Source organism: Pelobates fuscus, chromosome 5 (assembly GCF_036172605.1).
Source record: "Pelobates fuscus isolate aPelFus1 chromosome 5, aPelFus1.pri, whole genome shotgun sequence".
Lineage (NCBI taxonomy): Eukaryota > Metazoa > Chordata > Amphibia > Anura > Pelobatidae > Pelobates > Pelobates fuscus.
In genome coordinates this window covers 191,516,847-191,629,847 of record NC_086321.1, presented here as the reverse complement: position 1 = coordinate 191,629,847, position 113,001 = coordinate 191,516,847, and the positions used below count along the sequence as shown (strand labels likewise).

The window sequence follows — 113,001 nt, the reverse complement described above, 5'->3', positions numbered from 1 at the left end:
TAATGGCCATATATAAGTATAAGGCTTTAGATCAGGGAGAAACTATGCAGGAAGATGAGTGTTGAAAAGATTCACATCATAAGAAAAGTCTGGTCTGGTTCATGGTAACCTGAGGTATATGCAAACCAAGGTTAAGTGATGCCTCAAGTAATTGTGAAATATCAGAGGCATCAAAGGGGGGAATGTGATGTAATTCCAGTAAAATACAAGTTTAGCAGGCTAAGATTGCCACAAGGCATATGTATGTATATGTGTTTGTAGTATCAGTTGGTTAATTACACGTAGCTAAGATACTGTCATCACTGTACTGACCAGGTGCAGGAATGTAAGAACTGGAATTACGCGTCCCTCTCCTTTGTATCAGATGAGCCACGTGGTTAGACCGGATGGATGAGTTTAGACTCTATTCATTAAATAGGTTAAGGGTATGTGTGGGTGTAGTTAATTGTGGGAGGAGCTACAGTGCTATATAAGGAATGTACTCTATGTATTCAGTACTCAGACTTTGCTGTATTTTGGTGACGCTAGTCCCTCTGAGTCCCGATCGGTGATCCAATAAAGAATCTCTTCCTTCCTGAAGAAACCTGTGTCCATCTCTCTGTGCTTGGCTTCCGTCAGTTTCTCCGGTATCAATACTCCTTCCACCAGCGCTGTGTACACGGACAGCCCTCTAACCCCCTCCACCAGCGCTGTGTACACTGATATATATATATATATATATATCTCGCATGGATTATTGTGACCCTCACATAATTGGTTTTCTCAATAGCCTTATTGCCCCGCTACAGTCTGTAATAAATGCTGCCGCTAGACGGATTTTCCTCTCCAGTCGGTCCTCTTACACCTCACCCCTTCTTTCAGTCCTTAAATTGGCTTCCTGTATCCTATAGGAGTCAATTCAAAGTGCTAACCCATACCTATAAAGCACTGAATGAACAATTCTAGCCCCTTATATCTCTTCACAGATCCATAGGTATGCCCCTTCTCAGTCTCTCTGCTCTGCCCGTGACCTTCTCCTGTCTGCTGCTCGCAACGGTACAGCCAACTCACGCTTGCAGGACTTCTCGCAGGCGGCTCCCTTCCAATGGAATAGCCTACCTAACGCCATTTTGAATCAAATATTTTTTTAGGTATGAAACAATTTAATATGTATAAAATATTTAAAAAAAAAAAAAAATGGGAGAAAATAAGAATTACAAAGTTTTTTGTTTTTTTTTTAGTTCTACGTGACATTCTAACTGTGAATGTCATAATACTGCAATAAATACACATATTTGTATTCATCAATGTCATCAGTCTCTCTCCTAGTCTTCCATCGTTTAAGTGCCTTAAAACCCATCTCTTTAGGAAAACTTATGGCCTCCCAGAGTAACCTCTACCTCACATACCTGTTCCTTGCTCTCTCCTAAAGGGCAGCACTCTACTCTCTCCTCCAGCTCTGCTTCACTCACCCCTTATTTGATTGCTACCTCATGTCCTATTGTGTTTTATACCCCATCTCCTACAGACTGTAAGCTTGTTTGAAGCAGGGTCCTCTTCAACCTATCAGTCCTGTATGTTTTTTTGTAATTGTCCTATTTATAGTTAACCCTGCCCCCCTTATAATATTATAAAGCGTTACAGAATCTGTTGACGCTATGTAAATGGAAGCAATAATAAAAAAATAATAATATATATTTATTACATTTAAGGCTACATCCACCCAACAAAAATATTTAAAGTTTACAAAAATTTGGAATACTAAGTTGTTAAAATGGCAGAAAGATTGGGAACAGTGGTATAGAATAGAGCCATATATTCAGGCCGTGATCACCGCAGTTCTGGTTGTTAGATTATAAATGTTAACCTGTGAAAATGGAAAATAATGCTTTATTTTACATACTCTACAGCAGTGGTTCCCAAACCAGTCCTCACACCTCCTCCTACCAGTCCAAGATTTAGGGATTACCCAATTGTGTGTGTAAGTATTAATTATTAATATTAAGTATTAATTTTTGTTTTATTTTTTAACCCCTTAACCCAGGGGTAGGCAACCTTCGGCTCTACAGATGTTTTGGACTACATCTCCCATAATGCTTTTACAGCCATATTGCTGGCAAAGCATCAAGGGAGATGTAGTCCACAACATCTGTAGAGCCGAAGGTTGCCTACCCCTGCCTTAACCTCTGAGCCACATGTACTCGTTGCGCTGTCTGTTCAGACTTAATTCACCTCTTTTCATATTAGGCGCACCCTCACCTTATTATACATCATTTTATTTAGGGGAAACAGGGCTTTCATTTAACATCAAATATTTAGGTATGAAACAAATTATTATTAATAAAATATTAAAAATGGGAGAAAATAGGGGCGGAGCTTAGCTGAACAGACACATTCTGGTGGAGCTCCTCACAAAAAAGCCTGAAATAAGCCTAAATAGGGACATTAAGCCCTAAAACTGCCTACCTTTCAGCCCCCGAACAGAGGGTTTACCAGAGGAAGCGCACCCGCAAGTTCGTGGCAAACCACAGCGACGATGCACCGGCGATTGTCCAGAGGCCTACAAGCGGCCTACTTAGACGGCACGGGGGAGGTGGCCGATCCCTCTGCTGGCTGTTGCCAAACAACTTGGAGGTCTCCCCGATACACTCTCACTTCCCCCCTGCCGGAGAGGGATATCCCGGCTCAAGCCTCAGGTGCACGGCAAAACAATTGACTCACTGACACTGCCGGTCTGGTGTGCCACATAATGGCCGATGCCACGTGCCAGCCAGAACAAAGATCCTCACTGCCACCACTCTCGGAGCGGCTGGACCGACTGCTAGCTACTTTCTGAGCAAAGCTCTCTGCTCCAGCAGAGACACAAGCAGCAATAACCTCACAGGTCACCAAGCTACAACCCGCGGCTCCAGGAGGGGGCCAAACTAAAGCCTGGAAGGCTGGGAAGAAAAGGCGGGAAATCCGACGCAAGCCTGAACGGGTCGACAACAGACCACCAGCGGTGAGTCGCCCAATTAAAAGGCGACATACCCCAGATCTGCCCGCTTACACACCCCCCCTTTCCCCAAGGTGATCACTAACCCTCCCAAGCAAAGAAACCTCGACGGAGACCTCCAGACACAACTCAGCCCAGGGCCTCTGCTCAAAAAGGAAGCGGGGGGGGGGGGGGGGGGGAAGAGATCTCCTTACCAAACTGCCCTGACAGAGCATTCCAGCCACCACCAGCTTCACAACCCCTGCCAGAGACAACAAGCCCACGACAGGCTTAATACAAGTCAGGGGACTCTAGCCACCATACCCCCAGACTCCATCCCGGCTGGGAACTGGAAGGACACCAAATGGGGGGACCACTGCCTTACTACAGCTATCACAGACTCGGATGAGGGCTGGAGCTGGAGGCATACCACACGCTCAGAACGCAGCAGGGCTGCCCCAGATAAATCCCGCAACCAACCCCAAGCAGGGCCCAGACAGGGAATCGGGTGAAGAACCTCATAGCCAAGGACAGCCGGATTAATGAATGCAGATCGCAAGCTACCACAGCCGATGACTAGTAAATATAAAAAACTGGACAATAACAATAGAAAATGCTTAGCTTTCACCACGTCTGTATCATCTTTCCTTCCCTACTTGCACCTGCATAGTTCAGCATTTAGACATGAATATATAGCCTGACAGGAGTGAATTGTTTTACTTTAAGAAGCATCAATGTGACCATAGCTCACATTTTATACATGCACCTACGAATGTGTGCCTAGATGTTTAAATGTATTAAATCTTCATTGATATTACCTACATAGGCCTGCCTAGCTTATGTTTTCAATAGATGCACTCGCTTGCTTTGTTTCTTATATGTTCCTTTTTATGGTAGCACGACATACTCTTTCACACAAAGTGGCATACTCAGCCTAATTTAACTATAATGGCCAGCCTGTAATGACTCACTCGCAAAAGCGCCTGTTAATTTTCATTTACGACTAAACAACAAAAATGTGCATGTCTCTCATATACCCCTATGTAATATATAAATGTGGAACGCTAGAGGATTGCCTTTGGGGTACCTCACAAGCGAATGTTATATGTCTGCGCACAACAAAAATAAAAATTAAAAAAATAAAAAGGGTCATAATACCGTTTGCTTTTACTGCAATAAAATACACATTTGTATTCAGCGATGTCTCACGTGTAACAGTACCCCCGGCCTATGTACAGGTTATATGGAGTTTTGGGAAGTTACAGGGTCAAATATAGCACGTTACATGTTTCAGTTTTTTCACATTGAAATTTGCCAGATTGGTTATGTTGCCTTTGAGAGCGTATGGTAGCCCAGGAATTATATATAACGTAATTTTACACTTCCTTTTTTTTTTTTTTTTTTTTTTACAGTTAGCAGGGGGAGTACCTGTCATTACAGGCACCCCCCCTGCTGGTATTGCTGTGGCCAGCTAGGTTTGTTACTTTAAAAAAAAAAATTATTATTTATAAAAAAATTTTTTTTTACACAGACAAGAGTTCAAGAAGAATTAATTAATTAGTTGTCTAATGGTTGTGATAAGTGTAGTTTCTGGGATGCAGATGTTCTTTATGCTGAGACAAAGGGAATGCAAGTTGCTGACTTGCACATATAGATTTCATATGCTAATAACCAGAAGTTCCTTTGTAAAGACCCTAAAATAGAATATGATTTATAGTACAGGACAACCATTTTCTTTCACTGTCCCCATCAGCATAAAGATTGGAGTAGAGAACGAATTGGAGTCACATGACCTGAATTTACAATTATGTTATTGGATTTACAAACATTAATTAGAATGCCGATATCATCAATGGGATGTAAACTGGAGGTAACATGGGGAAATACTTTATGCAACTGTATTTGTGTCCAATAAGTGTTCTAGAAAACCATTGTGTGTTCCCAACTCTTGTTGTAGAGGGGGAAGGGGAACAGTCACTTGCCAGGATTATCAAGTTTACTCATTCCTATAACAAAATATGTATTTGTATGCCGTTCCTTTACCTTAAGGTGGCATTCAGATCAGAGGGTGCATGTCAGAACAGGAGGACAAGCTCAGCAGAATTTAAATCCTCATAATTTTGGCACCACCAGTTACTGAGATCATTCATATGCAGCCGCACCACTGGGTAGTTGAACACATACTAACTTTCTGCTTGGCTTAATCACATCTACCCTGAGTGCTTCCGGTGCTAGTCTTTTCCAGTGGAACAAACCAAAACTCTACCCATCTGCAGTCCATGCCAGTTTTGCCCTGCAATGTCTGAGGTTTTCTGGCCTGAGCATCCAGAGGAGAGCTCCCTGTTAATCATTGTAATAAGAGCAGGCCAATGTACTTGCCAACAACGAATCAATATAAAGTTGAGGAAAAAAACACTGCATTTACTGGGAGGTAAACACACATGTAATTTTCAATCATGTATTTAATTCTCATTTATGTAAACTAAAGAGAAGTGACAGTTCCCAGTGACAGATTAAAAAATAAATCAAGTTTAGGCTTTCAGGGAGAATATTGAAAGGCAATAAGTGGCTTTTATTTACCATGAATATATATTTTACTATAATTCCACCACACTTGGTCCAATTATGGATCAACTGGAATGCAGTTTTAAATAATTGTAGACTCCAAGGCATAAATGTTTAAGGTTCTTTATAGTAACAAATCAGCCCAGAGCAATGCATCTCAAAGTAACGCAATGAAAGAAACGAATACAACTGGCTTAAGTGGCAGCCGAGAAAATTTCCAGGTGTTAACACTAAACATTTGTAAGTTGGAATACATGATATACAGTGTGTTCTATATCTGTCAACGTTTGCCTTTCATTCAGACCACTATTAGATATGCATTAAAAACTTTGTCCAAACAACTGTCCACATTTGTATAAACACCTGTAATTTCAGACATAGCACAATGTGACATCTTCTGGAATGAGTCTTCTGCTAATATCTATTGACGATCAAGTCCTAGGTCAGTATCCTGAAACCGTGTTTAATATACTAAGTTTCTATTGCAACAGATATAAAACAAAAGTAGTTAAGTGCTATGAGAAAACCACAAAAATTATACAAGTCCAGCTACAAAGTTCTTCTCCATAAAGGCAAGTACTTTACTGCCAAATACACATTAGCGCTGGACCAACAACTAGCATGTGGTCTGGTTACATCAGTATTTCGAATACTTCTCCCTTCAACTTTATCCTTGGGTTCTCCAGATGTAGAAAAAAAACATGTATCTGTGTACATTCAAAGATCATAGGCCGATGGTGTAAGAACGACCAGTAGGATTGTGAATGGCAGAGCAGACTGGAGAGGTCACAGCCCATTCATACCAAACTTTTTTCCCATTGTTACAGCGCCAGAACCGGACACACACTTTGTCGCCTTCGCTTAGTGGAATAGGTTGCTGTGTTAGAGAAAATTAAAAGTTATATAATATATAATACATACAGTGCATTCAGAAGTCCATTAAATCTTTCACCACACTTTTTTTCCACCTCAATCTACACTCATACAGAATTCATGATTTTGAAAGGTAAACATGTATCCAAGATCCAACAGCTGTAAATGCATATCAAAGCAAAAAAACACAAGCATTGAGGTCAGAGGAACGGTCTGCAGAGCTCAAGACGATTTTGTCAAGGCACAGACCTGGAGAAGTCAGACAAGTCTCAGCTGCATTGAAGGTCCCCAGTAATGTTGAAAGGAATAAAGTTTGAAACAGTTCTGTTCCTACAGCTAGCCACCTGACCAAACTGAGCAATTGAGGACGAAAGGCCTCAGTTATAGAGGGGACCAAGAACTCAAAAACTCCACAGATTTGTTGCTAAACTACTCTTGCATAGTCTTGGCTGTGTGACAATGGACATTCTCCTGTTGGAAGATGAACCTGATTCGAGGTCCCGAGCACTGGATACCTAAGGAAACTTGCACTCCTGTTGATGAATTGAGGCCAAACCGTTCAATCTTCTTTCATCAGACGAGAGGATCTTATTTCTCATTCTGAGAGTTCTTATGGGTCTTTTTAAATCTTTGCAAATTCTTTTTTTTTTTTGTAAATCTGTTTATTAGGTCATAAAATTCAGCTAAGAGTTGGCTCGCAGGCCAGAAAGAGATACAATATTTCCGGTATAAATCAAAGTGAACATGAGAGTCCCTAGATACAACATAATACAATTAAACATAACTTTTCAAGATCTGAAGCTCTGAATACTGATCTAGTAACAAGTTCCGTGTTTCCCTTCCCTAAATGGAAGTGCAGTAAACAAGCTTCATCCTAGGGTGGTGTAGCAATGTATGCAATGTATGTATGTGTGTATACTCGCAACGTATCGCTACTCTTGGTTTGAAAACCGCATATGTTCGGGGCCCACCTGTTTTAAACAAGACTAAGTGTATCAGATGAACAATCGCCACCTTAGAGGGTATGGATTAGGCCGTATAACAGTATAGTAATGGAGAAGAGACCAGTGAGTCTCGAAGTTAGCTTCATATAAATTCGAGCAAGCGAAGATAGGATGGTGAGTTACGGCCGGGAGCCCCATCGAGCCGTCTGTATATGTCACAGTGTCGGAAATGAGACCCTTTTTTGTGTCCTGAGGTGCGCGTGTGAGGAGCTTCCGTCTATCCTATGGTGCTTAGGTACCCTTTGCTGTTTAAGTTATAAGCCCATCACTCAACACTCCCATGTCATGGAACCTCTACCCAAGGTTTCCATATGCAAGTACCTACAGTAGGGAACCCACTTCTAGTGCGGGTGCCGACTCTTCCCCCGTAACAATCATCCGTAGCAGAGCTCGAGAATTGTTCACTAGTCACCTCCACCCCCACACCGTTGGGTTACCCACATGTAGCGAGGTCGCATTGTTATTTGTGTCCAGACGGGGGCGACTGTCTCTGTTGTGCGTACGTGTAGTGGGCACTTGTCAATCTAGGTGTCATGGTGTCGGTAAGATGAAGTAGATCTTGTCCAGGTTGTTAAGCATCCAGGGCAGCATGTGTCCCTGGAGGCAGCACTAGTAGTCAGGGTCCACTGTCCGTTGTCAAGTCCTAGCCCGTGATTCTCCATCTGTTGATGTCATTGTTTGTCGTAAGAAATCTTTGCAAATTCTAAGCAGGCTTTTATGTGCCTTGCAGAGGGGCTTTTGTCTTCACTGGCCAGTATGCATATCACACATGATCTATAAAACTGACCCAGAGTGGCAGACTGGCCAGTGAAGACAAAATCCCCTCTTTACTGCAAGGCACATAAAAGCCTGCTTAGAATTTCCAATATCCTATATTATATTATTTATATAATATAGGATGTAAATTAACCTTTGGTAGTGAATGATTCCTTACACAGACCCTAACCAAGTATTATTAACCCTACACTAACACTACAACACTAACTTAAAAGGAATACGTGCTCACATCAGTACCGAAATGCTGCAGCTCCTGCATCAAGCAGGACACAGTTACACAGTTATCAGTAGTAAGCAGCTGGCAGAGCCCAGCACAAATCCACGCAGGAAGTCCCTGTTCGAGTTTAACTTTCCTTTCTTCCCTCGCTGGACTCACCATGGCCGCTCCATATCTGTTGCCTTTGGCCTTCATGACACTGTCCTTTCTTGGTTATGATCATATCTCTCCCAACAATCCTTCAGTATCTGCTTTTGGTGTCACCCTCTCCACTTATACAGTCTCAATTAAAGCCCCCCAGACTATTTCCTCTGTCTCCTGTTTTGTTTTTGTACTGCCTCTCTTGGCAAACTTATTCATTAGTTCAGAATCTGCTACCACCTGTATGCTGATTAAACAGGCCCCCCCACGCCCCAACCGGCCTAGAATGAGTCAGTCTGCCTCTCTTCCATTCCTATTGGAAGTCCACCCCCACTTTCTAAAACTCAATCCAAATCTGTGATTCTTAACTTATCTGCTTATAATAATCCTCCTTTGTCACTCTCCTAACAAGTTGATGGTACATGACAGTCTGTCCTTTAAGCTTGCTTCCTTTGCTTATCTCTGAATCTGGCCTCACCTTTTTATCTCATATTTACAGATGCCAAATCCTGCCAATTCCACTTTAAAAAGCTATGGAAGATGGCACTAAGGAGCGGATATTAATGATGGGTCAGATTAGGTTGAGAGGGGAAAGAAAAGTATTACAAGATACTAAGATAATCTGTGATCTTACTTCTACAGTAGTGGGCATAAATACACATGCCATTTTCTTCCTTGCATGTTCAAACGACTGATGCAAGAAATAGCCTAACCTGTATTAAAACGTTTTAAAAATACATTTTTGCCAGCTACTCACCTTTATAGGAAAAAGTATAGGAAACCAGGAGAACATGCCAGGTGAATGAGTGTCTGGACATATACCTAAAAGAAACAAGGAGGTGAAACATAGATCATAAAGAATGATTATACATATTAAAGGGTTACTCCAACACTCTCAAATTTCAGTAATCTTGTTTTAAATTAAAAAAAAATTTAAAAAGCTACAGTACACATATTCATGAGCAGAGTGAGTTTATCTTGCCGCTAAAACCTGTCCACACACGCCCCCAAGGCAGAAACTAGCAGCCAGCATTGATATTTCTCCAAGCAGAGAGGCCCACCCACTTCCCAATTTTGCATACACCCCCAAAGCACAATGGAGCAGATGGCATGGATCAAAAAGTAAATACACCCCCACCCCCCATATATATTTGGGAGTCTAGCCAACTCCTTGGTTTTGCACCCCTCCCTGTCACAGGTGTCTCATCCCAGGGCCCTATTTAGCCTTGTACTGCAGAGAGCCCCAGATGGAATTTTTCCCCCCAAGTAAGTGGGTTAATCTCATAAGAGCAGACATTAGGCTGTTAGAGCAGGACCTGCCAAAGATGGGGTACATTGACATTGTGGCAGGCTTATGCAATATATGATCATATAATGTAACTAAAATCACCTAGATTAGGCAAATAAACTAATAAAATCTGCCAACATTGAGGTTGCTGTTTAGTGGATAGGTGAGTGCGCTGGATCTTGTGTAAATGCTCTCTTTTTTTTTATTTATTATTTTTTATTAGACAACCAAAAGGTATTCAATATGGGGTATGTCCAGTCACAAACACTGACCAAAGTTAGCATTTACATTTGTTTGTGTGTTAAAAATGCAAAAAACAATTATGAATGCCAACTTTGGCCAGTGTTTGAGACTAAGTTGCTACTAAAAGAGACTGAACATACCCCATTTGCAATTCCTTGGGTTGTCTTCTGTTGCAAATGGTATGCCGTCATGGGGGTAATTCTCATTCCTGGGCTACCATATGCTCTCAAAGGCAACATAACCAATCTGGCAAATTTCAATGTGAAAAAATGGAAAATCAAGCCTTATATTTGACCCTGTAATTTTCAAAAACACTATAAAATCTATACATGGGGGTATTGTTATACTCGGGAGATTTCGCTGAACACAAATATTGTTTCAAAACAGTAAAACGTATCACAACAATGATATCAGTGAAAGTGCCGTTTGTGTGTGAAAAATGCAAAAAAGTCACTTTCACTGACAATATAATCACTGTGATAGGTTTTACCGTTTTGAAACACTAATATTTGTGTTTAGCGAAGTCTACCGAGTAAAACAGTACCCCCATGTACAGATTTTAGGGTGTCAGACAGGGTTAACTATAGCGCTAGCAAGTTAAATTCTCTGGACTTTCGGCATGGGTTGTCAGGCAGGTCCCCCAAATTACAATCAATAAAATTTACTTAATTATGTAATAATATTACATAAATATGCACATGGAATTTAAATATATAAGCATATTTATACATTTGAAGTCTATGTGTATATTTATTAAATTATTTATGTAATTATGTATATGGACATATGTCTATTTCGTATTATTTTATTTACTTGTATATACATAGATACATATAAATAAATATCAAAATACAGTTATAATAAAATTACATATAATATAAAAAAAAACAAAAAAAAAACATTTTTTTTTTTAAATATATATATTTTTTATAATATATACAGTGACGTATTTGCCGCGAGGCAAACAAGGCATTTGCCTTGGACGGCACTTTCCAGGGGTGGCAAAAAAAAAATGCCACCCCCAAATGCCCAGGCAAATACCTTGTTAGCCTGCTGGCAGACGGCAAATGACGCCGCAGAGTGATGCAGGGAGACGGAAAATGACATAGTTGAGCAGAGAGCTCACAAATCAGCACTCCCTCGCCGCCTGTGTGTAATTTTACCTTAAGTGTATTTTTATATTAATAAAAATACATTTCGTATGAAGTTATACAAGACATATCTATATACACACACACACACTTTTTTTTTAAAAAAAAAAAAAAAATAATTTTTTCCACCAGTAGCAGGACTGCCTGTCACTATGGACGCCTATTGCGGCCATGTGAACGCTCAAGCAATCACATGGCCCTTCAGGTCCTATTTTGCAGAGGGGAGGGGAGGGAGGAAAGAGAGACTATCTGGGCTCTCAGACAATTCCCAGTGGAGAACAAGACCGATCACCGAAGTGAATGGGAATGGAGGGAGGGTTAATTTTAAGGTTTTAAAAAAAAAAAAAAAAAAAAATGATATAGATATATATATATATATATATATATATATATATATATATATATATATATATATATATATATATATATATATATATATATATATATATATTTTATTAATTCTTCGCTGAGTGCCTGCCTGATGTGGGGAAGTATTGCAGTATGCCTCAACATCGAGGCAATGCTGCAATACCATCAGAGCAGCTCTAATTCACCACCAGATACATCCAAGGTCACTAAGGGGTTAGAGGGATCCTGTAGTGCCAGGAAAATAAAGCTGTTAAATTGGCATACTCCATTTTAAGGAGTAGGGACATCATATTGTCCTCAACAATGGCTCTTTGAAAGGGATCAGTATAGCATCACATTTATTATTCACACATTTTGATGTGATCTAGGATGATCAGCCTTGCAGTATAAACATGGTGTTAGCCTTAAGGGTAATTGCTCCCATAATCTGGTCTCCAGAAGCTAGGCCAGGAAACTCATACAGCAATATTCTGTTGACTCAGGGATTCGACCTTGCTGTCAGTTGTAAAATAGATATGTTGTAATTGTATAAGTCTTAATATATAGACTCCATTATCATTATCTGACAGACAGACACTACAGGCAGTCTTAGTCCTGCGATGTGATCATTGCATTTTGTCAAAAACTGCAATGATATACATTAAAGGGGCAGGGACCAATGAGCTGGAGTGGTCTTGGTGCTTATAGTGTCCCTTTAACTGAGGGAAAGTAGGGAGGGACTGTGGGTTGCAAAAGGAGTGGGGAAAGAGTGGAATGTACATATGATATTTTGTTGTGAGAGACAACTATAGAGGCATATCGTTAGAAGACTTTTACTGTGTGCAGCTTTAACACCGTCTAAGGGCAGGTGCACTTACAAGTCAGCCGAGATCAGGCAGTGTGTGTGGATGACAGATTACATTTGTACACAAAACTTTAGGCAATCTGGAACAAAGTTCTGGGCTGCATGAGACCCATGTGTAACTAGATTCTTGCACATAATTACAGACTTCTCTGTACAGGCAGATGTTCCAGTAGAAACATTGCAAGTACAGACTGCTTGCTCCATGACCACTTGTAAAACCAGAAGTGGTCATGAGATTGGAGTAACCCTTCAAATAAATTGATGGAGAATGGCCATAAGGCCTCAGAAAGTTAAAACATACAAAAGAGTACAGATGCACAAAATAAAAACAAAACAAAAAAACCTTAATGCAAGATTATGATCATTAATGAGATACTAACTTAAAGTAACATCCTTATACAAAACGGTCTGGAAATATCCAGCAAATCCATGCAGCACTGTATTCAGCTCTACTTTGTACTCTAAGCAGCAGTAACGATTGTTGTCAATTACAGCATCTGAGAAAAAAGAAATAATAATTAATACACCTTTAAGACTAATCAGCATCCCAATTATTTGCGGATTAGATTGTTATATGCTGTAACTTTTTTGTATGTGAGGTTTGAGCTTTCAGAGTTGAGAAAATATGGTAGGGTAGGAAAAAAAATAAATTGTATTTCTATCAATGTACAGGGTCTTAATATCCCATATAAAAGAACAGAGCCGTATTTATTCAAGAGACAAGAGGATAAGATAGGGAGAAACTAAGAGGTGAAAATTAAGTGTGGACGCAAACCCCTTCCACCTGAAGTGGATAATTAATACATTGCTAAACACAAATACACACACCATTCAAGCCATGAGACTTTCTTTTCCCACAGAAATCTCACTTTAACAGTGCTCTCACTACTGCAAGGGATTCTGGGTAGGCGTATGCAAGTGAGCTCAACAAAGATACACATTTTTGCCTCAATTCCACTTTATACATTGATTACTTGGAGTATGCGTCTGCTGTATACAACAGCTTTGAAACAACTCAGGAAGAGGAGCAAAGCCGGTGAACCACTCATGGCAGCTGTTTCGTTGTTAATGCAAATCAGCATGAGGTTGGTTACTAGCTTGCTCTGGAGGCTTGGCGTTACTTGTAAAGTACATACTAAAAAAGTTGTGGTGGGTTAAAAAAATAAATAAAGTGAGGATGAAAAAGCTGTTGTATAGAGCAGACACATACTCCAAAGTATTCATGTATAAAGTTGAATGAAGGCAAAAATGTGGTTCTTTGTTGAGCTCATTTGCATACACCTACCCAGAATCCCTTGCAGTAGTGAGAGCACTGTTAAAGTGAGATTTCTGTGGGAAAAGAAAGTCTTAAGGCCTGAATGGTGTGTGCATTTGTGTTTAGCAATGTATTAATCTACATTTCTCTCTTTTTGAATAAAGACCATCTAGTTTTGGATAAATAGATACCAAGTAGTGGTTTGCAATTTAAATTCACATGTTTATATAGGTTATTAAACATCTACCTCCACAACATAGCACCTAGAAAATGCGTAAAAAAAAAATAGGGAATATTATGGTTTAGCAGCAAACATGCCCCTGATGTGGAATCTAATTTATATTGCTCTATTTATCAATTCTTGCTTAAGATTTTACACACAGTTTGTCATCTGCATAGGAAGAAACAGAAGTGTCCTTTCTTACAGTGTAGCAGTTCATTTGCCTTCCGTCCTCTACGGCATTGATCTTGAAAAAACATAATATGTGCAGTTCAGTAACAAGTCGAGGAAATCCAAATGCGGACATAAATAATAGCCAGGAAAAGAAAAATATATACTTTGACACTTTTTCCTTATTCCTGGCTAATCATAGCAGCATTTAACATACAAATAACAAGCAAGGTGATAGACCGTGCCCCAAAAAGCAGTAAGAGAGAAGAAATATATAACATTTAAAAAAAATAGTTACATCAGTTGGTTCAATCTACATACGCTGAGCTAGGATGGTTTCTGTAACCTTGAAGGAAAACAGAAATAGACAAAAAAAAAAAAAAATAATTGTGCAATATGTAACAGTTATTTAAGCTATTGAGGTAGAAATATAGTTTGCAAGATAGATGCAGCTGCTAAGAGCTCTGCAGTAATGCATATCCTAGGTGGGGATAATACCACCAACGCTCTTCATACCAGAGCATGCCATTGCTCTGCATATTGTAAGTAGGATACCACTTTTTATCCTTTACTTTGTGTATATACATACAATACCATAAGACCTTTCTATTGAGTTCTCTCATATACTGGACGGAAAGAACTACCAAGCAAAGCTACAAATATCCACAGACGGTTATTGTACTGTCCAGGCGCATTACAGCAGAGCTCTTAGCAGCTCTATCTATTGTGAGTTTGCACACTATATTTCTACCTCAAATAGTTTAGTTTAAATAACTTACATATTGCAATATTTTTTTGTCCATTTGTTTCCTTCAAGATTACAGAAACCATCCTACCTCGGCGTAAGTAGATTGAACCAACTGATGTAATTATATTTATGTTCTATATTTTTGCTATATCTTATTGCTTTTGGGGCGCTGTCTATTACCTTGCTTGTTGTTATCGGTTTTGTCAGTGAGATTTTGGGAATTCTCAGATTTACTGCTGCCCACCCACTTAACCTTGATTGTAGTGAGCGCTTACTCCTATCTCTCGGTTCTATTTAATATAAAAGAATTCCTCAAGCAGTATTAACACAGATTAACACAGTGAGATTATGCTACACAAACTTGATTAAACTAGAGAATTACACTGAAAGAAAACGGAGAATCTGTGCATGAAGAAATACCAATTTTGTAGTGTCGACTAAACGTTTTAGGACCAATTACATTTTTTTTTTTTTTTTTACAGATTCTCTCTGCCAGAACTCCAGACTCTGCAGCCCATGAGGTAGCAATAGACCTTGTGGAGTGTACACACAAATCCTTGGGAACAGGAACCTCCTTAGCCCTAGAAATTATCCATGTATGGACAGTAGAGACTGAGGCTGCTTCTCCCTTACAAGAACCCCATGGTCTCACGAAGAGTTGCGATTTCCTCCAATCCACCGAATGCGAAATAGATGTTGAGACATCTTTTCAGGTCTAATTTATGACACCTCTCCTCTGGTAAAGATTGTTTTGGAAATCTACTTCCCAGATTCCGATGGTAAGAAAATACAACTTTATATACAATACAATACAAGTCTGGTCTTGGACTTAAAACCACTATTATGAAAGAATGATGTGCAAGGCTCTTCAGACATAAAGTACTCCAATATCTGCCATGCTCCTGGCCGAAACTAATGCCAGGAGCAGTAAAGTCTTTTGAGAAAGAAATGGATAGTTCAATAGGTTCAAAAAGAGGATCAGTTAGCAACTACACTACTAGTGGCAGATTCCATGGAGCAGTAAATTTTCTTATAGGAGGTCTAACATGTGACTGACTTTAATAAACAAACCATTGGCTGCTCTGCCAATTTAATACCAGAGGGCTTAACCCCTTAACCCCTTAAGGACCAAACTTCTGGAATAAAAGGGAATCATGACCTGTCACACATGTCATGTGTCCTTAAGGGGTTAAGGACACATGACATATGTGACACGTCATTATTCCTTTTTATTCCAGAAGTTTGGTCCTTAAGGGGTTAAATAGCGGGGTACTGTATTTTTAGCTTGTTAAGTTTGAGACCTCTATTCAGACATGATTGTAAAAATTCTAGTATCTGGGATACTAAAAGGAGAAATTAAATCCTGAATACTTTATTTTTGCCAGATGGCAAAGGCTTCCCAAATCTTGTGACATGTTGTTGAAGTAGATGTTTTACTTGAACACATTAAGCTGAAACCACCTTTTCAGGCTTGGCTACGGAGAGGCAGTCCATGACTGCACAAGGTTTGCCGGAAATCTGAACTTGTGAAGTTCCACCTGAGACAGAAGATCTTCTTTAATTGGAATCTCCCATGGCTAGTCTACCGCAAGCGGCTTCAGCAGGGGAAACCATGGACAGAGGTCAGAAGGGAATGAAGGTTAGCACTCTTCATTTTTGCCAGGATATTTTCCTCAGAACAGAGTGAATGAGGGGAATTGGGAGGAAATGCAGCCTAGATGGAATAGACAATATTGATAGCGCGCATCCCGAGCTAAGGCCCTGGAATGAAATCTCCTTGAAATAAAGCACAGGACTTGTGCATTCTGTGTTGTTGCCATCAAGTCTTCTTGGGGAAACTTTCACTTCTGGACCAACGGTTTAAGTTTTTTTTGTGGAAAAGTTTCCATTCATCCACTTTGTGTCTGCTAAGGAAGTCTGCCTTAGTATTCTCCTTAATGGGAGATAAACCGCACAAGGCGTTCCATGTTTTCTTGAGCCCAAGTTATGATGGGTTGTACTTCTTTCATCAAGAGGATGCTCCTGGTTCCTCCCTGATATAAGCTGCTGTGGCCTTGTTGCCCTCTCAACTTTATCCAATTGTTCCAAATAAAGGTGTTGCAAATATAAAAGTGCTAGAAAGGCTGCATTCAATTTCCTTATGTTTGAAGGCAGGGAATGAGCACGAGGAAGCGAAGCCATTTTGTTTGAAAGAAGAGTTTGCCAAAGTGGGCTCCCCATCTGTATTGACTGGCTTCTGTGTTAATTATCCAGTCTATTTTTTTCCAGAAGGAAACCTCTTGAAATTTTTTGCCAAGAAAGCCACCATAGAAGTTTTATCTTTAAGTGGTCTGGAATGTGTATTGACATTTCCCATTCTTGCGATCTGGTCTTGAAATTCTTTAGGAATAAGTGCTGTAAAGGTCAAAGATTCCATGGTGCCCATCTGACGAGGCCCATTGTCGAAGAGAGGGTGCAAATAGTTTCATAAATTCTCTTGCTGACAGGTGCGTCGACTTGGAATCGTCTTCTCTAAAGGGTTAGAGTCTTCCCTGAAGTGCAAATATTTTCCCCAGGATTATGCCATTCTGTGCGCATGAGATCTTTAAATCAACCTGTGTACTGGCAACGAAGGGTTTATCTGCTTGATTCCCAAAAGTGCCTGTCAGAATCAGATGTTTCAGGCACTTCCTTTGGAATAGCCAAGGTTCTTCTAACCACCGAGTCCAGGAGGCAAGTAGTCTGGTTAATATCTTTGTCAATTCACACTCACACTTTGAGGAGCTATATCAGCTCGGTGTTAAGAGCTTGGACGGAATAATCCCAGTCTATGGATTTCTTGAGGTTCCAGATCGTTGGTGAGTTTATAGGTGTAAGTATTCGTTATATGAAAAACAAGAGTAAAATACGCCACATGGTCTAGTACGTAAATATCAAATATTGTAGTAAGAGTAGATGATCCTACTTACATATACTAGAGCAACGACCTGCTCTAGTTTGGAGAATTTCAGGTGGAATAATCCCCACCTCGGGATATAGTGGACCCAGGTATAGCAGCAAAGCAGTATTAAATAGGAAGGAGGACAAAAAAAATGACTGGATGGTTTAAAAATTATATATACTTTAATACAATAAGTAAAAAGTGAATAATACACTATAAAACCAGTCCTGTATAAAAGTCCAAAATTCTTCCTCACTTGACGCGTTTCGCCGAAGCTTTCTCAAAAGTGAAAGTGAATAAACGCCTGTTTAAAATATTCTGTTCTTACTATGTTCTCCTGATCTTGAGGATTGTCCTGATGCACAGAAGACACCGGAGAGAAACAAATCCCTGCGGTCCCCAATTCCAGAGATGAAGTTACATGTACCTGGGGTGTCATGAAGAGGGAGGCTGACCTCTTAGGTATAAGACCAGAAGGATGGTCAGGAGAGCATAAAATAAACTTTTCAGAAAATCTGATAGAGAAATACATTTCAAAATAATTTCTGTCCTAAAAGAAGACCGGAAAAGGACAGAGGTGCTGTGGATCCGGGGGTCCTTAATATACCCTAGGACAGACATAGGCAACCGTCGGAACTCCAGATGTTTTGGACTACACCTCCCATGATGCTTTACCAGCGTTATGGGCGTAAGAGCATTAGAGGGGATGTAGTCCACAACATCTGGAGTGCCGAAGGTTGCCTATCTAACCCATATGTTAAATGCTGCCATGATTAGCAATTAAAAAGTAAATAAGTATCATATACACACACACACACACTAATAAATTATATATATATATATACACACACACACACACCTTTGTCTGAAACGTTAATAAGTGGTATCTAGATCAAACAAGAATAAAAACCAAAATACACTATTATTGGAGATGCAGTAACTTTATAGGTAATTACATATTTGGTGGGAATGCAAGATAAAATTCAGTAATGGGATTTGGAATGTTTAGCTAAATCTGATAAGATCAGTATAGAAAGATCTCACCTAACTCCCCTTCTTCATTTTTACTGGCCTACTTTAACCCCTTAAGGACCAAACTTCTGGAATAAAAGGGAATCATGACGTGTCACACGTCATGTGTCCTTAAAGGGTTAAGCAAATAATTGTATCTCACTATTCATTGTGTTATGGCAATTAAAGTTTTATTGGCAAGAAATTGCAAACAATCTTACGACATTACACGTACACATTGGAAAGCACAATTTATCCTCCAATGAAAAAAAAATAAAAAATAAAAAATAAAATGGCAGAAAGGGATTAGTTGGATTAATAAATCACCCAGGTATAAAAATAAATAAAAATATAATCTTGCCTTGAGAAAGCTAGAATTATTTTAGCGACTGACCCAGTACTTTATTTTATGTTTATTGGGTACAGGTATCATAAATATCCCATCTTGGAAGTTCATCCTTAAATTTTTGTATGTCTATTTTGTTTGCATTTTTCTAATCTGGAAAGCAATCAGCATAACATTCTCAAACTCACCTTTATTTGGGTGAACAAAGGTAAAACACTGTAAGGGTTCAGACAGCTGATGGAAGTTATGAAGTCTGACAACATATGGCATCTCAAATTGGGCCTAGAAAACGACAAAGCAGAAATGCAGCCCACAATGAATTGTTGCATAGTGGTAAACAAAGTATACACTGATACCATTTAACCCTTTCAGGACCGCTGACGGTTCAGGACCGTCAGCGGTAAAACATGCGTTTGGACCGCTGACGGTCCTGAACCGTCATAACGGTTTTGGGCAACTTACCTGATCGCCGTCGGTCCCACGGCGGCGATCAGTGCTCCACCCGGTCCAGGGGGGTTGCCTGTCTGCCCGGGCAGTCCCCCCCTCGGCAGATCAGGACCCCGCGGCCATGTGATCACTTGATCACATGACCGCAATAGGTGTCTGTGTATCTGCCTGCAGGGGGACTGTCTGTGCTGACAGGCAGTCTCCCTGCAAGTGAAAAATAAAAAAAATTAAGTTAAAAAAAAACAGTGTAAAATCAGTGTAAAAAAAATAAATAATAATAATAATAATAATAATATATATACACACACACAGAAGTATTATATCTATATATAATATATGTATATGTATCATATATATAATGTCATATTAAGTGTATTTTTATATTTATATATACGTATATTAATATAAAAATACACTTATTTAAATTACACACGAATATATACAATATATAATTGCTATATATATGGTATATATATTATTATAAAATACAAATAATATGTTAATAAAAATAAAAAATAAAAATAATTTTTAATAATTATAAAAAAATATTTATATATGCAATTTTATTCTAACAGTATTTTGAGATATAGATATATATATATATATCTATATCGAAATATACTTAGAATGTAATGATATATATCTATGTATAAATAAATAAATAAATAAAAACAATACGAAATATACATATGTCCATATACATAATTACATAAATAATTTCATAAATATACATGTAGACGTCAAATATATAAATATGTATATATATATTAAAATTCTACATGTGTATTTATGTAATATTTTTACCTAATTAAGTAATTTTAATGATTGCAATTTGAGGGACCTGCCTGCCAACCCAGGCCGAAAGTCCAGATAATTTAATTTGCTAGCACTGTTTAACCCTGTAACTTTCTATGACACCCTAAAACCTGTGCATGGGGGTACTGTTTTACTCGGGAGACTTCGCTGAACACAAATATTAGTGTTTCAAAACAGTAAAACATATCACAGCAATGATATTGTCAGTGAAAGTGAAGTTTTTTGCATTTTTCACACACAAACAGCACTTTCACTGAGGATATTATTGCTGTGATACATTTTACTGTTCTGATACACTAATATTTGTGTTCAGCAAAGTCTCCTGAGTATAACAGTACCCCACATGTAGAGGTTTTATAGTGTTTGTGAAAGTTACAGGGTCAAATATAAGCCTTGATTTTACTTTTTTTTTTAATTGAAATTTGTCGGATTGGTTAGGTTGCCTTTGAGAGCGTATGGTAGCCAAGGAATGAGAATTCGCCCCATGATGGCATACCATTTGCAAAAGAAGACAACCCAAGGTATTGCAAATGGGGTATGTTCAGCCTTTTTTAGTAGCCACTTAGTCACAAACACCGGCCAAAGTTAGCGTTTCTTGCATTTTTAACACACAAACAAATATAAATGCTAACTTTGGCCAGTGTTTGTGACTAAGTGGCTACTAAAAAAAACTGGACATACCCAATTTTGAATACCCTGGGTTGTCTACTTTAAAAAAATATGTACATGTTAGGTGTGTTTCGGGGATTTATGACAGATAACGGTGTTACAAGGTCACTATTGATACATTTAAAATATATATATATTGAAACAGCAATTTCCTACTTGTATTTATAGGCCTATAACTTGCAAAAAAAAAAGCAATAAAGCATGTAAACACTGGGTGTTTTTAAACTCGGGACAAAATTTTGAATCTATTAAGCAGTTTTTTTCATTAGCTTTTGTAGATAAGTAAAAGATTTTTCAAGTAAAAGTCCAAAAACATTTTTTTTTTTTTAATTTTTCACCATATATTATTATTTTTTTTAAATACAATATTGGACATAATACAAATAATGGTATGTAAAGAAAGCCCCTTTTGTCCTGAAAAAAACAATATATAACTTGTATGGGAACCGTAAATGAGAGCGGAAAATTACAGCTAAACACAAACACCACAAAAGTGTTAAAACTGCTCTGGTCCTTAACGTACAAACATCGCAAAAACAGGCCGGTCCTGAAGGGGTTAAATGGATACTCAAACCACCAAAATAATTTTAGCTAAGTTAAGCAGCTTTATTGCATACGTCATACACCTGCAGTTTCACTGATCAATTATCAGTCATTTAGGAGTAAAATCACTAGATACTGCTTATGAAGCCCTAGTCACAACTCACCTACCGGTTCACACATTCTGCATTAAAAAGGAGAGGAAAAAAAATAAATGTTTTTGTTTTCAATCAGATGTTAACGGGCTTTAAAAGTTTTTATCTCCCGCTTTATAAATTGAACTTAAATCACACATGGGTTGGTCTAGGACACTTAACAGAGCAGAGTTAAAAAAAAGTCTAAATTAAACAGACTGTGCAATAAAGGAAATTTAAATATTATAACAGTAAGTGTTTAGGAAGGTTGCACAAGTTACATGATGAGTGTGTATAAACATAGAAACATAGAATGTGACGGCAGATAAGAACCATTCGGCCCATCTAGTCTGCCCAGTTTTCTAAATACTTTCATTAGTCCCTGGCCTTATCTTATAGTTAGGATAGCCTTATGCCTATCCCACGCATGCTTAAACTCCTTTACTGTGTTAACCTCTACCACTTCAGCTGGAAGGCTATTCCATGCATCCACTACCCTCTCAGTAAAGTAATACTTCCTGATATTATTTTTAAACCTTTGTCCCTCTAATTTAAGACTATGTCCTCTTGTTGTGGTAGTTTTTCTTCTTTTAAATATAGTCTCCTCCTTTACTGTGTTGATTCCCTTTATGTATTTAAATGTTTCTATCATATCCCCCCTGTCTCGTCTTTCCTCCAAGCTATACATGTTAAGATCCTTTAACCTTTCCTGGTACGTTTTATCCTGTAATCCATGAACAAGTTTAGTAGCCCTTCTTTGAACTCTCTCTAAGGTATCAATATCCTTCTGAAGATATGGTCTCCAGTACTGTGTACAGTACTCCAAGTGAGGTCTCACCAGTGTTCTGTACAATGGCATGAGCACTTCCCTCTTTCTACTGCTAATACCTCTCCCTATACAACCAAGCATTCTGCTAGCATTTCCTGCTGCTCTATTACATTGTCTGCCTACCTTTAAGTCCTCAGAAATAATCACCCCTAAATCCCTTTCCTCAGTTGAGGTTAGGACTCTATCAAATATTCTGTACTCTGCCCTTGGGTTTTTACGTCCAAGATGCATTATCTTGCACTTATCCACATTAAATGTCAGTTGCCACAAGTCTGACCATTTTTCTAGTTTACCTAAATCATTTGCCATTTGGCTTATCCCTCCTGGAACATCAACCCTGTTACATATCTTAGTATCATCCGCAAAAAGACACACCTTACCATCAAGACCTTCTGCAATATCACTAATAAAAATATTAAAGAGAATGGGTCCAAGTACAGATCCCTGAGGTACCCCACTGGTGACAAGCCCAAGCTTCGAATATACTCCATTGACTACAACCCTCTGTTGCCTGTCACTCAGCCACTGCCTTACCCATTCAACAATATTGGAATCCAAACTCAAAGATTGCAGTTTATTGATAAGCCTTCTATGTGCAACAGTGTCAAAAGCCTTACTGAAATCTAGGTAAGCAATGTCTACTGCACCACCCTGATCTATAATTTTAGTTACCCAATCAAAAAAATCAATAAGATTAGTTTGGCATGATCTCCCTGAAGTAAACCCATGTTGTCTCTGATCTTGAAATTCATGTGTTTTTAGATGTTCAACAATCCTATCCTTTAACATGGTTTCCATCACTTTCCCCACTACTGAAGTAAAGCTTACTGGCCTATAGTTGCCCGACTCCTCCCTATTACCTTTCTTGTGAATGGGCACAACATTCGCTAACTTCCAATCTTCTGGGACTACTCCTGTTAACAATGATTGGTTAAATAAATCTGTTAATGGTTTTGCTAGTACACCACTAAGCTCTTTTAATAGCTTTGGGTGTATTCCATCAGGTTCCATTGACTTATTTGTCTTTACTTTTGACAGTTGAAATAGAACCTCTTCCTCTGTAAACTCACGTGTAATAAATGACTCATTTATCCTTTTTTTTAACAGAGGTCCCTTTCCTTCATTTTCAGCTGTAAATACCGAACAAAAATATTCATTGAGGCAGTCAGCTAGACCTTTATCCTCATCTACATACCTTCCTTCTTTTGTTTTTAAGCTAACTAATCCTTGTTTTACTTTTCTTCTCATTTATGTATCTAAAAAAAGTTGTCCCCCTTTTTTACTGACTGTGCTATTTTCTCTTCTGTGTCTTGACTGCCCCATAAACAATTTTCTCACTGTCACTTGACTGCCCCATAAACAAAGTGATTTAACCCCTAAATAGCAGAGAATTGAGCAATGAGATTGCATGAGGCATGATCTGTACAACTAAACTGCTTCATTAAGCCAACATTATTTTGGTGCCTATAGTGTCCCTTTAAAATAATTGTTGCAGAGCATTTTTAAATATATTAGCTAAATGACATGTTTATGTGGCACAACAATATTTTTTTCGTATCCTAGTGTTAAAAACAGTGAGACCATATTTTTTTTTGCAGATTTTTTAATTTTTCAACGGTATACCCAGTTACAGTATGTATAGGACTGAACGTGAAAACGCAAACCCCATCCTTACGAGTACATTTAACTCAGCCCTACCTCCACACTCTTGACCACGTGTTAGGGGCATAGACTAGCTAACAGTCCAGGAAAAGAGTCTCACATTGAGTAAACTAGTATTGAGTAATCCACCTATCCTGGACAAAATACAATGTGACACTTTTTAAAAGGCAAGTTAAGTCACCATGACCACTGTAGTGATTTGAAGAGGTCATGGTGCCTATAGTCTGCATGTGCACAATAAGAGATTGCTTCCAGATGTATTACTTCACCTCCGTCTGGAATGAGTGAAAGGTTAGACATGCGGCTTCTGCAGCGGCCTTATGTCATAGGTCTGCTGCAGAGGAGACTCCATACCTGGCAGGTTTCCGGGATAAAATGACAAATACTTGCAAAATGGTTTGCCCCATGAGACGCTTACCATCATAGCCACTACAGCATGCTGTAGTGGTTAAGATGGTTGGAGTAATCCTTTTACTTCTGTCCAGCTGTACTCAGACTGGAAAAAAAAAAAGAAAAAGAAAAAAGGGTATCTGCTCTATAAAGATTGACAGTAATGTGTAACTGTACTCACATCTGGGTCTCTATCCTTCTCCCTGCAACCTCGCACTTCATTATACAGTTTAGATGAAGAGATTGGGGCCAAATAAGAAGTGTATTCACCAGGTATACTAACACCATCCTCTGTTAAAAAAAAAAAATAAAAAAAATAGCACAGGGTTAAGAAAGAATTTGACAAAATAGAGTAAAACAGAAATATAAGTGCTAAAGTACAGGATTCACACTTTGAACCTTTCAGGAAGTGTTGGGCTCCATCTAAACATTCTGGGGACAGCTCATTGTCACCAAATGATCCTAAAAGTTCACTGACTATAATATCAGCCTTTTCTGGTGCCTTCCAATCCCTCATGTCGCTGGATACCACTGTCACTTGACTGCCCCATTCTTCATAACGCCATCCTTCCAGTCTGTCAAGAATATGTAGAATCTAATCAATAAGGAGAACAACTAGCAAAAGGTTGTTACTAAGAAGAGATACATAGACAGGAGTGCAACAAGAAGTCAATGTGTATATTAAGTAACATTTCACATAGAAATTAGGTGTCACTCAACAAATAAATAGTTTCTCTCTCAATTCAATAAGTCCCAGACAAAAAGGCGGAAAATTAATAGAAGGAAAAACTCTCATACAAAGAGCCCTAAGTGAGGCACAGTAGGGTACCTCATTTACAGACATTATCTGAGCACTGAAGGTCTTAGGGGAGGGGGAGGAGAAAGCTGAACTTAAGCCTCTCTCTAGGATAGGAGCAGAATTCACACTGAACCCATCATGAAGTGGAGCACCATGTTATGCAGGCTAACTGTATGTAATAAAAAAGGCATTTGTATGTGCGTTAAGGAGAAGATTCAGAGTATCCCTGTACTCACGTTATTATGGCATTAGGATTCTTCTCCACAGCATACACTTTGATCAGGCGGTCTGCTTGCTTAGCTGCTCTGAGTGATGCATTTACCAAAGGCCCACGGCCTGCCCCAAGCACCATTAAGATCCTGAAAATGGAAAAGGTCCCATCAGACATGTAAGAGGTACAATGGAATATTATTAAAAAGTGTTATGTGAAGAATTAGAACCATGGATGTAATTGCCTAGTAGTTCTTAGAGCAAGTTCCTATAGATCTGCAAGCAAGACAAGGTAGACAAAAGATTTATGCACTCACTGGGTGTTTGTTTCTTTCTCTTCTTCAGGAACTCTGTCTAGCAGACACTTATACACAGCCTATTCGAAAATTAAATTAATATAAATTAAACATCCTCTTTAAACACTCTCAGCCCATTCACAGACAGATTTGTATATTCTGGTTAAGAATCATTTTAGACATTTATTCAGACCCAAAACCAGAAACAACCTGATAATGGCAGATCCTTTCATGTACACACAAACACACACCCCCCCTTACCTGCTGGTACTGAGAATATTTCACTGGATCTTTCTCAAACACCTCATAGGTTTGAGATTCCAAGTTATCCATTAGAGGCTAAAAAAATAAAAAAAATAAACCAGAACAAATAAATCATTATGATAAAGTCAAAGCAATGCTGAGTTACATGATGCACAATCAAAGCAGAATACATGCGTATGCAACTAATAAAACATAGAAAATAGGACATCACATCGTAAACACGTAAAGGACCAATATAGTAACAGGAAAACAAACTAGTTTTCCTGGCTCTATAGTGTTAATAGGTCCCCCCCAACCTCAGGGTCCCACTTCCGCTGTGCTCAAGGGGTTAAACTTTTACTTCTCTCCAGTGCCGGGAAATCTCCCTCTTCCGACGTCAGCGCTGAATGCGCGTCAAGAGTCACGCACGCATTTAATCAGTCCATAGGAAAGCATTTCTCAATGCTTTCCTATAGACGTCAGCGTCTTCTCACTGTGATAAGCGCGGAAGCCCCTCAAGCGGCTGTCAATGAGACAGCCACCTGAGGCTGGATTAACCCATGTGTAAACATAGCTTTTACAGCTACAGGGTTAACCCTAGATGGACCTGGCACCCAGACCACTTCATTGAGCTGAAGTGGTCTGGGTGCCTATAGTGGTCCTTTAATATCTACCCAGGAGAGCTACTGACGCCACTGTGCATGTTTAAGGTGGTGACAAGAATAGCAGGAATGGAGTGGCTCTCAGAGTTGGAGACATTAATTGTTCTCTTTGTTGCAAATGTGTTAATGATAACAATGCAGCAGGTTTAGCAGATCACTAATGAAATACATAGAGAGACAGAATTTCCGTGTACCCCAACGTATGCCACAAACATCAAGTGGTTATGGTGTTTGTATGATGGTTGTATTTTTAAAGATCTTGCAAAGCTGAAAGAAAGAACACAATTCACAAGATGGTAGAGTATGTGGAATATGATTTTTTTGTTCTGTGGGTAGGGCACCTCCTGCTGTTTGTGTTCATGGATGGCCAAGCATCAAGAAGTTACAGAAGTACCAAATGAACAAATAGAAAAAAAAATAAACAACTCATCCACGATGGTTAGGAAGCTGGTTTTGACTACTAAAGCCAAGGAGAGTCAGTAATTGTAAGTCAGGAGACAGTTTTCAGAAAACAGACATTAAAATCTAATGTGAGCTACCTAGCAATGCTACTATAAACTATATACAGTTCGTGTACAGTCTGCCATAATCATAGCCAACCAGCCACCACACCAATAGAAATTTAGCTACAATAAAAATGCGCATAAACACAAAGTTGAAATTAAATTTACCTGGAGTGGAGACTGCAAATAATCCTCATAGCCCTTGGCGAAAACCTCATAAGCATTAGGAGGCGGACGATTTTGACTCAAATACTCCAGATACTGCAGGTACGAGCAGAAATCTTTCTCAGAGTGATGGTGGGAACCAGAAATCACAAACTGCGCTTCAAGCTGAAAGAATAAAAAAAAAAATTAAAAAAAAATAATGATCATTTCTAAAACCTTACTCCAACACTCCACATACAAAAATAAATAAGTTCAATTTAAAAAACATAATAATATTTATATTAGAGTAGTATTTTAAATTTAAACATTTATTGAATTTAGCATTTCTTGTTGTGGGCATATCTATAAACAGATTACAAAATCAGACAACCATCCTATTACTTTCACTTGGGTAAATTCATTGGGCAGGCAAAGGGAGAAGACTTTCAAAATCTGCAGCTTTTGGAAATTGCTTTTAGATATAACCCTCTGCCCCACCCCCAAAAATATATATATTTTCAGTGGGGGTATATCTACTAAATCATATTTTGTATTTGGGCAGTGGAGAGCATCCCCCCACCCCCCTCCAAACACCAGAAGAAAAAAAAAAAGAATAAAAAAAAAAAAAAAAGTGCTACAATTCACAAGAATACCTTAAACAATCGAAATATGAGACGTTGGTGACTTTTTGAAAGGACAGGGAATCCTTTCTTGTTGGTGAGGAAGATATTAGTAGGAAGAATAGCTGCCTTAATGGGTTCTCCAAGCCAACGGTCAATAATATGTCCAGAAGGTAGGTCAGCACCAACCTCAATAGCTGAGAAAGGGCAAAAAGGAATGAGTATGAAGTCAATGTTGAATGGTTAACAACTAACAACCTTACAAATACGCAAACTCACCTAAAGCTACTCTCTTGTTATAATCACAGAGTGTTCGGAAACTGTTCCACCTGTAAAAAAAAAAACAAAACAAAAAAAAAAAAATTTTTAAATCAACAATACATTAGAATGTTGTCCACCCTTCTTATTATAACTCACCAATTCCAGGTCTTCTCCTCTGCACCGTTATGATCTTCCTCAGAATACACTACTGGTTCATTTTCAATGAAGTCCTCTCGAAGATCATTGGAAGCCATTAGTGGTACACGCATCCAAAACTAAATCAAGAAGACAATTTAGCATTGGCAAACCATCACAGATATCAAGCAGCAAAACATACATTACCCCATCCTCCACAAATTAATCTACAGATTATACTGGTGACCCTGCTCAAATGTAAAGATTGAAAGTCATGCACAAAGATTGCATATTGTGTGGCAAGTGTTCAAGCAGATGTGCATCTTCCACATATAGAGGAAACCCAAAACATTTATTTAAACCAAGGTAAGTAATTTAGACTCAAAATAATATTCTCCAGTCTATTCCAATTTTCTTTGTGGATTGTTTTAAAGTGGCACTATAGTCACCCAGGACACTTAACCCCTTAAGGACACGTGACATGTGTGACATGTCATGATTCCCTTTTATTCCAGAAGTTTGGTCCTTAAGGGGTTAAAGCAGCACTGTCACCAACGCAGTTTAAAAAAAAAAAAAAAAAAAACCAAAGGGAAACAATGTAGGGACTATTGTCTACGTATTAGGGATCGACAGATATTTATTTTTGAGAGAAGATACCGATAATCTGAACTTTAGGCTGATAGCTGATGACGATATGCTGTACATTTACAGTTTGGAAAAAATAAACAATTTCTAACACTAATCTACAGTTTTTTTGGCAAATGTTATTTTATTAAGTGGTAAATGCACAAAATATACGGGTCAATTTTTTTTTCGTGATTTTAAGAATATTTATTTAGTGTTCCTTTCCCTTGGTGTTCCTCTTGCTTTGTGTACCTCTCCCTGTCTTCGTGTTCCTCTCCCCTTCCCTCCATGTCCCATTCCCTCCCTGGTGTGCCTCATTACGTCTCTTGAAGCGTGGCCGAGCGGAGCGGACCGTTTTACACAGGCTTCAGTTTTCTGTAACCGACCTGACAGACAAGGACCTACTAAAACAATGCTTTCCTTTAGGGAAGCTTTAATGCGTGCGCAGTACTCACCCTGCATGTGCATTAGGACACCAATTCTTCTCTATAAGGGGCATAGGATTAACCATCATGGCAAATGTCATGCCTCCTCAATGACATCATGGGAGGTGGAGAGGTTGGGCAGTGTCAACAGAACCTCAGCACTTTACAAAAGTTAAGTTAATCATGTATTTTATCAACTTTGTTAATGTCAAACGGATGGGAGGGGCCTTAGTACAACTTGGGACAGGGCACTATAGCATTAGGAATACAGGTTTGTATTACCAACACTAAAGTGTTCCTTTAAGGTTTTGTTCAAGAGTTAAGGGTTAAGCCCCTTATGAATACACTGGAGTTTATCTATGGTCTAACCTAAACTGTGAAGTGATTTGTCTGGTCCACATTTATACAAATTGTCAGAGAAACATTCATAATTGTCCTTTAACATATGGAAGGCTCATACCATGGTAGAGTGGTGCCCAGTGTGAATGTGGTTTAGAAGCAGTCGGGCCAAATTACTGTTCTCTTGTTGCTTAATGGGTATAAGGAAAGCAGGAAGTCCAAGATATGCAGAGAAATTTAACTCCTGCAGCAGAGCCTGAAAGAAAGAATATAAGAGTAAAAAGTCAACTGAGAAACATGAACAAAAAGGTCAAAGGAATGCTCCAAGCACCATAACCATTACAGACAGGCTCTTTCATTCCCCTAATGTAAATCGGTAGACCGGTTACAGAACTCCCCTGTGGCCTGCCATGTGCAGGTCACATCCTCTGTTGAGAGCCCAACTCTAATGCACAAAGTTCATTAGCTCTCCTGAGCCAAGCCCTGCTATGCAGGGCCAGACAACTAATTATTTATTTTATGCATTTATAAATATATTTCACCAGGATGGAAACATTGAGATATCTCTCGTTTTCAAGTATGTCCTGGATCCACAAAACATTGCATTGTTACAATATACATACACACACACACAAATATATATAAATGTAATACATAACGGGTAATAAATATATTCAACCATGACAGGTGCATTCTGTGCTGAGGTATATTGCCATAGATCTCTAAAAGATTTTAGATTGAATGAAGATTTGACTGTGTCCCTGAGTTTATTCCATAATTGTGGTGCTCTGAAGGAAAAGGAGGATCGAGCCACTTTATTTTTGTAGTGCAGTATGCTAAATATCATGCTAGTACTGGATCGGAGGTGGGAACAGCTGGGGAGAGCATTCATACTCCGATAGGGTGGGAGCTTCCCAGAAAGGCTCTTATGCACAAGGCTGGGAAGATTAAGAGTGCTTTGGGATTCCAGCGATAGCCAGTTTAACTCTTAACATGTCACAGTGGTGGGTAAAGGAATTACATTCTAGTACAAAATGGCAGAATTATATTAAGTATTACGTTTATTAGGTGGGTTGGCGGTGCGGGTGCATACACTAAATCCCCATAATCAATGACCATTAGCATTTGTTGCACTGTTTCCTTACTGTAGGGCATAGGCAAGATTTGTTTCTGTAAAGGGCACCTAATTTTGGGTAAAGATTTGAAGAGATTTTTTTCAATGTGAAGGCCAAAGGATAGATTGGGGTCTAGCAACATGCCTAGATATTTAAAAAAACAAAACAAAAAACAAAAAACAAAAAAAAAAGAGCAGACTGCTGTCAGTGTGCTATATGAATTTGTTCTGATACACAGTTGTTGATTGTCTAGTTTACGTAATTTAGGTACAGTTCCAAAGATCATTGTAACAGTTTTTATGAAGAAGATAAGAAAGTGAAAAAGAAGATCCCCTAGCATATAGCAGGTGGGAACTCAAATCCACTGGGCAATACCTCCTAAGTAAAGTGTCACATAAATTAGGGTAAATAAACCTTTATTAGAAATAGTGGATAGCACCAGAGTGTTGTGTAGAACTGGTGAAAACTTGCACCTAATAAAAAGCTTGGGCAGAGCCTAAAGGTCACCTAGAATTATAATATATATATAGTGGGAGCACGTAAAATAGTGGAGTATATAATGTACAATTAGAAATAGTCACTAAATGGCATCCCTTAGAGAAGTAATATATAATATAAATACCATCACCACTGCCATACTTCCATTATTCCTTCCATTCTGTTCTTTTTTGAGATAAGGTCTCAAAAAAAGAACAGAATGGAAGGAATAATGGAAGTATGGCAGTGGTGATGGTACCATAAGTAAATAGGGCAGTAAATCACAAGGTATGGGGTAGGTAGAGAATGCTAGGTCCTGATAAGCCAAAAAAGACAGCATAGAAGCTATCCTGTAGTGTAACAGACACTCCAGTATGAAATGGTAGGTAATAAGGGAGCTGTATCCCTTGCAATTCGAAAAAACAAAATTGGAGTGAAAGAAGGTAGCAATGCGTCTAAGAAAGCCAGGACCTAGTTAACCCTAAACTTACTATCTAGAAAAAGCAAAATCCCTCCAGACTAAAGAGATAAGACGCATGGATAGCGTCAAGACAGCCCAAGTTTAAAATTAAAAAATAATGAACAGAGTAGAGTCAGTGAAGGATCATAGCATCGGCTAAAGACTGCTCAGTGAGCAGACTGCTTATGTGACACTTTACTTAGGAGGTATTGCCCAGTGGATTGGAGTTCCCACCTGCTATATGCTAGGGGATCTTCTTTTCCACTTTCTTATCTTCTGATTATTGTACTTGGGGTTAAGCCCCTTATACCTCCTGTAACCTTTTTTGGGTATTGGTAGTGGGTTTGTTATCTGCTATCCACTTTTCTACCTCTGTGAATTGGTTTTGGAGCACAGCATCAAGCTGCGGTAGCTTGGGTTTTCTAGCGTAGATTACAGTGTCTGCATAAATGTGTACAGTGTACAGAGGATTTGCAGAAGTTAGGCAGATCATTAATAAATAATGTGAATAGCAGGGGGCTAAGGGAACACCACACGTGACTGGAAGAGGAAGGGAAGCGCTATCAGAAATGGACACATATTGCAATCGGTTTGAAACATACGATTGAAACCAGATTAGCAGACGATCACCAATGCCTGAGTTTAAGTTTTTGCAAAAGAATGCCATGGTCTACTGTGTCAAAGGCCTTGGCAATATCAAGGAAAATAGCTCCAGTTAAGTCTCCTTGTTCCATGCCAATTTGGATGTCATCGGAAACTTTTAAGAGGGCAGTCGAAGTTGAGTGATTTGGACAAAAGTCTGATTGATCAGGAGTCAGATAATTTGACCATTGATGATATTCACATAGTTGCATATGGATGCATTTTTCCAAGATTTGTGACAATACAGGGAGCAATGATATTGGGTGATAGTTGGATACCAAAGCATTGTCACCACTTTTATGGATAGGTACAACTTTTGCAGTTTTCCAAAGTTTGGCTATGTATCCTGACACCAGGGATTCATTGAAAAGGGTAGTGACAGGTTTAGCAATTGCCAGCGCACTGAGCTTCAGCAACATTGTTGGGATTTGATCTGGTCCACACTGGTTTTTTATTTTTAAATTAAGATAGATTGACATTCATTGAAACTTCACTCTAGCCAGCTCAAATTTGAAGGGCAATTTCTAAACTTTTGTTTATATTTCAGAGACATACTATGCTTCACAATATAGGTCTGGGTCTTGTGATTCTCACAATATAAAGCTCTTCGCTGTAGGACTTATAGTTTTTAAAATACAAAATACTCTGACCTGTGCCAGGCTGGAGCAGCAAGTGATGTCATAGACAGGGCCTTTTGCACCTGCTAATGTTTTTATAACTGTATGTTCTAATGTAACTGAAGCACTTTGGGCAACAACGTTGCAATTAAATGTGCTATATAAATAAATAACAGTTACTCCGCCCACTCCAGTTGTAGACTACTGGTGGAGGCAAGAACACCACACAATTTCCTCAGAAATTGTAGCTTTTCTAGTTAAACAATGAGTTACTACCAGATCCTGCCTAACAGGTGGCATACTTTCAAAATAAGTTCACCTGCTTTGTGAAATCTGCAATATTTCACATCCAATAGCAGGAACATTTTTATACCTTTTTTTTATGTTTAATTTCCGAAACTGTACAAAAAAATAAAAATTAAAAAAATATGCATATATGTAACGAAAAAGTAAAAGACTAAGACAAATCATAGAAAGTTAATTTCACAGTTTTTGCTTCTCTCACCATTTCTGAATTTCTGCGGATTCGTGACACCTCTGTGTCTGCTTTTATCCACTCTGACAGCTTTCCTACAATAAGTGTATTCCAATCTGTAAAAGAAGAAACAGCATAGCAATATCAGCGTTTCAGGTTTTGAGTCAAAATCACCCATTCATGCAAAATACAAACATTTGATGCAACTATCCACTTTTGCAACATGTTAAAAGTGACAAACAATGCAGTATCTTGTGTGACTTGCACCGATATATCTCTTCCTTCCTACACTTACATTTGCAAACATTGCTGCAGCTACGTCTGCCATCACACATTCCAGGAAAAATCATCATCATCATCATCATGACCGAGCAATTACTCTCGATTTGTCGGTCAGGTACCTCTTGTAGATGCAGATCAAAGTAATCGCTCTAGCACGGTCCAAAATGCACTGCGACTCACTGCTAGGACCACGTAAAACCAATTGCTACGGTCTGCACCTGCTTACACATTACACTGCAGAAAGTGGGATTATTCATGAAAAAAAAAAAGCCAAAAACTTTGACTCTAGCCATTTGTTTACCAGATCAGCTTGTTTGTCCATTAATATTTAAATTGCAAAAATGTGGCGTTTACTGAGAACTCATTGTACAAAGCTCTAAGCAAGGACACTAACTTGAAACAATTCTGAGTGTCAGTAACAAAGATGGTCATAACAGACAAAGCCATCTATAATTGTACACCAAACAAGTAGATTTTAATTCCACATTCTGTATATATAACCAAATTATGGCATATAGGACTGATCATGTGATAGTGTGGATTAGCTAAATGAAAACACCAATTGTTGATATGGTATGTTCATTCAGCCTTTGAGCCGTTTTACCTCACCTTTTCAATCTGCCTTGTATGATTTGACAAAGACTAGGGTACAGCTCAAAATTTGTCATCCATACTATTAAAAGATTGCTCATTTACAGATGTCCTGAATCCATTTCATTTAACACCACACACCAGCAACGCAGAATGAGTGCTGCCTATACCAGATATTGTATGGCATATGCACAGTACAGCTCATTTGTGCTTTTTATGAAAGTTTAAAAACATAGGCTGTTCACATGCACTATTTCATTGAATGAAGATATTTAGCAAACTATTAGAAGTAATTGATAATAGCTTGATGAATATTTTAATTAACATTCTGCCATACGCTACAGTAGAAAGGCAGCAGGAACTCAAGGAGTTCACAATATAAGTCTGAAATCTTGGTGTAGGTTTGGGGATTCTGGAGCAATGGGCCGATTTTGCAGTTGGGTACAATCTTTACACTGCACCTGAATGGTAGAGAGTCTATTGTGCTGGGCGAGATGATGCCTAGAAATCTGGAGGAGTGGACCAGAAGGATAAATGTTGTAGATAGTATAGAAAGGAGATTGGGGATGAGAGAAAGGTAAGATTAGCAGACAGAATAAAAATGTGTTACATACAGATAGTTTAAGGTTCAAGAAACAAATAGTAACTTTAAAAGTCTGCTTGCTAATGCAGGAAGTGTTTGTAAGGAAATGGGGGAGCTCAAGATATTGGCATACAAGGAGCAGAATGATGTAATTGGTACTACTGAGACTTGAGGATGAAACCCTTGATTGCGGAAACTTTTGTTCAATATTTCATTTTACCAGATCCCAATCCTCTCCCTTTCTAACCAGAAAATGTCCAAGTACTTTGTGGCAAGCATTTTCCTTCCTCAATCCCCTCCACAACCTGTTAAAAGAGTCACAGCAGAAAAGGGGGCTTCTGCGGGATGTGCGTGACGTGAACGCGCACTTACGTTGCAGGTCCGCGCGCTTTCCGGGAGCAGGAAGTGAGAAACCGACGCGGCATGGACGCTGAACCTTGATGGTACAGATTAACCGGAGACAGCGAGCAGATAAAGATATCAGCCCCACATATGTAATACTTAATTTGGGTCTCAAAATACTGCACTTCTCTGGCAATATTTCTCTCTCGACATGGGGATTGCCCTTTCATTTCTGAAGATGGAGAATGAGGTATTTTGGTGAGGTGCAAGAGAGGAGAAAGGAGCAAGAGAAGATATTAAAAAAAAAAAAAAGAAAAAGGAAAAACAGGAATTCGGTGAACATAAAGTTGACATCTGTAAGTAGGACTTGGATATCTGAAAATAAAAAATGTCAGCGCTATATATGGTAGCCTATACAGTGAGGCAACCTGTAAAAATGTGCAAAAAAAAAAATCAAACAAATCTCTGTGAGTTTAGTAGTATATAGATAGAAACACTTAAGTCCCACAAAGTCCCACAACGAATTTTTACTGCTTTTTTTCCATAGATAAATGCAAAGTGACAACTGCAGCAATATAAATCTTTTATTAAATTGAAGCTGGATATTACGCAGCACACATGGCTGCTAAAAAAGAGAGAAACCTTTAACCACTGAAAAAAAAAGAAACCATTAATAAACACATTATTCACCTAAAATGGCATCAACAGAAACGCAAAAGCACCGAAAATCTTTGCCTCTAGATAACGCTGAACTCTCCCCTCACCAAATATCTAATTTATCAGAAGATGATTTCCCCCATTTGCCGAAAATATCACAAGGAATTTCGTAGCAAATTTTAACTCAAATGCTGGACAATTTACATCAAAAAATTAAAAGCGATATCAAAATTAATACAAATGATCTCAGATCAGAAGTTGCCGTTTTATCTGAGAAGATCTCAAGCCAAGCAACTATATTGCAAAAAGTTCAAGCAGACTATGAATAAATTAAATTATCCAATACTCAATCAGAGAAGAAAATACAAGATATTGAAATTAAAACTACAAACCTAGAGGATCGTTCTAGGAGAAATAATATAAGAGTAAGAGGCATACCAGAATCAATAACTCAAGAAGATCTACATTTTTATTTGGATGGTTTTTTTTCCAAGTATCTTGTCTCCGCAGACCTTGGGTCAGGAACCTTTTGAAAGATTTCATAGATTGCCTAAACCAAATGGAATAGACAAGTCTTATCCAAGAGATGTTTTGGTCTGCTTTCTGAGCTTTCGAGTTAAAAATCAAATTATGCAAAAAATTAGGAATAAGATTCTGGACAATGAAGAATGGCGGCATCTAAAACTCTTTCAGGATTTATCACAAAAGACAAGACAAGCAAGAAGAACCTTCTCATAGGGATCGACCGATATTGATTTTTTAGAGCCGATACCGATATCCTGTGAACTTTCAGGCCGATAGCCGATATAATTTGCAGATATTCTGTACATTTACCATTTTGGAAAATTAAAAACTATATTTCTAAAGGTAAATGCACAAAATATACATGCCACATGTAGTGGATGCAGTGTGTTTAGACAGGGGAGCTGTGTATGTGTGTGTGTGTGTGTGTTTGTATAGTGTGTGTGTGTATATAATGCAGTGTGTGTGTATATAATACAGTGTGTTTGTATAGTGTGTGTGTGTGTATATAATACAGTGTGTGTTTGTATAGTGTGTGTCTATATAATACAGTGTGTGTTTGTATAGTGTGTGTCTATATAATACAGTGTGTGTTTGTATAGTGTGTGTCTATATAATACAGTGTTTGTGTAGTGTGCGTATATAATACAGTGTGTGTGTAGTGTGCGTATATAATACAGTGTTTGTGTAGTGTGCGTATATAATACAGTGTGTGTAGTGTGCGTATATAATACAGTGTGTGTAGTGTGCGTATATAATACAGTGTTTGTGTAGTGTGCGTATATAATACAGTGTTTGTGTAGTGTGCGTATATAATACAGTGTTTGTATAGTGTGCGTATATAATACAGTGTTTGTATAGTGTGCGTATATAATACAGTGTTTGTATAGTGTGCGTATATAATACAGTGTTTGTGTAGTGTGCGTATATAATACAGTGTTTGTGTAGTGTGCGTATATAATACAGTGTTTGTGTAGTGTGCGTATATAATACAGTGTTTGTGTAGTGTGCGTATATAATACAGTGTTTGTATAGTGTGCGTATATAATACAGTGTTTGTATAGTGTGCGTATATAATACAGTGTTTGTATAGTGTGTGTATATAATACAGTGTGTTTGTATAGTGTGTGTGTGTGTATATAATACAGTGTGTGTTTGTATAGTGTGTGTCTATATAATACAGTGTGTGTTTGTATAGTGTGTGTCTATATAATACAGTGTGTGTTTGTATAGTGTGTGTCTATATAATACAGTGTTTGTGTAGTGTGCGTATATAATACAGTGTGTGTGTAGTGTGCGTATATAATACAGTGTTTGTGTAGTGTGCGTATATAATACAGTGTGTGTAGTGTGCGTATATAATACAGTGTTTGTGTAGTGTGCGTATATAATACAGTGTTTGTGTAGTGTGCGTATATAATACAGTGTTTGTATAGTGTGCGTATATAATACAGTGTTTGTGTAGTGTGCGTATATAATACAGTGTTTGTGTAGTGTGCGTATATAATACAGTGTTTGTGTAGTGTGCGTATATAATACAGTGTTTGTGTAGTGTGCGTATATAATACAGTGTTTGTGTAGTGTGCGTATATAATACAGTGTTTGTGTAGTGTGCGTATATAATACAGTGTTTGTGTAGTGTGCGTATATAATACAGTGTTTGTGTAGTGTGCGTATATAATACAGTGTTTGTGTAGTGTGCGTATATAATACAGTGTTTGTGTAGTGTGCGTATATAATACAGTGTTTGTGTAGTGTGCGTATATAATACAGTGTTTGTGTAGTGTGCGTATATAATACAGTGTTTGTGTAGTGTGCGTATATAATACAGTGTTTGTGTAGTGTGCGTATATAATACAGTGTTTGTGTAGTGTGCGTATATAATACAGTGTTTGTGTAGTGTGCGTATATAATACAGTGTTTGTGTAGTGTGCGTATATAATACAGTGTTTGTGTAGTGTGCGTATATAATACAGTGTTTGTGTAGTGTGCGTATATAATACAGTGTTTGTGTAGTGTGCGTATATAATACAGTGTTTGTGTAGTGTGCGTATATAATACAGTGTTTGTGTAGTGTGCGTATATAATACAGTGTTTGTGTAGTGTGCGTATATAATACAGTGTTTGTGTAGTGTGCGTATATAATACAGTGTTTGTGTAGTGTGCGTATATAATACAGTGTTTGTGTAGTGTGCGTATATAATACAGTGTTTGTGTAGTGTGCGTATATAATACAGTGTTTGTGTAGTGTGCGTATATAATACAGTGTTTGTGTAGTGTGCGTATATAATACAGTGTTTGTGTAGTGTGCGTATATAATACAGTGTTTGTGTAGTGTGCGTATATAATACAGTGTTTGTGTAGTGTGCGTATATAATACAGTGTTTGTGTAGTGTGCATTATATATACACACTATTCAAACACTGCATTATATATACACACTATACAAACACACTGAATTATATACACAGTGTGTTTGTGTAGTGTATGTGTATAATAATAGTGTGTGTGAGGGGGCATTTTTTATTAAAAACATTTTTTTTTAATTTTTATATTAAATTATTTTTTTTTTTATATATTTAATTATGATTATTATTTATTTTTTTGTTGTCCCCCCTCCCTGCTTGTTGCCTTGCCAGGGAGGGGGGATATGTTAATCCCTGGTGGTCCAGTGGCATTGGCTTAGCTGGGGGAGGGGAGGGGAGGGAAGTGGGTTGGGCAGCAAGCGTTTACTCACCTCCCAGCAGCTCCTCCAGCTCCCCAGTGTAAATCTCGCGAGACCCGCGGCCGTCAGAGCTGGCCGCGGGTCTCGCGAGATTTACACTGGGGAGCTGGAGGAGCTGCTGGGAGGTGAGTAAACGCTTGCTGCCCGCCCCCCCAGGACCACCGGGCTTGTAATGAGCTTGGCGGTCCTGGGAGGTATTATCGGCAATATCGGTATCCCTATTGGCCGATACCGATATTGCCGAAAATACCGAATATATCGTTAAAACCGATAATCGGTCGATCCCTACCTTCTCAGAGGAGACGGCAATCCTAAGGAAGATGGAGATACGTTATAAATGGCTGTTCCCTACGTCAATAATGGTCTTTTTTAAAGACCAATCATACATTTTCAGAGACAACATTGCACTTAAAGAGAAACTAACAGCTTGGAACTTCACCTCTAACTGAATATATATATATTTTTTTTTCCTTCAAAATTGAATAGGGTCTTGCGCATGGGTTAAAAGAAAGAGAGCACTTAGATATATTAGAGCTTTTGAGTAAGATAACAAAAGAGGGGAACTATATAGTAAAATATCTAGAAGAAAAATATGGTACCAAACATATATCAAAGAATGTCCCATTAGCATGCTTAAAACTCTATGTAAAGTATATAAATCTCCAAGAATGGGAAAAGTGTGGAATTGAAAAATTTGAGGATTTATTAGAGGGGGACCAAATCTTAAGATTACCAATGTTACAGTTTAAATACAATCTCCCTTCTAAAGAAATATCTAACTATTTAAGAATAAAATCTTTTAGATTAAGTAAAGAATTCTCGGAAAATACCCCAATTGATCAATTTATAGCATTCCATTGTAAGAAAAAAATTGCCTCTAGATTTAACCAATTTATAAAAAAAACAAAAACAGGGGGGTGGGGCCGGACCGCCATGCAGGCAGGTCGCATGTCTGAGCAGCTCCCGAGAGCTTTATCTTAAAGAGCTGAATTTCAGCAGAGCCTGTACCCAATCGAAGCCCAGAAGCAATAATCTGCTACTTGCTTGACAGCTGGTGCTGGTCCCAGATCCGGGAATACTAAAGCTTGAAACAAACAATTGAGACTCCAGAATTTGAGGCCTAGTCGAGCGAGGAGCGGGTTGGACGGCCGCCTCCTTGTTCGCTGCCCCACACTGGCTCTCCCATGGAGCAACTGACTGGTCCCGTTTCCCCCCCTCTGGACCGGTGGGGGTCATCCCGGTCCCCACCAGCACACTTCTCTGCCGGACCTGCTAAACCACAAAGGCAATCAGCACCGACCGCTAAACACACCTAAGATGGCGGCACCTCATGTTCCTGAACACCACGAGGCAGCAGAGGCACACAAGATGTGGAAGAAGGTCTCTATGCTGCCTTATGGGGAGCCCTGCACACGCCTCTGGAGAGAGCTGGGAGATAGAAACATGCAGCTCGGCTTACCCAATCGCCGACCAGGCGCCTCTACATCCTGAAAGGTACCTGCGTCCATGCCTCCCGATCAGCCATCATCAGCCTGAGCAGCGAGATGTGAAGGGAGAGATCCCAGAAGACAACACACTGGCTCTGATCTGGGGAGTAACCACGACTAAAGCCTTGCAAAAACAGCGTGAAGAGGCCCCAAAATCTGGCGTGCTGCCCCCTGAGCATATCTGGGGATGGGAGTGTGAAAATGGGGAATTCCAACTTGCCACAATCAGCATCTCTTCAAGCCTGGGTCAGGAGAACTCTCACAGCCCACTCAGTACACCCAGTCTGGGCATAGGCTGAACTCTTTTTTTTTACCACACTAAGTTACTCAGCTCCCAACAGCCTCCATATTGTTTACTCTTGTTTATTACTAATGTTGTTGTTAGTTTTTTTGTTTGTTTCTAAATGTGTATGATCTTGCTGGTTTATGAGCTGATTGCCTAGTCTTAATTCCAACATACCTTGTCTATCATGCAGGCCTAGCATATATGTCACTATAAAGATGTGCTGGCGGTATTTCTAACCAGGCCACTGGTAATCATACAGCATCTCTCAAAGTCTCTTGTAACTTCCTTACAGTGGCCCTAGTATAAGCAGTAACATACCTTAATTTAGTATACTGACAACTGATTAAACTTCTTGCCATGCATAATACAAGCTTGCAATTTCCTCTACTCTATGTTTTTTGTGCATGACGAGGTTTCTCACCTTTTTGAATGTTTATAAAAAAAAAAAAGTGCAAGTCTTTAGACATGACCTGTTGTATACCTGCAATATACTTTGTCATATTACTTATCAATGTCATGTCACTATCTACTTATGTTTCCTTCCATGCACTACTAAAATAAAGAATTTAAAAAAAAAAAAAAATAGATAAAGCACTAGCAATGATCAAATGGGAGCAAGAATTTCAAATTTCCTTCTCGCTTGACGAGTGGTTATCTGGTTTACATTTAGTAAAAAGGTACATACATGGGGTAAACATACGTGAAGTATATTTCAAACTTGTGTATAGATGGTATTTGGTCCCTACCCGATTACATAAATTTCAACCTACACTTCTACCAGACTGCTGGAGATGCGGCAGAGTATTGGGTTCATTCCCTCACATATGGTGGGAGTGTGAGGAACTGAACCCTATGAAGACAATTCTTTCCGGTCTAGTAAATTCTATTCTTAAGGTACAAATTGATATCACGGCCCAAATGTTTCTGTTTCACTTAGATATGTCAAGGGTTAAAATAAAAACCAAAATTCTTTTGATTCATATCTTTATGGCAAGTAAAATAGTAATGGCCAGGAATTGGAGAAATATTGGTCCTTTAAACTGGCATGATATATCGACACAAATCGATTTCCAACATAGGATGGAAGCAGGTATAGCATTGGACAGTGTATCTAAAGAGAACTATGATGAAATTTGGGCTCCTTGGGTTAGATTTTCAAGAACTAAAACTTCATTCACCCACTGATCCTCCAATACCATCTCTCTATTGTTAGGAATTCTAATAGTTTCCATATTCGTTTAATTTTTTTTATTTTGTGTACGTTCTGTTTGGGTATGAAAGGCAGACTGTTTTGTATATTTTTATTGTATTGTATAATATGATATATTATAGTATCAAGAACGATATGTATTTAAAATACAGTATTGTAATATAGTAAATTGTTATCTAAAATATATTATATGGATGAAACTTAAGTGAAAAATAATTTTATATATATATATATATATATATAAAAAAGTCACAGCAGAAAAAAAAAAAAAAGTGTTGAGTTTGCTATAAGAAAGGAGTCTGAAAACACTCCAGTTATTACTGCCGTCCCTGCACATCTCTTCCTGCCCACTGCATAACAGATTGTTTCAGAGTCTACCATACAGAGCTGATTTTTCTGGATTTCTGCTTATACCAATTATTCCTTGCTAGCTGCCTGTAGCAACATATTCCATATTCTTATTCCAACTACTCTGACTTCTGGATTCCCCTGACTTTGGCCTGTCCCAATTTACGCAAAGCCTACCCATTATAAAGGGTATGCCATCATGGGGGCAATTCTTTCTTAGGATGTCACGTTTTCAAAGGCAACATAAGCACAGAAAATTAGTCAATTTTACAGGTTGAAAAAAAAAAATAAAAAAAAAATTATATATATATAAATAAATAAGGTATATTTATATTCGTGAGACAAAATAATAAAATACTGACACTTTATTGCACCAACTCATATCAGGATTATTACATTTCCTATAAAAATGAAATTAGTGTGTGAAAAAAAAAGAAAAAAAAACAACCACACCAAAAACAACCACACCCAGAAAATTACCAAAAAATGGGGACAGCATTTGTCAAAAAGTGGCTAAACCAACCAACTAAAATTGTGCCATTTGGAATACCTGGGCTGCTTACTTTTAAAATGATATGCAATTATCGGGGTAATTTTCTTTCCTGGGCTGCCATTAAGTCTCAAAGGCAACATAGGCCCAGAAAAAAATACTAACAACTATTCACTTAAAGGATCACTATAGTATCAGGAAAACAAACTTTCCTCACACTATATCATCCTTAGGACCCCCCACCCTCAGGTTGCCCCTCCCTTGGCACTGAAGGGGTTAAAACCCCTTCAGTCACTTACCTTTATCCAGCGCCGGGCTCCCTCTGCGCTGGTGACCTCTCTTCCCCCACCAACGTCAGCTCCCAAGTGGAGCGGAATGCGCATGCATGGCAAACGCTGCGCACATTCAAACAGTCCATAGGAGAGCATTCTCTGAAACTTTGTTTACATCTGAAGGGTTAAAACCTGGGGGACCTGGTACCCAGACCACTTCATTAAGCTGAAGTGGTCTGGGTGACTATAGTGTCCCTTTAAGAATTTCAAGTTGAAAAGGGCATCCAATATATTTGGCCACGTGGCACCCCTCAAAATAAGGAAAATGTGTTACATGGGGTGGTGGAGGAGAAGGAAAGACAGCAAGACAATCCAATTGAAATATTGCATCTTCATTAAACTAATGCACATAAGGATTATGAAGTGTCCTGAAAAAATATTTGTGTGAAAAAAAAAAAAATAAAAAAAAAAAAATATCCACTAATTGGGCTTGGCTAGACATCTCAAAATACGTTATTTGTATTACTCTTGGTTGCCTACTTTTGAAAAAAGTAAGCCAAAGTGGTGGAAATGTTATTACCCAGGCTGCCACACTTTCCCAAAGGCAAAATAGGCACAGAAAGTCAAAATTCCAAGTATGAAGACAGAAATAGACCATGTGATTTTCCAAAGGCCTGTAGAAAGAACATACTCAATTTTGGAAAACACTAGGTTGTCTACATTTGCTAATGGTATGCCATGATGGGCTTCATTTTCATTCCTGGGTTGCCAGACTGTCTCAAATGCAGTATAGGCTCAGCAAACCAATCAGGCACATTTCAATGTGTAAAAACTCTTTAATTGACCCTTCAACTTTCCAAAACCCCATGAAACCTGTACGTGGGGGACATCACAGCATACAAATAGTATGCTGTAGAGTATTTTGTTGCTGTAAAACTAGCCATATTATGAGAGTTAAATTGCCATGCAAAACAACAACAACATTTCTTAATTTTTAACACTATAGTTGAACAAAAATAACTCATTCTAGATTTTGGTCAAAACTTTGACAACTTTTTTGAAACTAAGGGTTAAAGAAATTGTGATGATACAGGAGAGGATGTGGAAGCCTTATAGGTAGAAATATGCATGGGAGTAATCAGGGGACATTCATTATTACTATGAATAGGTTACAAGTCCTGAAACATTCATTCTCATGGGGAAGAGCAACCGTAACCTCAAAATTATTAAAGGGACACTATAGTCACTTGAACAACTTTAGCTTAATGAAGCAGTTTTGGTGTATAGAACATGCCCCTGCAGCCTCCCTGCTCAATCCTCTGCCATTAAGGAGTTAAATCCCTTTGTTTATGAACCCTAGTCACACCTCCCTGCATGTGACTTGCAAAGCATTCCATAAACACTTCCTGTAAAGAGAGCCCTATTTAGGCTCTCTTTATTGCAAGTTCTGTTTAATTAAGATTTTCTTATCCCCTGCTATGTTAATAGCCTGCTAGACCCTGCAAGAGCCTCCTGTATGTGATTAAAGTTCAATTTAGAGATTGAGATACAATTATTTAAGGTAAATTACATCTGTTTAAAAGTAAAACCATTTTTTCTTCATGCAGGCTCAGTCAATCATAGCCAGGGGAGGTGTGGCTAGGGCTTCATAAACAGAAACAAAATTATTTAACTCCTAAATGACAGTGAATTGAGCAGTGAAATTGCAGGGGAATGATCTATACACTAAAACTGCTTTATTTAGCTAAAGTAATTTAGGTGACTATAGTGTTCCTTTAAGGCTGCACAAGTGGGAAATGTGTAATTGGAGATTTTAATTATCCAGACATTAAATTGTGCCAGAGAAACTAGTAGTACAGTTAAGGGAAACAGGTTTTTGAACTTGATACATGTAGGTCTTAATTAGTAGAAGCACCAGCTTGAATAGATGCAAATAGATTACCTATTTTTCAAAGATTCAAGTTGGGAAGCACATGGGAAATCGTGACCAAAATATGTTAATACAGATCCTCACTTTACGACCTACCTGTTTTGCGATGGCTCAAACTTACGACCAGCTCTCTAGCGTGGGGATTCAAGGGATTCCCCATGCAAGAGAGCTAGTCTATATTCGGGGAATTTTCCCCGAACATAGATTAGAGGGAATACCTGCTCTGGTACGTATGTCTACATTCTGGTAAATTTTCCCAAACATAGACAAGCACACCAGAGCAGTAAATCCCTCTAATATATATATATATATATATATATATATATATATATATATATATATATATATATATATATATATATATATATATATATATATATATATATATATATATATATATATATATATATATATAAGCATGGCAACAGGGTATATGTAAAGGGTGATTAGATAATGAAAATCTGATAGCCAAAGAGGGAAGGCCAGCCCCAAAAGTAATTTTAAGTACATTAATGCCAAAAAGGTTAAGAATGAAAGTGTTGGTCCATTTTTTATCTGAGGTGGGTGAGTTTATCAAGGAGGATCAGTAGAGGAAATAAAATTATAAATATAGTTTTTTTTCCTTTCTTCTGTGTATATAGGCAAACTATGGCTATTGCTTTGAAAATCCTGGTTACAAAAGCCTTACAGCAAACAGGTGTTTGGTAAAGAAAGAATAAAGTGCTACATCAATAAAATAAAGCTTAAAGGAACAGTATAGTGTTAGCACTACAGTTTTTTATTCCTAACACTATAGTGTCCCTCTTACTCCTCCCAATTCCTCCATGCAGTTAAGAAAGGGTTAAAATTCCTTTCACCACATACCCAATACCAGCGCCAAGGTCCCTTGGGGCTGGATCAATGCTCCTTTTCTCGCAACGTCACAGCAATCTTGGAACCTAATGCACACGAGTGGTGAGCGCATTCTGGCTTCCCCATAGAAAAGCATTGAATTAATTCTTAACAATGGGATTTTTGAAGACACTGGACGTCCTCATGCAAAGAGTGAGGACATTCAATGTCGTTTCACAAAATTATATTGTGTAAATACAGGAAGTGCCTCTAGTGGCTGACTACGACGTTGAGATGAAGTAGTTTTGGTTACCATAGTCTCCCTTTTATGTAAACATAGCACCGGGTCCTCATGGGATCCATCAATGAGTACATATGGAGCTTAGTGCAGAAATAGCTTTACCACGGTCATTACATTTTCAAAGGGTTGAGCTTTTGCATCCACTAGATTTAAAGTGGATTCAAAAACTCAACCCTGTTTCAAAAGCCCAGTGGTTAACATTTTGATTATATGGTTTCAACTATTTTTATATTCCATTAAAAATAAAGTGAGGCATTACCACGTCCGGAGAGCAGTAGGTCAGAGCGTGTCTGGGGTCCAGGTCGCAATTTGGCTGGCTCATGGTAAAATTCCCTTTTGAAGCGTGGGTGGAAGATTGGCATACACAGAAAATCAAATCTGATGAGAGACAGGAAGACATGCTGAAAACAAACCCCAAAAGGCAAAGAATAACCAATGAAGGCAGGTAACTAACTACTTCAATAAGATTACGTTGCTAAAGTGCCTAGTTTTCCTTTAATGTGTCAAGTTGTGTTAAGCCAAGTTATACGTTCATTAAAGACCAATAGAAAGTCTTGATAGAAAAGGAAAAAAATGTCTTGTTCAAGTAAGCCCTAAAACCAGGTACCTGCAATCTAAAGAATTACATAATGCACCATGACTGAAGCTTAATCTTAAGCATTCCACATTTTATGACCTTTATTTCCCATGGTGCTCAACTAAGCTGCACGAGAGTCACAGGCCATGTAAAGCGCTGGCTGTGCCATGTGAGGATGGAGAATGCTAGCATTTTAATGTAGTTGTCGTGGTGCAGAGACTATCCCTGCTGTGCCATGCGAGGATGGAGAACGCTGGCTGTGCCATGTAAAGCGCTGGCTGTGCCATGTGAGGATGGAGCGCGCTGGCTGTGCCATGTAAAACGCTGGCAGTGCCATGTGAGGATGGAGCGCGCTGGCAGTGCCATGTGAGGATGGAGCGCGCTGGCAGTGCCATGTGAGGATGGAGCGCGCTGGCAGTGCCATATAAAGCGCTGGCTGTGCCATGTGAGGATGGAGAGTGCTGGCAGTGCCATGTGAGGATGGAGAGGGCTGGCAGTGCCATGTGAGGATAGAAGAAGAAAAAAAAAATGTCTTGTTCAAGTAAGCCCTAAAACCAGGTACCTGCAATCTAAAGAATTACATAATGCACCATGATTGAAGCTTAATCTTAAGCATTCCACATTTTATTAACTTTATTTCCCATGGTGCTCAACTACGCTGCACGAGAGCCACAGGCCATGTGAGGATGGAGAATGCTAGCATTTTATTGTAGTTGTCGTGGTGCAGAGACTATCCCTGCTGTGCCATGCGAGGATGGAGAGCGCTGGCTGTGCCATGTAAAGCGCTGGCTGTGCCATGTGAGGATGGAGAGTTCTGGCAGTGCCATGTAAAGCGCTGGCTGTGCCATGTGAGGATGGAGAGTGCTGGCAGTGCCATGTAAAGCCCTGGCTGTGCCATGTGAGGATGGAGAGTGCTGGCAGTGCCATGTAAAGCCCTGGCTGTGCCATGTGCGGATGGAAAGCGCTGGCAGTGCCATGTAATGTGCTGGCTGTGCCATGTGAGGATGGAGAACACTGGCTGTGCCATGTAAAGCCCTGGCTGTGCCATGTGAGGATGGAGAACACTGGCTGTGCCATGTAAAGCCCTGGCTGTGCCATGTGAGGATGGAGAGCACTGGCTGTGCCATGTAAAGCGCTGGCTGTGCCATGTGAGGATGGAGAGTGCTGGCAGTGCCATGTAAAGCCCTGGCTGTGCCATGTGCAGATGGAAAGCGCTGGCAGTGCCATGTAAAGCCCTGGCTGTGCCATGTGCAGATGGAAAGCGCTGGCAGTGCCAGCTAATGTGCTGGCTGTGCCATGTGAGGATGGAGAACACTGGCTATGCCATGTAAAGTCCTGGCTGAGCCATGGGAGGATGGAGAGCACTGGCTGTGCCATGTAAAGCGCTGGCTGTGCCATGTGAGGATGGAGAGTGCTGGCAGTGCCATGTAAAACGCTGGCTGTGCCATGTGAGGATGGAGAGCACTGGCTGTGCCATGTAAGGATGGAGAGCGCTGGCTGTGCCATGTAAAGCACTGGCTGTGCCATGTGAGGATGGAGAGTGCCGGCAGTGCCATGTAAAGCACTGGCTGTGCCATGTGAGGATGGAGAGTGCTGGCAGTGCCATGTAAAGCGCTGGCTGTGCCATGTGAGGATGGAGAGTGCTGGCAGTGCCATGTAAAGCGCTGGCTGTGCCATGTGAGGATGGAGAGTGCTGGCAGTGCCATGTAAAGCGCTGGCTGTGCCATGTGAGGATGGAGAGTGCTGGCAGTGCCAAGTAAAGCGCTGGCTGTGCCATGTGAGGATGGAGTGCTGGCAGTGCCATGTAAAGCCCTGGCTGTGCCATGTGAGGATGGAGAGCGCTGGCTGTGCCATGTAAAGCCCTGGCTGTGCCATGTGAGAATGGAGAGCACTGGCTGTGCCATGTAAAGCCCTGGCTGTGCCATGTGAGGATGGAGAGTGCTGGCAGTGCCATGTAAAGCCCTGGCTGTGCCATGTGAGGATGGAAAGCGCTGGCTGTGCAATGTGAGGATGGAGAGGCTGGCAGTGCCATGTAATGTGCTGGCTGTGCCATGTGAGGATGTCAGACATGAGATGCCCACATGTGCCCGGTCTCCCTCACATGGCTAACACACACTGACAGGCAGGGACACGCTGTATAGAGACACTCTATGTTAACAGGCCTCACCCTTGCTTGGCCACAGCCCCCAGCGAGTCTGCCACCTCCGGGACACAGCTCAGATCCCGTCCGCTAGAGACGCGGCCTCCACCGCTTCCCGCTGCCGCCATCTTGCTCTGGTACTCCGCTCCACGCGCGCTGTCTAGGAAAGCCCCCTTACTGCTGACAGCAGACCGGCCAACCAATCAGGAAAGGACTGATTGAAATAACTACCGTCCAATCATATCAAGAGCTATCCTACTGAGCTAACTCTGACCAATGAGAGAGTGAACTAAAGTAGACTGACAAAGACGGTGACCTGTTAAAACGTGTGCAAAAAGATTAGGGGCGTGGTCCACTGTCAGAAGCCGGTGTTCTGTCGAGTGCTGCTTACTAAGACGTACATTAACTCCATAGCAACAAACAGACTAACCAATCAGACCTCGATGGACCCCTTTCATAGAGAATGAGTGAAGCTGTAATGAATGTCAGCGGGCCAGTGGCGCAATGGATAACGCGTCTGACTACGGATCAGAAGATTCTAGGTTCGACTCCTGGCTGGCTCGAAATGACTTTTTTTGTAGGTATTTGTGCTTTTCATAATACTAATTTTTTTTTTTTAATTTCACATCCTTTATTCACACATACATTTTAATTTATTGCGTATCTTTGTTCTATAACGTGTACAGTCCTGAGATACTCAACATCTATAATTAGAGAGTTTATCTCATGTTTTTATCCTGTAATATTTCTATCATGTATCAGATCTATGGGGCAAATATATTATACTGAATTGAAAACTCAGTTGTAAATTATATTCCAGAATAGCGGTATTGTGAGAATATTCAATTTTGAGCAGTTTTACCTACTTGGTGATTTTGCACAAACTTTTGCAATTTATATTTTTATTCACTAAGGTGTGAACAACCAGAACTGCTAATTATGTAATATAGCTCTGTATTTGAAAAACCTTTTCCATTACTTGGTTTAAGGTGTGAACATGTGTGCACAGATACACACACTGATGTCCATGCAAATATGCACACACACTAACACCAGCAGAAAGTGAAACACAGACACAGAATAACACACATTCAGATACACAGAATAACACACAGATACACAGATACACATATAGATACAAAGACACACAGATAGATACACAGACACATACCTTAACTTACACAGACACTCATACAGATAAACAGACATACAGACACAGATAAACACAAAAAGACACACTTGCAAAATGTAAAAAAATGTTAGCCTCCCTTGTTTCCTCCTCCTGTGTGAACCTGGGCAAGCCTGTTTTTTGTGGATCCCCAAATACACATGCATACAAAAGGTCCATAAACACTAGACAGTGATTCCTTCTGTAAATGCAAATACTGAGAAATCAGAGATAAAAATTTGTAGTAGGGGTGTCATGCCTCTAAACGGCAATGGCAGACCGATATTATAGGAGAATATGAAGCAGGAAATAAGAACGGAGGCTCCTGTCCTCTTAGACCTTTGCAAATTTGGTACTAATATAATATCTGCGCATGCATGTATATTAATGTGTGAGATTGTCGCAAGCATTGTGCTGTAATGCCGCTGTTTTAATATATGTAAGACACCACACAGATGTCAATTAATAAAAGACAAAGTCCCAGAACAGAGCCTTGAGGAACTCCAATGGAGTGAATTAAAAGTTTAAAAGAGGCATTTGGGGTCATGCAAGAAGGTGGACATGAGGGAGGTAAAGTATGTTTGTTTTATTGATGGAAGAGTGTAGAAACTTAATATAAATTTATAGTGCAGGCAGCCATATTACAAGACTTCCTCCAGTAACATTCCCCCACCCTCGAGCACGTACACAAGGGTTGGTATGACAGACAGGGTTTCAGTGAGTGGACATAGTTTGTCTACAGTACTTGAGAGGGTAGAGTTATAAAGGTTATTTTGCAGAAGGACATGGTAGATATCAATGGAAAATTGCTGCAGATCAAGGGATTTCAGGTTTCTGCAGGGTCTAAGTGTGGCTGGTGAGGGTGGTGTGTTACACTCATATACTGCCGATCATAGGCTTGCGCAGCCTGTTGTATAAGGGTGTGCACCCGCCGCCCTAAAGCACAAACACACACGCCATATATATATATATATATATATATACACACATATACTGCAGTGTGTGTGTGAGGGTGCTGTGTGTAACGCTCTGACCTTGCAAGAGTAACCTGGCGGAGCTGCTGGCAAGAGCTCCACGGGTCCTCTCCTGCCTCCCTCTCTGATCTCCCTCACTGGCCCACGGAGGGAGGCACATAGTGCAGGCCGCGGGGATTAGGGTGAGCCCAGGCACACCCCGTGCGCACCCTATGCTGACGATTCTCCCATATACTATAGACCCCTGCAGTAACACACATCAACCTTTTGCAAATAGAGAACCGTGCAAGCACACACACTTACAGACCTTTCATTTATTTATTCTTTATTCATTTTTTTATTGACAAAAAAATACAAAAACAGACATAGAAAAGAAATCGATCGTACAAAACATAAAATCAAGCTGAACAGTCAATTTAAAAACACTCCTCCCTTCAGTAAGATTACACATTTCCAATATGCTCCTTTGCTTTTTACTGGAAAGGAGGAACATATAAAACTACATACATGTCTGGCAGGGCAGCTCCTAGAAAGATTAAATATCATCCCATCTTATTCTGGGGTATTTATGTATCATGCTCACTCAGGGATCGATTTTATCCATAGGTCCCATTTGTAATTCCTCTTCAGAGTAAAATTTTGGTACTTCTCTATTCCTTTTTCCATATTTAAATGGAAGAGGAGTTGATTTTTAACCACGATCGATAATGGCGCAATACAGGATTTCCATTTTCTAGCTATACTGATCTTTGCTGCCAGCAAAATATGTACCACTATGTCATACTCTGCTTTAGGTATTTTTGGAAAATTAAAGTGTAATAAATAGGATTCTGGCTTTAATGGGAGTTTGATGTTACTTATTGCTTGGATTTTATCCTTTATCTGTCCCCAAAACCTCTGAATCGGTTCACATTTCCACCATATATGTAATAAATCGCCTTTCTGCGATTCGCATCTCCAACACCTATCAGTGTGGCCAGACCACATCCTGTTTGGATGACTAGGAACCAAATAAATACGATTATTGATCCTAAATTGCATCTCTGTTCAGGCATCTTACTGATTTACAAACTTTTTAAAAAGTTCTTATTGGGTGATTTTAACTTGTATGTCTCTTTCCCATTTCTCTGCGGTTTTGGTTGGGCTTATTTTCTTCCCCAATCTTAGCAGATCTTTACATAAAGCTAGCGTACCTTTTGATTCAGTCTTTATTAATATTATTTATATAGCGCCAACAAATTCCGCAGCACTTTACAGTGGGTGGACAAACAAACATGTAGTTGTAACCAGACAAGCTGGACACACAGGAACAAAGGGCTTTCTTTGGATTATTTGTATATTTGTAATTATTTCTTTGGGTTCTAGGCATAGATGTTTCCTAATGTATCCTTTTATTCGTAAATAAGTAAAAATGCCACCTTTAAGTTCTTGTGCTTTTTCAGAAATTTTCTGTTTTACGCCTATTATTTTTTCAGTTTTCAGTTTTAATACGCCTATCCATTAATAGAGCGTTTATTGTCCTTAGCCCATTTCTATGCCATTTGCTCAAATTAATATCTTTTATATAATTCGCTAAATTTCCCAGAGAAGTATTCATTAGGACTTTGTTGTTTAACTTTATTTTCTTCCTTAATTTCTGCCAATTATTTCAAATGTGCCTCATAATTGTAGATTATGCTAACGTAGTGTACCGATAATCTTAATTTTAATAATGACAGGAGGCATCATATTTTGCATAACTTTCTTTACTTTATGCCTCCAGCAGCACAAGTCAATCAGAAAACTTTAAACCAATCAGTAACAGGCATCACATCCATATATAAAGCCCTGACAGTCACATGACTTCCTCTTTATTTGATGCGAAAAACAGTCTACTATAACGTCAGGGAATTCAAATAACAGTCCTGAGTAACGTGTAACTTGGAACGAGACTTGAAACCTTCCAGCTTTATCTTGATCTTGATCTTTATCTTTATGATGATTACGCTGAAAAGAACAGAAATACGTGAAAGGTGATGGAAACCAACTGTTGTCCACATTAAATCCAGCACTATATGTATCTATATTTATATTAAGTTAATATACTGAAACATTAAACAACCATAGTATACTTAATAATCAACACGGATCTAACACATGTCAACCAGATAAGCATCCCATAAATATACTGAAATACCAAAAACCTTATAATTACACTGTGAAAATGACAACTAGAAAATTAGAATTTCCCAGAGTATAGGGAGGGAAAATACTCGCCTCCTGTCATTATTAAAATCAAGATTATAGGTACACTACGTTAGCATAATCTACAATTTTATCACATGACAGGAGGCTTCATATTTAGCATTTTTAAAGCTGTGGTATGAGCGAGAAGGATGCGTGTGTGGTTTGACGAAAATAAATATACGGAGGTTGTCTCGCCGTGTCCAATTCGCCGCCTGTAACATATAGAGGCCCACCCGTGAAGGCCTGAGAAGCAGCCGCGACTCGTACCGATTGAGTACCCAAAACGCGTCTCCACCCCCATCTAGGTTGTGTTCATGGTAACTGGCTTGTATGGTTGGTATAAGTCCAGCAGATGTCCTGAATGTGACAATCTAAGTGTTGTCGTGATCTCCGTATAACAAAATACCGCTATAACTGTACAAAGACTGGGGAACCGCCGGGAACAGGGTAAGATACTGACGCGAATAAGATTTAGTTCTACGAGACACCGTAGAAATCATTCCTTCTGGTGATACCGAAAAGACCGTCTACGTCGAACTCCAGTACATCTGATACCCGACGAAAAAACCTTAAAGTAACGTGTCTACGGCTGACGGAGGGATAGGTTTGTGTTATCTGACTAGTTCCAAAAGATTCAACATCGAGGAGATAGGGGTAATAGAAGGATCGCAGTCCCTTTCCATACACCAGCGAACTCCAGGTGTTCCATGCGGATAAGTTATTTCGGGGAATACCTGTTGTCCATGAGTCCCATAATAGGTCTCTAGTTGGTTGCGATAGTCCCTTGACATACCAGTCTCCCTTGGAAGACACCAATCCACCAACTCCAGACGCTCCTGCATTATCAATAGATGATGTTCTCCTTTTGGATCTGCCCGAAGGCAAGTTAAAACTGAAGAAGCCGAGGATGATCCCAATTAAGGACAATCATTCTGGGTGTCATGCTTGACTCCTTTACCTCGGTAATGAGTACTAGCGAAGTCTTTGCTATTCTGATCCCAATTTCATAGGTGTGCCCGGATCTCAGGCAGTGAGCTTTCAGCCGATGTCTGGCCCGGTAGTGAAGTGGTTCTGGGCAATAGTCAAAGGATTATGGTGCCTTTCCGCCGTACCCGTCGCATTTTCTTACGAATTGTCGTTATAGATGATGTGGGAAGGGGTAATCTATTCCGAAGTAGAGGAACAGAGTCACTCGGAACTGGGATCGAACCGACTCCTCTCTGTTCACTATGAATCCCAACAATTCCCGAAACTGTAACATAAATCTCATTTTGTGAACGTAGTCAGGAATTGGATTTGCAAAAGGTCGGTAAGTCGTCTAGGTATGCGACAGCGGATATCCTTTGCTCTTCAGTGCGCCGTGACCGGCTTCAGAAACTTCATGAGGCACCATGTGAACCAGTAGGTAAGTGTCCTTCAAATCCAACATTGCGAACCCCTTTCGAGGAGTAGGTCCCCTAGGAGATGGATCCCTTCCTTCTTGAGTTGTCGGTACTCCCCAAAACCATTGGGTTGGCATAGGTTGATGACTGGGCGATAGTCTCCTGTCTTCTTCCTTATTACCAAACCGTTGCTGAGATAAATGTTTCTCCAAATGATAGTCTGTCCGCCTGAGGTCCTCGCTCTTTCGTCCCTAACTTCAATGGTTTAAATCCATCTTTAATTGGGCTGCTTTGCGCCGTTCTGTTCCCCTGTCTGCCTTGCGTTCCCCAACCTACATATTGCCCTTTGCACCCATTCCCTAACATCGTGAGCTTCTAGAGATGAGTCTTGGGTGGGGTCAGTTCCGCAAAGTATAGAATTTTTACTCGGGGCTGATCATGTCCAGTATTTCATCCTAACTAGTTTTGAGTCCTTCTCCTACATCTTAAGTGGACCCCGGCCTGATCGGGACATAAATATCACCACAGTGATACCGAGCTCCCTGGTGAGGACTATCTTGTTCGGTCATAGAGGGCGTGGGCATTCCACCCTGAGTTTGTCTCGGACTTCTTTTCCCGAAGCCGGAAGTGGGCAAGTGTGCCCGATGCTCCGGTAAACCCCATTCGGATGACCCTGGGTATCGGATGGAGCGTGAGTCAAACGAGAGTGTCCAGTGTGCCAAAGAAAACCTTTCTTGCTAGGCGGGTCTTGTCACTTTACCTCTTCAGATGGAGACTCTTCTGCTCTCCATTCTCTCATGATCTCCAGAGAAGGGGGAGGGATGAAGTCTTCGTCCCCTGATGATGGAGCCTGAGATGATTAATGTACAGGACATTCTGAGAGACGGTTCCGCTAAGTCGGGGTGTTCTCTTTCCCCTTTGGGGAAGCCACGTTGGAGCCCTTCCAATGGTGTTTAGATGATAAGGTGTCCGACCTAACGTTGTCGGTATCTCTCGCTTCCATTGGTGTTGGTGTCGTTGCACCCGCTCTGTCGTATGGGTTGTAGCCAGCATATTGGAGAGGACTTCTTCCCCCGGAGCTGTCCTGGCGGCCTTAATCCTCGTCTGAAAATCGGTAGGGGATATTGAGGGAAGTCCGACCTGTTGGTTCACACCCTTCGGTCTGTGGGGGACAGGATCGTACAACAGTACACTTATTGCCACTCAGTGGGCCTCCGTGTATGACTGGGGTCACCCAGAATTTCGATCAATCAGTACCACTTTCGCAGGATCCAGAGAATGGTCTGGGAATGAGGACACCCTCAGTAAGACCGGGATGAGCGGTCTGCAATGTCGGGACGTAGCCCGAGTATGGGAGATGTAAAAGCCTCAATATGTATAATCCAAGGGTTCATCCTTATATGGTCTAGAGTTGTGGAGTTTAGCAGCACTGTGAGTTCTCCTTCCCGGTTAAGGGAAGGGCGTACGGATCCTCCAGTTGAAGCATAGAGGTGTTGGAATACATGCATCTATTGCGCCCTGGTCTGGGCATACTATGACAGAGCGTACTCTGAAGGTAGAAGCCCTAGAAAGGGAGCGGGGGGTCACTCCATCCGGCCAGGGGGGTCACCCCTTCGTACCTGTGCCACTAGCACCGGAGTAAGACTCGCCTGGGGGTCACCCAGCGTAGGGGGGTCACCCCTCTATGTGTGTCTCTTATGGCATGTTAGGACACTCTTTCGGTCTGTGGGATACCGAACAGTTGTCAGGTACGGTAGTACATTTATTGCCACTAGTGGGCCTCCACGTACGACTGGGGGTCACCCAGAATTGTTTAAATCAATACCACTTAGAGATTTCCTGGGAGTGGTCTGAGGAGGGGGTCACCCTCAATAAGACCGGGATGAGCGGTCAGTAATGTCGGGACGTAGCCCGTATATGGGGAGGTATGGTAGCCTCCAAATTATCCAAGGGGTCACCCTTATTGGATATAGTACTGTGGAGATTTGGCAGCACCGTGAGCTCTCCTTCCTGGTTCTGTCGACATACATGTATCCAGTGTGTTCTGGTCTGTGTATACAGTAACAGATCGTACTCCGTGGTTATGAGCCCGTCCTAGGGCGTGGGGGTTAACCCCAGTATATATATGTCACTAGTACCGGAATAGGATTCGCTTGGGGTTCGCCCAGCGCCGGGGTTCACCCCAGTATATGTATGTCAGTAGGACAGGAACCAGATTCGCTTGGGGGTCACCCAGCGTAGGGGGTTCACCCCAGTATATGTATGTCACTAGGACAGGGACCAGATTTGCTATGGGTACATCCATTGTAAGGGGGGTCACCCCTGTACCACAATGTCCTTGGACAGGTGTCTGCCACGCTTGGGGTTCACCCCTGTTAATCACTCCGTTATGCGCCTCCACTACTATGTCCTGGGAGGTGTATCCCTGTGGGGAAGGAGTGTATACAGTGGTTGTGAGGTCCAGTGGGAGTAGGGCGCTGGGTAAATTAGCATCTCTATTTAATCTCCCTGCCCCCAGATAGAGTAATGCATCCACTATATGCCCACAGCAGGGAACGGTCCATTCATAATCCTCTAGATGTACAAGAAAACTTTTATTCAACATGACATTTGTATATAACATTATAGAGCAAACTGCCAGCAGACATGAGTACTGCATCCAGTATATGCACACAGCAGGGATCAGTCCTACATAAGTGGACACTCCATGCATAATCCTCCAGCAAAGGTACCTGTAAAACTTTATTCCACCTGCCAGTGCTATGTAACAGTATTGTTTTCAGCAGTGAACATTCCATACATAATCTCCCAGAAAAGGACTTGGAGAGCTTTATTTCACAGGAAACTTATTTTAGACAGTACAGATCAGGCTGCCAGTTCGTGGGAATCACAAACTGGCTAGAACAAAACAGCCGACGTGCATCTCGCGAGAGCCGCGAGATTTAAGATGGCCTCCGTTCGTGCGCAAATGCGCCGATGCAGTACTGAGTCCCCCCGGTACCCCCAAGCCCCAGAGACCTGCCCTGAAGTCCTGGCACCAGAGCAAACCAAACGCTATCGCGGTAAAACGCTGTGAACCGCGCGAGACTAAAGCAGAGAATGTGATAGAACAAAGTGCCAGCAGAGACAAGTCTAATATAAAAACAGAAAAGCAACAGCAAATATCAGGGTAGAAAGACAAAGTTAATCCCCACAATGTAAAGGCAATTTAGCAAATTATCAGGTTAGAAAGACCAATCTAATCCCCACAATGTAAAAGGAATTTAGCAAATATCAGGTTAGAAAGACAAAGCTAATACCAAATGTAAAGGCAACTAGCAAATTATCAGGGTAGAGAAGGGAGAGGGTAGCAGGGGACAAATACCACACCATAAACATTCAAATATAATGATAAATGTAATATAAAGGAAAACTGTTTGGAGCAAAATACTCTGACCTGTGCCTTGGCTGGTAAGCAGCAAAGAAAGAGGAAATCATGTGACTGTCAGGGCTTTATATATGGATGTGATGCCTGTTACTGATTGGTTTAAAGTTTTCTGATTGACTTGTGCTGCTGGAGGCATAAAGTAAAGAAAGTTATGCAAAATATGAAGCCTCCTGTCATGTGATAAAATTAAACACCTTCCCACTATTGGCCTTTTTTATGTTTCTGTTGTCCAGAATCCCTACACTAAGTCTTTTTTCACCTTGTACCAGTTTTCTTCTCTTGAAGATTAATTTTGTGTCAAAAATGCATGATATTCATATATATCTGACATAGACAAACCCCCTTTGGCTGGTCTCGATTTAAGACAATCTAATTTTAACCTTGTTTTTTTTACTATGCAATACAAGGTTCCAAAATGCAACCTGAATCATAGATAGCTAACTATTGGGTACAGAAAGTGGTACCGTACGGAAAAGATATAGCCACCTGGGGAGAACATATGATCTTAGAATATTTATTCTTCCCCAGAATGAGAATTCCATCTTTCCCCAACCTTTCAACTGTTTAGACATTTGTTTAAGAGGTAAGAAATGTTCTTCTATTATTTTGTTTGGGTCCGAGGATTATCATTATACCCAAATATTTCATATTTGATGACCAAATAAGAGCCTGCCTGGTTCCATTTACTCACAGACCTTTCACACATATAGACCCGTTCAAACACACACACACAGACTTTTCACATTAACAGAACTCTGCAATCACACTAAAACCATACAAATACACCCAGAATTCACAGACACTGACACTGCATACATGCAACATTATATGCACACATACTAACACTTTACATAAATATAACACTACATGTACACGCACTAATAATTCACACAATTACAACCACATATGCACACAATTCACACACAAGTACTCTGCACAAATATTTACAAACAGTATTGACAGTAAAAAGTACTCACAAATAGGCACACGTTGTCATACATGCACAATACTAACAAGCACCATTGCATTCACAAGTACTTGCTAAATTCACTGTAAATAAACACACACGACTGACAGCACACAAACACACGCTTTAGTTCACCAAACAATTAATTATGGCATAGTACGGTATATATAAACAAAAACGATAAGGAAATTTTTATACTGATATAAAAAATTTTATGTAAAAAGACTTAAAAAATAAATAAAAAATAACAGGTAAAAAGGTACATAAGTCCATGAAAATGTCCAAATAAAAGTGTAAAGTGCAACTTTCAAGGAAACGAAAAAAAGTATTCTTCTTGTGCAAATTCTTGGGTCAGAAGTGGCTTCCAATTCATGCTAACATATAAAAGAAGCAGATAAATATTCCAATGGTACAGTATACCCCAATCAAATTAACTGTATAATAAATAAAAAGAGATGTACTCACATTTACCAGAGTCAATACCAGCTCTAGTTTAAAAGGCATATAGTGGAATAATCACCATAATTTGATTATACTGGAATATACTGTACCATTGGATTCTTTCTCCGCTTTTTTCATATGTTCGCACAAATTGCAGGCCACTTCTGTATATTGTTGTATATCTATAATTGTATATCTTCTTAGGGACAAACCGACTGTAAAATAAATATACAAATTTAAATAGTCCCTCCTCCTTCCCCTTTAAATAACTGCTTCAAGCCCTGGACTCTCAGTATTCATTCTTGTCCCATTCGGACCTGGCTGATAGCTCCCTGGATAGTGAGCTGAGAGCCCTGCTCCAAGGATGGTTACGGAGCAAGTAATCCAGCAGCATGTTATGGATAGTGAATCCGTCTTCGTTAAGAGGCGTTCCCAGGTGGAACGCCAATAGCGATGCAAGCCTTGCGCCCAACTGTGGAAGGCACTCCCGGGTGGCCTTGAGTTCCACCAAAGTTCCGAATGCGCTACTGCGCAATTCGGAAATTCAAAAATTTGCCACAAATTTCACATTTGGTGTCTATAAATGCTGTGCAGATCCTCAGGACAGACATGGAAGGTGTCCTTGGAGGGTCTACCATGTCACCAGAGCCCCAACAGGCTTCAGAGACCTTTAAGGTAAGATAAAGTATCTTTTCTTTAAAAGGTTTCTGTTTTATCTATGTATTATATGGAATTGTTGCTTAAGGTAATTCTTTTTTTGCAGATGTCTTGCCCAACATCTCCTAAGGATTTAGAAAAGGAGAGAATAACAGCACCTGCACCAAAAAAAGCTGCGTTCAAATCCAAGCATAATGCCTGTGGTGAATGCGCTACTCCACTGGCAGATGGATGCAGAAAAAAGTTGTGTAATAGTTGTTCTGCGGAGAGTTTAGAAACAACAAAACAAAATAATATGCAGAGTTTCCTCCACTGGTTCCAGGACAACCTAGCACAATCCTTTGAGTCTTTTAAAGAGACATCTAGAGTGCATACGCCAACACAAGAGAAGCATTCCAGGAAGTGTAAGAGGGAGAGCTCTCTTTCAGAATTATTATCTGGAGAATGCTCAGACACCTCATACTCGTCACTCGCCAGTCAAGCTTCGAGTGTAGAGGAAGGGTTTCCTACTGAGGAAATGAAAAGGTTCACTAAGGAAATTACGGCAGTGTTATCAGATGATACATCGACAAAAAAAAAGATCAGAGGTTTGCCACTAGATCCTAAACTGATGGAACTAGTTTATAGGGAATGAAAGAACCCAGAAAAAAGAGCCTTGATCTCCAAGCATTTAAAGAATTAATTTGGTTGCAAGAAGAGTTGAGCTGGGAAGATCTACCTAAAGTAGACACACAGGTTGCACAACTATCTAAAAATCTACCCTGCCAATCAATCAGTGAGGCATCGGGCTTAAAGAATCCCATGGATAGAAGAACAGAAATATCTTGTAGGAGGGTGTTCCAAGCAGCAGGTTTTCAGAGTAAGGTCGCGGTAGCAGGTGTCTGTAATGAAGGCTCAAAATGTATGGCTTTAAGTGATCGAAGGTTGTCTGCTTGAAAGTGCAGAAAAATAAATTCCTCAACTTCTGCATAGCATCTGTTTAGCAAATAATATTACGATCGAAATGTCAGAGGAAAGTCTAAAATTGTCGGCACGCATGATGGGGCTAGCATTGTAGCCAGAAGAGCACTGTGGCTCCGTTCATGGACAGCGGATACAGCTTCAAAAGCTTCCCTATGTGAATTACTACCAGAAAGTGGAAAATTGTTTGGATCACCATTGGAGGAAATGACCAAACAAATGTTGGACACAAAAAAAGTATTGTCACAAGAAAACATATATACATCTGGTTCCAGAAGATTTCAATACAGTCCTGAAAGAGCTGAGGTATGATAGGAATCAAAGGCCTAACAGAGACAACAAATCTAACGACAAGACCTCTAACAGGCAGGATAAGAAGAAGAGATTCTGATGCCAAAGTCAAAGGTCGTCTGCAACAATTTTTGAAAGAATGGGAGGTCACAACTGCAAACCCATGGATTTTAGGTGTGATAAAAAAACACAGATACCAGGTCAGATTTTGCTTTCTTCTGTCATCCTATCCTGCACTAAAGAAAAGGGAAGCTCTATAATCAGAAGCAATTGCCTTGCTGAGAAAAGGAGTAATCGAAAAAGTGCCAAAACTACAAGAAAGGAAAGGAGTGTATTCAAGACTTTCTTGTGCCAAAACAAGATAATTTGGTCAGACCAGTATTGAACTTGAAAAATGTTAACAGAGTTATTCCATACCAGAATTTCCAGATGGAATCTATCCAATAGGTTACATCCTGAACAAGGGAGATTTTATGGTGACATTAAATTTAAAAGATGCCTATCTACATGTTCCCATAGCAACCGAAACAAGAAAATATCTGAGATTCACAATTCACTCCGGTGCAATAATACTCAAATTTTCAATTCAAGGCTCTCCCTTTTGGTCTTGAAAGAATGATTACAAAACTTCTTACACCATTGGTCGTAAGGTTACAAGAGAAAGGAGTATTGTGGTGGTGGTGGTGCCTTATTTAGACAGTTGGAAGAAGACATTCACATCACAATGCATCTTCTCAGGAAATATGGTTGGATCATCAATCTAAAAAAGTCACAGCTTCAACCAACTTTAAAAATCCAATTCCTGGGGTTCATCGTGGATTCCAAAACATTATCTCTGTATCTAAACGCTTCTAAAAAGACAAAAGATCATAAGGGAAATATCTTTCCTACAACAAGAACCACAGTGCAATATAAGGAAAGCAATGAGTATTCTAGGAACTCTTCCATCTTCAATTCCAGACATCAAATTGGCAAAAACAGCAATAAGGCCGCTACAATGGAAGATTTTATCGCATTGGACAAGAAGTGACGTAGATCTGGATCTGGAATTCTGCCTGTCGTTACCAGTCGGGGATCAGTTAAATTGGTGGAAAGGATCAGTCTGCCTGTAATAGAACTCATGGCACAGAAATTTCCTGTGTTCACTTTTCAGACAAAACAATTGTATGGACTGCATGGCATTTCAGTCTTGCTTACCGGTTTCCTCAGATTCTGTTGATTCCGAAGGTACTTCCGAAGATCAGAACAGACCAGGCACGAATTCTTGCAATCTTTGCAACGCCGAACAGGAGTTGGTTCTGGTCATTAAAACAAATGGTGCTAGAATCTTGGGAACTTCCAGTCTCAGATCATCTATTGGAAAATGTTATTCTTCCAGAAAAAAACCACTTAAAATTGACAGTTTTGCTGTTGCAATGCTAATTTTGCAAATTAAAGGTATACCGGAAAGTCTGTTTAATGTCTGTCAGAACTTAACTAGCGGCTTCACCGCGATCCGACACGCCTCCTCTGACGCAGCTTCCCCGCGCAACATAGATGAACCGCGCCAGATTCAAAGTTGTAATAAGTGGGGGGATCTGATTAACAGTCAAACTGTATGCCAATGAAGTGTTATTGTGTTCTAATACAGGGATTCAAGCCCCCATTCTACCCTTAGGCAATAATGGAGTCCTCTGTGAAGCACATGGCCTTTCACCAGGCAAAATCAGTTGGGTTGTTGAAAAACTCCTCCTCCATTTCCTTCCAATGCAATCCCCCTTCCCCCAGGAGGCACTCTAGTTCTGTTACATCCTAAGGGATTGACTAAGGGAGGTGTTACCAGCCAGTGGCGGATCCAGAGCCTGATCACGGGAGGGGCACTTGTAGATTATTTAAAGAAATAATCCAGACACAATAACCACTACAGCTCAGTGTAGTGGTTATGGTGTCAATAATGCTGGGACCCCCTCCTAGAGTAAGTAGTCAAACCGTTTAAGAACAGTTTGACAACTTACCTGAGTTCTGCTGGGAAATGGGGCTGTAGTAGGGTATAGGAGCAGTGGTGTGTGTGAGTGGTGCAATGTGTAAGGGGTGCAGTGTATGTGTGGGACAGTATGTGTGTGTAACAGTTGCAGTGTGTGTGTGAGTATTGCAGTGTGGGCGGCAGTGTATGGGGGTAGTGTATGTGTGTATTGTGTGTGTGTATGGGGGAGCAGTATGTGTGTATGGGGAGCAGTATGTGTGTATGGGGGCAGTGTGTGTGTGTATGGGGAGCAGTATGTGTGTATGGGGGGCAGTATGGGGGCAGTGTGTGTGTGTATGGGGGCAGTGTGTGAATGGGGGGCAGTGTGTGTGTATGGGGGGCAGTGTGTGTGTATGGGGCAGTGTGTGTGTGTATGGGGAGCAGTGTATGTGTATAGGGGGCAGTATGTGTGTATGGGGGGCAGTATGGGGGCAGTGTGTGTATGGGGGGCAGTGTATGTGTATGGGGGGCAATGTGTGTGTATGGGGGCAATGTGTGTGTATGGGAGCAGTGTGTGTGTATGGGGGCAGTGTGTGTGTGTGGGGGCAGTATGGGGGGCAGTGTGTGTGTATGGGGGCAGTATTGGGGCCAGTGTGTGTGTGGGGGTAGTGTGTGTGTATGGGGGGCAGTATGGGGGACAGTGTGTGTGTGTATGGGGGGCAGTATGTGTGTAGGGGGGCAGTATGTGTACGGGGCAGTGTGTGTGTATGGGGGGCAGTATGTGTGTAGGGGGGCAGTATGTGTACGGGGCAGTGTGTGTGTATGGGGGCAGTATGTGTATGGGGGCAGTATGGGGGGCAGTGTGTGTGTATGGGGGGCAGTGTGTGTATGGGGGGAGTATGGGGGCCAGTGTGTGTGTATGGGGGCAGTATGTGCATGGGGGGCAGTGTGTGAGTATTGGGCAGTGTGTGTGTACGGGGGGCAGTGTGTGTATGGGGAGAGTATGGGGGCCAGTGTGTGTGTATGGGGGCAGTATGAGGGGCAGTGTGTGTGTATGGGGGCAGTATGGGGGGCAGTGTGTGTGTATGGGGGCAGTGTGTGTGTATGGGGGGAGTATGGGGGCCAGTGTGTGTGTTTGGGGGCAGTATGGGGGGCAGTATGTGTATGGGGGCAGTGTGTGTGTATGGGGGCTGTGTGTGTGTGTGTATGGGGGCAGTATGGGTGGGGCAGTGTGTGTGTATGGGGGGCAGTGTGTGTATGGGGGGAGTATGGGGGCCAGTGTGTGTGTATGGGGGCAGTATGTGCATGGGGGGCAGTGTGTGAGTATTGGGCAGTGTGTGTGTACGGGGGGCAGTGTGTGTATGGGGAGAGTATGGGGGCCAGTGTGTGTGTATGGGGGCAGTATGAGGGGCAGTGTGTGTGTATGGGGGCAGTGTGTGTGTATGGGGGGAGTATGGGGGCCAGTGTGTGTGTATGGGGGCAGTATGGGGGGCAGTATGTGTATGGGGGCAGTGTGTGTGTATGGGGACAGTGTGTGTGTATGGGGGCAGTATGGGGGTCAGTGTGTGTGTGTAGGGGGGAGTGTGGGGGGCAGTGTGTGTGTATGGGGGGGAGTATGGGGGGCAGTGTGTGTGTATGGGGGGCAGTGTGTGTGTATGGGGGCAGTTTGTGTGTATGGGGGGAATATGGGGGCCAGTGTGTGTGTATGGGGGCAGTATGTGTATGGGGGGCAGTGTGTGTGTATGGGGGCAGTATGGGGGGGCAGTGTGTGTGTATGGGGGCAGTATGGGGGTCAGTGTGTGTGTATGGGGGCAGTATGGGGGGGCAGTGTATGTGTGTAGAGTGTGGGTGATAAGGGTAGGGGGGCTTTTTTTTAATTATAATATATATATATATTTTTATTTAATTAAAATAAATATTGATGTCCCCCTCCCTTCTTACCTTTACTGGGAGGAGGGGGGACATTTCTTGATCCCTTGTGGTCCCCGTGGGATTCCCTGGTGGTCAGGTGGGGATTCCCTGGTGGTACCAGTGGTTACAGTGAACTCTAGCCCACGCTCCAGGGCTAGAGTTCACTCTTGCGAGATTTGGAGCGTTGCCGTGGTTACCACGGCAACGCTCCAAGCTCGCGAGATGAGAACCCGGAGGAGCTGCAGACAGAGCTCCCGGGTCCTCTCTCCTCCCTCTCCCTCCCCCCGCCGGCTGTCAGCACAGTGCCTGCGGACCGGGGAGGGAGATCTCTGATCTCCCCTACGGTCCACAGGCACATTGCAGGGCTAGCACCTGCATGTGCTGGCAGGGGAGAGGGAGACCGTTGGTTTTCTCGGGGGGGGGGGGGGGGGGGGGGGCAATTGCGCCACTGTGTCCAGCAGGAGGGGCTAACCTGTTTAAAGCCCTGTGAATAGCACATTCTCTCTCTCTCTTTGACTTCACCCTCCTCACACTCTCTCTCTCTCTCTTCCCTCTCCCCACTATACACACCCTCTCTCTCATACTCTCAGCTGCTGATCGATGGAGTGGTAACTGTATCACGTGTCTATGCCTGTTTTACTATGTTAATTTAGCCTACTTTCCATTCAGTCAATGACTAGTTTTAGTAGCAACATATACTAGGCTATTTCAAATGTATATGTATTGTTTATTTGTTTGATTAGCCTCTCTTAATAAATATTATTGAATTGCCGAAAGCAAGGAGTGTGGACTCTAACTTTACACTCGGTTTTTAAGTTATTTTAAGTTATTATTTTTAGTCACTCTGTTTTATATTTCTGGGATCTTGTTATATCCTCACTGTTACTGCCACTATATGTTAAGGAAAACAGAAATTTTACTTTCCTTAATATAGTGGCAGTACAATTTTCTCCCATTTTTTGATAATACATTTATATTGAGCTTGGATTGGTTTCTGGTGTTTTCTTTTCATATACTGAGAGTCCTGGTCTTGAATCAGGTATTTAAAGGAGAAAGAGAAGGGACTATTTAAATTTATATATTTTACAGTCTGTTTGTCTCTAAGAAGATATACAACTCACTGGCACTTTATTGAGGAAAACAGTCATTTTATTTAGAGTAAATTCTATTATCCTTAGTAGAGTGGCAGTGCAGTACTGCAAACCTGTGTTGTTCTCTCTTATGTGGACAAGAAGCGCTGAACGATATAAAAATGTAAATACTCCCGCCTACCTGCTCATAAAAGGCAGTACCCTCATTCCATTCACAGTTTTCTAAATAACTATACGGAGACCAAATACTGCAAAATATAATTTATTATCCAATGGGAGGGAAAGAATGCAGTACTGCCACTCTACTAAGGAAAATAGTATTTACGGTAAGTAAAATTACTGTTTTTCCTGTCGTAAGTGGCAGTACTGCAAGAGTGGGATATAGCAAGATCCCTCAAGGCAAATGGGTGGGCAATTAATAAGCCACAGCTTGGAGCACTTTTCACCCAAAAACGGCTTCAGAGGAGGAGAATACGTCCAGCTTGTAATGCTTTATGAAAGTGTGGAGTAAGGACCAAGTAGCAGCTTTACGGATATCTTCTGGAGAAGCCGATGACCTCTCAGCCCAGGAAGTTGACATGGCTCTGGTGAAGTGTGCTTTGAACGGAAATTGAAGGGAGGCATTGCTGGTTTTATAGGCCAACTTAATGGCCAAAGTAAGCCATGTAGCTCTGGAAGCCATCTTGCCTTAAAATGCACCTTGAAAAGTAATAAATAGATGGTCAGAAATCCTGTAAGGTGCTGATCTGTGAAGGGAAACTTTCCAAGGCCCTTCTAACATCTAGGCAGTGCCAATTCTTCTCTGTTTCCGTAGTGGTCTTGACAGAAGGAAGGCAGAACAAAAGGTTGGTTAAAGTGCCATCGAGAAACCCCTTTAGGGAGAAGGTCTGAGGTGAAATACCAGAGCAATACCAGAGCAATGGGAGAATGGCAATAAGATCCATCTGTGGTAGACCGAACCTTCTGACTAGGAATGTTTCTGGATGAAGGGACCATTCTGTCTGAGTCCAGTGTTGCCTTCTCAGATCGTCTGCTACTCTGTTATATGAGCCTTTGATGTAAGTTGCTGAAATGGACTCCATTTGAGCCCAAACGATGATCTGAGCGCAGAGCCTTGGGAGTGTTATTACCTTTGTACCGCCCTGACAGTTCAGGTAAGAGACAGTAGTGAGATTGTCTGACTGAATTCTCACGGATTTGTTTCGGATTTCTAAATTGAAAGCTAGAAGGGCATTCCATACAGCTTTCAATTCTCTGTAGTTTGAGGACAGAGCAGCTTCCGTTTGGGACTAGGAACCTAGGTGAAAGAGAGATCCCAGATGTGCACCCCAACCTGTGACTGATGCATCTGTTTTTATGGTGACCCAATTTCTTTGCTTCAATGAGAGACCGATTTTAATAAATTTTGAGTCCATCCACAAATCCAGGTGACTTTTTACTCTCTCTGAGAGTTTAATGTTTGTCCAGATCTTCTTCTCTTTTGGACGATTTTGACAAGATTTCCCATTGCAGAGGTTTGATCTGAGATCTTGCCCACTTTATTGCCGGGATGGTGGATGTGGAAGGAGGCCTAAGCAACTCATTGCTTGTCTGACCGAACATCAAATCTTTTTCTGAAGAATACAATTCTCTTGTTTTATTCTCCTAAGTTTCCTACTTGGCAAGAAAAAAGTTCCTATTTGGATCTGTGACCACACTGTGTGAAGTTCCATGTTATATGGAGACATGCTCTTTTGATATGCATACATGTAAGGGTGACCAATAAATGTGATTTTGTATTTTTATAACAAACTTCACTATCTCCGATTTCCTTTATCCACATATATTCCATGGGATGATTTTCAAGCATATTCATCATACTACCCCTGAGAGCGTGAAAAGCCTGATTTCACGTGTGTTTGTGAGTGTATGTATTGTAACACATATACCGGTATATACTTTATTCTATACTGTATTACGCTATGTCAGTTTTCTGATCCTAATACAGAGCTTATTCACGGATTATACCTGATGCCAGGTTGTTTTACATATACATTTACGTATTCTGGGTGTTTCCCACTCTTTTACTTGGTTGTTTTTTGTGATCTGGCCTGTTTCCTTGTAAGTTGCACTTTACATTTTTATTTGGACATTTCTCTGGACTTATGTACATTTTTGCCAGTTATCTTTTACATAGTTTTTTTTGTAGTCTTTTATATAGTATATAGTTTTTATCAGTATAAAATGTTTCCAGCGCTACCGTCTCTCCTTTTTTCTATATACTATACAATGATCTTTGGGGTCTGTGAGGGTATCCCACTGACCTAGGTGAGCTGCCCCCTTTGTTTGTTGTGGCCTGATAGCGCTGAGCCATTGTTCCTTCCTTCTCAATGAATTATGGCAAAATGAATTTCAAAAGCTTGCCTAAAAAAGACAAAACTTGGAAAACAGATGAAATGGAGACATTTTTCACACCAACGCCCATGCAAATATGCGCGCACACACAGTGCAGATACACAGACTCACATTCATATAGAAGCACATAATGACATACAGATACCTTATATGACCTTAATGTTTACATTTGGTTTTCAATTAACCACAATTCTCTGTTTAGCAAACATAGTAACTTGTGAATTTGGTTTATATTTGGTATTCTTTAATGTGGATGTTTGCCTGTATAAAATCATGTGGTTTGATGTATGAAAGCTGCCGCCCTCAGATCTGTTACTTACGCCCATGAACCTGCACCTTTGTTCTAAAATATCAATTTCAGTATCTAATAATGATAGTGCAGTACAGAGACTAACCAATTTCCCAACTATGGTCATTTCTTTTTATTGTTATGTGTTCCCTCGATGAGACATTTATCTAATCTTTGTGGTCCTACAATTTAGAAATCATCCAGTGCACTAGGCATTGGAGAAAGCAATACATCTTTCAAAACACATACAAGCCATCAAGCACCCTACCAGCAGGAACTTGGGAATATCTCTTTATTTTCAAGTTCATTAAATATATGTAGTGTCAGCTGAGCACTCTCAAAAGTGTGGCCCTGTATTAGGCCATGCTTGGCTCAAGAGAACTCTGATGTAGCACAGGTGCACCCAGGTAAGTTATCAATTCATTTTGAAGGTTTGAGAAATTATTCTGGGAGGGACCCACAACACTCCTGGCACAATAACCATTACAGCAGGCAGTTTATGGTCCTTGGAGTATACCTTTAAACCAAATGTGGCTTTTAGCATGACCTATTCTGGTCTAAGGGCTCAATGTGCATATCAAATTCCCTAGGTTGAAATATTGCTCAAACATCCAAGAGCAGTGATTTTAAAACACAGGAAATCTCAAGTGGTGTTTGTATGAAGCACAGTCATTTTCCATGCAAACAGGAAGAATTTATTAGAAAAATATGTTTTCTCAATCTGACAATGAACATTTGCTGTATGCACTACTGCTTACTTAATGTCATAAATTAGTTATACTTATTGTTTTTTAGTATAGGCGTTTACCAGTTACAACACTCACAGCATTATCAATTGGACACACACTGCCAAGCACTAAAACAGGAAAAAAAAACAATATCTTAGCTTTAATTGTAATATATAAATATTTGAAAACTCAGAAATTATGTAATATTTAACAGCGCCATGCCATAGAATAGGATATGCATTGCATACCTAAAGCCCAAACCAAATCCGGAACTTTGACTTCTATGAACTTAATCATATGTCAGATTTTGAGATACCGAAGCAGAACTAACTCCAGTAATCAACAAGAGAGATTGAATAAAACCAGCCATCTTCTACCTTGTGGAAGGTCAATGCAAAATGGTTATGTTGTATCTTAGTGATGTGTAATATAGTGCTTGGGATACATTCCTTCTGAACTAAATGCTTCTTATAATGTCAGATCGTTAAATAAGTTCCTCATGGTAGAGTTTTACTGAGTTCTTGGAGCATCCAACGATTGTCCTTAATTTTATCTCTCAGACAAGTGTATTCCTGCACCAACTCTTCAAATTCAGGGCCCAGGAACTCATATGAAGATAGAATCTGTTGGGACATGGCTAAATCATGCTTCTCAGTCTTCGCAGCTGCTTCCAGGCTGGCCCTTAAAAAGAATTGAATTTATTCAATAGGTCAAGAGGACTACTTTACAAAACCACAAACTCTGCCCAGAAAGCACAATGGACCTCACCTGATTTTTCTGTGAACTTCAAGTTTTTCAGAGGTATATGTGTCTGTAAGTACCTGCAGCTCCTCCATCCTGTGATCAAAATCAAGACACTGTTAGCAATAATAAGTACACATTGACTACTTTACCCAAATAATCATAGTGAGATCTCACCGAAGTTTAAGGAACAATGCGTTACTTTTTGCCTCCAAGTACTCTGCATTTATACGATCAATGTCAGACTGAGCTTGCAGGCGCAGCCCTGAGGCAGCCTCTTGCATGAGCAAAAGGCAGCGTAGCAAGACCTAGACAAAGATACAGAAAATAAAATGTATATATTATTCTATATTATCATTTATATAGCATTGATATATTTCACAGTGCTTTACAATTATAGAATGACATTTTTTTTGACAAGTAATTGACATAGTAAATATTAACATAGACAATTTTTTTTTTTAGAAAGACAAAATTAGTTTATAAATCAATGAGGAAGGGGGGCGGAGCCTGACTGCCGATGAAGATGGCCGCGAACTGAGAGAGCTCCGTGGCGGCAAACGAAACTTCAGCACACAAAACGGGCATTAACACCGGCAATCCACCCGCGAACCGAGCACTGCATACCCGACCCACACCGGAGCAAGCTGAAATGGGAGGCGGACGAAAATCCAAGTCCGGAACGGCCGTGGCACCAATCTTCAGAACCAGGTCAGACAGAGAGGCGCCATGCGCACACAGCATGCAGGCCTCGGACTCAGACTCTGACACCAGCATTACTAGCCACAGGAAGGAGACATCACCCCTTACCAGGCAAGACCTAAAAGAACTACTCACAGACATGAAATCCCTAGTGGCAGATGAACTTACTAAGCATCTAGCCCCAATCAATGAAGGCCTGACCGCCCTAACTAAGCGCACACACACGCTAGAATCCAAAATGGCGGACGTTGCCGCCATAACCTCCAACCATGAGGACAAATTTAAAGATATGCAAGAGCAAATAGCCTACCTGGAAGACTTACAAGAAGACCTTAATAACCGGTCCAGGCGAAACAACATCCGCATAAGGGGTCTGCCTGAATCCGCTGCACCAGAAACCCTCAACGCCATGCTCCTTGAGGCCTTCAGCAGCCTGCTGCCTGACGCCTCGCCATCCGACCTCCTCCTAGACAGGGCACACAGAGCCCTTCGTCCACCCACAGCAGGCTCATCGCAACCCCGAGATATTATAGTTCGCTGCCATTACTTCCATATTAAGGAGGCGATCATGCGGGCTACCAGAGAGACCCCACTGCAGATTGAAGGCCACACGGTGCAATTGTACCAAGACCTAGCACCCACGACCCTTCGCAAACGCAGAGAACTAAAACCACTGACCCAAGCCCTCCAGGCACGGAGAATTCGCTACTCATGGGGCCACCCCTTCAAACTTATGGTGCGGCGAGACAACCACACATACACGCTATACAGACCATCGGAAGCCCAAGAATTCGCTGCACAACTGGGCCTCCAAGACCTAATCCTAGATCCGAACGCTGCCTCACAACGACAACCAGCGGCCCAACACGGACCATGGGACCAACAGCCACAAAGGGAGCGCGACAGAAGACAGCGCTCTAGACAGCCTCCAGCCTAAACCGAAGCCCACTGTCACAGCCGCGTCTTGGCTCCACTCACGGCACCTTCACTTCAAACCCACCCTGCTAACCGACCCCGGACACACAGAACTACGACCATCAGCACTGCCAAGCCGAAACTAACGACCTAACCGCAAACCCCAGAACCTGCCAAAATGCACTCAGCACTTATGCCTGCCCTCTGGCCCTCGGGACTCACTCAACATCACCAGGGCCTTATCCCGGCAGGCGCGACCACCCACCACGGCTGCCCACGCCGCCGGCCTTGAGACATACCGGCCTGCCGACCTCAACCTGAGGCCACAACAGACTCCAGCGACCCACCCCAAGATCCACAAGATGCTGTTCATCATCCACAACCGCAGACGAAGAAGACCTCACCCAGCAATGAAGCACTCCAGCTCACACCCCAAGATTCGGCTGATAGAGATCGAACTGTGAAAGCTCTAAGTACTTTGGGACTACAGTAAGATCACTGTGGGGACAACTTTTTTGCCTTCTTCCTACTGTTTGGGGTGGGAGGGGATGGACAGGGTGGAGGGACCCGGGGCCCTGGTGGTCCCCCCTCCCCCCCCTCTTCCGAGGTGGGGGGACGGCGGGCCGCGACGGCCTCGGACAGGAATGACATGTGCACCACGCGGATTACACACAACTTCTCTTGAGGCACTGGGGGGGCTGGGGGAGGCGGGCTTGATGGAACACAGTGGGGCTCTGGCGGCCTCCCCCCCCCCCTCCCTCCAAAGGGGGTGGGGGGCGGTGGGCCGCGATGGCCCCGTAACAGACAAGGTAACGGCTCCCCGGAGTCACAGAGCACACGACCTGGCCAGAGGGCGGGAGTGAACAGACAGTAAATTACAGATGGCCTGGGCCCTGGCGGCCGTCCCCCCCCCCCCTCCCACGGGACGGGGGGGGCGGCGGGCCGCGACGGCCTAGAGCCACTCAGAAAAGGCATTCCCCGACAACTACAGAGACCCCAGACACTCTCGGGAGGCACAATAGCCCCTCACGTTCCCAGAGAGACTGGGACCAGGGCAACACGACCCTTCAACCTGACCAGACCACCCACACCTAAAGAACGATTGGCCAGGTCAGTGCCAACATGCCCTAGACAATCTCAGACTAAAAATATTGACTACTAATTGATTAGTAGCTTAAGACAGGATAAAAAAGCCTGACAAGCCATTGGGAGGTCAATGGCAGGGATCCTGTAGGGAGATATTTCCCAGCCACTTGCAACTACGGTGGTTTGGTACTCTAACATCCCACCCATTCAAGGTATGAAAGCAGTTTCAACCTCGGCTGGTCAAGTGTAAATACATGGTGACAACCCAAACTATTCTTAACTTACACTCATGCCATACAGCTCCTTGTGATATATGTAACAACTTATGATAACTGTTAAATATGCTTATTTTGAAAGACACCTATTGTATCCCACAACTTGTTCTTGTGTGTCCCCCTCCCCCCCTCCCCCGGACAAAACAGAAATGAAACAGAAGGGAAAAGCCAAAAACAAAAGACGCGACAACATCTAAACTCCATTGTACATAGTTAAGAAGCCTACCTCCCAGGTTTCATTCTCCCCGGTTCCTTATTAAGACAAGACTGCCCATACGAACCTATTTACTGTTTGCCGCCCACTCTCAGACAAACGACCATTACTCCCCCCACATAACCTGTTCCGTACCGCTGGTCTCCGATCACACTGACCAGTGAGACCCCCGGTACCACAGTTCACCTTTGCTGGCAATTGACGTAAGACCAGCACGTTTACCCCCCTCCCCATACGCCTTACCCGTCCTCTGAATCCTCCTGCTGCCCTTCTGGGACCACCCGGGCCCAGACTTCCTCCCTTCCACCCCATTGACTAGCCCTACACCCCCCTCATACACTACGATACCTGACCAGGCCATTCCTGACCATGCCACTCAACTTACATTGTATCTCCATTAACGCAAAGGGCCTTAACAATCCCAAAAAACGCCATGCCCTGTTACGATGGGCACACAACCAAAAAGCAGACATTCTCCTACTCCAAGAGACTCACTTCACCCCCCACAAACACTTCCCACTCAAAAACAAACACTACAACCGCAGCTTTCTCGCCAACTCCCCAGAAGCTAAAACTAAAGGGGTGGCAATCATACTCAAAGCATCCTGCCCCCTGAACGACATCCAAGCCTTCCCAGATAAACAAGGTAGATACCTCACGATCACAGGCAAAATAGGCTCCTCAACCTACTCCATCACCTCCCTATACGCCCCTACAACCCCAGACGCAACCTTCTGGCAAACATTCTCAGCACATCTCACTACGATCAAAGCCACATTCACCATTGTAGGTGGCGACTGCAACGCCACACACCATCCGTCCATTGACCGCACCACCAGAACCCAGAACGACCCAAGACCGTCACACAACGACGCTCCCTTCTCCCACTTCCTACACACACATAACCTCCTGGACATCTGGAGAGCCCAACACCCCTCAACTTTGGACTATACATTCTACTCCCACCCTCACAACACTTACTCCCGCATCGATTACTTCCTCATCTCCCCAAACATAACATCGAGAATCACACACACCTCCATTGGTCACATAACCTGGTCGGACCATGCCGACATCTCCCTTACCCTCTCAATCCCCAACATGACACGCCCCTGGACTTGGAAACTTAACTCACAACTCCTACAAGACAAGCTCATAACCTCGTCCCTAGCAGAAGACATTAAGGAATATTTCACCCTGAATGACCCCTCCGTGTCCTCCCCAATCACCCTATGGGCGGCCCACAAACCAGTAATCAGAGGCAAACTGATAGCAATAGCCACAGCACGTAAAAAGCAGCACAACAGACAACTAATGGATGCCATCTCTGAAATAGGCCGCCTAGAAACCCTCCACAAACACCACCCGACCCCCTCTCACCTTGACCAACTCACGACAGCGAGAGCCCTACTTAAACGCCTCTCCCTCTCAACCACGGCCAAAGCACTCACATGGACCAAACAAAGGTATTATGAAAAGGGCAACAAGGCAGACTCGATGTTAGCTAAACGCCTCAAAAACCTAACAGACACAAAACGAATCTCTAAGATCCGCACATCAGAAGGTACTATGAGCACTGACCCACACACAATCGGGAAAACCTTCCAGCAATACTTCACGTCCCTTTACAACCACACCCCGGACCCCCAAACTGACCTCACTCGATCCTTAACGGACGACTTCCTTAAGAAACTCTCCCTCCCCTCCCTCACTGACACAGCCAGAACACTTATCTCAGCAGACATATCCCCAGAAGAACTACAAGCAGCTATAAAATCCCTGAAACCCAATAAAAGCCCCGGACCTGACGGCTTAACAGCTATCTATTATAAAACATTCGGAGACATACTCACCCCACGACTATGCAAAGTCTTCAATGCAATGCTCAAAGGCAACCCACTACCCCCCGACATGACACAAGCCAACATTACCCTCCTACCTAAACCCGGGAAATCCCATGAAGATCCAGGTCACTTCCGCCCCATTTCACTCTTAAACATAGACCTAAAACTCCTGACCAAAGTCATGACAACGAGAATTAATCCCCTCCTGCCAAAACTCATCAACCCAGACCAAGTAGGCTTCATCCCCCACAGACAAGCACAAGACAACACCAGACGGATCATAGACCTAATTTGGTACGCCAACCATAAACGCCTCCCGACCGCCATACTCTCCCTGGATGCCGAGAAGGCCTTTGACCGCCTTCTATGGCCCTACCTATTCGAAGTCCTTCGCAAATTCAAATTCCCACAAGAACTCACCCACTTTCTCCAAGCCCTGTACCACACTCCGACCGCGCAGCTGCTAATCCCCAATATCACCCCCCCCTCTTTCCCTATACTGAACGGAACCCGACAAGGCTGCCCCCTGTCCCCTCTACTATTCGCTATATCCCTCGAACCACTACTAGAGACCATACGTAACAACCCACACATCAAAGGGCTCAAAATTAGGGACGACACATTCACCATCGCAGCATACGCAGACGACATCCTCCTCACCCTGACTGACCCCATCCCGACCCTGACCACCCTCATAACAACCCTACAAGACTACTCAAAGATATCGGGATACCAACTCAATGCCACTAAATCAGACCTCATGCCACTCAACCTTACAGAACCCATTATCCACTCCCTAAAACAAGACCTCCCCTTTCGGATTTGCCCGACGGCAATCACTTACCTGGGAGTCCAAATCACTAGTGACACCACCGCCTTATACAAAACCAACTATCCCCCACTCTTCCAGAAAGCAATCCAAAACCTGGAACGCTGGAAACAGATGAACATATCTTGGCTAGGAAGAATAGCTTCCGTTAAAATGAACCTCCTACCCAAATTCCTCTACGCCTTCCAAGCACTACCCATCCCCTGCAATAAAACTGACCTCAAAAGACTACAAACTGCCATAGACCGATTCATTTGGAACGGGAAAAAACCCCGCATCCGCAGAGCCACATTATATGTACCCAAACTCTCCGGAGGTCTAGGCCTCCCAAACCTTACACACTACCTACATGCAGCCCACCTAACACAAATCCAACATTGGCATCTCCCCCCCGCACACAAACGATGGGTAGACCTGGAACATCTCATCTTTGGCCGAGACCACCCCTCCCAATACATGTGGCTCCAAAGGCAATACAGGCCACTGCCACCCCCCACTTCCCCAGCAATCACCCACTCCCTAGACCTCTGGGACCGACTCAGCGACAAATTTGACTTGTCCACAGGCCTCTCGCCCCTCACCCCAATCCTCCGCAACAAAATGTTCCAACCTGGCCTCACACCTCAACACTACGCCCATTTTGAAGACCGCGACATAGTTAGGTTGGGACACCTCTATCCTAACGGCAAGCTCCTGCAATACACAGAACTCCCCAACCCCGAAACCTTAACCACATTTGATTACTTCCGCTACCTCCAACTCCGAAGCTTCGCAGCGACCGACACGGTTCGCATAGCAGCCACCTCGTCCCTGACCGGGTTTGAAAGAGACACCCTTCAGTCACCATCCAGGAAGAGCCAAATATCATCTATCTACATAAATCTAACCACACACCACACTCTGATAGCCCTCCCATATATCGCAGCGTGGGAAAAAGATCTCTGACCCCCCGTGGACTCCACGGACTGGGCCGACATCTGGGCATCTATTAAATCTATCTCAATCTGCGTCACCCATCAAGAACAGGCATACAAAATGCTCTTCAGATGGTACCTCACCCCCTACCGCCTGAAGGCCATGAAACAAAGCCCCACCAACCTCTGCTGGAAAATGTGCGGAGAAACAGGCACATTCCTCCACTGCTGGTGGACATGCCCTAAACTTACACCCCTATGGAAAACTATGACGACCCTCCTATCCGGACTACTCAACAAACCAGTACCCCTTGACCCGTGGGCCCTTTTGCTCTCTAAACCCCTGGACAGCTTCACCCGTAGTGAAAATAAGCTCATAGCAAGAATAGCCCTAGCCACACGCCGAGCAATCGCCGAAAACTGGTCCACACCACGTATACCCACTCACCCTCAAATACACACGAAAATCACAGATAGCATAGACATGGACAGACTAACAGCACAGATACATGACACCCCTAAATCATTCCACAAAGTCTGGGACCCATGGCTCGACGGAAACAATGCCCTCCCATGGTGACATACCAGACCCGACGACCTACACCACCGACGCTAACCACGACTAGGGTGAAGCGCACAGCTTCAACCCACCCCTAACCCAACCCCACCGCCCTGGGCTCGGAGGGAATACCCAGAAGGACAGCAGCACCCTATTCACCTCCCCACAGTTCCTCTCCCTTCCCCCTACCTAACACTACCTTCCCTGTAACACCCATCCTAACTTCCTGGCCCTACTGACACAACCACAATCTCTGACCGACTCGAAGGCCACACTCCCCCAGACAGGTATCCCCATCCCTCCAACAATGGGACGACCACCACCGAAAGCTTCTGGCTAATGACCCTACGACCTCAACTATCTCTAATAACCGGAATATCCCGGAACAGGTACCTTGATGGACGTTTCATAACCACCCCTGGAACCCTGTAACTCCACCTGACCACAGATAACACGATCTGAACGGTCACACACGTAGCTTTCCTGACTCAAGGTCCTCAAAAGAAAATGTTATAAGAGATACCAAAACACAATGCCAGTAACATGTTCTACTAAAAATATTTTGTATCCTATTGTAACCCCCTAACTAACCAACCTCTTTTTTCTGTAAAAACGTTCATTAACTTTTGTTCATGAAAACTGAAAAATGAAAAATAAAGAATCTTTAAAAAAAAAATCAATGAGGAAGGGATAAAGAAAGAAATTACAAAACCAGCATGTCAGAGGAGAGGATGGATCGATGGAAATGATGCACACGTCAAAATAAGCACGTGAAATTGGTGTGTGGAGGAACCGAACAACGAAAGGAGAAAGAGTGAGCTGGGCTATGGAAGTGATGTAATGAGAGTCACTCAGGAAGATAATAGACTATCTAAAAGAAGTGAGTTTTCAGTAACTTCTTAAATGACTGAAGACTAGGGAGAAGAGTCTGATGGCATAGGGCAACAAATTCCATAGGAATGGTGTAGCCCTTGAAAAATCTTGCATATAAGATTTAGTGGTGCAAAAAAACAGCATATGGCAGGAAAAGTTCACTTGGATATCGAAGGGGAACAAGAAGGGGTGTATTTGTTCAGTGAATAGGAAATGTAGTGAAGAGTGGTGCTTTGTAGGTTAGTGTACTGTACAGGAAGCCAAGGTAATGAGAGGTGAAGGAGTGACGTGTGATACATAAAAACACATAAATGTGTTATATAGCTATCTGTCAAAGGCTTTGTAATGTCCAGCTAGAATATTTACCAACTTCCATGGAAAAAGTCCTGCTTTATCCCTTTTCTATGTCAATCTTTCTTTTATTGAGGCAGAAGTTAAATGGGGTACAGAATAAAGAAGAGGGGATGCACAGTATTTGTACAAAGTGGGATCGCTTTAACACAGTAGTACATCTCCTACAAAGGACAGCCTCATTTTATATTTTATATTAAGCAAGCTTTTCAGTAGATCAATAGCACGCATAACATAACAGTTATAAAAGTAGTTTACACTAAGCGATTGAATCATCAGGAGTTAAATGAATTAAAATATGCTATAATACGAAGTAAGTGAGCCAAGCAATCCTGGTAGGTATAAGTGTGTAGCGAACACGCTAACATGCTAGACTAGTCATGTATACAATAATGGTTAGTGCCCTTAAGCGTTTATGATTATGCTAAACATAGTAATAACAACCTGGCTAGTCATGCTCATCTAAAGAGAAGTCATAGGAGTTAAACGTGAATGCAGGCATAGAACGGTTAACAGTATACGGCAAAGGCCTTGCTTAGCAGTCGTTATCCCTGAAACAAGATTAAAAGGCCAGATTAAGTTTAGTGAGGCTTATACATTGCATATGGACTTTGGTGAACTTAACGCAATAGTAGAATGAGTAACTGCCTGGCTAAAGTCACCATCAGTGTGGCAACATAAGTGTACACCCTGCTAGTCCTTTGGGTTTGGTTATATTTAACAGGTGAGAGACAATGCACTAAAGAAGAAATAACAAGTGGCAGGCTGTGGGATACGTTACAGCAGCCAGTAGGTTAATTATGAGCGTTCAAGTCCTTATGTGGCATATTGGAGCCGCGTAGGTAGTCCAGGTTAACCTGATTAGCCTATGCCCATTCGTGAGGCCGGTTTCAGACGTTCGGTCAGTGGTGGTGAGGGTTCCTCCTGCACAGCTTCTCGGTTTGCAGCTTGAACCCTGAGATGTAGGTTTGTGCCGCGCTGGTCTATGGGTCTTGGGTCCTTGTTAGGGAGGGTGGTGCCGTCTTCTTGGATGGTCCTGCTGGGAGTTGCAGTGGTGGTCATCCGTGATTTTTGAGGCATGGGGAAGGGTTGTGTGTGGCGAGGGGTTTTTCCCCGGCTCCAGGCGTTATTGAGGGTCGACACCACGTGGCCACAGACTCTGGGACTTCTTGAGGCCGGGTCTTTCCCTTTATGGGCGCTGAGGAAGGCCCAGGTGGTCATCCGCCGCCGGCGGCGGGTGGCTTTCCTGCGGTGTGGTCGGTGTCCCGGAGGTAGTCTCCTGGTGACCCTCGGCCCAGATGGGCATGCCGCCCTTAGCGTTAGGTCGGCCTTGCCCGGGATCTGCCCTCTCCGCCCTCCTGATTTTTCCAGCAGCACCAACCTGCGTGGAGTGGGGGTGAGTTGGGCCTCCCTGCTCTCCAATTTCTCCCAGAATCTCCTGAACAGTGCATCTAGGCGCTCGTGCAGGGGTTGTAAGGGTGCAAGCTCGACAGCCTGATCCTCGACCGCCATTTTGCCAGTGTCGGTTTGCCTGTCAGGCCCACGTTCTGAGTAGTTGCTAGCGTGTGCAAGCCAAGTTGGTCTGCGGTTCACGATGGTTGTGACCGGGATAACCCCCGCCGGTCCAAAGGGGGGGGGGGGGAGGCCCGATGCTGCGGGTGCTGCTCGAGTTGATGAGCTGGGAGAGCGGCCGTCTCTCCCCTGCCCTGCACGGTGTAGGCCCCAAGCCTCTGGTCCAATGTCTCTGCGGTCATTTCAGCTTATAAGGTGTCCCCCGGTTCCTCTGCTTCTGCGCTTCTCAGTGAGGTATGTTGGGGTCTAGGTTTGGGCGATTAATCCACCGTATTTTACCAATAACCGGTTCCAGGCTCGGGAGCTCACAGAAAGCATGTCTGTCTGGCTTCCCGGTCAGGCTCCGCCCCCCCCCCTTTATCCCTTTTCTCACAAATCACTACATGCAACTCAAATGTTACCAGACTTCAGTCATTAGTCAAATTACAATACAAGGGAAATTATCTTGCTCATATCTTAAAAGGACACTATAGGTACCCAGACCACTTCAGCTAATTAAAAAGTGGTTTGGGTGCCATGTCCCTTTTGCACCTAGTGCTGCAATGTACTTTTGGTCCAGTATCGGACGCTGGACATCCTCACGCTTTGCATTCCTCTGATTCAAGGCTTTCCTATGGGGTGGTATAATGCGCCGACTTCCCACGGCCGTCAGAGCGGGCGAAGCCAGGACCCAGCGCCGACGGACATCGGTGCTGGGAAAAGGTTTCATAATCTTTATTCACCCAGGCAGGGGGTCGCGAGGGTGGTGGGAGGCAGAGAGAGCTACAGTGCCAGGAATACAGCTTTGTATTCATGGCACTACAGTATCCCTTTAACCCCTTAAGGACACATGACATGTGTGACATGTCATGATTCCCTTTTATTCCAGAAGTTTGGTCCTTAAGGGGTTAAGCTAAAGAACAAGACATGAAAGCTTAATAACATAGCACACACAGAACAACTCAAAATTATAAAACAAAAATACATTAGAAGAGCACTGCATGGTACACATACTTGAGGGTACATTTCTTGTTGTTTTCCTAGGGTAGCTTCAATATCCATCTGCTTCTCTTTCTCATTTTTTAGACGTCTGCTCTCATCCTCCAGTGTGCTAGCCAAACGCAGAGCTTTTGCTGCACGAAGGACATCACCCTCTTCATCTGAGATACATGGATAAACAGTCAGAGACATCCAATGGCTGTGTGTCAGAGCTTACATTGCAGAACATACGTTTTATGTCATGCACTGGAGTTGTTACTGGTCTTTAAACTGTGCAAACACTTTCCTTTCAAAAAATCCTTTACCAATATGGGATTTAGGAATCATGAAAGGATGGGGGATTGCAGGGCCCATACAGAAACAGGCTTGCACAAATATTAAGAAATTATTGCAAACATATAACCATATTAAACTAACATTTATTGAGGGGGGTTTATCAATGCAAACCTAGATGTAATATTTTTGAATTTTTTTAAATGATTTAATATTTTGAAAAATAATAATTTTAGTAGGGATATTTTTTTACTTTTTTTATATGTTAAAAACACATTTACTTCCCATAAATGTATTTCCCCCTAGGATTAGAGGCAATGCTCACATGACAGGCAGAGCACTGAAATTAAATTTTAAAACCAAGACCTCCTTCTGTTCCCACCTACTCTGAAATAAAACTAGTGCTCCCCACATGGACCCCAGTAAGATAAAATGCACACCAGTATAATGCAAAAGCATCAAAAATGTATTTGAGGGAAGAAAATGTGCATTGCCTCTGAATTTTAGGGAAAAATACATTTAAGGTAAGTAAAATGTATGTTTAACCTGATCAATAAAGGCAGTACTCATATGGGGATTAAACAAGCTACACAAAAATGGGTAGGGGTCAGACATGACATTCCTATAGTGCTTCATGAATGTGTAAAGAAGTCTAATTAGCCAGCATATCCCTTTGAAGCCCAAGATGTTACCATAACTCTTGATGAGTGGGCTTTAATCAGTAGAGAAGATAGAACAGACGGACAAGTATATACCAAGACAATGGATGCTTTAAGCCATCTGGCCAAAGGAGCTTTAGAGGCCACATTTCCTGTTTTTGCCTAAAAAAATAAACACTAATGTTCTCACTTCCTCAATAAAAAAAAATATCTTATGTTCTATCCAGATAACATTGTAGTGATCTCTTATCATACAAATACATGAAATCTCGGTTTCTTATTATTCTTAGGATTCATGTAGAATATAGGTAAAATTCTCATGATTTGGATTATTGACCAAAGAAACTAGGTCAAATTTTAGATGTAGTGTCAGGACCACCATATCCATGTGAAAAACCAGGTATAGAAATCTGTTAGAAAGGGCTTACAATTCCCCAATCTACGTAGCTGAGAAGATGGCTATTAGAAAGAGATATTCTTTCAAGGTAGATACTAGAGCTCAACTTACTGGCTTGAAAAGAACAATGCAGAAAGGTCTAAATTCAGATCTAATGTCCTCACTTACTGTAGGATATTAGAAAATGCCTTAACAAATATAATAACGAGGGAGTGGGGGAGGGTGGAATGATTAAAAACTAGAAGGAAAAAAAAAAACCACACACACAAAAAGAAAGCCCAAAACAAACAAACAAAAAAAATAATAAGAGAATCTTTCTTGAACCACAACTAATGGAAGCAGAGAATGTTTTTTGGAATGGATGCCAAAAGAGGTTACATTTGCCCAGACTTGCACCAATTAAATAAAATACATAAAAAAAAAAAAAAAAAAACAGCAACAAATCACAATACTCTTACTTTTCCCGTTGAATCTTTCTTAGCTATCAACATAATGTCCACCACCTCTTGCCTACAGAACCTGTTGTCCATTAAGCAGGCTGTGAGCTGGAAAGTCTCTTTTATTGAAAGTTGAACCATGTTGTACTCCAATACGTTCCTTTTATAAAAATCGAGAGCCTTCAATAAATTCCTTCTGACATTTACATGAGACGTGAAAACCCAACTCTGAGGCCAGAAGAGAATGATCGCTAGGACTGGTAAATTCTCCTTTTTGATTTTCCACAAGACTCGCAGAATCAGACACGGAAATTCTAGCATATTAAGAGTGCTTCCAGAAGATGCAGGTGGTCCCCTTAGTTGATTAACGCAAACATTAGAGCATTCCTCTTTTCTAATGAAGCCATAAGGTCAACATCCTAAAAAAATGTCTGTTATTTGACTGACTATGTGGTGAGATAGAGATTCATTTAAATGAAATGTTTCAAATGATTTCTGATTACAGCATTGTAACGGCTACCCAGGTAGAGAGAGGGTATCAGCCGTTGGAGACGTCCTTTTCCCTGCAAGCTGCTGTGTCGAAGTAAAGCTGGTATAATCCCATTCACGATATCCAGAGGGAGAGTCAGGTTCAGCTGTAAAAGAGCAGAGTAATATTCCCAAATAATCCCCTTCCAAGAACGAGACGAGGCTACGTTTTGAAGGGTCAAGAAGAACTGAGGAATGGAACACCCAGCCTGCTTTTTATTACAGTTACATGCAAAAAGAACACACCCAGGGGGAGGCATAAAATCACCAATCATATACATGGTACAACCCCCACGTCCCCTCCCCTCAGATAACCATTTAACATAATTAACATGTACAGTAATTTATCCAAGTTCTGGATGTACCCCAAAAACAGGGGGTACAGCCTTAAGTCCAGTATCCCTCGTCCAGAGGACCAACATATCCAAAAATCAGTCTATTCGGACAAATGGTTCGGGAGTTATAAGGTTCCAAAGTTTTGACCGACCGCAGAGACCAACTAGCCGAAAATAGTTCCATAAGTTTTGGCCTTGCGGTTGGTCTCCGTTCGTACGGTGAAAATATATGAAATTCGTGCCATCCAGTCGAATCTCGGTGGTCGCTAGAATCCCCATAGTTTGTTAAGTCTTTCTACCGAACAGCAGGGCGTTCGGTAGCTTTGGCACGAATCCCCGTGCTATGGAGGTCTCAGCGGTGTCCGCCTATTTGCGTAGCCGATTTTAGTTCCAGACGATGGCTGGCAAACACCGCTGTTCGTGCGCAAGATGGCCGCGAACACGTGCAAAGTCCCGAAATGGCGGCCACCTATACTTTACACAGCGGATTCGTGCAAACCCATACGAACAGAGGAAATGGAACGAACAGAGGGTATAAACTGCAATTCCCTTGATTATTCTAACAGACACCTGGAACTTGTAAGGATCCGTTACAAGCATCCACTGATATCTGTGGAGCCTTTTAAGCAAACTGACAAAATTGTAGTGAGATGACTTTTTGCCAAATCCATGATTATTTTGCAAAGGCAAGACAGGACCTATGATCTTGTCAGATCTTGTTTGTGCATATAGGCTACAGCTGTCGTAATGTCTGAGCAAATCTGGACACTTCTGACATGCATAATATTGTCTAGGCTTCTAAGAGACAACCAAATGGCCACCAGTACTTTGTAATATGATGAGTGATGTTTTTTTTCTTTGGGCCATCTTCCTTACGAACATATTGTCCAAGTGAACTCACCATCCGAAATCTGCTGCAACTGTGGTGATGATCACCCAGTTTCTTTATTTGAAAAAAGGACCCTGTGTCTCAGGAAGAAGATCACTAACCATCAAATTAACAATACTCTTGTTGAAACATAGAAACATAGAATGTGACGGCAGATAAGAACCATTCGGCCCATCTAGTCTGCCCAGTTTTCTAAATACTTTCATTAGTCCCTGGCATTATCTTATAGTTAGGATAGCCTTATGCCTATCCCACGCATGCTTAAACTCGTTTACTGAAGGCCACACATTCATCTGTGAATCTAAAGACACAATGTTGTGGTTCCATTCTAAGAATATTTTGCTGTAGCATTCTCACCCAGGATTTTTGACCATTTGACTGCTGGAATAAAAATGGTTAGCAGGGGAGCCTGCGCCTGAACCGGAGCGGACGCAAGTCACATCAGCTCCGATATAATAATACCCCAAAATACCCCCCAAAAAACCCACTCACGCAGGCGGACCACCTACAAGCACCGAAGGCGCAACCCCGACACGCCATTCTTCCAAGCGGCCAAGGCGCCAAGGAAGAAACGGAAAACCGGGGCCTACTACACCACCCAAGGCCTGGACCTGGCAGCACTGTTCGGCGCATACTCACCGCCGGGTGCGTTAGGAGACAGGTCGACACCTCAGGTCGCAACAGCCGCCGAGATGGGACGTAGGTCCCAAAAATCGCCCCCACACACACCATCAGGGGCGCAGAACATTGGAAATATGCTCCAGAGGCAGCCTCTACCAAAAATGGCGCCGTCTGGGAACGACAGGGCCGTGGAAGCACAGGAGAATCCTCCACTGAGCGAGACCAACACACAGCCTGCCCAGTCACACACAGGGCTTACCACACAGGCTACAGAAGAGGGATCAGCCCCAGTCACCCAGAGGGATTTTCAAAACTTGGTGGGAGAAATTAAAACCCTACTGGCGGCTAATGTGGCAGTTATAAAGGCAGACCTGCACAGGGTCACTGACAGAGTGAGAACAGCAGAGGGAGACATTGCAGACCTCCAACAAGGTATGAACACAGTACAGGAAGCCATCCAACAACTACAAACCACGCAACAATCACTCTTAATACACCAAGCCACGCTAGACGACAGATCAAAGAGAAACCATCTTAAGATAAGGGGCATCCCAGACACGGTAACCCCAGAGGAACTCCCACACTATGTGAGGCGATTGGTGGCTACCATCCTGCCAGCTGCACATGCCAAAAAAGTCTCCCTGGACGGGACCTACCGCCTGCAACGGCCGTACAGGATGCCATAGTGAGATGCTCACACTCCCACGACAAAATCTCCATCTGGACGCCGCTCATCTTTGAAGGCGCTAGCCTCACCTTCTATCAGGACCTCACAAGGTCCACCCTGCAGTGGCGGAGATCTCTACAACCACTCACAAGCCAGCTAAGAGCAGCCGGTATCAAATATCGCTGGATGTCCCCAAGACTACTAGTGGTGAACTATGAAGGAACGATACACAAACTTTCGTCGCTGGCAGACGCCTCGACCCTCCTCACGGCACTGGGCATACCATCCCAGACGATAACCACCGACAGACGGACAAACTCTCACGGCTGGAATCCCTCCCAAGTTGCCCTGTTTGTTCCAGGTGCCAACCCGGCCACTCACCCAGGGACTTGAACCCCTAAGAGACTACACCTGCTTGCAATGTGTTATGCCAGAGCCTGTTATAAGTAGTTCGTAGATATTACATAGGTGTTAAAGCACTACACACACGACAACCCCCTCAAAGAGAACCTACCACCCCTTGACCTACAACACCTGGAAACAGGGCACTACATGGCAAGTGGCCGTCTCCACACGGGCCAGCCCTCTCTCCCCCCCCCCGCTACCCCCTTGGTAAGGGGTACTACCTATGGCGGGCCAGTTCACCCACCTTCATTAAATACACGACATGCAATGATAAGATAGCTCCAAACCAAACAGCCCGACCCGACACATCCACACCACCAATCCAGACAAATCACCGCACAATCTCACACGACACACTTGCAACCACTTCTATAACCCATCCCAGTTACACCACAACATTCGCAATCAAACAATTAAAAAGTGCAAAACAATTATCGCAATGACTGATTTTAACCATACAAATGCTTTATGTTGTTCAAACCCCGCTGCAGCTGTTGGGGCACAGCGGAGAAACATGTTGGATGTTACCTTTAATGTGCACGACAAAAATAAAGAATTAAAAAAAAAAAAAAGTGGTTAGCAGACCAAGACATCTCACAGCTACTCTCACTGTGCAAGTCTTTTTGGTAGAAAGCCAGTATCAGGTCAGGTCATTTACAAGTTTTGTCTATTTTTCCCAATTCTGTGATTAATCCATGAGAAACTATTTTTCTTGTTGGAAAAAAATACAACAGCGGTGAGAGAAAAGAAAACTTTCACCTAAAGTTGAAATGGTTGTAGGGTACTTAGGGTATAACCCAAAATAATCACAGAAAGAAAGACTGGAATGGGTTAACTAAACAACACACCCAATATCCGTCCAGGTACCCTAATATGGGCTGCTCTGCCAGTAATAGGCGAAAAAGTGCCTTTTAAAGAGAGCAAAAAAGAACTACAATTTTATTAAATCCCTGTTTGGGTAGAGAACAAAGAAAAAAAGGGATATATAAATAAACAATGTGAATATGAAAGTTTGAAAACAAAAAATATATACAATTAGTTAAAATAGGACCAACTGCTGGTGTTTGAATCGACAGTACCAAATTGGTTTTACTATCCACCTGTGTGGTGGTACAAACTGAGAGAGGTTTGATATAATGTTGCCACAACAGTTTGCAACAAAGTACCGATCTGGGTCTGAGATAACTGAAACGTGGATACTGTCAAGAAAATATATAGTAGTACAATTCCTGAGTACATATATAGTGGAGAGCACCCTATAAATAAGGTTTAAACACCTAAAATATGGGTCTCTAATTTAATGTGAGAATTCAGACGAATGTACTGTTTTATGTTTCAAGGATCGAGGAAATAGGTACAATTATAGGTGGTAATTGTTGGGATATTTGGGGGTTTTGAGGTTCACAGCAGCGTATCCCAGATTGGGCAATAAATCAATCGGGAAGCTAACAGTGAGAGTAATCAAAGTTGCAACACCTTATGCCCAGATTATAATATCCCAATAATGCATGGTGCCATAATTCCAACTAACTTGTGGCAACATGCATTATTGGGGTATTATAAACTGCACCTCTGAACATTCCAAGTGGTTCACTGGGTGGCCGTCAATTCGTATGCACAAACACGTGGCGGCGGCCATCTTGTGGAACGCATCCAGTGGGTTTTGGTCGTCGAGTGTATGGAACTATTTTCGGACACTCGACGGCCCGAACACAGCTGAGACTTCCAGGTCCACTTAGCTTTGTCCTAATTCATCCGAAAGAGGCGGCATTCGGTAAAAAAAACTCTCGAAAAAAGAGGCACACGACTACCTTACACACGAACGTTTATTCGAGATATTATTCGACATTTTGAAATACACAAAAGAGACCGGCCGCACCAGCTGATTTCATGGAACTATTCTGGGCAGGAGCCTTGTGTGTGGTCGGTCAGAAATGGGACTTCCATGCAACTTTTGTAACCCTGAACCGATCTGGGTGATTTATGAATATCTTGCTCACCCAGTTTAGGGCTACCAGGGAATATACTTTTTTATGGGGTTCATATGTGATTTTGGGGTGTTTCCAGAAAGTGTATAAAATATGTTCTTTTTCGTTTGTAGATAATTGAGTTGATACAGTAATTAACTCAATTATCTCCCAAGCAGAGGGGAGGGATTGTTTGCCATCTGTTGGAGTGCCTCGGATTATAATGCTATTGTGATTGGTGTATACAATTGTGTCCCTGTCCCCAACAAGGTCCAATAAATAACAAGGTCCATGTGGGTGTCAACCTTGCTTGGGGACTTGCATAAAAGGCCAATGTGGCTACCATTAAAATTCAGTTCTGCTTAACCCTCAACATGTAGCCTTGTCTTGTGCTTGTAGGGAACCTGCTTCACAGCTATATCACTAGCTCTTGTAAGAGCTCTATTGCCTTATTGGATATTTGGTCGGCTTAGATGACAACTGGAGAATACTACAGCACTGCTCCTCTCAAGGGAAAAGGACATCTCTAACGGCATATTCCCCTTTATACTCTGGGTGGCAGTTACACTTCGTTTTCCTAGTTGTGCTGTGAGGACCATCAGGACCTTTGAGAGAGAGAAAAAAATACTCAAGGAAGATTAAAGGGCAAAAAGGTAAAGCGTTTAATTGATAATGCACTACTTTCCCCTGTTTTTTGATGGACAATCTTAGAAATCATCTGCTCTGCACAGAGACTTGAACATTTAGATAAGAGTCTTAAAGATCTAAACACCATATAGTGGTTTTCTTGAGCGATTTGTGTAGTAGCACGGTAGTTTCCATGTGACATTTATTTTTTTGTTACATGTTTGTTTATAAACTTCAGATCTTGAATGGGTCTCCAAGATCCACTTGTTTTGGATACCAAAATTATTCTGGAATAAGTGTCTTTACTTTTTTCCATGCTCACGACTTCCTCGATCACTTGTTTCAAAAGGAGATTTTTTACTTCTTGATGAGTTGAGACATATGTGAAATTTAACATTTTCTGGAGGGATAAATAGAATTCTAAAAAAATAGCCATTTCTTATGATGAGAGGACTCTTGTCTGATGTAGACTGGCTCCTGATGTCTTGGAAGAAAAAAAAAAACTGCCTTCCACTGGTATGGCGTCAGAATTGCTCTGTTTTTGCCAGTAGATTTGGAGTTGCCTGATCATGTATCTTCTTGAAGAAGTGAGTTTTCAATTATTTTTTGAATGAGTGGAGGTGAAAGTCTTACGGAGAAGGGAAGGATTGGCCGAGACTGACAAAGAGGCAGATCAGGGGCAGAGCCAGCATCATTCAAACACAGCCCTGGCCAATCAGCATCTCCTCATAGAGATACATTGAATCAATGAATCTCTATGAGGAAAGTTCAGTGTCTGCATGCAGACGGAGGAGATACTGAATATTTGGATGCATTTTAGGCAGCCATGACCCAGGAAGGATTTCTAACAGCTATCTGAGGAGTGGCCAGTGAAGTTATCGCTAGGCTGTTACGTAAACACTGCATTGTCTCTGAAAAGACAGTGTTTACAGCAAAAAGCATGAAGGTAATGATTCTACTCACCAGAACAAATTCAATAAGCTGCAGTTTTTCTGGTGACTATAGTGTCCCTTTAACCCCTTAAGTCCGGAGGACGTAATATTACGTCCTGCAGGAACCGGCTCTAAACGCCGGCGGGCGTAATATTACGTCCTCGCCATAATGGCCGCCCACGTGGCCGGCGCTAATCGCCCGCTGCAGATCGCGGTCGGGGGGGATGCCTGGCCCCCCAGGCAACCCCCCCTGTGGCCGGTGACCGCGATCTGCAGTCTCTGATCGCAGTGACAGGCTGTCACTGCGACCAGTATTAAGCATGTGTCAGCCGATTTTAAATCGGCTGACACATGCGGCCGGCGGCTTTCCCCTTCTGCAGATCGCGGTCGGGGGACTTACCTGGCCCCCCAGGCAGTCCCCCTGGGGTCAGTGACCGCGATCTGCGAAGTCTGATCGCAGTGACAGGCTGTCACTGCGATCTCAAAGCGCTCTGATCGCAGTGACAGCCTGTCACTGCGATCAGTGTTACATGTGTCAGCCTATTGGCTGACACATGTAACTGGCACAGTGATCCCCCTGCAGATTGGAAGGGGGGAGTGCTTGTACCACCCAGGCACTCCCCCCTGTGGTCAATTACCCAATCTGCAGGAGGTGATCACAGTGACAGGCAGTCACTGTGATCACTGATCCTGTGTGTCAGCCAGTGATGTGAAATCACTGGCTGACACTGTCTCTGACCCCTGTCCTGTAAAAAAAAAAAAAATATTAGTTCAAAAAATAAATTAAAAAAATTACAGTTACAAATAAAATATACTTAGATCATATATATATGATCTAAGTATATATATATACACACACACACACACACACACACACACACACACATTTACACATACACGACGTGTATTTAAATATTAATAAATATATATATATATATATTAATATCAAATTACACGTAGACTGATACTGATTAAATATATATATATAATTATTGTTATATATATATTTATATATAATATAAAAAAATATATATGTAAATACGTAAAAAAATAAAATTAAAAAAATATTTAAAAATAAATTAAAAAATATATAGATGTGTTATTTCGTTCTAACTGTATTGTGATATTAATATATATTTATATCAAAATACACGTAGAACAAAATAATATATATATCTATATACATAAATATATACGTATATATCACTATATATATATACCTATATATAAATAAAAATATTAAAAAAAATTATATATATATATACGTATATATACACATATGTATATACATACATATATTAATTCTACACATATATTTATGTAATAATTTTACATAATTAGGTATCCTAATTAATTACAATTAGCGGGACCTGCCTGACAACCCATGCCGAAAGTATAGGGAATTTAATTTGCTAGCACTATATTTAACCCTATAACTTTCCAAGACACCATAAAACCTGTACATGGGGGGTACTGTTTTACTCGGGAGACTTTGCTGAACACAGATATTAGTGTTTCAAAACAGTAAAATGTATTACAACGATGATATCGCCAGTAAAAGTGACGTTTTCTGCATTTTTCACGCACAAACAGCACTTACACGGACGATATTATTGCTGCAATACTTTTTACTGTTTTGAAATACAAATATTTGTGTTGAGCGAAGTCTCCCGCGTACAACAGTACCCCACATGTACAGGTTTTATGGTGTTTTCAAAAGTTACAGCGTCAAATATAAGGCTTGTGTTTCATTTTTTTCACATTAAAATTCGCCAGATTGCTTACGTTGCCTTTGTGACCCTATGGTAGCCCAAGAATGAAAATTACCCCTATGATGGCATACCATTTGCAATAGTAGACAACCCAAGGTATTGCAAATGGGGTTTGTCCAGACTTTTTTAGTAGCCACTTAGTCACAAACACTGGCCAAAATTGGAGTTTTTTGCATTTTTCACACACAAACAAATACTAACGCTAACTTTGGCCAGTGTTTGTGACCAAATGGCTACTAAAAAAGACTGGACATACCCCATTTGCAATACCTTGGGTTGTCTACTATTGCAAATGGTATGCCATTATGGGTGTAAATTTAATTCCTGGGCTACTATACAGTCTCAAAGGCAACGTAACCAATCTGGCGAATTTCAATTTCAAATGTAACGTGCTATATTTGACCCTGTAACTTCCCAAAACACCATAAAACCTGTACATAGGGGGTACTGTTTTACACGTGAGACATCGCTGGATACAAATATGTGTATTGTATTGCAGTAAAAGCAAACAGTATTTTGACATCCACAGTTAAAATGTCACATAGAACAAAAAAAAATTAAAAAATTCTTTTTTTCTCCCATTTTTTTATAAATTTTTTATATTAAATTATGTTCAATACCTAAATATTTGATGTTAAATGAAAGCCCTGTTTCCCCTGAATAAAATGATATATAATAAGGGGGGGTGCATTTAATATGAAAGAGGTGAATTACGGTTGGACAGACATATAGCGTAAATGCCAGGTTTTGTTTACGTTTTGTTCTGTTCACAACTTGTACATTTGGCTGCGGTGTTAAGGGGTTAAAGAGTATGCAGAGTAAGAGATGACTAAACACATTATGGATGGATAGACACAGCAAAGGCTATAATTCATGCTATAATCTCAAGTTTTTGCACACACCTGTCTCTGGCTGATGAAATGACAGGAACGTGAAACATTTCTTTTTCAGTGATTCTTCAAGTTGCCTCTGAAACCGATCTGTCATACCAAAAACATTCTGAGGGAGAATCCAAAAGGACATGAAATTCTGTGATAAAAATAGAGGTGTATATATCCCCATCTATATCCCATACAGCCTATTTGGAAGATAGTTATATGTGTTTGAGAAGAAATAGCTAGGGCTCTCTGGGTTTTTAAAAATGCTGACAATAGACTATTCAGCTCACAAACTGTATAATCTATAATAGTGTTGTGCAATACACACACAGCAGCAGCAGCAGCAGCATAAACATGAGGTGGTTATTACCAACAGAATAATAATAATAATAATAATAAGTGTATGAAGAGGAATAGATTGTGTGCTCAGCCTGCTCCTTTTAATTTATGAAGACAAAATAGGTTTTCGTTAGTTCCCTAGCCCTTTGAGGAATATTTGGCACTTATTTTTAAAAACATTGAGAGGAACACTACTTAAGTCATAGATTGTGATTTACGAAAAGTGGCACAGCTATCACGTTTTCGGCTAGTTCTAATTATTTTTCTTCCTCTGAGCCACATTTTGTTTCAGTTTGCACCGTTCCCAGCAGTTTTTTTTTTACAACATTTCAGACTTGTACCTGCCATTATATAATTACGTTATTACATATGTAGTATAGGCATTGGTATTCAGTCATTGATGTTTTCTCCCTTCCAAGTGGATTCCCAATCCCTTTACTGAGCTTCCCAAACAGTGATTTGGGTTCGCTTCTTTCCTAAGTAAAGTTCATCGATAGGGAAAGACAAAGGAAGCAAGAGTGAGAAAACTAAATTCTTTAAGCCTTATCTAACTCCCAATTATCCCCACCCTGTACCCTCCCCCCAACATTTCTTGTAGATCCTATTACAAATTCCATTATTTCCATCTTCCTTTATTCGTTTGTCTCTTGGAGAGAGAGATCACCATCCTATCTGCTTAACTGTTTTATTTATTGATTTGCCTGTTTATTCTGTGGTCAACTTCTTGTCTCTTTAGGTTATTAATTGGGAAGTTTTCTTACATATTTGTGTAACTATAAGATTAGTGTTTATCCACATGTCCCACTCTTCTATCTGGATATATCTTTTTCCCAAATTCATTAAAACACCTTTTTCCATTTTTTCCTGCCAGATGACTTGTGATATTACCTCTTTGATACTTGGAATTTTTTCTTGTTTTCCAATTTCGTGCTAAGAGTAGTTTGGCTGCAGTTGTAATGTGTAATATTAACATTAATACTTGCAGGGCCAGCCTTAGGCCATTAGGCGCCCTGTGCGAAAAACTATTCACGGCACCCCCCCAACCATGTTGCCCGTGTACAGTCACACACATGCTCAGTTACAGGCAGACAGTCAGTCAGTCACACACACACACACACACACACACACACACAGAGTTACAGGCAGACCGTCACACACACACACACACACACACACAGTTACAGGCAGACCGTCACACACACACACAGTTACAGGCAGACAGTCACACACACACACAGTTACAGGCAGACAGTCACACACACACACACACACAGTTACAGGCAGACAGTCACACACACACACACACAGTTACAGGCAGACAGTCACACACACACACACACACAGTTACAGGCAGACAGTCACACACACACACACAGTTACAGGCAGACAGTCACACACACACACACAGTTACAGGCAGACAGTCACACACACACACACAGTTACAGGCAGACAGTCACACACACACAGTTACAGGCAGACAGTCACACACACACACACACACACACACAGTTACAGGCAGACAGTCACACACACACACACACACACAGTTACAGGCAGACAGTCACACACACACACACAGTTACAGGCAGACCATCACACATACTCCATTACAAGCAGACAGTCATACACACTCAGTTACAGGCATGCAGACACTCACGTACGCTGATGATAGGCACAGACACACACTCAGTTAAAGGCAGATAGTCACACATACAGGCACAGGCACACACAATTGGAGTCACACACAGGCAGACAGTCACACACACACTTACCTCTTTCCATTATGGCTGGAAGAGGAAGTGGATGCAGTTGGTTGTTGGGGAAGCAGGGACTCCTTCCTTCTTCCCTCTTCCTGTACAGAAGTTACCAGAGTCTTCGGGTAGTTATTAGCCCCGCCTCCACCTTGCGATAAGCCCCGCAGCCTCGATTTATTTATTTTTTTTAAATAGACCAGGGCGGACAATAATGAAATCCTCCACCCGGGTACCTGTTTTAGCTTTCCTGCATTTCTATCACCCAGCCATGTGCGAGCTGTGTCGGCCACATGACGCCCCCTGATCCAGGGCACCCTGTGCGGCCGCACACCTCTAAGGCCGGCCCTGAATACTTGTTTTCTCATTATTGGCCATCCTAGATTTAATAAGATTACTCCAGGTTCAAAGCCTAATTTCATCTCAGTTATTTGTTTTATCACTTTTATTATATCTTTCCAATAATTGTTTATGGGTATGCATTGCCACCAAATATGGATTAGGTTGCCTTTGTTAATAATCACATCTCCAGCACCTATCCGATGTCTCTGGGTAAATTCTCTTTAAACGTTGCAGTGTTAAATACCATCTATTTGAAAGTTTAAATTAGGTTTCTGTAAGATTTAGACAGTGTATATATTTATATAATTTACTTAGGGAGTTTATCCAATCTTCTTCCTCTATATGTATTTGTAGCTCTCGTTCCATACGTCTATCATGTTTCCATTTATATATAACCTTAACACATTTTGCCAGATTTTTAGAATTTTTTAGTTCAAAGAGGTGGATGACACTAGTTACTTTTAAGGAGGTATTCTGCCATAAAGCTTTTAATTCGCAAGTAACCATAGGCGTGCGCAGCCTGTTGCATTAGGGTGTGCACCCTAAAGCACAAACACGCCGCATGTGTATATATGTAATATATATATATATATATATATATATATATATATATATACACATATACACTGCTGTGTGTGTGGGCTGCTAGTGTGCTGTGTGAGGGTGGTGTGAGGGTGCTGTTAGTGTGATGTGTGTGTGAGGGTGCTGGTAGTGTGCTATGTGGGCAAGGGTGTTTGTGTGGGTGCTGTTTGCGTGTGAGGGTGCTGGTAGTGTGCTGTGTGAGGGTGTTTGTGTGTTTGTTAGGGTCCTGTTACTGTGCCGTTTGTGTGATGGTGCCGTTTGTGTGATGGTGCCGTTTGTGTGTAATGTGTGTCGGTGTCGTGTATTTGTGAGGGTGCTGTTTGTGTGTGTGTGTGTGTTTGTGAGGGTGCTGTTAGTGTGCTGTGTGTGAGGGTGTTGTGTGTTTGTAAAGGTGCTGTGTGTGTTTGTGAGGGTGCGGTTAGTGAACTGTGTGTGTGAGCGTGCTGTATGTGTCTAGGTGCTGTGTGTGTGTGTGTGTGTGTGTGTGGGCTGTATGTTGGGAGGGATTGTGGAGGCTGATTAGTAAATATCCCCCCTCCCTACCTTATGTAGGGAGGGGGGATCCTTGCTGCCATGTGCCATCCCTTGTGGTCCAGTGGAGAGTGAACTCTAGCCTGCGGAGCTAGAGTTAACTCTCGCGAAATATGAGTGTTGCCGTGGCAAGGCTCAGATCTCGTGAGAGGAACCTGGCAGAGCTGCTGTCTAGAGCTCCCCAGGTCCTCTCCTACCTCCCTCCATGTTGCTGTGGGTTGGTGAGGTAGATCTTTGATCTCCCCGCCAGCCCATGGAGGCTAAGAGCAGAGCCGGCACTCAGATAGCGCCGACTCTGCGTGAGCCGTCATTGGAGATCCGGACATCTCCAGAGAAGTCCTGGGGAATAAAGTGTGGGAACTCTTTTCCCACCCCCCCAAAAAAATAATATACACGTGTGTGTGTGTATATATATATATATATATATATATATATATATATATATATATATATATATATACTGACACACATACACAGACACACACACATATATATACGCGTGCACACACATACATTCACAGACACACACACACACCCATACACTCACACACATACCCATACACACTAACAGACACACATACACACACACATACATTCACAGACACACACACACACATACATTCACAAACACACTTACAGACTCACATTCACAGACACACACACACATACAAATAATTGTATTTTTTTATTAAAAAATGTCCACCCAGCCTCCCTACCTGGAGTGCTGGCGTGGACTTGTCCCTGGGGTCCAGTGGGTCGGGTGCCTGTGTCCATCTCAGACGCAGTGAGGGAGCTGTGTGCTCTCTGCTTCCACTCACCGCGTGGGCTGTCTGCTGTAGCTGGGAGCCGGAATATGACGTCATATTCCGGCTCCCAGCTACAGCAAACGGCGCGCGGCGAGAGGGAGCAGAGAGCACACAGCTCCCTCACTGCGTCTGAGATGGGCACAGGCACCCGACTGGGGGGTGTCCTTCACCTCTTGCCCCCCCACCCCACCCCCGCCATGACAGGGGGAAACATGGGGGCCGGACTCAATACATAGGCATATTGTTCCTGCAGGACTCAATACATAGGCGTGCCACGGGGATTAGGGTGTGCCCAGGCACACCCGGCACACCCCGTGCGCACGCCTATGCAAGTAACCAAAGGTTTCATTCATTGAAATAGAAAATTCCTCTCTAATTTGATTAAATTACTTTATTTGAGGATCCCCTTTTATATCTCTAAGCATGCTTATCCCGACAGTCTTCCAATGATCTATTTTTAGATTATCTAACATATCGGAAATTATAGAAAATGGAAGTGCATCAATTATTCTATTAAGTCCTATTTTAGCTATAAATTAATCCCACCAGCACGTTAATTCTTTAAGCATTTGTGATTTACTTCTTGCCTCATAAATATGTTCTCTATTAAGATTCAGAATCCAAAATAGTGAACTTAAATTCCCTATCCCGTTTTTAGCTTTTTCCATTTTATACCATGTCTCATGAACCGCTGCATTATTTTGTGATAGCATTATATGAAATAATCTACCGGCCTGATAACATTGTAACATTTCTGGGCAACCTAGGCCTCCATCTTGTCTTGACCTAGCTACATTTTTCATTTTCACGCTTGCTTTCTTACCACCCCAGATGAATTTTATAAAAGCTGAATTCAAGAACGATAGCCATTTTGGTAAAATGTATGCTTTTAATATATTGATTCTACCCGACCATGAGAAACCCATTCCTCTCCAATCCCTTGAGTTTGTATTAGTTTGTTTTAATAAAGGTAAAAAGTTGGCTTCTATTAGATCTTTTAAACTCGAAGTTATAGTTATACCCAAATATTTCAGCCTGTCTTTTTTCCCCCCAGGAGCCCAATATTTTATACAAGAAAATCAGTAGACTTTTCTTTAGCTATAAAAAGTGATTTGTCTAAATTAATCTTATATCCTGAAACTTTAGAGTATTGATCTGTTTCAGTAATTCTGGGACAGATGTTTCTGGTTCTTCTATCGTCAATAAAATATTGTCTGCATAGATATTCAGTTTCGATTGTAGTACCTGATCCTTAAAGCCTCCGATTTTGTCTTATTAAAATCCCAAGAGGTTCTAGCAACATTATATACAGTAAAGGGGAAATCTTATCTTACCTTATCTTGTTCCATTTTTAATATTAAAAGTATTGTGACAAATCCTGACCCTATGACTTTGGCTGATGGAGAGTCGTATAGAGGGACTATAACCTGTAGTATTGGATCATTAATGCCGAGTTTTTTTGAGTTCAGACGCATGAAATCCCGTCCCACCCTATCAAATGCTTTTTCTGCGTCTATTGATAAAAGCAAGCGTTGGGTTCCAGTTGTCTGTTTCTTGCAGTATGTTTATTACAGTATGTCCTTATGTTATTAATTGGGGACCTCCCTGGTATAAATCCTAATTGGTCATTATTAATTAGTTGTGGTATTACTATCTTTAACCTTTCAGCAAGAATAGAGGATAGTATTCTGATATCCGTGTTAATCTGCGAAATGGGTCTATAATTGCTGATCAGTTTAGGGTCTTTGTCCACTTTTGGTATACGGACTATATTCACAATCAGTAACTCCCCAGCATATCTTCCTGATCTCATTATGTGGTTAAACATATATGTAAGTTCCCCTTTTATCAGAGCTTTGATTAATTTGTAAAATGTATTTGTAAAGCCATCCGGGCCTGTAGCGGTCTTTATTTTAAGCTTCTCTATTGCTTTACTAACCTCTACTTCTGTTATGGGTTAATTAAGCAGTTTCAGTCGGTCGGGCAGAGTTTTTGGCACATGTATATTATTGAACAATTTCTCAATTTCTTCTGGTAAGTTATATAAATCTCAGTAGAATTTTTCAAATGCAATTCCTATTTTTTCTGGTGCCATTACATATGTTTCTTTTTCCTCAATTGTATGCCTTTCTTTTTTTCAATTTATTGGTCATTTATGCTTCTAGTTTATTACATTTTAGCTACCACTTGATTTGGAATTGTTCTAGCATTTTGGCTGCTCTATTTGTTAGCAGATTATTTGTCTGTTTTTCTATTTCTGCAATCTTAATTGCTGTTTGTGTAGAAGGTGTTAATTTATTGTTTTTTTTTTTTTTTATAATCACTTAGTTTTAGTTTTACTCCTGGAGAGGTGGTACTTTTTTTCTCGATAGCTGCCATTTTTATCATATGCCCTCTAAGTACACTATCGTACGCGCACCAGACCATAATGTCTGGTGTATTTTTTATTTTTATTTTAAACAAGAATAAAGAGCTTAGTTATTTACTTAATCTCTTCAATGTTATTTTCTTTTGTAGTATATGGTCTCCCAAACGCCACTCTTTATGGAAGATGTCAAAAGGTATCTTTATATTCTAACACGATTGGACTATGGTCTGACAATGTTATATCTTGTATCTCTATTCTTTTATCAAGATACAGAATGCTCACATTTTCCAATATGAGGTCTATTCTAGAATACGAGTTATACGTTTTAGAGAAACATGTATAATCCAGATCAGAAGGGTGGAATATTCTCTATATATCTCTTAAATTGTAGTTGTTCTATCCTCATTTGATCACTCTGACTCTTTCTATCTTTTAATAGATTCACACTGTTAAAATCCCCCATAACGTCAGTCCTTGCTGAATTTGCCTAACTTTCTTAAACACTTTTGCAATAAAATGTATTGTAAATTAGTTTGATGCATAAATATTAGTGTAAATAACTTATTTATTTCACATACTAAAATAATATATCGGCCTTCTGGATCTAATTCTTGATATTTAATATTTAGGGAGACATATTTGGCAAACATGAAAGCCACACTTTTTTTTCTTCCCAGGGCAGCACTTATAATAATGAGGTATTTTGCTGAGCTAATTGTATTATTGTTAGATTTTTTTCCAGTGAGTTTCTTGTAGCACACAAATTTGTATCAGATTTTTAATATGGACCTTTTGACAGGCGTGTTTATCCCACGGGCATTTATTGAAACTACCTTAAATTGTAGGTTTTCAGGTTTATTCACTCTATGACACCTATCATAGGTGTTTTGGAGTCCCAATCAACCTCCAGATGTTTGATAAAACCTTCTACTTCAATGATTAGAAGTTTATTTGTCCCCGTATTCCTTAGGTTTTTTCTTCTTGACCTGTCTTCCAGGTCTATCAATTTGTTCTCCATAGCAATCATTTTGCTTTCTAGTGCCGTATATTCTTCTCGGAGGACCTTTTCCCTTTGTTCCATCAGGTCTAGTTTTTCCTCAATACCTTGGATTTGTAAGGCAAGAGTCAATAATTCTTTCTTAATCTCCAAAGTATTTGCTTGAATCTCTTCTTTCATTTTCCCAAATTGTATATCTAGATGTTTAAGTAAGCCGTCAGTCATTTCCTTCTAGTCTTGGTTCTTCATTTTCCTCGCTTTGTTGTTTACTGATGTCTCCCTCTAGTGCAGGGTTTCTCAACCCAGTCCTCAAGGACCCCTTACCAGTCCAGGATTTAGGGATTACCTGTGTGTGTCTAAGGTGTTTAGAAAAAAAACCCAAAAACTTAAAAAAAAATAAAAAACACCTTAGACACACCCAGGTAATCCCTAAATCCTGGACTGGTAGGGGGTCCTTAAGGACTGGATTGAGAACCCCTGCTCTAGTGGGTTATCCAACAAAAGTGATTCAGACAGGTTTGGTTTTTTAACTAGGGGGTGTAGTGAGAAAAAGGAGAGACGTTTTTCTGGTTTATTTCCTTTTTTCATCGGTTTGCCATTTTGTATCTTTTTAGTGGCCATTTTTATTTTGTTTCAGATAATCTTTTATAAAAGGCTATGGTTTGTTTGATGTAGGGCTACCTATGGATGCCTTTGATATTCTTCCTCTTTTGAAAACCCTCTCTTCCTCCCTCCTATCCCCTCTTACCCAGCCTTGCAAAACACAATTAAGTGAATTAGACCCTTCTCTCCCCCACCCGTTATCTTTTATTCTCCCCCTTTTTTTCGCTCCCATTTCCTTTTCTGACTATTACTGTTTTCTTTACTTAGCAGAATCCATTGAAAGCACCACCAACGCTTGTTATAATTTTAACCAAGCAATTGGATTTTTAGGCACTTCGCTTTTGAGGGACTGATCCAGGTCCAAGACCAGGTGTGTTGTCACAGCATTCCCACCGCAATCAGCTCGATAATTTTCCTGCACTCACTGTGTTGCTCCTCACTCCAATTGCCAGTGCTCAGACCGCTATAGCTGGGCTGCCTGCGAGGCACTGTTCCGGCATGCACATTTACATAGTTCTCTGCGCTGCTCGAACCGACCTGTATAGCACTGCAAACTTTCCTCACTCTCTCTCTGTTCCCTCAGCCGCTTTCCACAAGGACGCAGCTACGTGCGCTATGTCATGGCTCCACCCCCTCCCCAGCAGTTTTAACCAGCACCTCTTTTATAAACAACCTTCAGTTACCAATTATACCAATTTCCTATGAAAGCAGACTAACAACTCAAGTAAGGGAAGACAATATTTTTACCGTATTTGATGGAAGACTATCAAGCAGATCTTTCTTTCCCATACCAAGAAGAGATACGGAGTTTGGCGGAGAGAACGTGCTGGCTGATATCATACGCAAGCACTCTGATACCAGCATGGACTGGTTGAGCCACTCAAGGAACTGGAACAAAATCATGAAAATATATGTATAGTGTGTAGAGGGCACTGGAAGAGAACTATGAGAAAATTTAAAGTACAAAAATAAGCTTGCACAGCAGTAGCTTACTTTAATTTCATCTTCACTTAGAGAGCCATCATCTTTCCTGACCCGGTAGTCAACCAGCATTTCATGTAAAAGACGGTGGATTATTTCTGACCTGAACCACACTTTCCTCTGCATTCGCAATTCCCTTTGTGCCTAAAAGAGAGTAAAGTACTACAGAAAACAAAGTAGGACAAGAGAATTGTTTCATAAAAGACTCAGAGAGACATCTTACAACCTGGGGGGCATCAAAATCTCACAACCTAGTTAATAGAAAATAGTAGTAATTCCATTTGATAACTATGTCTTATGTTATGTTGTGCAAATCATTGATGACATTGATTTCAATGTAAAATCCTCCAATAAAAATACACATTTTCTTATCCGATTTAAGATTAAACAGTCTAACTAATCCAGTTAAAAACAAACAAAAAACACATGCATCAAATTTTATATAATTCTTTCTTGAGAATGTTTTGTATAAATATAGATCTACTCAATTACCTCTTCTAGCTCCTTGCCGAGACTGGCACTTGCCCCACTTGGTTCCAGCATCTGAGACACTTCCAGTAGAAGCTTGCTAAATTGTGTATTTTTCTGAAGTTCCTCCTCATCTAATGTGATCATTGAAAGAGTGTTGCTTACTACAAAAAAAAAAAAAGCAAGACAGATACCACTTATCTTCAAAATATAGGTTAAGCCTTTGCTGTGAAGATCTTTCTGTTGTAAGTATGGGGTTAGTTATGGCACTAAGTAAAATAACAACTACAGTAGTGGTTAAATTGCCAGCGTCCTGGCACAGCACCAACCCAGAGTAAGCCATCAAACTGTTTATGAATGGTTTAACATGACACCTATTTCTGTTGGTTACCCCTGACCCTTATGTTATGCACATCTACACCTCTGTATAGAAAGCACCTGACATCAACATTTGATGTCAGGCAATAGGTCCAGCTCAGCCTCCTCTGGTGCATGCCGCAGGCTTAATAGAGAGGGTATGGACATGAATCACGTCATGTCCCAGCTCCCTGTGTAGCACACCGCATGGCTGAAGTCTATAAGGCGGTATAAGTGGAAGACCTACACCTCTAAGTGGACTGCTGAAAGGATTAGGGGGTACACTTACGCCATGTAACTTGATAGCAAGCTTGGTACATACCTTACTACAAAAAAAAAAAAGAAAAAGGGAACGATGTACCCATTATATGCAACTATATAGCATTAAAAATATTTTTTAATAAACACTGGCCTATTTTAAAGCAAGATCCCTTATTGTCTCAACTCCTTCCCGACTAACTAAGGTAATATTCAGAGGCGCCCCCAATTTAAAAAGACTTTTAGCAAAAAATCATATTAAAAAAGAACGAACCCCCAGGGGGCATGTCCGACAGAAATACAGAGCGTACGTCTTTTATCAGAGCTCCGCTTGGCCCCAGAAACCAACTCAAATAAAAGCCACGAATATAACAGAGATAAAGACGGAGACAAAGACATCCCCCAAGCAGAGACGATGGAGCAAAAAAATAAGAAAACTCACGGCCCAGGTTTTCCCCGCCAACCAGATATACGGAACTCCTTCAAGCGGCTAGATCCCACAGAGCACAAAGATGGTGCCTGAGGCCCACTACGCACACACGGCATCTAGTGAGGGAGAATCCTTACCCTCCCCTCCATCAGAAACCCCATCCTGCCCATCTGAGTCAGTAGAGGATGAGACCCCTCCACAAAGGGGGACATAAAAAGGCTCCTGGCAGAAGTGAGGAAAATCTGGGGAGCTGACCTCAAGATAGCACAGACAGAGGTGAAGGAGGTGCACCAAAGGGTTCACGACTTAGAAGAACGAGAGACAGCCAGAAAGCACAAACTCCGGGCCACAGACACTAACCTGGAAGGGCTTACCGCTAAGGTGCACCAACTGAGATGCACAGTGACCACAATTGAGGCATGACACCAGGGGGGAAAAAGACCTCCGCCTCAGGGGGGTACCCGAAACAGTGGACAATGAGCAGCTCCTGCCCTATATCAACAACCTCATAACTAACATGGGCATAGGGGGCAGACATGCCACAGCTCACTTTGGCATTTCGGGGGCAGAAGTCGGCGGCAGCACCAAATTATGCACCCAGAGACGTTATCATGACGACCCAGGTCATATCCGCGAGTTCTGCTATCATGACCCGCTCCAGGGAACTGGGTACAATTTCCAATGAAGGTCACAAGATAGCAATACAGCTCGACATACCATTCTCCGTCCTCACAGAGAAAAGAAAACTGGCACCTATAGCCAGAAAAATGTGATACTCTGGCATACAATATTGCTGGGGAGTGTAGGGTATCCTACTAACCGAAATAGGGGGAGAGTGTCTGATACTGACTTCGGAAGACGACCCAGAGCTTTTCATGCAACAAGTGGGTCTGTCCACCCCAGCCAACACAGGGACTCCCCTCACCTACCAAGAAACCCGAGGAACCAGAGGGCCCCAACAACCGCATACACAGCAGGCCGCCAAGTACTAAAGTCAAGAGAAACAACGCTACCCAGAGCCACAGATCCACTAAGGAGAAGAGGGATCGCCCAGCGACAGGTACTACCAGGAACTTCCTTTATTAAATCAGATTAACGCACTAACTCACTGGGGCCCGGCTACCAGCCTTCATATACAGCGCTGCGGCAACAAAGCAGTTACAGCAAGTATGTCAAACTCAAAGTGTGGCACGGGCCACATAAACAAGGTTTAAGTTTATGTGGGCCGCACACACACTCACAGACACACACACACTCACTGACAGACAGACACACACACACACACACACACACGTGTGCCTTTTATGACTGCATGTCAGGATATCTTTGTGACATGAATAATTAGGTATGTTTACACACATATATATATATATATATATATATATATATATATATATATATATATATATATATATATATATATATACACATACATATACACACACACACACACACACACACACATTTAAGAAAGGGAATATGAAACACTAAATAGATTAGGAAATTGCCCTGACAGTATTTAATATTTTGCTTAATGGAATTTAGTTGACCTTTTTACAAAATTGGAGGGTTTTAAGGCAGAAAAAAGGGAAAGAGATTTTTTATATTATATATAAATTGATCATGTATGTTGCCATTGAAGCAGTGGTAGGTTTGTACTCACGGTGGTAGCTCCAACTGTACAACATTTCAGACTATTAAAATCAAACAAAACCACAATCTCTTTTTCCTGTTATAATGCCAAAATATAATTGCAGTATGCAATAATGCCTTTTTTATTGGACTAATATTTCAAATACAAGCTTTCGAGAGTTTTCCGCTCTTCCTCAGGTCTGAATCAGTTATTGCAAAGAAGTTTTTTTTATTTTTTTATAATTTGGACCACTTTTCTCATGACTGGGATTGTTTACTTAAATATTAGTTATATGCGGATTTTTTTTTTAATTATTATTAAACTCAGTATACCTGATACAAAGAATTATGGAGATGGTGTCAGTGTCCTGTCAGTATGTTACCAATAACGAATTGGTGACTGAGCACAGTTTTTTCTGATAAGCAGCTGTTAATGGGTAAAATAATTATTACTATTATTTATAATCTCACCATACTGCACGGTCCGAGACATTGTCACAGTCAGGATCCCCCCACTGTAAAACAAATATGATAAAACATGCTGAAAGTGTGTACATGTAAAAATTAACAATTATTCACAAGTTATTAAATCATCACATTGTCCACATACACTCTCTTACAGTCCCTGTGTGATCCCAGTATCAATGGCGCGGGAAGAGTTCAAATATCTGCAGAGAACGTGACATCACGCAAAGAGGGTCATAAATCTATCGAAAACTTCCATTGCATCGAGTTCTAAATACTAAAGTGAAACGCGGCTGTGCTAGTCTGTTGTGCGTCCATTGCTCCCGATATTGAGAACACTGTCAAAGCGGCCATTTGTTTGGAGACAAATTATACTGATGTGGCACCCAGTGTTCTACCTATGGTGTAGAACTCGCAATCAGCTCCAACACGCGGAAGTGAGGTACACTGCACACTGGAAGAGAAACACTGTGAGAGTGTTTGGAATGTTAGTTACGTTTAGTGCATTGGTTTGTTTGTTTTGTTTTTTTAAAGGGACACTATAGTCACCTGAACAACTACAGCTTAATGTATTTGTTCATGTGAGATCTATAGCTCCCTGCAGGCAATCTAATGTAAACACTGTATTTTCAGAGAAAATACAGTGTTTACATTGATTGATAGGAATACCTCCAGTGGCCACCAGAGGGACTTCCTATAATGTAGGGCCCTAAAAAGGCCCTGTACACGTCAGACATATTAAGATACGTGTGCAGGAGAGATAAGGCACTGTGTGCACGCCATCTCTCTCCAGCATGTCAATGAGGAGAGGGGGCGGGAAAATACCACGAGCTGAGCTGTCAGTCAGCTCAGCTCGCGGCCGCGTGCATGCGCGGTAGTGCGCTCAGGACTTCAGAGGGCGGCATGCCGCCCTCTGAAGTATGTGCGCATGTGCGGCGAAGCCGCGCATGCGCACAAGGGAGCAATGACGCTTCCAAATGGAAGCGTCTGATAGCTCCCTGCTCGCGCCTGCCTATTTCGTCATTTTGCCGAAATAGGGGGCGCGGCTTCACGAGGCTCCCGGCGCTGGAACCAGGTGAGTAAAAACGGCTGCCTGGAGAGTCCCTTTAAAGAAAAACTACTTTTCGTAGAAACATAATTTGTATGTCTATGCCAAGGCAGTAAAAATAAATAATAATAAATACATATACGATTGCTCATTTAGTTATTGTTATTTGTATTTTATTATAAAATTAAACACCTAATAAAAACTATTTGAAAAAAATAAAAAATAAATAAATAAATACATATATATATATATATATATATATATATATATATATATACATACACACACACACACCCTTTAAGGTTTAAAGTGAACCTGTAGTTCAGTTTAAAACTTTAGCTAAATAAAGCTAGTTAAATATCTATTTACCAGAAGTGTTTTTTATTTAATTTTTTTCATATGTTTTATTGGAGCTCCATCTGTTTTTCATTGATACTTATTGCCTCAAACCCTTGCAGCACCTCTATCGGCCCACCTTCATAGGCGTGAAGTATCACCTGGATACTGACTCTCTTTGGGGAAGTTCTTCACTCAGAATGTCAGTAGTCACGCAAGCAGAACGCATGCACGGTCACATTGCAAGATATCGTTGATAGGGTAGGTGGGCTACATTGCAGATCGACATCGGCCGTTAAAGGACCACTCTAGGCACCCAGACCACTTCAGCTTAATGAAGTGGTCTGGGTGCCAGGTCCAGCTAGGGTTAACTAATTGTTTTATAAACATAGCAGTTTCAGAGAAACTGCTATGTTTATCAATTAGTTAAGCCTTCCCCCAAAGCCTCTAGCGGCTGTCTCACTGACAGCCGCTAGAGGCGCTTGCGTGATTCTCACTGTGAAAATCACAGTGAGAGCACGCAAGCGTCCATAGGAAAGCATTATGAATGCTTTCCTATGTGACCGGCTGAATGCGCGCGCAGCTCTTGCCGCGCGTGCGCATTCAGCCGACGGGGAGGAACGGAGGCGGAGAGGAGGAGGAGAGCTCCCCGCCCAGCGCTGGAAAAAGGTAAGTTTTACCCCTTTTCCCCTTTCCAGAGCCGGGCGGGAGGGGGTCCCTGAGGGTGGGGGCACCCTCAGGGCACTCTAGTGCCTGGAAAACGAGTATGCTTTCCTGGCACTAGAGTGGTCCTTTAATAAATGTCGATTGTCTGATAGGGAGGACAGTGGATGCAATATTAAAGCTAAAATATTGGAAAATCTATACATTTACTAGCAAAATTACTAGCGCAATGTATAGTTTAAACTGCAGGGTTAAATCCACCACTAGAGGCGCTTCCGCTGCACTATCTGTGACATGGAAGCCCATTGGAAAGCATTGAATAGAATGCTTTCCTCTGAGAAAGTTTGAATGTGCATGTGGCACTAGAGCACAAATAGTACCCACAAGGTCTGGAGAACCATAGTGTTCCCAAGAACACACCCTGCCTGTCTGATCAGCTGGCCTCCATGCTCAGAAACTATGCATTATGAGAAAGTACCATGGTCAAAACCAAATCTGTAGCGTATGTCAGACTGACAGCCCCTAGATATGCTTTCTCAATCAAAACCTCTGAAAGCCAAAGTTCCTCATGTTTGGCATCATCATGCACAGCCCAGAGCATCTAGTGCTTTCCTGTGAGAAGCATTTGATTGGTGGTGAGAGGTATTTTCTGTGCATGTTCCCAGTGCTATAAGAAGCACTGGCTTGGCAATTCGAGGTAGCCGATAACTTTATTGAAGAATGAATGGCTGCATCGAGGTGTCGGTCATGACATTGAACAATGTGTCAGTTTTATGGGTTTTAGAGAATTTATACAGAACAGAAGAGAAAGGAAACCTTTTTATTTATCCTCTTCATTTGCAATGTTGGCTTTGTCCTGCCTATCTGGATTATAATTTGATTTGTTAAATCATTCATATAAATTTAAATGAAAAGAGAGCAGCTCATGAACAAAAATCTATATTTTATCCAATGTTAAAAATTCCAGAAAAGTGACCGTTCCCCTTTAAACTCGCTATATTTTTCTACTCTTTGCAATTTATTTTCAGTTCATCATAATTTCATAGGATTTATCTGGCCTTCAAATATACTGAATAAAGAGAATAGTAGATCTATTAATAATTCTTAGAAGACACACCAAAAATATGGGGGGTAACACCTATAATAAAGGAATAGAAAAAAGACAAAAACTGGTGTTTTTGAGGCTGCTAGTTAGAAAAAGACTGCAAACCTAAATAGATAACAAACATCTTTAAAACTTAATTTTTAATAATTTAAAAACAAAAAAACAAACAAATATTTACAATAATCTACCCCAATTAAAAGGAAATGGAATACAGACAATTTAGTGTTAAAAGTGAAATCAACCTCAAGCTGAGACTGGGTACTTTCTCTTTAAGAATAACAAAAAAAGTATATTTTTTAGCATACCTGCCAGATGGATAGCTATGTCCTGCTAATATTAGTGGGGTATATGCCACACATGGCCAAACTGTGGCTCTTTAGATAGTCCAATACGCAAAACTTTTCAGGGCCGGCGCTACCATAAGGCGACACAATTGGCTGCCTTAGGGTGCACCAGCCTGGAGGGCGCAGAATTCTGCTGGTCATTTCTCTCTACCCGGCCTGAAAGGAAGTGTGCATACTGAGAGTGCCGAACTGCTTCCTGTCAGACTGGGTAGAAGTTCCTCTACTGCACTCCAATACTTGGAGATGCTACACATGGGAGGTAAGTTGACACATGGGGAGAGGGGTTAAGACATATGGAGGGGGTGGGGAAATTAGACTTATGGGTGTCTTGGGAATTAGACACATGCAGGAGTTGGGGGAATAAGACACATGGGGCTAATGGATTGAGACACATGAACGGAGGTGCTGGGGAGGAATGAGACACATGGAGGGGCTGGGGGAATGTGACACATGGGGGGACCTGGGGTATGAGGTGCATGGTGGGGAGGGAATGAAACACATGAATGGAGGGGCTGAGACACATGGTGTGGCTGGGGGAATGAGACACATGGGGGCAGGGAATGAAACACATGAATGGGGGGATGAGACACATGGAGAGGCTAGGGGAATGAAAAACATAGGACAATATTTGGAAAGAGACAATATTTGGTTCTGCTGAATACTCCAATAAATTTAATTGTGGCTCTTGAATATTTCTAAAATTTTAACGTGAGGCTCTTACAGACATGAAGTTTGGCCATCCCTGGTATATGCTATATATATAAAGGCTGATGTCACACAACCAATCAAGCGTGCTTCAATTGCTGACCAAAATGTATGTCTCTTTAAATAATACAAATCTTTATGCAGCAACAATGAAAGGTTGATTTCTATTATGAAGGCTGATAGCCCGCAACCAATATAGTGTGCTCCATTAGTTGCTTTGAACTTTGTTAGCCCAACTGTCTAAATCACCCTCAGTTGCAGTAAACAATATGAAAAATATAGAAGAAAAGCAACAATGTAGGAAGAAGCATGCACTATATTGCTGATAGAGGAAAGCGTACAATAGTTGTAAAGACGCTATGAGCAATGGATACATAGTTGTAATGTTTCTTCTGCCTATTTCATACTGCAGTGGATTTGATAACATTTATGTAGAATCCCTCCTAATAATATCTAAATACAAAGTGCCTTGGGTAAGAACTTACAAAGAATCCTAAATATCACTAACTCTTTGAGGGCACCTGACTATACTGATTATTAGCAACTAAGTATCTAAACATCCCTAGGGCTATGAGGTCAACTTGCAAAATTATACACAAGAAACTAAAAACCACAACGATCATCCGGGGTGCTTCATTTTTGATGCACGGATGGTATTGCAAGGTATGATAGTAGCTGGTTCATAAGTTGTTATGGGAAGACCCTGATGCGTGCATTTTGCCAGAGAAGGCTCATCATTTTAATTGGGGTAAATTGTTGTTAATGTAAATATTTTTAAGCTATAGAGTTTAGTTTTAAAAATGTTTATGTATTCAGAGTTCTTCTCTTTTTTTCTAACTAGCAGCCTCAGAAACACAGTTTTTGTCTTTTTTCTAGGCCTTCAAACATAATTAAATTTTTTAGGCTAAAGTAGGTGAGCTGAAACCATAACTGAGATAAACTTTGAATTCCAGCAAATCACACTTTAGTAACTAAGCCTGTTTATAATTAGTTTTAAAAAAAATATACAAATAGGGCATTTTGGAACCACCAATAATGATTAGAGCACCTGCCCTTTTATACCCGTATCCGACATGGAGTCGGCAGCACGTCCTGAGGAAGCCGTCATACGGTGAAATGCGTTGACGTCATACAGGAGGGGAGGAGCTTGCGGAATTTGGAACCCACTGCGGCAATACGAACCAACTGATTACAGAGCAACCTCGCTGTCTGCAGCAGTACAGGAACTCTATTCCGCCGACGGGGATACCAGCAGCCCACTCACTTTGAGCTGACTTAGTGAGTATCATATGATCTGTTAAAAGATTAATAGTGTCTTTTACATATTCCACAACAAATCATTGGAAGAAACAACGTAATCCGTTTGTATATTGTTGTTGTTTTTTCAATATTTGTGTATAATATTGCTCCACTTACTATCACACAATTGTTTATTATTGGTGGATTGGGGAATGCACCTAAGTGTGTAGCAATTGAATATACACTTTATATGGGAGTACCAATTATCTAGCAAGCAAAATCTACTTTAGCACGAATAAACCCCAATGATGGAGTCAGGATCAAGATTCCAAAGTAACTGTTGTAGTAAATACATTTCACAGTGGTTACGTATTAATTTCAAATACTTAGCACCACTTGGATAGAATTCAAGATTCTCACATGCAATATTCATACCTCCTAACCGCAGAAATGGAAAAAGAGGGACACTTTTAAAATTGAGGGGGGTGAGTGGGATTTGAGAAATCCTAGGTGACTTATTAATAATAATTTATGCAACTAAAATGTAATTTATAACATGGGCAATATATTTTATTTTCAGAGAATTATATATTTAAAGTAGTAAAACTTATATTATATACATACTTGTAGCAGTTTCAAAACAAATGAATTACCGTATTATTAGTGCTGTATAGCCCTGGTATAAATTCAGACAAACAAATATAGGTAGTGCTGGCACTCTTGTCACGCAGGTTCATCCCCAATCAAACCTCATAAAATATACAAAAATCTTAATACCGCACTCGTATGCATATATTATGCATATATCAAAACAAATTGTGAAAAATCAATATATAGGTATGCAAGAAAAAAATTAATTTATTGTACACCAGTTGTGTGTAGTTCATGTGAATAGAACAAGACCTGTCGTATGAATCAATTATCTCTCCTATTATAACAAATTAATGATTTCTAAATAAATTCATATATAATACACATAACGGGAATACATAGTATATACACAAATCTACAATCACCAGTTGTGTGTAATTCATGTGAATAGAACAAGACCACAATTTTTTCTTGATATATGCATAATATATGCATACGAGTGCGGTATTAAGATTTATTTTTTTTGTATAAATTCAGACACACCAAGAGTACTGAGCTCCTATAAATAGGTAACAAAGGACATTTGGGAGGTGTGCATATTGCTAATGCAGATTTTATACTTCCACATTGGCAACGCCAATTGCATCTATATTTGGATAACATTGGGTCAGCTGGCACCCTAAGCCAAACAGAGTCATCCACATTTTTATAAAATTGTCACTTGCAGTCTGGGATACAGAAAATAAAAAGCATCATGTGATGCATTA

The 113,001-nt window shown here is 41.3% G+C and overlaps 2 protein-coding genes and 1 non-coding gene across 4 annotated transcripts; 1 reads left to right on the top strand and 2 right to left on the bottom strand.

The window, feature by feature from the left end:
* Positions 1–5,603: 5,603 nt before the first annotated feature.
* On the bottom strand, positions 5,604–49,390 carry PRMT5 (protein arginine methyltransferase 5). The gene is made up of 17 exons (XM_063457141.1): positions 49,232–49,390; positions 46,747–46,865; positions 33,661–33,746; positions 29,966–30,100; positions 28,478–28,596; positions 28,340–28,389; positions 28,094–28,257; positions 27,465–27,626; positions 26,150–26,227; positions 25,910–25,968; positions 25,619–25,741; positions 24,983–25,158; positions 24,765–24,874; positions 19,285–19,378; positions 12,806–12,922; positions 9,288–9,352; positions 5,604–6,395 (listed from the first exon to the last, which is right to left on the bottom strand). Exons 1-17 carry the CDS (start codon positions 49,330–49,332, stop codon positions 6,243–6,245), a joined length of 1,911 nt encoding a protein of 636 aa, XP_063313211.1. The 5' UTR covers positions 49,333–49,390; the 3' UTR covers positions 5,604–6,242.
* Positions 49,391–49,694: 304 nt separating this feature from the next.
* TRNAR-ACG (transfer RNA arginine (anticodon ACG)) lies at positions 49,695–49,767 on the top strand. Its single transcript has one exon. It is a non-coding gene; the product is annotated as a tRNA-Arg (tRNA).
* A 20,587-nt stretch (positions 49,768–70,354) lies between these two features.
* On the bottom strand, positions 70,355–106,459 carry HAUS4 (HAUS augmin like complex subunit 4). Of its 2 annotated transcripts, none has more exons than XM_063457139.1 (10): positions 106,349–106,459; positions 106,210–106,253; positions 103,086–103,225; positions 102,606–102,737; positions 102,360–102,500; positions 93,317–93,413; positions 81,921–82,066; positions 70,971–71,101; positions 70,821–70,889; positions 70,355–70,733 (listed from the first exon to the last, which is right to left on the bottom strand). In XM_063457139.1, the coding sequence occupies exons 2-10, from the start codon at positions 106,229–106,231 to the stop codon at positions 70,550–70,552; spliced, it is 1,062 nt and encodes a 353-aa protein (XP_063313209.1). In that variant the 5' UTR covers positions 106,232–106,253; positions 106,349–106,459; the 3' UTR covers positions 70,355–70,549. The 2 variants fall into 2 exon arrangements, with proteins under 2 accessions (XP_063313209.1, XP_063313210.1); XM_063457140.1 differs by having other exon boundaries at positions 106,359–106,459.
* Between the last annotated feature and the right edge of the window lie 6,542 nt (positions 106,460–113,001).

Excerpts from the sequence above, each read along its gene's own strand:
- PRMT5 (XM_063457141.1), bottom strand. The coding sequence starts at position 49,332 with ATGGCGGCAGCGGGAAGCGGTGGAGGCCGCGTCTCTAGCGGACGGGAT. Across the intron at positions 27,627-28,093 it reads TCATATTTCGATTGTTTAAG|CTTGAAGCGCAGTTTGTGAT; the intron begins GTATTCTTGTGA and ends TTATTCTTTCAG. Across the intron at positions 25,742-25,909 it reads GAGAAAGAAACAAACACCCA|GATCTTAATGGTGCTTGGGG; the intron begins GTGAGTGCATAA and ends TTCCATTTTCAG.
- HAUS4 (XM_063457139.1), bottom strand. The coding sequence starts at position 106,231 with ATGTCTCGGACCGTGCAGTATG. Across the intron at positions 103,226-106,209 it reads GTCTCGGACCGTGCAGTATG|TAAGCAACACTCTTTCAATG; the intron begins GTGAGATTATAA and ends TTTTTTTTGTAG. Across the intron at positions 70,890-70,970 it reads GCATTGTTCCTTAAACTTCG|GATGGAGGAGCTGCAGGTAC; the intron begins GTGAGATCTCAC and ends TTTTGATCACAG.